This window comes from Pantherophis guttatus, chromosome 2, assembly GCF_059756535.1.
Source record: "Pantherophis guttatus breed Tessera chromosome 2, ASM5975653v1, whole genome shotgun sequence".
Classification (NCBI taxonomy): Eukaryota; Metazoa; Chordata; class Lepidosauria; order Squamata; family Colubridae; genus Pantherophis; species Pantherophis guttatus.
Window position 1 is genome coordinate 253712146 of NC_142064.1, and position 122667 is coordinate 253834812.

A 122667-nucleotide genomic window follows, 5' to 3' on the forward strand; every position below is an offset into this window, starting at 1 on the left:
GAAACCTTGGCCCAGTCATTTTCTCTCAGCCTTAGGAAGTAGGCAATGGCAAACCACCTCTAAAAAAAACTGGCCAAAAAACATGCAGGGATTTGTCTAGGCACTGGACATGATATTACCCATACAATTGTCTTGGCAATTCTTTGGGACAAAGACATCTTCCAAGAACCTAATATAGGTTCAATTTAGAACCTTTATTATTTTTATATGGTACGCAGTTGTAGCAGCACAAGACTCATTTTGCCCCCCCCCAAGAGTAAGAGATAGATTGGTCCAAAGTCTTGCAGTGAGATTTGATGGTAAATTAAACCCCCCACCCAATTTCCCCCATTCCAGGCAGAAGAGGTCCATGGTGAAGGGAGGTACAAGAACATGGGTCTTCCTGTTCCTATCCCTTTATGCCATACTGTTCTTATCCACACTCTCTCAAATGGCTGCCATGGTTGTGGCTGTGAAGGAAAGGTTGCAATCTCTTAAATCTGCTCAGTTTAAGAGAAAGTTTGATAAGCAGAGACCTGGGAGAGGTGCATGAAGTGAAGCATGGTGGGCTATGAAAAGAAAGGATGGGGAATTGTTATTCTCCCTCCCTCATAATACTGGAATTCAGGAGGATGGGCAGCAGAGGTGTCCACAGATTGTGTAAACAAATGAACTTGGCCATTTAGGTGTCTTGCTCATCTTTTCTGTGTCTTCTGTAACCTTTCTTGAGGTTCAATGATACTTGTACTTGTGGTGTTGGATTTCTGTTTGCTAAAAGGTATTCCCAGCATGAATTTTTCTTGGTGAGTTTTTTTTTTCTTCTTTTCTTGCTTTGCTGCAACCCACCCACTGGTTTGTTGTTTTCATTGCCCTATCCTCCACCATCATTCCCATGGTGAAATCAGCTTCCTGTTTGGTCCTCACCCAAATATAGAAATGTAGAGAAATATGGAGAGAGAGGAGGGGAGGGAGGGAGAGAGAGAGAGGGAGGGAGGGAGAGAGTGAGGGGGAAAGGAAATGTTGTGGGTCAAACAGCCCTGAGGTTCTGCCTTGTGGCACTTCTGCAAATTCAGGGAAATTAATCATGGGGCCAAAGAGGCTATTTTATTTCAGCATCTGGGCCTTCTTCAGGAGGAGCCAATCTGTGATGGGTTTCAATTTTTTTTACTACTGGTTCTGTGGGTGTGGCTTGGTGGGTAAGGCATGGCTTGGTGGGTGTGGCTTGGTGTGCATGGCAGGGGAAGATTACTACAACATCCCCATTTCCTCCCGATCAGCTGGGACTTGGAAGGCAGAGAATAGATGGTTCTCTACGGTTCTCTAGAACTGGTCAGAACCTGCTGAATACCACCTCTGGAGCCGATCTCTTTAACTGGTAATAGAAACTATTTCAAATGCTCTAACATGCAGTAAACCCAACCCTGCTCTGCCTGTAATGTCAGAAGGGGAACTTCTGTCAGCACTGAAACAGACAACATGAGAAGGACACCTGAGAAAAGTATCATTAAAAACAGTAAGCAGACGTCAAAAAGACGAACTTAATGAAAGATCAAGCAGTAACACATTACAATGTACACGGTAACAAAGAAATTGAAGATTTAATCTACTTGTCTGCCTGTCTTCCTATCTATCTATGTATCTGTTTATTTGTCTATCTATCTGTGTATTTATATTTGGGGGTTTTATTGGGGTTTTATTTTTATAATCTGTCCCAAATCACTGCGAGTGAATTGGGTGGTCATAAAAATTTTCTTAATAAAATAATATAGCTAGCTAGCTAGTTAGCTATCATATCTATCTATCTATCTATCTATCTATCTATCTATCTATCTATCTATCTATCTATCTATCTATCTATCTAGCCATCCATCCATCCATCATCTATCTATCTATCACCACCATTATCTAATCTCTCTCTCATCTCATTTTCTTAATAAAATTTTATTTTATTTTATTTTTATTTTTATATATTTAGTTTGTCAAACATGTACAAGGTAAAAGGTATAAATATAAACATGGACATGAGCACAGGTAACGAGTACAAATAAATGGGGACAGTAGGATAGGGACAGTAGGCATGCTGGTGCGCTTATGCACGCCCCCTTTATGGACCTCTTAGGAATGGGGTGAGGTCCATAGTAGAAGGTTGAAGCTATGGGGGTTAAGAGGATGTAACAACGGAGTTGGGTAGAGAATTCCAGGCAATGACCTCTCTATTGCTGAAGTCTTCTAAATCAAAGGTCTCCTTCTATCTCACCTTCCTCATGTTTCCCAACTAACCAAAGTCAAATATTTAAGGGATAAAAAAATCCCATATTTTTTTTCAGGCATTCAAGTAACAAAAAACAACAGATCCACAGAGATTAAAACACAGGGGGAAATGGATATTTTTAAAAGACAGGGGATGTTTTAAGAGAGGACTACTCCAATGTACTTCCATGAGTCAGATAGCTATGGAAGCATCTTAGATGCCTTTTAAGTTTTCACACAATGCTCACTTCACTTTCTGAGGGCCATCTACTGCATGTTCTTTCCAACTTCTGAATGTAGGGGCTTGACAAGGCATTTACTGAATTCCTCTTTCAGTGCTTTTGAATTTTACTCATTGGCCAAAAGAGAAGAAATAATTGATCCCAGTGGCCAATTATCTAACATTCAGAACCTCAAAGGAAAAGAGGTAAAATCATGGTTCATTTTTAGCAAGTTGTGGAAAACCAACCATGTGTTTTGAGTAATAAATTATAATTATAAAACTCTGTCTTAGCATGACTGATCAAGTTGTTTCCTGTGAATTGGAAGGAACCTCATGACCATCTGGAGTTCACCCATTAGGCATAATGCCAATTGATGAAATCTATAAGCCCCGAAACTACATTTCAGTGGGCAAAGAGTAGATGAAACTGAGATCTCCTCTAATAGTTTGGAATCTGGGGACAAAAATCACTTTTTCCTGCCTTCTCTGGGAAACCCAAAATCAAGTAAGTCAGGAGTAGACTCATTGGAAGACAAAGAACTCTCTTTTGTTCCCCTAATTAACTTGACGAAGTGTGTTAGACAATTATTGTCATTGTCTATGGAATTTCCTGACACAATTCTATACATTAATCACTCATTGCTTCTGTGAGGTGTATTTACACCACAGTCAGCAAAAGCCCTTGGTTCTTTTTCCTCCTGTTCTTCTCATAGGTGCCCAAACACAGTTAAAGTGTTCCCAGACTCTCATAATCAATCATAGGAACTTTAAAATCCTCACTATCTCTAACTATTTCTTTGCTCCTATCAAGTTCTCACTTTCACCGAGCCTTTTGCCGGGAAAACAGATGTCTGCCCAGACACACTGTGGAATCTGCTTGGCTGGTTCAGATGCACCACTGCAATTGTGTTCACTCTTCATTCATGTTTATTCATGAATTTAAGCAAAAAACCCCAACATTTTCTATATTGTGTAAAATTCCTGTGTAGAATTCATTGGTTATAAGTTGAAGGCCATTGGTCCAGATGGCTTTAAAACAGATTAGGCAAATTCCATGAGCAGGATAGTCAAACAGAATGATTATATTGTCGAGAGCCCGGAAGCGTTGCAGTGAGACTGGCTAGAAAAATAGCGGGAAAAATAGCAGTGGATTTCACCACTGCTCCAAAGCTATGTAGAATGTTTTATTTCAAGGCACCTTCTTCAGCAATCCAGTTGTGAGTCATTTAGGGGCTCATCACCATATCCTGGGATGATTCATTCTGTTGTATAGGAGGTGTGCCATCCACAACTCCTTCCAACTACTTTCCCAATCCAGATACCTGATTTTTTCCTCAAGAGTTGCAGTAAACACCTGCAACTAAACTTACAGAAACAGGTTGAGAAGTAAAGAGCAGAAATGGCTACCTCCATGTCTGAATCCGGCTAAAAATGCTCTCAGCTAACTATCCTATGGGCAACTTCAAGCACAAATTCACTACTGATGATTGCAACTAAGGAATAAGCTGGTCTCCTATCCCACTTGGGCAAAAATTATTTACTAATTTGGAGGCTGGCTTAGAAAAACCAGTTATACAACTGTATCAGACTGGCTGTTTGAGGAAATTTTGAAGACCTGTCACTTCCTCTTACAAAGATTATAAATCTTGCTACTACCAAATAATTAAATAGTTCTAAAAGAAGAGACCATCCGTTGGCAGCCATTAAAGGAAAGAAAGGTAGTATCTAACAGCTACTTATTTTTCTTTTATTTTACTCTGCATATTGGCACTAAGGGGTTCTTTTTGTGTTTTTTTTAAGTTTTTTATTAGTTAAAAAAATACAAACAAATATAAATACAACAATACAACATACAAAACCGACAAACATCAATCAAGTCTTATGACTTACTCTTAAAGTTGTCACATCGGTAGACTATTTTCCTTGTGTTTATCTATATATTTTATCTATCTATCTATCTATCTATCTATTTATCTATCTATCTATCTATCTATCTATCTATCTTTATGTTTTTCTTTCTTTTTCGTAAATTTTAGGTGTATTTCTGTTTAGCCAGGTTCTACCTACGTAAGCGAAGATGTTATGCAGCCCTGGTTCAGTGAAATCTCATTCACTAGTTTTGGGGCTTTTTTTCTTTCTTCTAGCAGCCAGCAAACTCCCTGCTGCCCATTGGGAGACTAAGATAGATCTATTTCTGCCTTATAAGGCGTCATCAGTTAGCCACACTCACATCTCATGTATCCTCCCTGTAAAGGTACAATATGTGTTTTTCTTTCTTTTTCATAGGTTTTATGTGTATTTCTGTTTAGCCAGGTTTAGCTGCTAGAAGAAAGAAAAAAAGCCCCAAAACTACTGAATGAGATTTCACTGAACCAGGACAGCATAACATCTTGGCTTACGTAGGTAGAACCTGGCTAAACGGAAATACATATATATATTTATCTATATATCTGTATATTTACGTATTTACATGTGAAACATTAATATATGTTCCATCCTTAAATTATTTCACTCCTTAATTGGTACTCAAATTTTTTTCTCTAAATTGACCTTATTCTTTAGTGTCCCTATGAATGTGTTTCTAGCTTTTTCTCCAGCCAGTTATACCATTTTTGCCATGCTAAGTAGTATTCTGTGTCATCTTTCTCTTGTAACTCTTTTGTAAGTTTATCTATTTCTGTGCATTCTGTAATTTTAGTGATTATTTTGTTTTCTGTCGGTAAGTGTTCGTGTTTCCAATTTTAGGCAAAGAGTATGCAAGCTGCAGGCACTAAGGTTTTTTTTTAAAGGGAAGTTAAGAAAAAGGTGAAAGTGAATCCAGTCCCTATTGTTCTTGGGAGGGGATTACATTTATTAAATGTTATTTCTGTTTAACAGAGAACACTTTCCTTGATTATCTACATATCCTTTGCTTAGTTTAAGTTCTTTCTGTATATCTAGCAATTATGAGAGGGAGGGAGAAAGAGAGTTTGGTCTAGTGGTTAAGGCACCAGACTAGGAATCAGAAACCATGAATTCTAGTTCTGCCTTAGCCATAAAAACCAGCTGGGGGATTTTGGGCTGGTTATTTTCTCTCAGCCTAACTCACCACACAGAGTTGTTGTTGTGGGGAAAATAGGAGGAGGAAGGAGTATTACATGTGTTCGTCCCCTTGAGTTGTTTATAAAAATAATAATGGTAGGATATTAAATAAATGTATCAATTACATCCAGAAGCTAGAGACTAAAATAGAGAGGTTGGCTGGCTAGCAGGATAAACAACTGAACTTTTAAAAATGGCAATAAATCTCATTTCGTACAATGGAACAAAATTCTGGAAAGATAAAAAATGTTTTTAAAGTTTACAGAGTTAGAGAATATCTGAGTTGGAAGGGACCTTGGAGGTCTTCTAATCCACTTCTTGCTTAAGCAGAACATCCTATATACAATGACAGACAAATGGCTGTTCAATCTCTTCCCACAATTTCTGGAGGCAAGTTGTTCACTAATTAAACTGTTCTCACTGACAGGAAATTTCTCCTTAATTTTAGGTTGGATCTCTCTTTAATAAGCTTCCATCCGTTATTGGTGGTGCTTTGGAGAATAGGCCAATCCCCTCTTCTCTTGACAGCCCCTCAGAGAATAATAGAATAGAATAGAATAGAATAGAATAGAATAGAATAGAATAGAATAGAATAGAATAGAATAGAATAGAATAGAATAGAATAGAATAGATCTGGAAGGGATCTTGGAGGTCTTCTAGTCCAGCCCCCTGATCAAGCAGGAGAACCTATAAGGTGTGCTTATACAATATTGGAATAATCTCATATCAGTTGTAACTTTTTCCAGGTCCACCGACTCGTCCTACAGTTGCAATGCCTTGTCTGCTATGCCCGTCTCTCTTGTGCTGCCTCCTCCTCCTCCTTCCCTTTCCATTAGCCTCCAGTTCTGCATCTAAAGGAGACACAGTGGTCATAACCACCAGTGGCCCCATTAAGGGCAAGCACATCCTGGCTGGCATTGGATCTGTGACAGCCTATCTAGGCATTCCTTATGCTGAGCCTCCCCTGGGGAAGTTGCGTTTCCAGAAACCTCTTCCACATCCGCCATGGAAGCAAACATTGGAGGCCACCAGTTTTGGCAATTCCTGCCCTCAATTTATTTCCCGGGATGTCCCTGAAGCAGATATGTGGTCTTCTAAAACACCACTGTCAGAAGATTGCCTTTCCCTCAACATCTGGGTGCCACACCCACAACCTTCTTCCCCAGTCCCTGTTTTGGTCTGGATACACGGAGGGGGATATTTAATGGGCACATCTTCTGTGGACGTGTTCAATGGGGCACCTTTGGCTGCCACTGAGAACGTCATTGTGGTCACCATCAATTATCGCCTGGGAGCCCTGGGCTTTCTGTACTTGCCACCAGCTGCTCCAGGGAACCTTGGCTTATGGGACCAACAGCTGGCCCTGAAGTGGGTAAAAGAGAATGCAGCTGCCTTTGGGGGAGATCCTTCTCGGGTGACCATTTTTGGCCAGAGTGCTGGAGGATCTTCTGTGAATCTCCAACTTCTTGCACCAAAAAGCCAGGACCTTTTTGCCCAAGCGGTGATCCAGAGCGGAACAGCCAATGCCTTCTGGGCTTGGAGGTCTCCTGAGGAAGCCAAACAAAAATCACTGGAATTTGTTCATCTGCTAGGTTGTTCCGAGGACAACAATATCAGCATCGTGCATTGCCTGCAATCAAAAAATGTTTCTGAACTTATTCAGCATGAAATATCTCTGTTCTTGAAAGGTGGCTTCGTTTTGAATATTCCCTTCAGGCCAACCACAGATGGGGAGTTTTTGCTTGGTGATCCAGAAAAGCTCATGGAGGAGGGGCAATTTCAGGCCAAACCTGTCCTCATAGGTGAAACCTCTGATGAAGCTGCTTCATATGTCCACACTGTTTTCCCTAACACCACCCAAAATCTCATCAATCAGGAGCAGCTTCTACAAGGGATACAGCTGTTGGTGCCAAATTCAACTGAAGATTTTATTCGGACTATTGCACTGAAGTACAGTGAAGGAAATCACGGCCCAGCACAATATCGCTCCGCTCTGTCCCACTTCTATACAGATCGGGTATTTGTATGCCCATTGAGAGAAGCTGCAGGAAATATCAGGAAAAGTGGGAGTCCTGTATATGCCTATTTATTCGCACATCGCCCTTCATGGTCAGTTTGGCCTGAATGGATTGGGCCAACTCACGCTGCTGAGATTCCTTTTGTTTTTGGAACCTTTCAATCAGTGTTCTCCGTCAATCAAACATACACAGAGGCTGAAGCCAGACTGAGCCGTAAGATGATGCACTACTGGGCAGAGTTTGCCAGAACAGGGTCAGTGGTTCACTTTATTTCAAAAAATTGTATTTTAAATCCAAAGGAAGCCCTCCCTCCCAAATTCAACAAATGCACTTTATATCTAAAGCAATGAAGCCATAAAGTAATGCACGCTATTGCTTTGCTTATGTTTACAGGTTGTGTTAATACAAGTAGTTCATGATTTACAACCACAGTTGGGACTAGAATTTCTGTTGCTAAGCAAGACAGTTGTTAAATGAATCATAAGTGCAAGGAATAGTTGTAAGAACTTTTTTCAGTGCCATTGTAACCTTGAATGGGCATTAAGTGAATAGTTGTAAATCAAGGACAACCTGTACTCGAAACAGCCCTGAAATTTTTAAGGATTCTTAATAATGTCACTTATAGATCATTGTTTTTTAATGAGTTTAGTGGTATCACACATATTCCAGGGTACATTATTTCTCCAAGTGGAATAAAGGAGGCAAAAGGGAGATAAGAAACAGAGCATTACTCTACCATTAAGAGAACGAGCAAAGGCTTGCAAGGGAGTAAATAGTAAAGAGTAAAGGGGAAACTCACAAGATGGTGGGTGCCCAGGGTGTGAGAAATGGGGGAATGGATTGGGACTAGCAGTTCGAAGAGTCTATGAGGAGCTGACCTGGGTTTGGATCAGCTAGGAGGAGACACAAGAGATTTCACCAAACCAAACTCCACCCCTCACTCAAAGAGCCTTGGTAGAACAAGGGTTTAAGGCACCCTGTTATTAAGCTCGTTATTAAGACCAGCTGCCTGCAATTACTGCAGGGTTCGAATCTCGCCAAGGCTCAAGGTTGACTCAGCCTTCCATCCTTTCTAAGGTAGGTAAATTGAGGACCCAGTTGTGGGGGCAATAAGCTGACTTTGTATAAATATACAAAAGGATGAAGGCTATTGCTGAGCACATTGTAAGCCGCCCTGAGTCTTTGGAGAAGGGCGGCATATAAATCAAATTAAAAAAAAAAAAGTCCCCTTTGGGAGTTCCCCTTGGTTGTAGTTTCTCAAGTCAAAACCAGTCTCTTTAGAAAAGAGCTACATCAGAATAACAGAGTTGGAAGGGACCTTGGAGGTCTTCTAGTCCAACCTCCTACTGAAGCAGGAGACCCTATTCCACTCTGGACAAGTGGCTGTCCAATCTCTTCTTAAAAACCTCCAGTGATGAAGCACTCATAGCTTTTGAAGGCAAACTCTTCCACTGATCAATTGTTCTCACTGTCAGGAAATTTCTCCTTATTTCTAGGTAGGTTTTCCTCTTGATTAGTTTCCATCAATGTCCTTTTCTTCCTCTTTAGGAATCCCACAGGGTCAGCAGCCAGCAAGGATGAGTGGCCACTCTATAATGCCGCAGAGCAGAATTTCTTCCTTCTTAATACTGAGCCATTCCAGGAAAGGGTGATAGAGCACTGTGATTTTTTAAAGAGCCTTTTTTCAAAGGCTGAAGAGACACGTAAGTTCAGCTATTAGTTCTGCCTTTTGAAGGGAGTAGTGGTTGATGAAAAAGATGTTTTTAAAAATCATGTATATATCAAATATAGAGATCGCCCATTTCATTCATGGAGCAATTTCTAAAAATTGATTTTATCGCCAGTCTTTGCTGAAACATACTCATTTGATTACAATTTTGTAATGCTAGTGATAAATTTTGTAGAGCGAGCATATTTCATGACGTCCCAAGAGCTGAGCCTCTAGTAATGTCCTCTAAGTAAACCTTAGTTGCTCACATAAAGATAACAACAACAATAACAACAACAACAATAACAAATCCCAAAACATCTGGATCACTTCTTGACCACCATCGTCATTGACAAAATCCCTCTCAGTCAATTGCAAAAGGCAGCTTTACTTGGAACAGATTGCATCCTGGAAATATCTGCCCATCCCAGCTTTTTGGGAAGGACAGAGTAGGCGGGCAAAAAATGTCACATCCAATCTAAACATCTGGCTGACCATATGACAAACAATAATATTTTGATATATAGTTAATAAATATATATTATGCCATGAATCATGGAATCCTCAGAATCCTACTTCTAGATTCAGATTCTTTAGTGATAAGATGTACTCCTTATTTTATTTATTTTATTTTATTTTATATTGAATTTATATACCGCCCTTCTCCTGGGGGACTCAGGGCGGTGTACAGCCAAAATAAAAACATCAACTACAAACATTAAAATACAATTAAAAGGATATATATCTGTTTGGCCCCAATTAAAAGAATGACAAACCAATTAAAAAAACATTTAAAAAATTGTTAAGCCAGCCCGGCTTGCTGGAAAAAGAAGGTTTTAAGGGCACAGCGAAAGCCACCGAGGTCTTGGATTCTCCTTATCTCTGGGGGCAGCTGATTCCAGAGGGTAGGTGCCCCCACAGAGAAGGCCCTGCCCCTGGGGGTCACCAGCCTACATTGTTTGGCTGATGGCATCCCGAGGAGGCCCTCTCTGTGGGAGCGCACAGGTCGATGGGAGGCCGTCGGTAGCAGCAGGCAGTCTCGAAGATAACTAGGTCCTATGCCATGGAGTGCTTTAAAGGTGATAACCAACACCTTGAAGTGCACCCGGAAGACCACTGGGAGCCAGTGCAGCTCACGCAGGAGAGGTGTTGTGTGGGAGCGCCATGCAGCTCCTGTAACTACCCACGCGGCTGCATTCTGGACCAGTTGGAGCCTCCGGGTGCGCTTCAAGGGAAACCCCATGTAGAGAGCATTACAGTAGTCCAGGCGAGAGGTGACGAGGGTGTGAGTGACTGTGCACAGGGAATCCCGATCAAGAAAGGACCGCAACTGGCGGATCAGGCGAACCTGACAAAAAGTCCCTCTGGCTACAGCCATCAGATGTTCCTCCAAGGACAGCTGCGTATCCAGGAGGACTCCCAGATTGTGAGCCCTCTCCGTGGGGGCCAGAGACTCACCCCCAATAGTCAGTGATGGAGTCAACAGACTATATCGGGATGCTGGGAACCACAGCCACTCAGTCTTGGAAGGGTTGAGCTTGAGCCTGTTCCTCCCCATCCAGATCCACACAGCCTCCAGGCACTGGGACATCACTTCAAGGGCATTGTTGGAGTGGCCTGGGGTGGAGATGTACAGCTGGGTATCATCAGCGTACTGGTGGTAGTTCACCCCAAAGCCACGGATGATCTCAAATATCAATATTATCTTGATATTTCATTTTTCTTTCTTCTGCAGAGCAGTCCAAAGGTGATTCTGTTTCACCGGACTAGGAAGAAGACAGCAGGTAGGAATTCAGTGCTTGGTTGTAGTAACGGCTGACAATCGGGATCAAGATGGATGATTTCAGAAGGGGATTAGAGTTCTTTCTAAATAGTAATTTCACATCAGCATTTCAAATCATTTTTAAGTAGCACTTTTGTGGAAGAGGAACCTGGAGAAACCTCTAGACCTCAGCATAAACAAATACAGATCTTGGGCATAGGGAAGGAAGGAATGAGCCACCAAGAGTAACTTACAGAGAAGATTATGCAGTGCTGAGAAAGAGAAAGCATGAGAATGAAACTCAGCTTGTGGGGGAAATCAGTTTTCATATGAATGAGACTATTTAATAGGCAAATGGAGACATTGGGAATGTGTCCTTGTAGCCCAGTGATAAATGTTATCAGAACATTCCCATAGGCACCCCTGAATCTCAAGATGCAAATATTTCTTCTAACAAAGACCATTGTCCTCTCTGGGTAACAGAAGGGCAGGAAGTAACTTGAGATCAGTTAGGTTATTAATTACCAATGTGTATGCATGCATATAAATCCCCCTCCATTTTGAAATGTATAAATATGAGTGAATCTGTGAGGTCTGCCATCGTAATGACTTCAGCCTATTTCACTTCACTGGCATCTTGTGATAAAATGCAGTGAGGGGGTGGGAGAATGGGGATGCAGGGAAGGGGGATGACAGGATGACAGAAACCAGAGGTGTCAATCTGGAACAGGTCGGCTGATCCAATAACATGAGCATGAGAATGGAATGGGAAACTCCACCAAAGAAGCACCAAACCTTAAAGCTGTTACCAAAACTAATATTATTGGAGTCTTAAAACTGGTCAAGATGGGAGGACCTGGGAGAAGGGGAAAAGGCAGGCTTTGCACAGGAATACTCAGATCCAACTTTTCTTGCGCTGTAACCACTTGACTTTAGTAAAAGTATCCTTTTTGCTACAAATGGATTCGAGGGTCTTTCTTTCCTAAACATCCAAGCTGGGACAAGCCTGACAGCATCCCTTTCTCTGCAAGAGTTTCTCCCACTATTTTCTCAAAGGAATTTCTCCACTGCACACAAACAAAAACAGTAAATACTGCAGCAAGCCTTGATTACGTGCTTTGGGTCCTGCATTTTGATTCCACAACCCCCCCCCCCTGTTTAGTATAAGGGGAATACAGAGCACCTTAGGTGGACCTTTAAGGTTAAGATTAAGGCACCAGGCTAGACATCAGAAGACTGTGAGTTCTAATCCTACCTTAGCCATGAAAGTCAGAAAGGTAGAATTCGAACTCACAGTCTGGTAACGTTAGCCCTGGTGCCGTAATCTCAAAAACCATATACTAAATACTATTTATACTAAATAGGCTGACTTTAGACTAGACACTCTCCCTCGCCCAACTCAACTCACAGGGTTTTCTTGTTGGGAAAATAGGAGAAGGAAGGAGGGTGGGTTATGTTCTCCATCTTGGGTTATTTGTAAAAAATAATAAAGGCGAAATACATATAATAAACCAAAATAAATAAAATTATCTTACTACAGAGAAGATCATCCTGGAATCTCTGCTTTGCCTGTGTCTTGAACTGGCCTACTATGAAGGGCTGCCACTTAGGTTGAACCTCTTTGAAAATGGCATCCATATCGCAAAGGCACCATTTGAAAACCTAGCTACAGTTTTGGTGGTTTCAGAATAACGGTTGTATGTTTATTTCTCTCAGGAATCAATCAAGACTTCTCTTTAAAGCCTGGGCAAATGATCATTCAGGGACCTACTGGTGGGAACTTGGAAGACAAATAAGGAGACAACTAAAACCCACATCACTTTTGCTGTTAAAATAATAAATTTCTTGGAGTAACTTGTTATATCTTGATTTGAGAGAGGCTTTTAATCAATTCTGCTCCCTCAAAAAAGAACCTAGTAATAAGTACTGTTTGACTTCTTAGGATAAAAATCATTTTATTTTCACAATGAAGGGAAATAGTAATAAGGATATGATAAATAATAGTAGAATATAATATACTGGAATCCTAAAATTAGTAGAAACTTGTTATTCTGTAAACATTTGTTTCCTGTAACACATATATATGCTACATTATGCCCTTGTATTTGTATTTCCTGTAAGAAACTTCCTGCAACAAACATATGCTGTATTAGGCCTCTGTAAAGTATCTGGAGTTTGCCAAACATATGTTCCTGCCATCAATTTGAATCCACATCAATCTTATTCCTGTCTTCTGCCATCCAAAGCTTGGTACTTATATCAGTTTGGAGCTGCATACATCATCCAGGGGATAACTTACACCTCAGCCCTAATTTACACCTTTGATCTGTGTTGTTGGGCGCTCAGTTTCCTTCCCTGCAGCACCAGGGGGCCTAGTGGCCAATTGGGAGAACGAAGGAATACTCAAGGATAAATAAGAGGCATCTATCCTTTGCAGGGCTATTGGATACAAACCTAAATTAGGAGGCAGCAATTGGGGACTTAACTGGTGTTTCTAACAGTATAAAAAGGATGCCATACCTTCTCTGAGGTGTGGCCTTTCCTTACATGTCTCTTTTTGTATATGTTTACCCAGCTTTCTACTTTTCATTAAAATTAAACGCTGATTCTTTCTCACAAGCCTCCACTTCAGTTCTTTTGGCTCATTGTTGGCTTAAGCACATAGCCAGACCTTACAACAACAATGTAAGAACTTGATGCAATATGGAAAAACAAATAAAGGAAACAGGAATTCTGCCAAATTTTGCTATAACCTAATGATGCAAATATCTTTTTCCTAGGGCTGAGCTCCTTAAATCTAATACATGGGCAGGTTTGATATTCTAGGTTCGTGATGGTGAACGTATGACACATGTGTGACAGATGGCACACGTAACTATATCAGTGGGCATGCGAGCTCAGCTCCAGTGCGCACGCGTGCACCGGCCAACTGGTTTTTGGGCCTTCTGGGCCCATCAGAAGTAGGGAAACAGCCTGTTTCCTGCCTCCAGAGGGCCTCGGGCGGTGGTGGGGAAGGCACATTTTTTGCTGTCCCCAGCCTCCAGAGCCTCTCTAGGAGTCTGGGGTGGGCGAAAATGGCCTTCCCCACATCCTCTGGAGGCCCTCTGGAGGCCAGAAATGGCCCGTTTGCCAACTTCTGGTGGGACCGGAAGTTGGCAAACGGTCCGTTTTCAGATTCAAATTCTTGAATACAGCTCATCTGTCTGGAACCCGCACTACGTATTGGACATTAATACAATAGTATGAGTCCAGAGATATTTCACGAGAAGAATCCTCCACTCCACTACCTGCAACAGAATACCTTATGCCACCAGACTTGAAATTTTGAGCTTAGACAACCTAGAAATTTGCCAGCTGATTTTCGGGCCTGATTGGTTCACCATCACGGACATACACTGTACCAGTGGTGGGTTGCCCCCGGTTCAGACTGGTTTGCAAGAACTGGTAGTAAAACTGGTAAGAGGCCCCGCCCACTGCCCCAGATGTCGTCATTGGTGATCTGCCCATGCACAGAAGCAAGGAGCATGCGTGAACAAAGATTGAGTGGGCGCGATCCCATTCCGAACCAGTAGTAAAGGTAAGTAGAACCCACTCCTGTACTGTACCTGTGCATTTTGGTGCATACACTGTACCAGTGGTGGGTTGCCCCCAGTTCAGACCGGTTTGCAAGAACCGGTAGTAAAACCGTGAGAGGCCCCGCCCACTGCCCCGCATGTTGTCATTGGTGATCTGCGCATGCACAGAAGCAAGGAGTGTGCGCGAGCAAAGATCTCATTCCGAACTGGTAGTAAAGATAAGTAGAACCCACCCCTGTACTGTACCTGTGCATTTTGGTTTTCTTGCCTCAATGTGGAACCTTACTTTTTTCACGATTGAATTTCATTTCATTTCATTTTATTTATTTATTTCATTAAGCATGTATTAGATAACAGATATAAGTATAAACATGACCACGTATACATGAAATGGATACAAATAAAAGGGAATATTAGGACAGGGACGGTAGGCACGCTGGTGCGCTTATGCACACCCCTTACAGACCTCTTAGGAATGGGGTGAGGTCGACAGTAGACAGTCTAAGGTTAAAGTTTTGGGGGTTTGGGGAAGAAACCACAGAGTCAGGTAGTGCATTCCAGACATTGACCACTCTGTTGCTGAAGTCGTACCTTAAGTTTGTATCTATTGTGTGCTCGTGTATTGTTGTGGTTGAAGCTGAAATATTCATTGAATACTTCATATTCAAGGTAGGACATTGTGGCAGATAATTGTATTACGCTTAGATCAGACCAGTGGTGAAATCCAAATTTTTTTTAATACTGGTTCTGTGGGTGGGGCTTGGTGGGCATGGTGTGGTGTGGTGTGGCTTGGTGGGCTTGGTGTGGTGGGTGTTGCAGGGGAAGGATACTGCAAAATCCCCATTCCCTCCCCACTCTGGGGCCAGCCAGATGTGGTATTTGCCGGTTCTCCGAACTATTCAAAATTTCCACTACCGGTTCTCCAGAACCTGTCAGAACCTGCTGGATTTCACCCCTCGATTGGATCCTTCATTTGCTGAAAGGCCTGGAGAGCACTTCCATAGACTCTTATCCTCCTATGCTGCGAATTATGAATCACAGAAGGCCAATGTAGCATCCCCCTTTGTTGGGTATTTGGAGAGTTGTCGTGTTTGTATACCTGAAGATTGGGAAAGGCTGGAATGGATAATTTTAGAGTAAACAGATTGTGGTTTGGCCAGATCTAAGGATGTTTTACTATGGCAGATATTTCACAGGCTTCCGTAAAGGAGAAGGCTCATGGTGAAACATGAGTTGTGACAGTGTGATGCAAATACTGTCACTTACACATCCTTAAGTTGGAAGGGAAGAAATGTTTCAGCAGGCAAGAGTGAGTGCCGCTGACTGTGAAGACCATATATGAGAGGGTAAGGTTTATGATGATATGCCATGGTCCGTCATTTTTGTTCCCATCAGTTAATAGCTGATGCCCATGAGTGAGAACCACCTAAATCAACCTGTGTGCCAACTTGTGTGTAACATCTGTGTATTTCTTAATACGTCATCAGAAAGAAAATTCATTGAAAACTCAGCATTTTTCACAATGTGATCCAAGCAATCACATACAAAAGACATTCCTCACACAACAATCATGTTCATATAACACATTAGAGCCACTTCAGTTTTAGTGTGTCAGCCAACCACATTTTATCACTAAATGTTGGGTGAATCCAGACCTATGTGGTTAGGTTATGGCTTAGTGTGTTGCCCAAACTCAGAAACTGTTTAAGGCAGGGGTGAAAAGCCTTGATAGTACAGTGGTCTAAGCACCCTATTATTAACACAGCTGCCTGCAATTACTGCTGGTTCGAATCTCTCCAAGGCTCAAGGTTGACTCAGCCTTCCATCCTTTCTAAGGTAGGTGAAATGAGGACCCAGTTTGTGGGGGCAATAAGCTGACTTTGTATAAATATACCAAAGTATGAAGGCTATTGCTTAACGCATTGTAAGCCGCCCTGAGTCTCCGGAGAAGGGCAGCATATAAATCAAATTTTAAAAAAAAATGCTCCTGGTTTGGACCGGATCACCAGTGAAGGAGGTTCTGGGTTCGAATGGACCGTGGCCCGATACGCACACAAACGCACTAAAGCATGCAAGTTGAGAGAGGAGTCTTAAAAAGGTAAATAATTTAATAGTAGAAAAACACATAAAAACAAACCTACAAGAAGGCATCAGCAGCCTAAAAGATTCTCCTCTCAGCAAAGTCCATTAGCTCTAATCTTCTTCCCAAAGGTGGGAGGTCCTCTGTGTTGTTTGTTAATCTTCTCCTGCAAGTCTTCTCAGGAGCAAGGCAGTGACTCAGCTCTTTGCCGTAACTTCAGCTCTGGAGACTCTCGGCTGTTCTCAGCTGTCTCAGTTCTCAGCTGATTCAGAGTTCCAATCTCTGGCATTGAGGGAAGCTCTGCTCGTTGAGGAATCTCTCTCTGCTCTGCTGTGAGTATCTCTCTGAGGCTCTCTCAGCTCTCTGGAGCCCTCGCTCTGAGTTCTCTGTCAGCTTTCAGAGCCTCTCAGCATCTCGGAGTCTCTGAAGTGGCTGCAGTTCTGCTGCTACTTATATGCTGACCAACTGACCATTGGAAAGCACAGGAAACTCAGAGCCAGGAAGCTGTGCTCTGATTGGTTCATTCAAACTAACCACAATCAATTGGTTGCAGCAAAATGCTCAGAGGTTTTTTCCTCTGACATCACCCAATCCGGTAGCAATGGTGGCGGGTGGTTTGCAGAACCGGTAGCAAAAATCTCTGTGCCCCCCCCATGCCCAGCTGAGCCGTGCGATCATCAGAGTCTTTTTTTTTTTTTTACTTTTAAAAGCATTTTTTCTACAACCTCTTCGGCTGGAAAAATGCTTTTAAAAGTAAAAAAAAAAGACTCTGATGATCGCGTGGCTCAGCTGGGATCGTCAGAGCCTTTTGGTTGTAGAAAAAATACTTTTAAAAGGAAAAAAAAAGTTGGCCACGCCCACCCAGTCACATTACCCCCCCACCAAGTCACGCCCACAGAACTAACAAAAATCTTCTATAATTACAGCAAAAATGATAAATAAATAAATAAATCAAGCAAGCAAGTAAATCATGTACAATCATTGTTCAATTTAACTATGGAAAACATCTGAAAAAATCTCCAGTATGAGCTGATATTTACTGACCAGCAAAGGGATTTTGAGTGGCTGAGATGAAACATCTATAGAATAACTAAGAGCTATAAAAAATAATGTACTTATAACATATGTCCCTATTTGGAGTAGTATGTTTGATTTATTAAACTACCTCAGAGATATTATGGAGAAAGTAGAGAAAATAAAGCTGGAACAATTTTCCCATAATGCAAACAAGGCCAGCTTGTTTGCTAAATATTGCTAAATTTAGGCAACCATTTTTTAAAATGGCCAATTATTCATCCTTATCTTGCTATTTATTGTACATAAATACACTGTACAGTAACAAAGCGGCCAGTTTGGTGTAGTGGTTAAACATCAGGCTAGAAAATGGGAGATCATGAATTGGGCATGAAACCTTGGCCCAGTCATTTTCTCTCAGCCTTAGGAAGCAGGCAATGGCAAACCACCTCTAAAAAAAACTGGCCAAAAAACATGCAGGGATTTGTCCAGGCACTGGACATGATATTACCCATACAATTGTCTTGGCAATTCTTTGGGACAAAGACATCTTCCAAGAACCTAATATAGGTTCAATTTAGACCCACCAAACTTTATTATTTTTATATGTTACGCATTTGTAGCAGCACAAGACTCATTTCCCAACCCAAGAGTTAGAGATGGATTGGTCCAAAGTCTTGCAGTGAGATTTGATGGTAAATTAAACCCCCCACCCAATTTCCCCCATTCCAGGCAGAAGAAGTCCACGGTGAAGGGAGTTACAAGAACATGGGTCTTCCTGTTCCTATCCCTTTATGCCATACTGTTCTTATCCACACTCTCTCAAATGGCTGCCATGGTCATGGCTGTGAAGGAAAGGTTGCAATCTCTTAAATCTGCTCAGTTTAAGAGAAAGTTTGATAAGCAGAGACCTGGGAGAGGTGCATGAAGTGAAGCATGGTGGGCTATGAAAAGAAAGGATGGGGAATTGTTATTCTCCCTCCCTCATAATACTGGAATTCAGGAGGATGGGCAGCAGAGGTGTCCACAGATTGTGTAAACAAATGAACTTGGCCATTTAGGTGTCTTGCTCATCTTTTCTGTGTCTTCTGTAACCTTTCTTGAGGTTCAATGATACTTGTATTTGTGGTGTTGGATTTCTGTTTGCTAAAAGGTATTCCCAGCATGAATTTTTCTTGGTGAGTTTTTTCTTCTTCTTTTCTTGCTTTGCTGCAACCCACCCACTGGTTTGTTGTTTTCATTGTGCTATCCTCCACCATCATTCCCATGGTGAAATCAGTTTCCTGTTTGGTCCTCACCCAAATATAGAAATGTAGAGAAATATGGAGAGAGAGAGAGAGAGACAGCAAATGTTTGGGTCAAACAGCCCTGAGGTTCTGCCTTGTGACACTTCTGCAAATTCAGGGAAATTTTTTACTACCGGTTCTGTGATGTGGCTTGGTGGGTAACGCATGGCTTGGTGGGTGTGGCAGGGGAAGTTTACTGCAAAATCCCCATTTCCTCCTGATCAGCTGGGACTCAGGAGGCAGAGAATAGATGGAGGCGGGGCCAGTCAGAGGTGGTATTTACCAGTTCTCCAAACTACTCAAAATTTCTGCTACCAGTTCTGCAGAACTGGTCAGAACCTGCTGAATACCACCTCTGGAGCCGATCTCTTTAACTGGTAATAGAAACTATTTCAAATGCTCTAACATGCAGTAAACCCAACCCTGCTCTGCCTGTAATGTCAGAAGGGGAACTTCTGTCATCACTGAAACAGACACCTGAGAAAAGTATCATTAAAAACAGCAAGCAGACGTCAAAAAGACAAACTTAATGAAAGATCAACCACTAACACATTACAATGTACACTGTAACAAAGAAATTGAAGATTTAATCTACTTGTCTGCCTCCTATCTATCTATCTATCTATCTGTTTATTTGTCTATCTATCTGTGTATTTATATCTGGGGGTTTTATTGGGGTTTTATTTTTATAATCTGTCCTGAATCACTGCGAGTGAATTGGGCGGTCATAAAAAAATTCTTAATAAAATCATCTAGCTAGCTAGCTAGCTACCTATCATATCTCTCTCTCTCTCTCTCTCTCTCTCTCTCTCTCTCTCTCTCTCTCTCTCTCTCTCTCTCTCTCTCTCTCACCACCATCATCTAATCTCTCTCTCTCTCTCATCTCGTTTTCTTAATAAATTTTTATTTTATTTTTATATATTTAGTTTGTCAAACATGTACAAGATAAAAGGTATAAGTATAAACATGGACATGAACACAGGTAATGAGTTCAAATAAATGGGAACAGTAGGACAGGGACAGTAGGCACGCTGGTGCGCTTATGCACGCCGCCTTTACGGACCTCCTAGGAATGGGGTGAGTCCACGGTAGACAGTTTAAAGTTGAAGCTATGGGGGTTAAGAGGATGTAACAACGGAGTCGGGTAGAGCATTCCAGGCATTGACCTCTCTGTTGCTGAAGTCTTCTAAATCAAAGGTCTCCTTCTATCTCACCTTCCTCATGTCTCCCAATGCCATCCCTGGCCAGCTAACCAGAGTCAAATATTTAAGGGATAAATATTCAAGTAACAAAAAACAACAGATCCACAGAGATTAAAACACAAGGGAAAATGGATATTTTTAAAAGAAAGGGGATGTTTTAAGAGAGGACCACACCAATGTACTTCCATGAGTCAGATCACTATGGAAGCATCTTAGATGCCTTTTAAGTCTTCACACAGTGCTCACTTCACTTTCTGAGGACCATCTACTGCATGTTCTTTCTAACTTCTGAATGTAGGGGCTCGGCAAGGCATTTGCTGAATTCCTCTTTCAGTGCTTATGACTATTACTCCTTGGCCAAAAGAGAAGAAATAATTGAGTCCACTGGCCAATTATCTAACATTATCTAACAAAGAAAAAGGGGTAAAATCATGGCTCATTTTTAGCAAGTTGTGGAAAACCAACCATGTGTTTTGAGCAATAAATTATAATTATAAAACTCTGTCTTAGCATAACTTATCAAGACCATCTGTGTTATGTATATAGTTTTGGCGGGAGATTTAAACAACAATAGGTCACTTGTGATTGGTCAGCTCCCTGGCCCAGCAGGGTATTTAAGGAGAGCTGTTTGCCTGTAACCTTTGCTGAAATCTCACTATACATTAAAGAGCTGTTGTTACTACCTTGCTTCTGCCTCCTCAATTGCCCAACACAACATTGGCGACGAAGGTGGGGTTGAGGCATGAGAAGCAAGCCGAAAAAGAGCTACCATCAATGGATTCAGCCAGGCTGACGAGCCCATACATAGCAGGATGACCACGATGTCTGTGTATGTACTGCCAAAGCCTTTTGACCCAGTCAGAGAGAAGTGGCGGTCGTACATGATCCGGTTTGAGTGCTCCCTGGAAGCCAGCGACATGCAGGGCCTCCCCGGCAACCGAAAGAGAGCCTTCTTCCTGAGCTACTGCGGACCGGAGGTCTTCGACATGGCTAAGTCACTTTTGGAACCGACTCCAGTCCAGACCATATCGTGGGAAGTGCTGCAAGTCATGCTTAAGGCACATTACGCCCCGGTACCATCGAAGTTCCTGCAGCGCTACGAGTTCTGGCAACGAGTACAGCGAGAAGGAGAGCCGATCAGCGCGTACATGGCCGCCCTGCATAAGGCTACGATGCACTGCGAATACCGAGACCTCAATGATGGGCTCCTAGAGCAACTAATCTGTGGCTTGAGAGATATACGCCTACAGAGAAGGTTGCTCACAAGGCCGAACCTGACTCTACCCAGCGCCCTCGATGAAGCTAGGGCACACGAGTCATCCACCAAGGCTGCGGAGACCCTGCAACAACCAGCCACCTTGCAAAGAACCCCGAGGTCGACACCGGTACACCAAGAGGCCACCCAGATCGTCAGCGAGGAAGAGTCAGATGAGGATGTCTTCCAAACCGAGAGACAGACACGAGAGCAGAGAGAGCGCCATGGGAGCTGCTCAAGCTGCGGAGGGGCACACCAGAGACAGACCTGTAAGTTCAGGGACACCATCTGCAGATGTTGCGAAAAGAAGGGGCATTTGGCGAGAGTCTGCCGGGCAAGTTTACCAGTCAACCACAAGCCCCGGGACAATTTCAGCCAATCAGAGCCAGCGCGACACAAGCGGACCAGTAAAGATGGCGACCAAAGGAAAAGGTGTGAATTTCAAAGCCAGGAGACCTGCAGCACCAGGATCGGACAGGCCAGCGCGACCATCGAAAAGAAGATCCACACCACAGTCGAGATCGAAGGACAACCCTGCGAGATGGAGATCGACACCGGGTCATCCCTGTCCATCATGTCCTGGGCCAACCTGAAAACCGTCCTTCCCAACACCAAAGAGAGTCAGCTGCAGACCCAGCAGATTCGGCTTCGAGACTACCAGGGGAACCGCATCCCTGTGGAAGGAGTGGGCATGTTCAAGGTCACCTATGGCAAGTACCGGAAGGAGCTACCCCTCACCGTGGTCAGCGAAACTCTACCGAACCTCCTAGGACTGGACTGGTTCAAGGCCCTAGGAATGGGATTCACTGGCGTCCACAGCACCAGTGGCAGCACCCTGAGAGATGACCTCATGCAGGAGTTCCAGTACGTGTTCAACGACCGACTGGGCAAGTACGTGGGGACCCCTATTTCCTTTAATCTAGACTCTAATGTAGCTCCAATCAGACTAAAGGCTAGATGAATGCCTTTTGCGCTGAAGCCCAAAATTGACTTAGAATTGGACAAACTAATCAAGCAAGGGGTGTTAGTTCCAGTAGACCACGCCAAGTGGGAGACCCCAATAGTGACTCCGGTCAAGTCAGATGGGTCTGTGCACATCTGCGCTGACTACAAATGCACATTAAATAAGGCTCTTCAGCAGAGCGCGTATCCCGTCCCAATCGTGCATCATTTGCTCTATTCGCTGGGCCCTGGCAAGATCTTTGCAAAACTCGATCTTGCACAAGCATACCAGCAACTACTGGTAGATGGTGCTACCATGGAGGCACAGACTATAGTCACTCACAGAGGTGCCTTCAAATGCACCAGGCTACAATTCGGAGTCAGCATAGCCCCCAGACTATTCCAAAGTACTATGGAACATCTGTTACAGGGACTGCCAGGGGTGGTGCCCTACTTTGATGATGTACTCATTAGCGCAACAGATTAGAAGCAGCTAGGGGACAGACTTAGACGAGTGTTGGAGAAATTCAGGGAGGCTGGACTCCATGTAAAAAGGAATAAATGCATGATTGCAGTTCCCTCTGTGGAGTTTCTGGGGTACCAGGTGGACAGATCGGGCATACACCCCACCGAGAGCAAAATAAGGGCCATCCAAAACGCGCCCACACCAAAAAACAAACTGGAGCTACAGGCTTTCTTGGGTCTCCTAAACTTTTACGCCATATTCCTGAGAGACAAGGCAACGGTCACCGAACCTCTACACCGGTTATTGGCCAAGAATGCACCTTGGGGCTGGGGGAAGGCTGAAGCTTACCACATTCAATGCAGTGAAAAAACTCTTATCCGCGGACAGTTTCTTCATTCAATATAATGCGACGCTACTGCTTGTCCTAGTCTGCGACACATCCCCAATATAATCATTCTAATCACACAATATGGGTGGGACATAGGTAACTATGTGGAACCAGGATAAACACTTCCATTCTAAAATCAATCGTTCTGTTTTTCTCTCTTACTTTAAAACTTGGCCTTAAGAGTTGGTGTGCAACTTGGACTTGGAGAGATGGAAACAAAATGAGTGAAACCCAAACATTTAGTTCCCAATGAAATACTGACACTCATTACTAATGGAAGGAGAAGAGTCTGATTGCCTACAAAGGGGCTCCAAAGCTATGTAGAACATTTTATTTCAATGCACCTTCTTCAACAATCTAGGAATTCTGGGAGATGAAGTCCACAAGTCTTAAAGTTGCCAAGTTTGGAGACCCCTGCATTAGGGGCTCATCACCATATCCTGGGATGATTCATTCTGTTGCATAGGAGGTGTGCCACCTACAACTCCTTCCAACTATTTTCCCAATCCAGACACCTGACTTCTTCCTCAAGAGTTACGGTAAACACCTACAACTAATCCTACAGAAACAGGTTGGAGGCTGGCTTTGTAAAACCAGTTACACAATTGTATCGGACTGGCTGTTTGATGAAATTTTGAAGACCTGTCACTTCCTCTTGCGAAGACTATAAATCTTGCTACTACCAAAAAATTAAATAGTTCTAAAAGAACTATTATACATCACAGGATTGTGGTGACAGGAGGAGGGAGCAATAAGTAGGTCACTTTGGGTTTCTGTTACAAAAGGCACAATAACAGTGACCTAAATTATAAAATGGACCTCAGAAGGTTAGTTCGTGAGCCACCCCCTAATGGCCTCTGTGGGAAATTAGCTGTTAAACTATATCACTGCTGGTTGTCTCTCCTTCTCCTTCTCTCTTCCCACACTTCTTCCTTCCAGGTTAAGAAAGTGAGTTGACTAACAATATGGGTGGGACATAGGTAACTATGTGGAACCACAATAAACACCTCCATTCTAAAATCAATCCTTCTGTTTTTCTCTCTTACTTTAAAACTTGGCCTTAAGAGTTGGTGTGCAACTTGGACTTGGAGAGATGGAAACAAAATGAGTGAAACCCAAACATTTAGTTCCCAATGAAATACTGACACTCATTACTAATGGAAGGAGAAGAGTCTGATTGCCTACAAAGGGGCTCCAAAGCTATGTAGAACATTTTATTTCAATGCACCTTCTTCAACAATCTAGGAATTCTGGGAGATGAAGTCCACAAGTCTTAAAGTTGCCAAGTTTGGAGACCCCTGCATTAGGGGCTCATCACCATATCCTGGGATGATTCATTCTGTTGCATAGGAGGTGTGCCACCTACAACTCCTTCCAACTACTTTCCCAATCCAGACACCTGACTTCTTCCTCAAGAGTTACGGTAAACACCTACAACTAATCCTACAGAAACAGGTTGGAGGCTGGCTTTGTAAAACCAGTTACACAATTGTATCGGACTGGCTGTTTGATGAAATTTTGAAGACCTGTCACTTCCTCTTGCGAAGACTATAAATCTTGCTACTACCAAAAAATTAAATAGTTGTAAAAGAAGAGACCATCCCTTGCCAGCCATTGAAGGAAAGAAAGGTAATATACTTATTTTTCTTTTATTTTACTCTGCATATTGGCACTAAGGTTTTTTTTTAAAAGGGAAGTTAAGAAAAAGGTGAAAGTGAATCCAGTCCCTATTGTTCTTGGAAGGGGATTATATTTATTAAATGTCATTTCTGTTTAACAGAGAACACTTTCCTTGATTATCTACATGTCCTTTGCTTAGTTTAAGTTCTTTCTGTATATCTAGCAATTATTAAAGGGAGGGTGGGTGGGTGGGAGGGAGGGAGAGTTTGGTCTAGTGCTTAAGGCACCAGACTAGGAACCAGAAACCATGAATTCTAGTTCTGCCTTAGCCATAAAAACCAGCTGGGGGATTTTGGGCTGGTTATTTTCTCTCAGCCTAACTCACCACACAGAGTTGTTGTTGTGGGGAAAATAGGAGGAGGAAGGAGTATTACATGTGTTCGTCCCCTTGAGTTGTTTATAAAAATAATAATGGTAGGATATTAAATAAATGTATAAATTACATCCAGAAGCCAAAGACTAAAATAGAGAGGTTGGCTGGCTAGCAGGATAAACAATTTAACTTTTAAAAATGGCAATAAATCTCATTTCGTACAATGGGACAAAATTCTGGAAAGATAAAAAATGTTTTTAAAGTTTACAGAGTTACAGAATATCAGAGTTGGAAGGGACCTTGGAGGTCTTCTAATCCACTTCTTGCTTAAGCAGAAGATCCTATATACAATGACAGACAAATGGCTGTTCAATCTCTTCCCACAACTTCTGGAGGCAAGCTGTTCCACTAAGTAAATTGTTCTCACTGACAGGAAATTTCTCCTTAATTCTAGGTTGGATCTCTCTTTAATAAGCTTCCATCCGTTATCTGCCCTCAGGGGCTTTGGAGAATAAGCCAATCCCCTCTTCTCTTGATAGCCCCTCAGAGAATAGAATAGAATAAAATAGAATGGAATGGAATGGAATGGAATAGAACAGAATAGAGCTGGAAGGGACCTGGGAGGTCTTCTAGTCCAGCCCCCTGCTCAAGCAGGAGAACCTATAAGGTGGGTTTATACAGCATTGGAATAATCTCTTATTGGTTGTAACTTTTTCCAGGTCCACCGACTCGTCCTACTGTTGCAATGCCTTGTCTGCTATGTCCGCCTCTCTTGTGCTGCCTCCTCCTCCTCCTTCCCTTTCCATTAGCCTCCAGTTCTGCGTCTAAAGGAGACACAGTGGTCAGAACCAGCAGTGGCCCCATTAAGGGCAAGCAGTTCCTGGCTGGCATTGGGTCTGTGACAGCCTATCTAGGCATTCCTTATGCTAAGCCTCCACTGGGGAAGTTGCGTTTCCAGAAACCTCTTCCACATCAGCCATGGAAGCAAACATTGGAAGCCACCAGTTTTGGCAATTCCTGCCCTCAATTTATTTTCCGGGATGTCCCTGAAGCAGATATATGGTCTCCTAAAACACCACTGTCAGAAGATTGCCTTTCCCTCAACATCTGGGTGCCACACCCACAACCTTCTTCACCAGTCCCTGTTTTGGTCTGGATACATGGAGGGAGTTTTTTAATGGGCACATCTTCTGTGGACGTGTTAAATGGGGCACCTTTGGCTGCCGCTGAGAACGTCATTGTGGTCACCATCAATTATCGCTTGGGAGCCCTGGGCTTTCTGTACTTGCCACCAGCGGCTCCAGGGAACCTCGGCTTATGGGACCAACAGCTGGCCCTGAAGTGGGTAAAAGAGAATGCAGCTGCCTTTGGGGGAGATCCTTCTCGGGTGACCATTTTTGGCCACAGTGCTGGAGGATCTTGTGTGAATTTCCATCTTCTTGCACCAAAAAGCCAGGACCTTTTTGCCCAAGCCGTGATCCAGAGCGGTACAGCCAATGCCTTCTATGCTTGGAGGTCTCCTGAGGAAGCCAAACAAAAATCACTGGAATTTGTTCATCTACTAGGTTGTTCCAAGGACAGTACTATCAGCATCGTGCATTGCCTGCAATCAAAAAATGTTTCTGAACTTATTCGGCATGAAATAGCTCTGTTCTTAAAAGGTGGCATCCTTTTGAATATTCCCTTCAGGCCGACCGTAGATAGGGAGTTTTTGCTTGGTGATCCAGAAAAGCTCATGGAGGAGGGGCAAATTCAGGCCAAACCTGTCCTCATAGGTGAAACCTCTGATGAAGCAGCCTCATTTGTCCACTTTGTTTTCCCTAACATCACCCACAATCTCATCAACCAGGAGCAGCTTCTGAAAGGGATAAGAATGTTGGTGCCAAATGCAACTGAAGATTTTATTCAGACTATTGCACTGAAGTACAGTGGAGGAAATCACGGCCCAGCACAATACCGCTCTGCTCTGTCCCACTTCTATACAGATCGGATATTTGCATGCCCAATAAGGGAAGCTGCAGGAAATATCAGGAAAACTGGGAGTCCTGTATATGCCTATTTATTCGCACATCGCCCTTCATGGTCAGTTTGGCCTGAATGGATTGGAGCAACTCATGGTGCTGAGATTCCTTTTGTTTTTGGAACCCTTGAATCTACGCTGCCTTTCAATCAAACATACACAGAGGCTGAAGCCAGACTGAGCCATAAGATGATGCACTACTGGGCAGAGTTTGCCAGAACTGGGTAAGTAGTTCACTTTATTTCAAAAATTTGTATTTTAAATCTAAAGAAAGCCTTTCCATTCAACAAATGCACTTTATATCTAAAGCAATGAAGCCATAAAGTAATGCATGCTATTCCTTTGCATATGTTTACAGGTTGTGTTAATACAAGTAGTTCATGATTTACATGGGACTAGAATTTCTGTTGCTAAGCAAGATCGTTGTTAAGTAAATCATACTGTCAGTGTTCCAACTTATGATTTTCCCGTGAAATGCAGGAAATGCAGAACTACATAGACAAGAACTTACAAAGGGGTTTCATTGAGCCAACTAAACCACGGGTAGCGGCACCGGTCTTTTTTAAAGAGAAGAAAGACGGCTCTATGCACCTGGTGGTTGATTTTAGAGCTATCAACGCCATTTGCATACACAACTTATATCCCCTGCCCCTCATGAAGGACATACTAGCCCACCTGGCTAAAGGAAAAGTGTTCACCAAACTGGACCTTCGAGAAGCTTACTACCGAATACACATCAGAAAAGGAGATGAGTTGAAAACCGCATTCAACTGCCCCCTGGGGAATTTCCAGTTCAAGGTAATGCCCTTTGGACTGCAAGGAGCCCCGGCAGTGTTCATGCAGCTGATAAATGAAGTCCTACATGAGCACCTTTACAAAGGGGTCCTCGTCTACCTGGACGATATCCTCATCTACACGGAGACCATAGACGAACACATAGCCCTCGTCCGCCAAGTCCTAGAAAAACTGCTAAGGGCGAACCTGTATGTCAAACGGTCAAAATGCGAGTTCCACCAATCACGACTAGACTACCTAGGCTACCGAGTATCAAACGAGGGAATAGAGATGGACCCAGCCAAAGTCCAATCAGTTCTACAGTGGCAGCCCCCTCGCACCTGCAAAGCTTCCTAGGGTTCGCAAACTTCTACAGACAATTCATCCCCTCGTTCGCAAGAATTGCCAAACCTCTGACAGACCTCCTAAAGACAGGAAGTCCGATGACGAAACCCTGCCCGGGACAACCCCTGCAGTGGGACCTGACCTGCCAACAGGCATTCGAGACACTAAAAAAGATGTTTGCAAAAGAACCTGTCTTAAAGCATCCTGACCCTGAGCAGCCCTTCGTCATCCAAGCAGACGCAAGCGATGTGGCAGTGGGGGCTGTGCTGCTCCAAAAGAACAGCCAAGGTAATCTACAACCTTGCACCTACACCTCCCGCAAGCTCACCAACACGGAGAGGCAATGGGCGGCGTGGGAGAAGGAAGTGTTTGCAGTGAGATGGGCATTGTTGACCTGGCGGCACCTACTAGAGGGAGGCCAGAGACCGTTCGAAGTCTGGACTGATCATAAAAACCTGGAGGCCCTCAGAACCCCACGGAAATTGTTGCCCAGGCAAGTCCGGTGGGCTCAATACTTCAATCATTTCAACTTCGAGCTTAAGCACATCCCAGGGGGGAAGAACTTCCTGGCTGACAACCTCTCCCGGATGCCCCAATACAACAGTGAGCGGGAGCAGGTAGTGAATGCCATCATTCCCTCCACCCAAGCAGCGGGTTAGGTGGTCACCAGATGACAACAACGCGACCAGCAGGGCCAACCTGCAAGTGATTTAACTACAAGACTCAAAAATGAAACAGCGACAGACCCCTGGTTCCGAGACAATCAACATCTCTTGACGAAAAGAGATGACCTCGCATGGAAGGGGACAAAGCTCTATGTCCCACAGACTCTACGCACCCTGATCCTCAAGAGGAGCCACAACGTTAAACCAGCGGGACACTTTGGGTTCCTAAAGACTCTGCACCTAGTACAAAAGCAGTTCTGGTGGCCCCACATGAGAAAGGACATAGACAGTTATGTAAAAAGTTGCACCATTTGTGCCACAATGAAGAAAAGACCAGGGTGCCCTCCTGGACTGTTGCAACCAGTAGCTGAACCGACAAGACCATGGGAGGAGATTGCGATGGACTTCATAGTAGACCTACCGAGGAGTAGTGGAAATACAGTGATTTGGACTGTAATAGACTTATTCTCCGAACAGGCACACTTCATTCCTTGCAGCAGACTGCCCTCAGCCTGCCAGTTATCCAAACTGTTCCTGAAACTGACTTCCTGTTGGCTCCATGAGCTTTGCTGATGCTCTTTCACTAGCGCCCGATCCCCGGCACCATAAATGCTGCCAGAACAGCTGAAAAACAGCTGTCTGGTGGCGAAAAACCCTCTCCCCGGGCAAATGGGAGAGAGAAGAGCTGACAGGTGGAGGTAGAGCCCCCTAAGTGCACTAGGAGAAATCCTGGGGCGCGAAGGGTGTGGGCTCCCTATTGAAGCCTGTCAAGCTGCTCCGGACCAGGGACAACTCCGCTAAAGCAGAGCTAGAAGCCGCGACCAAAATCTGCTGAAAACAACTGGGGGGACTTTTAACATCTTTACTTTGATTGCAGACAGAGCAAATCAGGAGAAAAAAGGAAAAAATTGCAAGTAATACTTTAACTCCGTTTTAAAATGCAGAAAATGGCGTCTGAGAGTGGGAGGAGGAAGCTACTAGGGAAAGTGCTTGTTAATGCTTGTTAATGTTTGCAACAGTGATACAGCTACTGGATTACACCTTAAGACAGTGTTTCCCAAACTTGGCTATTTTAAGATGCATGGACTTCAATTCCCAGAATTCCCCAACCAGTATGCCTGGTTGAGGAATTCTGGGAGTTGAAGTCCATACATCTTCAAAGGGTCAAGTTTGGGAAACACTGCCTTAAGAGAAAGTTTTAAAGTGGAAGCGTCCAGGAAAATAATTTGGTATCGAGGAAAAGAATTTAGTACTGACTTTAATTAAAAGTTTGCTTTTATACTGTGTGGAAAATAGTTGGAATTGTCGTCCTGATAGCTGGATGAATACAAAGTGGCTGAAATATGGCTGACATCAGGGCTGGTGAATCAGCAAATTCTCAAGCTGTGACTGTTCATGTTTTTCAAGAACTCTTAGACTCCTTTAATTCTGCTCTCTTGGATACAATTGAAAGAGCTTTTTCAAAAAACAGCTTGGAAAATCATAAGCAGTTGTTGGCGGGATCAGCAAATTCTCAAGCTGTGACTGTTCAGGTTTTTCAAAAATCTCTAGACTTTTTAAATTCTGCTCTTCTGGATACAATTGAAAGAGCTTTTTCAAAAAACAGCTTGGGAAAACATAAGCAGTTGTTGGATGGCCAGCAGGAAATTACTCAGAGGAGTTTGTTTTTGGAAAAGCAAGAGGCTGTCAGGATTGAAAGGCAGGCTGACACAGTCAAAACAATGGTTTTGGCGGACGTTTCCATTCAATTGATAGAAAAGCAACAAACAGACTCTTTATTGCAAGCTGACAACCTTTATGGCAACAAATTTTGGCTATATGGACAAAGGAATGGACTGAATGATTATACAAACAAGAAGAGTCGAAATGGGGATTTCAAATTAGAAAACGTGACCTCAAGAAGAGAGCGAGTATTTCAGAAACATCAACCTCAAATCAACATTTTAAAATTTTCAAAAATAAAATTGGGGGGACTGTTGAAAGAATTTATTAAAAAAAAGGATTGGAAAAATATAGAAAGAAGAGAAGAACAGAAGATTAAGAAAGATATCTTCCTGTAGATTTTGAAATTTGCATTTGGCAAATATGTGTTTTAATGGTATTAAACTGGTTGTTGGGGGCCAAACTCACTATGAAGTGCAGCGAATTCTTGATTCAAGATGGCACAGGGGTCGCCTCCAATACTTAATTAAATGGAAGGGTTACCCGTTGTCAGAGGCTTCCCGGGTGAAGAGCTCAAACATCCAAGCTGACCGCCTTATAGCAAAATTCCATGCAGACCACCCGGGCAAGCCGGGGGGGGGGGATACACCCAAGGGGGGGATAACAATACTTAACTTGTTGTGTTTCTTTTTCTTTTGAGGCAGGCTGCGTTGGAGAAATGAAGGGAGAGGGGCTGGATGTCAGCGTTCCAACTTATGATTTTCCCCCAGCACTGACATGAATGAGAGAAGCCTTGTTATAATGCTGGGATGAACCTTCACCTAGTTTCCTTTAGCCCGGCAGATAAAGTCACCTAAGTGATGGAGGAAGGGGGGAAATTCCTGTGACTGCAAAGAGCTTGGGATGAAGAGATGGATCTGGATGATGGCCAATGAGACACTGGGAAATAATGAGCAGAGAGGGAGGGTTTTGGAAGGGGGTGCCAGTGCTGGCTGCAGATGAGTTCAGGAATGACGTAGTTTATTCTTAAATAAAAGAAAAGATTCATCAAAGACTTTGCGTTTGAGAATGAAATTTATTTGAGATAACACCGAAACCTGACACATACCCAATTTTAAAACCTTTCTTACCACAGTTATTAAGCAAATAACTGCAATTTTTAAGTACAATATATGATTATGTGAATCCAGTTTCCTTCACTGACTTTGCTTGTTGAAAATCAGCTGGGAAGGTTGCAAATGGCGATCATGTGACCCTGGGACATTGCAACCATTGGAAATACATACCAGTTGCCAAGCAGCCAAATTTTTATCACGTGACCATGAGGATGCTGGAATAGTTGTAAGTGCAAGGACCAGTTGTAAGTCACCTTTTTCAGTTCCATTTTAGCCTTGAATGGACGTTAAGTGAATAGTTGAAAGTCAAGGATTACCTGTACTGGAAAAAGCCCTGAAATCTTTAAGGATTCTTAATAATGTCACTTATAGATAATTGTTCTTTTATGAGTTCAGTGGTATCACACATATTCCCGGGTACATTATTTCTCCAAGTGGAATAAAGGAGGCGAAAGGGAGATAAGAAACAGAGCATTACTCTACCATTAAGAGAACAAGCAAAGGCTTTCAAGGCAGTAAGTAGTGAAGGGGAAACTCACAGGATGGAGGGTGCCCAGGGTGTGAGGCTTGGGACTGGCAGGTCCAAGAGTCTATGAGGAGCTGACCTGGGTTTCGATCAGCAAGGAGGAGACACAAGAGATTCCACCAAGCCAAACTCCACCCCTCCCTCAAAGTCCCCTTTGGGAGTTCCTCTTGGCTGTAGTTTCTCAAGTCAAAACCAGTCTCTTTGGAAAAGAGCTACATCAGAATAACAGAGTTGGAAGGGACCTTGGAGGTCCTCTAGTCCAACCTCCTGCTCAAGCAGGAGACCCTATTCCACTCTGGACAAGTGGCTGTCCAATCTCTTCTTAAAAATCTTCAGCTATGAAGCACTCATAACTTCTGAAGGCAAAGCTGTTCCACTGATCAATTGTTCTCACTGTCAGGAAATTTCTCCTTATTTCTAGGTTGTTTCTCCCCTTGATTAGTTTCCATCAATGTCCTTTTCTTCCTCCTTAGGAATCCCACTGGGTCAGCAGCCAGCAAGGATAAGTGGCCACTCTATAATGCCACAGAGCAGAATTTCTTCCTTCTTAATACTGAGCCATTCCAGGAAAGGGTGATAGAGCACTGCGATTTTTTAAAGAGCCTTTTTTCAAAGGCTGAAGAAACACGTAAGTTCAACTATTAGTTCTGCCTTTGGAAGGGAGTAGTGGTTGATGAAAAAGATATTTTTAAAAATCATTTATATATCAAATATAGAGATCGCCCATCTCACTCATAGAGCAATTTCTAAAAATTGCTTTTATTGCCACTCTTTGCTGAAACATACTCATTTGAATTCAAATTTGTAATGCTAGTGATAAATTTTGTAGAGCAAACGTATTTCATGACGTCCCAAGAGTTGGGTTTCTAGTAATGTCCTCTAAGTAAGCCTTAGTTGCTCACATAAATATAACAACAACAAAAACAATAACGAATCCCAAAACATCTGGATCACTTCTTGACCACCATCGTCATTGACAAAATCTCTCTCAGTCAATTGCAAAAGGCAGCTTTATTTGGAATAGCTTAAATCCTGCAATAATAACTTTAATACCATCAAAAAAATCTGCCCATCCCAGTTTTTTTGGAAGGACAGAGTAGGTAGACAAAAATGTCAAATCCAGTCTAAACATCTGGCTGACCATGTGATGAACAATAACGTTTTGATATATATTTAATAAATATATATTATGCCATGCATCATGGAATCCGAAGAATCCTACTTCTAGATTCAGATTCTTTAGTGATAAGATGTACACCTTATCTTGATATTTCATTTTTCTTTGTTCTGCAGAGCAGTCCAAAGGTGATTCTGTTTCATTGGACTAGGAAGAAGACAGCAGGTAGGAATCCAGTGCTTGGTTGTAGTAATGGCTGACAATTGGGATCAAGATGGATGATTTCAGAAGGGGACTAGACTTCTTCCTAAATAGTAATTTCACATCGGCATTTCAAACCATTTTTAAGTAGCACTTTTGTGGCTCAGCTTCACTGTGTGAAATGGAAGCTCTCCAAGCTGTTGCCAATGGCCTTTGTGGAAGAGGAACCTGGAGAAACCTCTAGATCTCAGCATAAACAAATAGAGATCTTGGGCATAGGGAAGGAAGCAATGAGCCACCAAGAGTAATTTACAGAGAAGATTATGCAGTGCTGAAAAAGAGAAAGCATGAGAATGAAATTCAGCCTGTGGGGGAAATCAGTTTTCATATGAATGGGACTATTTAATAGGCAAATGGAGACATTGGGAATGTGTCCTTGTAGCCCAGTGATAAACATTATCAGAACATTCCCATAGGCACCCCTTAATCTCAAGATGCAAACATTTCTTTTAACGAAGACCATTGTCCTCTCTAGGTAACAGAAGGACAGGAAGTAACTTGAGATCAGTTAGGTTATTAATTACCAATGTGTATGCATGCATATAAATCCCCCTCCATTTTGAAATGTATAAATATGAGTGAATCTGTCAGGTCTGCCATCGCAATGACTTCAGCCTACTTCACTTCACTGGCATCTTGTGATAAAATGCAGTGAGGGTGAGGGAGAATGGGGATGCAGGGAAGGGAGATGACAGGATGACAGAAACCAGAGGTGTCAATCTGGAACAGGTCGGCTGATCCAATAACATGAGCATGAGAATGGAATGTGAAACTCCACCAAAGAAGCACCAAACCTTAACGCTGTTACCAAAACTAATATTATTGGAGTCTTAAGACTGGTCAAGATGGGAGGACCTGGGAGAAGGGGAAAAGGCAGGCTTTGCACAGGAATACTCAGATCCAGCTTTTCTTGCGCTGTAACCACTTGACTTTAGTAAAAGTATCCCTTTTGCTACAAATATATTTGAGGGTTTTTCTTTCCTGAACATCCAAGCTGGGACAAGCCTGACAGCATCCCTTTCTCTGCAAGAGTTCCTCCCACTATTTTCTCGAGGGAATTTCTCCAGTGCACACAAACAAAAACAGTAAATACTGCAGCAAGCCTTGATTACGTGCTTTGGGTCCTGCATTTTGATTCCACAAACCCCTCCATGTTTAGTATAAGGGGAATACAGAGCACCTTAGGTGGACCTTTAAGGTTAAGATTACGGCACCAGGCTAGACATCAGGAGACTGTGAGTTCTAATCCTACCTAAGCCATGAAAGCCAGAAAGTTACGAATAGAGCTTACAGTCTGGTAACTTTTAGCCTGATGCCTTAATGTCAAAAACCCATATAAGGTGCTCTGTGTTCCCCTTTTAATAAATAGGCTGACTTTAGACTAGTCACTCTCTCTCAGCTCAACTCACCTCATAAGGTTGTTGTTGTTGGGAAAATAGGAGGAGGAAGGAGTGTGGGGTATGTTTTCCACCTTGGGTTATTTGTAAAAATAATAAAGGTGAGATACATGTAATAAACAAAAATAAATAAAATTATCTTACTACAGAGAAGAGCATCCTGGAATCTCTGCTTTGCCTGTGTCTTGAACTGGCCTACTACGAAGGCTGCCACTTAGGTTAAACCTCTTTGAAAATGGCAGCCATATCTCAAAGGCACCATTTGAAAACCTAGCAACTGTTTTGGTGGCTTCAGAATAACGGTTGTGTGTTTATTTCTCTCAGGAATCAATCAAGACTTCTCTTTAAAGCCTGGGCAAATGATGACAAGCTGCACCAGAGAACCTTCCAGAAGCATCCATTGTCCTTTCAGAGACTGACTGGTGGGAACTTGGAAGACAAATAAGGAGACAACTAAAACCCACATCACTTTTGCTGTTAAAATAATAAATTGCTAGGAGTAATTTGTTATATCTTGATTTGAGACAGGCTTTTAATTAATCCAGCTCCCTCAAAAAAGAACCTCTTAATAAATACTGTTTGAATTCTTAGGATAAACATCCTTTTATTTTCACAATGAAGGGAAATAGTAATAAGGATATGATAAATAATAGTAGAATATAATATACTGGAATACTATAATTAGTAGAAATTTGTTATTCTGTAAACATTTGTTTCCTGTAACACATATATGCTACATTATGCCCTTGTATTTGTATTTCCTGAAAGTAACTTCCTGCAACAAACATATGCTGTATTAGGCCTCTGTAAAGTATCTGGAATTTGTCAAACATATGTTCCTGCCATCAATTTGAATCCACATCAGTCTTATTCCTGTTTTTCTCCTGCCATCCAAAGCCTGGTACCAGTGGTGGGTTTCAAAAAAACCCAGTTCTGTGGGCATGGCTTGGTGGGCGTGGCATGGGAAGGATACTGTAAAATCTCCATTCCCTCCCCACTCCAGGGGAAAGATACTGTAAAATCTCCTTTCCCCCCCAATCCAGGGGAAGGTTATGCAAAATCCCCATTCCCTCCCCACTCCAGGGGAAGGATACTGTAAAATCTCCATTCCCTCCCCAATCCAGGGGAAAGTTACTGCAAAATCCTCATTTTCTCCCGATCAGCTGGGATTTGGGAGGCAGAGAATAGATGGGGGCGGGGCCAGTCAGAATTTTTACTTCCGGTTCTCCGAACTACTCAAAATTTCCACTACCAGTTCTCCAGAACTGGTCAGAACCTGCTAAAACCCACCTCTGCCTGGTACTTATCTCAGTTTGGTGCTGTATACATCATCTGGGGGATAATTTACACCTCAGCCCTAATTTACACCTTTGATCTGTGTTGTTGGGCGCTCAGTTTCCTTCCCTGCAGCACCAGGGGGCCTAGTGGCCAATTGGGAGAACAAAGGAATACTCAAGGATAAATAAGAGGCATCTATCCTTTGCAGGGCTATTGGATACAAACCTAAATTAGGAGGCAGCAATTGGGGACTTAACTGGTGTTTCTAACAGTATAAAAAGGATGCCATACCTTCTCTGAGGTGTGGCTTTTCCTTACAGGTCTCTTTTTGTATATGTTTACCCAGCTTTTCACTTTTGATTAAAATTAAACGCTGATTCTTTCTCACAAGCCTCCACTTCAGTTCTTTTGGCTCATTGTTGGCTTAAGCACATAGCCAGACCTTACAACAACAATGTAAGAACTTGATGCAATATGGAAAAACGAAGGAAACAGAAATTCTGCCAAATTTGGCTATAACCTAATGACACACATAGGGCTGAGCTCCTTAAATCTAATAAATGGGCAGGTTTGATATTCTAGGTCCATGATGGTGAACCTATGACACGCGTGCGACAGGTGGCATGTGTAGCCATATCAGTTGGCATGTGAGCTGAGCTCCAGTGCACATGCGCGAACCAGCCAACTGGCTTTCGGGCCTTCTGGGCCCATCAGAAGTAGGGAAACAGGCTGTTTCCTGCCTCCAGAGGGCCTCGGGGTGGTGGTGGGGAAGGCTGTCCCCAGCCACCAGAGCCTCTCTAGGAGTCTGGGGAGGGCGAAAACGGCCTTCCCCACATCCTCTGGAGGCCCTCCAGAGGCCAGAAACAGCCCCTTTGCCAACTTCCGGTGGGACCAGAAGTTGTCAAATGGGCCATTTTCAGATTCAAATTCTTGAATACAGCTCATCTGTCTGGAACCCACATTGCATATTGGACATTAATACAATCGTATGAGTCCAGAGATATTTCACGAGAAGAGTCCTCCACTCCTCTACCTGCAGCAGAGTACCTTATGCCACCAGACTTGAAATTTTGAGCTTAGACAACCTAGAACTTTGCCAGCTGATTTTCGGGCCTGATAGGTTCACCATCACGGACATATACTGTACCAGTGGTGGGTTGCCCCCGGTTCAGACCAGTTTGCAAGAATTGGTAGTAAAACCGTGAGAGGCCCCGCCCACTGCCCCACATGTCGTCATCGGTGATCTGTGCATGCACAGAAGCAAGGAGCGCGCGCAAGCAAAGATCTCGTTCCGAAACGGTAGTAAAGATAAGTAGAACCCACCCCTGTACTGTACCTGTGCATTTTGGTTTTCTTGCCTCAGTGTAGAATCTTACTTTTTTCACCATTGAATTTCATTTCATTTCATTTCATTTTATTTATTTATTTCATCAAGCATGTATTAGATAACAGATATAAGTATAAACATAATTACATATACATGAAATGGATACAAATAAAAGGGAATATTAGGACAGGGACGGTAGGCACGCTGGTGCGCTTATGCACGCCCTTTACAGACCTCTTAGGAATGGGGTGAGGTCGACAGTAGACAGTCTAAGATTAAAGTTTTTGGGGTTTGGGGAAGAAACCACAGAATCAGGTAGTGCATTCCACGCATTAACAACTCTGTTACTGAAGTCGTATTTTCTGCAATCGAGTTTGGCGCCGTTTACCATAAGTTTGTATCTATTATGTGCTCGTGTATTGTTGTAGTTGAAGCTGAAGTATTCATTGACATGTCGGACATTGTAGCAGATAATTAATTGTATTACGCTTAGGTCAGACCAGTGGTGAAATCCACATTTTTTTACTACCGGTTCTGTGGGCGTGGCTTGGTGGGCGTGGTGTGGTGTGGCTTGGTGGGCTTGGTGTGGTGGGCATGGCAGGGGAAGGATACTGCAAAATCCCCATTCCCTCCCCACTCCTGGGAGAAGGATATTGCAAAATCTCTATTCTCACCCCACTCTGGGGCCAGCCAGATGTCGTATTTGCCAGTTCTTTGAACTACTCAAAATTTCCGCTACCAGTTCTCCAGAACCTGTCAGAACCTGCTGGATTTCACCCCTGGATTGGATCCTTCATTTGCTGAAAGGCCTGGAGAGCACTTCCATAGACTCTTTTGTCCTCCTGTGCTGCGAATTGTGAATCACAGAAGGTCAATGTAGCATCCCCCTTTGTTGAGTATTTGGAGAGTTGTCGTGTTTGTATACCTGAAGATTGGGAAAGGCTGGAATGGACAATTTTAGAGTAAACAGATGTGGTTTGACCAGATGTTTCCCAAGACTTGTTTTGCTATGGCAGTTATTTCACAGGCTTCGGTAAAGGAGAAGGCTCATGGTGAAACATGAGTTGTGACAGTGTGATGCAAATACTGTCACTTACACATCCTTAAGTTGGAAGGGAAGAAATGTTTCAGCAGGCAAGAGTGAGTGCCGCTCACTGTGAAGACTATATATGAGAGGGTAAGGTTTATGATGCTATGCCATGGTCCATCATTTTTGTTCCCATCAGTTAATAGCTGATGCCCATGAGTGAGAACCACCTAAATCAACCTGTGTGCCAACCTGTGTGTAACATCCGTGTATTTCTTAACATGTCATCAGAAAGAAAATTCATTGAAATGTCAGCATTTTTCACAATGTGATCCAAGCAACCACATACAAAAGACATTCCTCACACAACAATCATGTTCATATAACACATTAGAGCCAATTCAGGTTTAGTGTGTCAGCCAACCACATTTTATCACTAAATGTTGGGTGAATCCAAACCTATGTGGTTAGGTTATGGCTTAGTGTGTCGACCAAACTCAGAAATTGTTTAAGACAGGGGTGAAATGCTCCCGGTTCAGACCGGATCGCCTGATCTCGTACTGATGGCGGTGGGCGGTTTGTAGAACTGGTTGCAAAAATCCCCTGCGGCCTCCCCCCCATGCCCAGCTGAGCCGCGTGATCATCAGAGTCTTTTTTTTTTACTTTTTGTAGTAATCTGTAGTCTGCATATATGCAGGGATTTTCCTATCTTGGATGGCAAACCTCAGATACGGAAGGTTACTTGCAGATAAGCGCCAGGAAATTACATTGGAAGATAAGACCCTAACTCTGTAAACAAGAGGAACAGGAGGAGAGGAAGTGGGATGTGTGTTAGATTTTAATTATAGCTAAATATTATAAGTGCTTAAGCAAAGCAGTAATGATTAACCTATGATTTAAGTTACCTGGAAGATTCTGTGAGCCAATGATTTTCTGCCAAGTACACTGTAATTTGAAAGTAACAAACTATATAATGTCACTATGTAAGACAATAAAGTTACCACATATATCTTCAACCTTTGTGTGTGTGGTCACTCAACAACTTTTAAAAGCATTTTTTCTACAACCTCTTCGTCCAAAAAATGCTTTTAAAAGTTAAAAAAAAAAGCCTCTGATGATCGCACGGCTCAGCTGGGATCGTCAGAGCCTTTTAAAAGCATTTCTTTACAACCTCTAAGAGGTTGCAGAAAAAATACTTTTAAAAGGAAAAAAAAAAGTTGGCCACGTCCACCCAGTCACATTACCAAGCCATGCCCACAGAACCAGTAGTAACAAATTTTACATTTCACCACTGGTTTAAGGTATTTGTAGGATTTTGTTTGTTTGATTGATTATTGAGTTTTAGCTAGTATGATGAGCCAACAAAAATCTTCTATAATTACAGCAAAAATGATAAATAAATCAAGCAAGCAAGTAAATCATGTAAAATCATTGTTCAATTAAACTATGGAAAACATCTGAAAAAATCTCCAGTATGAGCTGATATTTACTGACCAGCAAAGGGATTTTGAGTGGCTGAGATGAAACATCTATAGAATAACTAAGCTATAGAAAATAATGTACTTATTTACCAGAGATATTGAATAAAGAATTAGAATACTTAATTGTGAACATTTTAACAGCGGCCAGAATTGTATTTGCCAAAAACTGGAAAGGAGAGAAGATAATTACTGATGAAGAAATTATTATGAAAATGTTGGACTGTGCTGAAATGAGTAGATTGACATTTGAAATAAGAGAACAGGAAGATAAACAATATTATTTGATATGGGAGATATTTTATCAATGGTTTGACAAAAAAGTATGGAGATGAGATAGCATATATGAAATGTTTAAATATTTATCTTCAGTTTAAGTAAAGAATAATTGTTATATGATGAGATCTGGAAAATTGTAAGCACGAAATGATTTTAACTGATTGAGATGCTGTCTATAATTGTAAGGATGATATTTTGATGTTGTTGTTTTTTTTTATTTTTTTTATTATAATCTAAAATAAATCTTTTTTCAAAAAAAAAAAAAGAAAGAAAATAATGTACTTATAACATATGTCCCTATTTGGAATAGTATGTTTGATTTATTAAACTACCTCAGAGATATTATGGAGAAAGTACAGAAAATAAAGCTGGAACAATTTTCCCATAATGGAAACAAGGCCAGCTTGTTTGCTAAATATTGCTAAATTTAGGCAACCATTTTTAAAAATGGCAAAATATTCATCCTTATCTTGCTATTTATTGTACATAAATACACTGTACAGTAACGAAGCAGCCAGCTTGGTGTAGTGGTTAACCCTCAGGCTAGAAAATGGGAGACCATGAATTGGGCATGAAACCTTGGCCCAGTCATTTTCTCTCAGCCTTAGGAAGCAGGCAATGGCAAACCACCTCTAAAAAAAACCTGGTCAAAAAACACGCAGGGATTTGTCCAGGCACTGGACATGATATTACCCATTCAATTTGTCCGAGTCTTGGCAATTCTTTGGGACAGGTCTCTACACATCTTCCAAGAACCTAATATAGATTCAATTTAGACCCATCAAAATTTAGTATTTTTATATGTTACGCATTTGTAGCAGCACAAGACTCATTTCCCAACCCAAGAGTTAGAGATGGATTGGTCCAAAGTCTTGCAGTGAGATTTGATGATAAATTAAACCCCCCACCCAATTTCCCCCATTCCAGGCAGAAGAAGTCCACGGTGAAGGGAGGTACAAGAACACGGGTCTTCCTGTTCCTATCCCTTTATGCCATACTGTTCTTATCCACACTCTCTCAAATGGCTGCCATGGTCATGGCTGTGAAGGAAAGGTTGCAATCTCTTAAATCTGCTCAGTTTAAGAGAAAGTTTGATAAGCAGAGACCTGGGAGAGGTAGATGAAGTGAAGCATGGTGGGCTATGAAAAGAAGGGATGGGGAATTGTTTTTTGCCCTCCCACAAAATACTGGAATTCAGGAGGATGGGCAACAGAGGTGTCCACAGATTGAGGGAACAAATGAAATATGGAGAGAGAGAGGGGGGGGGGGAAATGTTATGGGTCTGAGGTTCTGCCTTGTGGCACTTCTTCAAATTCAGGGAAATTGCTCATGGGGCCAAAGTGGTTATTTTATTTCAGCATCTGGGCCTTCTTCAGGAGGAGCCAATCAGTGATGGGTTTCAATTATTTTTACTACCGGTTCTGTGGGTGTGGCTTGGTGGGTAAGGCATGGCTTGGTGGGTGTGGCTTGGTGTGCACGGCAGGGGAAGGTTACTGCAAAATCCCCATTTCCTCCCGATCAGCTGGGACTCCGGAGGCAGAGAATAAATGGGGGCGGGGGCAGTCAGAGGTGGTATTTACCAGTTCTCCAAACTACTCAAAATTTCTGCTACCAGTTCTGCAGAACTGGTCAGAACCTGCTGAATACCACCTCTGGAGCCGATCTCTTTAACTGGTAATAGAAACTATTTCAAATGCTCTAACATGCAGTAAACCCAACCCTGCTCTGCCTGTAATGTCAGAAGGGGAACTTCTGTCAGCACTGAAACAGACAACATGAGAAGGACACCTGAGAAAAGTATCATTAAAAACAGCAAGCAGACATCAAAAAGACAAACTTAATGAAAGATCAAGCAGTAACACATTACAATGTACACGGTAACAAAGAAATTGAAGATTTAATCTACTTATCTGCCTGTCTTCCTATCTATCTATGCATCTGTTTATTAGTCTATCTATCTGTGTATTTATATCTGGGGGTTTTATTGGGATTTTATTTTTATAATCTATCGCAAATCACTGTGAGTGAATTGGGCAGTCATAAAAATTTTCGTAATAAAATCTTCTATCTATCTATCTATCTATCTATCTATCTATCTATCTATCTATCTATCTATCATCTCTCTCTCTCTCACACATACACACACACACACCACCATCATCTAATCTCTCTCGCTCTCATTTTCTTAATAAAATTTTATTTTATTTATTTTTATTTTTATTTATTTAGTTTGTCAAACATGTACAAGATAAAAGGTATAAGTATAAACATGGAGATGAGCACAGTTAATGAGTACAAATAAATGGGGACAGTAGGACAGGGACGGTAGGCACACTGGTGCGCTTATGCACGCCGCCTTTACGGACCTCCTAGGAATGGGGTGAGTCCACGGTAGACAGTTTTAAGTTGAAGCTATGGGGGTTAAGAGGATGTAACAACGGAGTCGGGTAGAGCATTCCAGGCATTGACCTCTCTGTTGCTGAAGTCTTCTAAATCAAAGGTCTCCTTCTATCTCACCTTCCTCATGTCTCCCAATGCCACCCCTGGCCAGCTAATCAGAGTCAAATACTTAAGGGATAAAAAAAATCCCAGATTTTTTTCAGACATTCAAGTAACAAAAAACAACAGATCCACAGAGATTAAAACACAGGGGAAAATGGATATTTTTAAAAGAAAGGGGATGTTTTAAGAAAGGACCACACCAATGTACTTCCATGAGTCAGATCACTATGGAAGCATCTTAGATAGCTTTTAAGTCTTCACACAATGCTCACTTCACTTTTTGAGGAACATCTACGGCATGTTCTTTCTAACTTCTGAATGTAGGGGCTCGGCAAGGCATTTGCTGAATTCCTCTTTCAGTGCTTATGAATATTACTCATTGGCCAAAAGAGAAGAAATATTTGAGCCCACTGGCCAATTATCTAACATTCAGAACCTCAAAGGAAAAGGGGTAAAATCATGGCTCATTTTTAGCAAGTTGTGGAAAACCAACCATGTGTTTTGAGCAATAAATTATAATTATAAAACTCTGTCTTAGCATGACTCATCAAGACCATCTGGAATTCACCCATTAGGAATAATGCCAATTGATGAGATCTATAAGCCTTGAAACTACATTTTGGTGGGCAAAGAGTAGATGAAACTGAGATCTCCTCTATAATTTGGAATCTGGGGACAAAAATCACTTTTTCCTGCCTTCTCTGGGAAACCCAAAATCAAGTAAGTCAGGAGTAGACTCATTGGAAGACAAAGAACTCTCTTTTGTTCCCCTAATTAACTTGACAAAGTGTGTTAGACAATTATTGTCATTGTCTATGGAATTTCCTGACATAATTCTATACATTAATCACTCATTGCTTCTCTGAGGTGTATTTACACCACAGTCAGCAAAAGCCCTTGGTTCTTTTTCCTCCTGTTCTTCTCATAGGTGCCCAAATACAGTTAAAGTGTTCCCAGACTCTCATAATCAATCATAGGAACTTTAAAATCCTCACCATCTCTAACTATTTCTTTGCTCCTATCAAGTTCCAAGGAGCCTCTTGCTGGGAAAACAGACGTCTGCCCAGACACACCGTGGAATCTGCTTGGCTGGTACAGATGCACTACTGCAATTGTGTTCACTCTTCATTCATGTTTATTCATGAATTTAAGGAAAAAAACCCCAACATTTCCAATGTTGTATAGAATTCATTGGTTATAAGTTGAAGGCCATCGGCACAGATGGCTTTAAAACAAATTAGAGCAGGATAGTCAAACAGAATGATAATATTGTCAAGAGACCGGAAGCGTCACAGTGAGACTGGCTGGAAAAATAGTGGGCTCTGATGAGCTTGGTGAAAATCCAGCCAGACAAACTGCTGTCAGGGGGGTCTTCGGACTGGAAGCGTCCTGTAGGGATGGTGAAGAAGGAGAGGCATTTCAGACAACCAAGAGGTACGGAAAAGTTCCTCGATAGGTCGGAGACAGCTTTTTGGACCAGCGGCGGGGGGTGGCGGACATTGCAAAATAACCGCTCTGAAGCTGGGGCAACTGGACTAAGCTTTTGTGCAGGAGCAGAGTGCTGGAACCGGGTGAGTGATTGGCCAACTCACAGGTAAAAGAAAATTTTGAATTTGGACATTAAAAGGTGTCCTGGAGCTGAAATATGTGGCTAATTGGCTAATTGGGAAATTCCATGGAGGGAGAAGGACAAAGCGGAGGCTAAAACATCAAAGCCCAAGAAAGTTTTTGCATTTACAATTGTATTTGGAGAAACAAAAAATTAATAAAAGAAAAGAACCCAAGGAACAGTATTTTTTATGTGGATTTAAAGTATTTTTGACAGTTTTGACAATTAATTGGCTTAAGAGTACTGTGGATTTAAGAGAGGCATCTGCTGGTGGAGAGTACTTGGTGGAAGATAGAAGACAATGTACAGCTGTGACCTTGACTACCAGAAAAGATAATTTGGAAACTGAGAACTTTTTGGGAGTGTTTGTCTTTCTACATTGCTTGGTTTCGATTTTCTATGGCTGTGGAAAATAATAAATTTTCAACTTGGAGTGGACTGGACAAATATTTGAATTGGACATCAGAATTTGAAAATAAAAAGAGACTATATGGATTTTAAGTTCTAATTAAATGTGATATAATTTAAAAGTTTTAAGGATTGGTTAAATTGGCAATATGGAATTTTGGAGTATGAGGAATTAATTGAGATGTTTAAAAATATTTGTGCATCTCTAAAAGGTAATAAAAAGTCAGAAATTTTGCTGTAATACACAGAGCAGAAAATAGGAGAGAAGGTGGTAAAATAGAGCATAAATAAGGAGCAAGAAAATAATACTGAAGGAAAAGGAATTTTAGACAAAAAGCAGTGAGATGATATCACTGGGATTTACAGTGGCACAAAAAGAGTGGACGGGGGAAATGTCCCCCCAAAAAGAATCAATCAAAGGGTAAAGAGGGAAATAGTGGGAAGAGATTAGGAGAAAACTTGGGGAGAACTATTCGAAAAATATACTTAAAAGCGAGAAAAAGGATTCAGAAGAAAAGATACAATACATATAAAAAGAAAAAAAAGAAGAAGTAGTTAAGAGAATGGGATAAAAGGAGAAAATTACCAAGAATTGGAATTTTGGAGAGACCAAGGAAAATGGTTAAAGAAGGGAAGATTAGTGGAAAAGAGGAAGGAAAATAAGGTATATGTTATAGATTTAAGGGAATTGTATTAATATTATTAATTGTAGATGGTCAACCAAGTTAAATGGTTTTTATGTAAGATGTGAATATGATGATATATATTGCTCATAGTAAAACAGAATAGCAGATGAAATGTGAAATGGCAGTTTGGTTTAATTTTGAAGACAATTTAAATTAAGAGACGAAGTTGAAATGTTAAAATGGAGAAATAAGATGATTAATTGATGTTATTGTAAGAGATTAGGAATTAAGGGTGGATAGTGATATTGCTTATGTACCAAGAAGAAAATAAGATAAGATAAAGAAATATGGAAAGAGAATATTATGGCTGAAATTGGAAACAGAGATGTGATGTAAAATAGATTTGAAAAGAGACCAACATGGCAGAATATTATTTCAATATATCTTGAAATAATAAGATATGGTGAAAAATGATTAATTTGTGATCAAGGATTATATAAAAGAGATAAATATAGAAAAAATGGGAAGATTAGAATAGATTATAAAGATGATTATGTATAAAATGTATGACGTGACCTGGTCAACACTCTGTTCATAAAATATTTAAGATGAAAGAAAAATTCTAATAAAACTTATTTACAAAAAACAACAACAACAACAAAAAACACGATTATATAGTCCAGGGAAGATGTTGGACGGGGAACAAGAAAACCAGGTTCTAGTCCCCTCTCAATCATGGAAGTTCCTTGGAGAACTTTGAGCCATTCATTATCTCTCAGGCCAAACTACCTCACAGGATTATTGTCACAGGAGGAGGGAGCAGTATGTAGGTCACTTTGGGTTTCTGTTACAAAAGGCACAATAACAGTGACCTAAATTATAAAATGGACCTCAGAAGGTTAGTTCGTGAGCCACCCCCTAATGGCCTCTGTGGGAAATCAGCTGTTAAACTATATCACTGCTGGTTGTCTCTCCTTCTCCTTCTCTCATCCCACACTTCTTCCTTCCAGGTCAAGAAAGTGAGTTGACTAACAATATGGGTGGGACATAGGTAACTATGTGGAACCACAATAAACACCTCCATTCTAAAATCGATCGGTCTGTTTTTCCCTCTTACTTTAAAACTTGGCCTTTCAGAGTTGGTGTGCAACTTGGACTTGGAGAGATGGAAACAAAATGAGTGAAACCCAAACATTTAGTTCCCAATGAAATATTGACACTCATTACTAATGGAAGGAGAAGAGCCTGGTTGCCTACAAAGGGGCTCCAAAGCAGGGGTGAAATCCAGCAGGTTCTGACAGGTTCTGGAGAACTGGTAGTGAAAATTTTGAGCGGTACGGAGAACCGGCAAATACCACCTCTGGCTGGCCCCAGAGTGGGATGGAAATGGAGATTTTGCAATATCCTTCCCCTGCCACGCCCACCAAGCCATGCCCACAGAACTGGTAGTAAAAAAAATTGGATTTCACTACTGCTCCAAAGCTATACAGAACGTTTTATTTCAATGCATCTTCTTGAACAATTTAGTTCTGAGTCATTTAGGGGCTCATCACCATATCCTGGGATGATTCATTCTGTTGTATAAGAGGTGGGCCACCCACAACTCTTTCCAACTACTTTCCCAATCCAGACACCTGATTTCTTCCTCAGGCGTTGCGGTAAACACCGGCAACTAAGCTTACAGAAACAGGTTGAGAAGTAAAGAACAGAAATGTCTACCTCCATGTCTGGATCCGGCTAAAAACACCTCTCAGCTAACTATCCTATGGGCAACTTCAAGCACCAATTCACTACTGATGATTGTAACTAAGGAATAAACTGATCTCCTATCTCACTTGAGCAAAAATTATTTACTAACTTGGAGGCTGGTTTAGTAAAACTAGTTACACAATTGTATCAGACTGGCTGTTTGATGAAATTTTGAAGACCTGTCACTTCCTCTTGCGAAGACTATAAATCTTGCTACTACCAAAAAATTAAATAGTTCTAAAAGAAGAGACCATCCCTTGCCAGCCATTGAAGGAAAGAAAGGTAATATACTTATTTTTCTTTTATTTTACTCTGCATATTGGCACTAAGGTTTTTTTTAAGGGAAGTTAAGAAAAAGGTGAAAGGGAATCCAGTCCCTATTGTTCTTGGGGGGTGGGTTATTATATTTATTAAATGTCATTTCTGTTTAACAGAGAACACTTTCCTTGATTATCTACATGTCCTTTGCTTAGTTTAAGTTCTTTCTGTATATCTAGCAATTATTAAAGGGTGGGAGGGAGAGAGAGAGAGAGTTTGGTCTAGTGGTTAAGGCACCAGACTAGGAATCAGAAACCATGAATTCTAGTTCTGCCTTAGCCATAAAAACCAGCTGGGGGATTTTCGGCTGGTCATTTTCTCTCAGCCTAACTCACCACACAGAGTTGTTGTTGTGGGGAAAATAGGAGGAGGAAGGAGTATTACATATGTTCGTCCCCTTGAGTTGTTTATAAAAATAATAATGGTAGGATATTAAATAAATGTATAAATTACATCCAGAAGCCAGAGACTAAAATAGAGAGGTTGGCTGGCTAGCAGGATAAACAACTGAACTTTCAAAAACGGCAATAAATCTCATTTCGTACAATGGGACAAAATTCTGGAAAGATAAAAAACATTTTTAAGTTTACAGAGTTACAGAATATCAGAGTTGGAATGGACCTTGGAGGACTTCTAATCCACTTCTTGCTTAAGCAGAACATCCTATATACAATGACAGACAAATGGCTGTTCAATCTCTTCCCACAACTTCTGGAGGCAAGTTGTTCACTAATTAAACTGTTCTCACTGACAGGAAATTTCTCCTTAATTCTAGGTTGGATCTCTCTTTAATAAGCTTCATCCATTATTTGCCCTCAGGGGCTTTGGAGAATAGGCCAATCCCCTCTTCTCTTGACAGCCCCTCAGAGAATAGAGTAGAGTAGAGTAGAGTAGAGTAGAGTAGAATAGAATAGAATAGAATAGAATAGAATAGAATAGAATAGAATAGAATAGAATAGAATAGAATAGAAGCTGGAAGGGACCTTGGAGGTCTTCTAGTCCAGCCTCCTGCTCAAGCAGGAGAACCTATAAGGTGGGTTTATACAGTATTGGAATAATCTCTTATTGGTTGTAACTTTTTCCAGGTACACTGACTCGTCCTACTGTTGCAATGCCTTGTCTGCTATGCTCGTCTCTCTTGTGCTGCCTCCTCCTCCTCCTTCCCTTTCCATTAGGCTCCATTTCTGCTTCTAAAGGAGACACAGTGGTCAGAACCAGCAGTGGCCCCATTAAGGGCAAGCAGTTCCTGGCTGGCCTTGGATCTGTGACAGCCTATCTAGGCATTCCTTATGCTGAGCCTCCCCTGGGGAAGTTGCGTTTCCAGAAACCTCTTCCACATCCGCCATGGAAGCAAACATTGGAAGCCACCAGTTTTGGCAATTCCTGTTCTCAATTTATTTTCCGGGATGTCCCTGAAGCAGATATGTGGTCTTCTAAAACACTACTGTCAGAAGATTGCCTTTCCCTCAACATCTGGGTGCCACACCCACAACCTTCTTCACCAGTCCCTGTTTTGGTCTGGATACACGGAGGGGGATATTTATTCGGCACGTCTTCTCTGGAGTTGTTCAACGGGGCATCCTTGTCTGCTGCTGAGAACATCATTGTGGTCACCATCAATTATCGCTTGGGAGCCCTGGGCTTTCTGTACTTGCCACCAGCTGCTCCAGGGAACCTTGGCTTATGGGACCAACAGCTGGCCCTGAAGTGGGTAAAAGAGAATGCAGCTGCCTTTGGGGGAGATCCTTCTCGGGTGACCATTTTTGGCCAGAGTGCTGGAGGATCTTCTGTGAATTTCCATCTACTTGCACCAAAAAGCCAGGACCTTTTTGCCCAAGCGGTGATCCAGAGCGGAACAGCCAATGCCTATTGGGCTTGGAGGTCTCCTGAGGAAGCCAAACAAAAATCACTGGAATTTGTTCATCTGCTAGGTTGTTCAGAGGACAACAATATCAGCATAGTGCATTGCCTGCAATCAAAAAATGTTTCTGAACTTATTCGGCATGAAATATCTCTGTTCTTGAAAGGTGGCTTCCTTTTGAATTTTCCCTTCAGGCCAACCACAGATGGAGAGTTTTTGCTTGGTGATCCAGAAAAGCTCATGGAGGAGGAGCAAATTCAGGTCAAACCTGTCCTCATAGGTGAAACCTCTGATGAAGCGGCTTCTTATGTCCACTCTGTTTTCCCTAACACCACCCACAATCTCATCAATCAAGAGCAGCTTCTGAAAGGGATACAGCTGTTGGCGCCAAATGCAACTGAAGATTTTATTCGGACTATTGCACTGAAGTACAGTGAAGGAAATCACGGCCCAGCAAAATACCGCTCTGCTCTGTCCCACTTCTATACAGATCGGATATTTGCATGTCCATTGATTGAAACTACAAGCAATATCAGGAAAAGTGGGAGTCCTGTATATGCCTATTTATTCGCACATCGCCCTTCATGGTCAGTTTGGCCTGAATGGATTGGAGCAACTCACAGTGCTGAGATTCCTTTTGTTTTTGGAACCCTTGAATCTACGCTGCCTTTCAATCAAACATACACAGAGGCTGAAGCCAGGCTGAGCCGTAAGATGATGCATTACTGGGCAGAGTTTGCCAGAACTGGGTAAGTGCAGTGGTGGGATTCAGCCAGTTCGCACCACTTCGGGAGAACCAGTTGTTAACTTTCTGAGCAGCTTGGGGAACTAGTTGTTGGAAGAAATCATTAGGGCAGAGAACCGGTTGTTAAATTATTTGAATCCCACCACTGGGTAAGTGGTTCACTTTATTTCAAAAATTTGTATTTTAAATCCAAAGAAAGCCTTTCCATTCAACAAATGCACCCTATATCTAAAGCAATGAAGCCATAAAGTAATGCATGCTATTCCTTTGTGTATGTTTACAGGTTGTGTTAATACAAGTAGTTCATACAACCACAGTTGGGACTAGAATTTATGTTGCTAAGCAAGACAGTTGTTAAGTAAATCATACCCAGTTTTAAAACCTTTCTTACCACAGTTATTAAGCAAATCACTACGACTTTTAAGTACAATATGTGATTATGTGAATCCAGTTTCCTCCACTGACTTTGCTTGTTGAAAATCAGCTGGGAAGGTTGCAAATGGCGATCATGTGACCCTGGGACATTGCAGCCATTAGAAATACATGCCAGTTGCCAAGCAGCCAAATTTTGGTCACATGACCGTAAGGATGCTGGAATAGTTGTAAGTGCAAGGACCAGTTGTAAGTCACTTTTTTCAGTTCCATTGTAGCCTTGAATGGACGTTAAGTGAATAGTTGTAAATCAAGGACTACCTGTACTGGAAACAGCCTTGAAATCTTTAAGGATTCTTAATAATGTCACTTATAGATAATTGTTCTTTTATGAGTTCAGTGGTATCACACATATTCCCGGGTACATTATTTCTCCAAGTGGAATAAAGGAGGCGAAAGGGAGATAAGAAACAGAGCATTACTCTACCATTAAGAGAACAAGCAAAGGCTTTCAAGGGAGTAAGTAGTGAAGGGGAAACTCACAGGATGGAGGGTGCCCAGGGTGTGAGGCTTGGGACTGGCAGGTCCAAGAGTCTATGAGGAGCTGACCTGGGTTTCGATCAGCAAGGAGGAGACACAAGAGATTCCACCAAGCCAAACTCCACCCCTCCCTCAAAGTCCCCTTTGGGAGTTCCCCTTGGTTGTAGTTTCTCAAGTCAAAACCAGTCGCTTTGGAAAAGAGCTACATCAGAATAACAGAGTTGGAAGGGACCTTGGAGGTCTGCTAGTCCAACCTCCTGCTCAAGCAGGAATGTGGCCAAAAACGCATGCGTGAAGATGGCGGCGACCGGGTAGCTCCCGAGAGAGACGGGGTGGTTTTGGGCCATGCCGAGGGGTCTAGGGGTCGTTAGAGACATCCACGACCCTAGTCCCGGTGAGAAGAGTTCCTGCCCAGCCTGGGGAGGGCTTTTACGCCCTCCGGAGCATTGCGGCTGGAGCGGGAGCCGGCGTTTGGAGAGGCGCGTTTGGAGAGGCATGTGGAAGCACTGTGTGAAGGAGAGGGCGGCAGTCAACCACGCCAAGGGGTTTAAGGGCCGGTAAAACATCTACGGCCCCAGCCCCCAGCGAGAAGAGCTCCTGCCCAGCCTGGGGAGGGCTTTTACGCCCCTCGGACCATCGCGGTTGGTGCAGGCGGGCAGCGTTTGAGAGGCACGTGGAAGCGCCGTGCGAGGGAGAATGGTGGCGAGGATGGCAGCAGTTGGGGAGTTTAGTTTGTTTGAAACTGCTCCCCCTGATATTCGGGCTGCTCCCCCTGACATTCGGGTTGTGGAGGCCTCTCCCTCTCCCATGTGAAGGAGAAGGAGTGACGGAGACGATGGAGCCAGGAGGTGGGTGGCTGGGACATTGGATGATGGCCCCCCTCCCCCCGCCACTGGAGGCGGCGGATCCGAGGCAGTAGCAGCGGATGACCGTAGCCGAGATATGACAGCATGATGGTGGCCAAGATTAACTACATGGCGGAGGAGGTGATGTTGTTATCCTCCTCTGGGGATATTGCTCTCCCCCCCCCCGCAGGACTGTTTCCAGAATAATCACGCGGGACCTCCCCCTTATTCTTCATTTCACCTATGCCTTAGCCAGATAGAGAGACTATGGGGGAGCTGAGGGATCCATTTCTACTCCAGCAAAGGAGCTGTAGTAACACCCCTGGTATGACTATCTTCAGTGAGACCAGCCAGCGTGAGATGGTGGCTTGATCATTGCCCCGTTAGAGTGGAAAGGACATTGGACCTTCTCCCTGTCGTGAGAGGACAGTGGAGTCCAGCTCTCTGAAATTCTCTGAAATTCTATGAAATCCATCTGTACCCTGAAGGGTCTCTCTGGACTATGAACCCTGGACTGGCCCTCTTTTCCACCTTGGACTCGGACGTACAATGACGTACAAGAAAGCCGACCTGCTAGCATTGCAAGAGTCCCCCCTCTCGCAAGTTTGGCCCTCCACTTTATCGAGGGCCCACCTCGATGACGGGCTTTGGAACCCCAAGAGGTGGCATGCAAAAACTAGAGGGTTGAGGGGTTTTATATCAAAAATTTTTGTAAATTTTTAAGGGGTTCTAGGGAAGGGGAGGGTTTGATTGGAATGCGGGTCGTGGGTATGGGGGATAGCCCACAAAGGGGAGGGGCGGGCCTGGCAAGGAAGCACGGCATGGGAGTTGGGAATCTCGGGGTCGAGGGGGGGGGTCATAGTTTGTCCAGATAGTGTTCTGAATATCATTACTGTGAGTGGGAGGGGTAGGTATGGCGGGAGCAGGGGGCCATATCGAGTCAAGGGAGCACGTACCCGCTGTTTACAAGCGGTGACATGCTCCGGCCCCCAAGGCTCCACCCGTTCCCCAGGTTGCACAGACCCTCAGGACCCAACCCTTTGGCTGATGCTGTGCAATGCCAGGTCCGTAGTAAATAAATTCCCCCTCATTTGTGATCTTATTTGTGAGGGGGGAGCGGACCTGGCGGGTATTACGGAGACCTGGTTGGGCCAGGAGGGGGGGTCCCCCTCATCGAGATGTGCCCACCAGGTTTTCTCGCATTCCATCGGCCGAGGTTACAGGGCAGGGGCGGGGGAGTAGCGGTTATTATTAAAGAAGGTCTGAGACCGAGGGAGGCCACTGTTCCTCAGACAGCTGGCTGTGAGTCCCTCCTCGTGAAGTGGGGTCGTGGGGTTCAGATGGGTTTGCTGATCATGTACCTGGCTCCCTGCCATGTGGCAACAGCCCTGCCCGAGCTACTCAACGTCATCTCCGCGGTGGCGGTTGATACCCCCAGGCTTATGGTCATGGGGGATTTCAACCTGCCGTCTGTGGTTGAGGCATCTGAGGTGGCTCGGGAGTTCATGGCTTCCATGACAGCCATGGACCTGACCCAGTTAATCATGGCCCTACCCACATGGGGGGAAACACGCTGGATCTGGTTTTTATCTCTGGACAGTGGCTGAGTGATCTTGAGATAGGGGATATAGTTACCGAGCCCTTGTCATGGTCAGATTACTCTCTCCTTTGTCTCGACCTTCAAACCGCTGCACCCCACCGCAGGGAGGCGGAGCCAGTAAGATGGTTCCGCCCCAGGTGCCTGATGGAACCTGATAGGTTCCAGATGGAGCTTGGGCCATTTCCCGAGGCTCTGGCACACGCCTCGACTGGAGACCTAGTGGCCGCCTGGGATAGGGTGGCCGCTGGAGCTCTGGATCGGGTCGTGCCTTTGCGGCCTCTGACCCGGAACCGATCTCATTTGGCTCCTTGGTTCACTGAGGAGCTGAGGGAGTTGAAGCACCGGAAAAGACGCCTAGAGAGTAATTGGAGGGCCAGTCTTTCTGAATCGGACCGGACACTGGTAAGATCCCATATTAGGAATTACCTAGTGGCGATAAAAGCAGCGAAATGTAGTTATTTTGCTGCTCTTATTGCGTCATCAGATAACCGCCCGGCCACCCTGTTTAGGGTGACCCACTCTCTGCTCCACCAGGAAGTGCAGGAGGACCCCTTGGAGGGTCGAGCCGAGGATTTTGTTCAGTATCTGTATGACAAAATCACTCAGATTCGGGAAGATCTGGACTCCGACTGGGTAGTCTCAGGGGGAGGGACTGGGGCAGGTCTTGAGAATGTTATCTGGGATGAGTTTGATCCTGTGACCCCTGAGGACGTGGACAGGATTCTGGGCAGACTGAACGCGACCACTTGTTTATTGGACCCATGTCCTTCCTGGTTAGTGCTGGCTTCCCGGGAGGTGACACGAGGCTGGCTCCAGGGGATTATAAATGCTTCATTGGGTGAGGGTGACTTCCCCGCCGCCTTGAAAGAGGCGGTGGTGAGGCCTCTCCTCAAGAAGCCTTCCCTGGACCCGGCAATGTTGGTTAATTATCGTCCGGTCTCCAACCTTCATTTTGTGGTGAAGGTTGTCGAGAGTGTGGTTGTGCAACAGCTTCCCCAGCACCTGGATGAGACGACGTATCTGGATCCATTCCAGTCAGGTTTCAGACCCGGGTACAGCACGGAAACGGCATTGGTCGCGTTGGTTGATGATCTCTGGAGGGCTCGGGACAGGGGGTGCTCCTCTGTCCTGGTTCTTTTAGATCTCTCAGCGGCTTTTGATACCATCGATCATGGTATCATGCTGCACCGGTTGGAAGAGTTAGGGGTGGGAGGCACTGTACTATGGTGGTTCTCCTCCTTTCTCTCTGGCCGGTTGCAGTCTGTGTTGGCAGGGGGGCAGAGGTCGACCCCAAGGCCCCTCATATCTGGGGTGCCACAAGGGTCGGTCCTCTCGCCCCTTTTGTTCAACATTTATGTAAAGCCGCTGGGTGAGATCATCCGTGGTTTCGGGGTGAAGTACCAGCAGTATGCTGATGACACCCAGCTGTACATCTCCACCCCGGACCACCCCAACAATGCCCTTGAAGTGATGTCTCGGTGTCTGGAGGCCATGTGGATCTGGATGGGGAGGAACAGGCTCAGGCTCAACCCATCCAAGACCGAGTGGCTGTGGTTTCCGACGTCCCGATATAGTCAGTTGATGCCATCGCTGACTATTGGGGGCGAATCGCTGGTCCCCATGGAGAGGGCTCGCAACTTGGGCGTCCTCCTGGACTCACGGCTGTCTTTAGAAGAGCACTTGATGGCCGTGACCGGGAGGATTTTTCATCAGGTTCGCCTGATTCGCCAATTGCGTCCCTTTCTGGATCGGGACTCCCTACACACAGTCACTCATGCCCTCGTTACCTCCTGCCTGGACTATTGTAACGCTCTCTACATGGGGCTCCCCTTGAGGAGCACCCGGAGGCTCCAACTGGCGCAGAGTGCGGCCGCGCGGGTGGTTATGGGAGCAACATGGCGCTCCCGTGTGAAACCTCTCCTGCGTGAGCTGCACTGGCTCCCGGTGGTCTTCTGGGTGCGCTTCAAGGTTTTGGTCACCACCTTTAGAGCGCTCCATGGCTTAGGACCTGGCTACTTACGGGACCGCCTACTACCACAAACAGCCTCCCACCGGCCAGTACGCTCTCATAGAGAGGGGCTCCTCCAGGTGCTGTCAGCCAAACAATGTTGACTGGCGGCCCCTAGGGGGAGGGCCTTCTCTCTGGGGGCACCTACTATCTGGAACGAGCTCCCCCCGGAGATACGGAGGATCCCGGATCTGCGCACTTTCCACCGTGCTTTGAAGACACTCCTATTCCAGCAGGCCGGCCTGGCCTAATTTTTTCCCCTTCTTTTAAATTTTTAAACTCAAATTTTAATTCGTTTTAAAATTATTGGGAGTTTTAAATTGTCTCGGGCAAAAATTATTTAATTGGGTTTTAATCATGTCTTAACTTTTGCATTTATGTGTTTTATTTCGTGCCTGTTCACCGCCCTGAGTCCTTCAGGAGTAGGGCGGTATACAAATTTAATAAAATGAAATGAAAATGAAAAGCAGGAGACCCTATTCCATTCTGGACAAGTGGCTGTCCAATCTCTTCTTAAAAACCTCCAGCTATGAAGCACTCATAGCTTCTGAAGACAAGCTGTTCTTAGTTTAGTTCTCCCTGTGATTAGTTTCCATCAATGTCCTTTTCTTCCTCCTTAGGAATCCCACTGGGTCAGCAGCCAGGAAGGATAAGTGGCCACTCTATAATGCCACAGAGCAGAATTTCTTCCTTCTTAATACTGAGCCATTCCAGGAAACGGTGATAGAGCACTGTGATTTTTTAAAGAGCCTTTTTTCAAAGGCTGAAGAGACACGTAAGTTCAGCTATTAGTTCTGCCTTTGGAAGGGAGTAGTGGTTGATGAAAAAGATGTTTTTAAAAATCATTTATATATCAAATATAGACATTGCCCATCTCACTCAATCTCTAAAAATTGATTTTATTGCCACTCTTTGCTGAAACATATTCATTTGATTACAATTTGATAATGCTAGTGATAAATTTTGTAGAGCAAACATATTTCATGATGTCCCAAGAGTTGGGTCTCTAGTAATGTCCTCTAAGTAAGCCTTAGTTGCTCACATAAAGATAACAACAACAACAACAATAATGAATCCCAAAACATCTGGATCACTTCTTGACCACCATCGTCATTGACAAAATCCCTCTCAGTCAATTGCAAAAGGCAGCTTTATTTGGAACAGATTACATCCTGCAATGATAACTTTAATACCATCAAAAAATATCTGCCCATCCCAGCTTTTTTGGAAGGACAGAGGAGGTAGACAAAAAATGTCACATCCAATCTAAACATCCGGCTGACCATGTGACGAACAATAATGTTTTGATAGATATTTAATAAATATCTATTATGCCATAATCATGGAATCCTCAGAATCCTACTTCTAGATTCAGATTCTTTAGTGATAACATGTAAACCTTATCTTGATATTTCATTTTTCTTTGTTCTGCAGAGCAGTCAGAAAGTGATTCTGTTTCATCGGACTAGGAAGAAGACAGCAGGTAGGAATCCAGTGCTTGGTTGTAGTAACGGCCGGCAATTGGGATCAAGATGGATGATTTCAGAAGGGGACTAGACTTCTTCCTAAATTGTAGTTTCACACTGGCATTCCAAACAATTTTTAAGAAGCACTTTTGTGGTTCAGCCTCGTTGTGTGAAATGGAAGCTCTCCAAGCTGTTGCCAATGGCCTTTGTGGAAGAGGAACCTGGAGAAACCTCTAGATCTTAGCATAAACAAATACAGATCTTGGGCATAGGGAAGGAAGCAATGAGCCACCAAGAGTAACTTACAGAGAAGATTATGCAGTGCTGAGAAAGAGAAAGCATGAGAATGAAATTCAGCCTGTGGGGAAATCAGTTTTCATATGAATGAGACTATTTAATAGATAAATGGAGACACTGGGAATGTGTCCTTGTAGCCCAGTGATAAATGTTATCAGAACATTCCCATAGGCACCCCTGAATCTCAAGATGCAAATATTTTTTCTAACGAAGACCATTGTCCTCTCTAGGTAACAGAAGGGCAGGAAGTAACTTGGAATACTCAGATCCACTTTTCTTGAGTGCAACCACTTGACTTTAGTAAAAGTATCCCTTTTGCTACAAATGGATTCGAGGGTCTTTCTTTCCTGAACATCCAAGCTGGGACAAGCCTGACAGCACCCTTTTCTCTGCAAGAGTTCCTCCCACTATTTTCTCAAGGGAATTTGTCCAGTGCACACTGTTAACAGTAAATACTGCAGCAAGCCTTGATTACGTGCTTTGGGTCCAGCATTTTGATTCCACAAACCCCTCCATGTTTAGTATAAGGGGAATACAGAGCACCTTAGGTGGACCTTTAAGGTTAAGATTAAGGCACCAGGCTAGACATCAGGAGATTGTGAGTTCTAATCCTACCTAAACCATGAAAGCCAGAAAGGTACGAATAGAACTCTCAGTCTGGTAACTTTTAGCCTGGTGCCTTAATCTCAAAAACTCATCTAAGGTGCTCTGTGTTCCCCTTATAATAAATAGGCAGATTTTAGACTAGTCACTCTCTCTTAGCCCAACTCACCTCACAGGGTTGTTGTTGTTGGGAAAATAGGAGGAGGAAGGAGTGTGGGGTATGTTCTCCACCTTGGGTTATTTGTAAAAATAATAAAGGTGAGATACATGTAATAAACAAAAATAAATAAAATTATCTTACTACAGAGAAGATCATCCTGGAATCTCTGCTTTGCCTATGTCTTGAACTGGCCTACTATGAAGGGCTGCCACATAGGTTGAACCTCTTTGAAAATGGCAGCCATATCTCAAAGGCACCATTTGAAAACCTAGCTACAGTTTTGTTGGCTTCAGAATAATGGTTGTGTGTTTATTTCTCTCAGGAATCAATCAAGATTTATCTTTAAAGCCTGGGCAAATGATGACAAGCTGCACCAGAGAACCTTCCAGAAGCATCCATTGTCCTTTCAGGGACTGACTGGTGGGAACTTGGAAGACAAATAAGGAGACAACTAAAACCCACATCACTTTTGCTGTTAAAATAATAAATTGCTAGGAGTAATTTGTTATATCTTGATTTGAGAGAGGAGTTTAATCAATCCTGCTCCCTCAAAAAAGAACCTAGTAATAAATACTGTTTGACTTCTTAGGATAAAAATCATTTTATTTTCACAATGAAGGGAAATAGTAACAAGGCTATGATAAATAATAGTAGAATATAATATACTGGAATACTAAAATTAGTAGAAACTTGTTATTCTGTAAACATTTGTTTCCTGTAGCACATATATATGCTACATTATGCCTTTGCATTTGTATTTCCTATAAATAACTTCCTGCAAGAAAGATATGTTCTATTAGGCCTCTGTAAAGTATCTGGAATTTGTCAAACGTATGTTCCTGCCATCAATCTGAATCCACATCAGTCTTATTCCTGTTTTTCTCCTGCCATCCAAAGCCTGGTACTTATCTCGGTTTGGAGCTGCATACATCATCCGGGGGATAACTTACACTTCAGCCCTAATTTACACCTTTGATCTGGGTTGTTGGGCGCTCAGTTTCCTTCCCTGCAGCACCAGGGGGCCTAGTGGCCAATTGGGAGAACAAAGGAATACTGAAGGATAAATAAGAGGCATCTATCCTTTGCAGGGATATTGGATACAAACCTAAATTAGGAGGCAGCAATTGGGGACTTCACTGGTGTTTCTAACAGTATAAAAAGGATGCCATACCTTCTCTGAGGTGTGGCCTTTCCTTACATGTCTCTTTTTGTATATGTTTACCCAGCTTTTTACTTTTGATTAAAATTAAACACTGATTCTTTCTCGCAAGCCTCCGCTTCAGTTCTTTTGGCTCATTGTTGGCTTAAGCACATAGCCAGACCTTACAACAACAACTTAAGAACTTGATGCAATATGGAAAAACGAAGGAAACAGAAATTCTGCCAAATTTTGCTATAACCTAATGACATACACAGCTTTTTCATAGGGCTGAGCTCCTTAAATCTAATAAATGGGCAGGTTTGATATTCTAGGTCCATGATGGTGAACCTATGACACGCGTGCGGCAGGTGGCACGTGTAGCCATATCAGTGGGCATGCGAGCTCAGCTCCAGTGCGCAAGCGTGCACCGGCCAACTGGCTTTCGGGCCTTCTGGGCCCACCAGAAGTAGGGAAACAGGCTGTTTCCTGCCTCCAGAGGGCCTCGGGGTGGTGGTGGGGAAGGCTGTCCCCAGCCTCCAGAGCCTCTCTAGGAGTCTGGGGAGGGCGAAAACGGCCTTCCCCACCTCCCCGGAGGCCCTCCAGAGCCCAGAAACAGCCCCTTTGCCAACTTCCGGTGGGACCGGAAGTTGTCAAATGGGCCATTTTCAGATTCAAATTCTTGAATACAGCTCATCTGTCTGGAACCCACATTGCATATTGGACATTAATACAATCGTATGAATCCAGAGATATTTCACGAGAAGAGTCCTCCACTCCTCTAGAACTTTGCCAGCTGATTTTCGGGCCTGATAGGTTCACCATCACAGACATATACTGTACCAGTGGTGGGTTGCCCCCGGTTCAGACCAGTTTGCAAGAACTGGTAGTAAAACCGGTGAGAGGCCCCGCCCACTGCCCCGCATGTCGTCATCAGTGATCTGTGCATGCACAGAAGCAAGGAGCATGTGCTAGCAAAGATCTCGTTCCGAACCGGTAGTAAAGATAAGTAGAACCCACCCCTGTACTGTACCTGTGCATTTTGGTTTTCTTGCCTCAGTGTAGAATCTTACTTTTTTCACCATTGAATTTCATTTCATTATTTCATTTCATTTCATTTCATTTTATTTATTTATTTCATCAAGCATGTATTAGATAAGAGATATAAGTATAAACATAATTACGTATACATGAAATGGATACAAATAAAAGGGAATATTAGGACAGGGATGGTAGGCACGCTGGTGCACTTATGCACGCAGTAGACAGTCTAAGGTTAAAGTTTGGGGAGTTTGGGGAAGAAACCACAGAGTCAGGTAGTGCATTCCAGGCATTAACAACTCTGTTACTAAAGTCGTATTTTCTGCAATCAAGTTTGGCACCGTTTACCATAAGTTTGTATCTATTATGTGCTCGTGTATTGTTGTGGTTGAAGCTGAAGTATTAATTGACAGGTAGGACATTGTAGCAGATAATTGTATTACGCTTAGGTCAGACCAGTGGTGAAATCCACATTTTTTTTTACTACCGGTTCTGTGGGCGTGGCTTGGTGGGCTTGGTGTGATGGGCATGGCAGGGGAAGGATACTGCAAAATCTCCATTCTCACCCCACTCTGGGGCCAGCCAGATGTTGTATTTGCCGGTTCTCTGAACTACTCAAAATTTCTGCTACCAGTTCTCCAGAACCTGTCAGAACCTGCTGGATTTCACCCCTGGATTGGATCCTTCATTTGCTGAAAGGCCTGGAGAGCACTTCCATAGACTCTATTGTCCTCCTGTGCTGCGAACTGTGAATCACAGAAGGTCAATGTAGCATTTCCCTTTGTTGGGTATTTGGAGAGTTGTCGTGTTTGTATACCTGAAGATTGGGAAAGGCTGGAATGGACAATTTTAGAGTAAACAGATGTGGTTTGACCAGATGTTTCCCAAGACTTGTTTTGCTATGGCAGTTATTTCACAGGCTTCCATAAAGGAGAAGGCTCATGGTGAAACATGAGTTGTGACAGTGTGATGCAAATACTGTCACTTACACATCCTTAAGTTGTAAGGGAAGAAATGTTTCAGCAGGCAAGAGTGAGTGCTGCTGACTGTGAAGACCATATATGAGAGGGTAAGGTTTATGATGCTATGCCATGGTCCATCATTTTTGTTCCCATCAGTTAATAGCTGATGCCCATGAGTGAAAACCACCTAAATCAACCTGTGTGCCAACCTATGTGTAACATCCGTGTATTTCTTAACATGTCATCAGAAAGAAAATTCATTGAAAACTCAGCATTTTTCACAATGTGATCCAAGCGATCACATACAAAATACATTCCTCACACAACAATCATGTTCATATAACACATTAGAGCCACTTCAGTTTTAGTGTGTCAGCCAACCACATTTTATCACTAAATGTTGGTTGAATCCAAACCTATGTGGTTAGGTTATGGCTTAGTGTGTCACCCAAACTCAGAAACTATTTAAGGCAGGGGAGAAATGCTCCCTGTTCAACCTGGATCGCCCGATCTCGTAGCGATGGTGGCGGGCGGTTTGTAGAACCGGTAGGAAAAATCCCTGCGCCCCAAGGGCAGAAGAGGTTGTAGAAAAAATACTTTTAAAAGGGAAATAAAAGTTGGCCACGCCCACACAGTCACTAAGTTACTAAGTCACGCCCACAGAACCAGTAGTAACAAATTTTACATTTCATTACTGGTTTAAAGTATTTGTAGGATTTTGTTTGTTTGATTAATTATTGAGTTTTAGCTAGTATGATGAGCCAACAAAAATCTTCTATAATTGCAATAGCAAAAATGATAAATAAATCAAGCAAGCAAGCAAGCAAGTAAATCATGTAAAATCATTGTTCAGTTAAACTATGGAAAACATCTGAAAAAATCTCCAGTATGAGCTGATATTTACTGACCAGCAAAGGGATTTTGAGTGGCTGAGATGATACATCTATAGAATAACTAAGAGCTATAGAAAATAATGTACTTATAACATATATCCCTATTTGGAATTGTATGTTTGATTTATTAAACTACCTCAGAGATATTATGGAGAAAGTAAAGAAAATAAAGCTGGAACAATTTCCCCATAAAGCAAAGAAGGCCAGCTGTATTGCTAAATTTAGGCAACCATTTTTAAAAATGACAAATTATTCATCCTTATCTTGCTATTTATTCTACATAAATACACTGTATAGTAACGAAGCGGCCAGTTTGGTGTAGTGGTTAAAGATCATGCTAGAAAATGGGAGACCATGAACTGGGCATGAAACCTTGGCCCAGTCATTTTCTCTCAGCCTTAGGAAGCAGGCAATGGCAAACCACCTCTAAAAAAAACCTGGTCAAAAAACATGCAGGGATTTGTCCAGGCACTGGACATGATATTACCCATTCAATTGTGTCCGAGTCTTGGAAATTCTTTGGGACAGGTCTCTACACATCTTCCAAGAACCTAATATAGATTCAATTTAGACCCACCAAAATTTAGTATTTTTATATGTTACGCATTTGTAGCAACACAAGACTCATTCCCTCCCCAAGAGCAAGAGATGGATTGATCCAAAGTCTTGCAGTGAGATTTGATGATAAATTAAACCCCCCACCCAATTTCCCCCATTCCAGGCAGAAGAGGTCCATGGTGAAGGGAGGTACAAGAACACGGGTCTTCCTGTTCCTATCCCTTTATGCCATTCTGTTCTTATCCACACTCTCTCAAATGGCTGCCATGGTCGTGGCTGTGAAGGAAAGGTTGCAATCTCTTAAATCTGCTCAGTTTAAGAGAAAGTTTGATAAGCAGAGACCTGGGAGAGGTACATTCATTCATTCATTCATTCATTCATTCATTCATTCATTCATTCATTTATTTATTTATTTAAAATTTATATACCGCCCTTCTCCCTGAGGACTCAGGGAGGTGTACAGCCAGAATTAAAAAACATAAAATACAAATATTAAAAAACAATTAAAATATATATAAATTTGCCCCAAAATTAAAAATACAAACCAATTAAAACATTTAAAATTTCTTCTTAAACCAGCCCGGCTTGCTGGAAAAAGTGGGTTTTAAGGGCACGGTGGAAGGCACTGAGGTCTTGGATTCTCCTTATCTCTGGGGGCAACTGATTCCAGAGGGTAGGTGCCCCCACAGAGAAGGCCCTCCCCCTGGGGGTCACCAGCCTACATTGATTGGCTGATGGCACCCTGAGGAGGCCCTCTCTGTGGGAGCGCACGGGACGATGGGAGGTCGTCGGTAGCAGCAGGCGGTCTCGAAGATAGCTAGGCCCGATGCCATGGAGCACTTTAAAGGTGATAACCAGCACCTTGAAGCGCACCCGGAAAACCACTGGGAGCCAGTGCAGCTCGCGCAGGAGCAGTGTTACATGGGAGCGCCATGCTGCTCCCGTCACTACCCGCGCTGCTGCATTCTGGACCAGTTGGAGCCTCCGGGTGCTCTTCAAGGGGAGCCCCATGTAGAGAGCGTTGCAGTAGTCAAGGCGAGAGGTGATGAGGGCATGAGTGACTGTGCACAGGGAATCCTGATCAAGAAAGGGCCGCAACTGGCGGATCAGGCGAACCTGACAAAAGGTCCCCCTGGTTACAGCTGTCAGATGTTCCTCCAAGGACAGCTGCATATCCAGGAGGACTCCCAGATTGCGAGCCCTTTCTGTGGGGGCCAAAGACTCGCCCCTAATAGTCAGTGATGGAGTCATCTGACTATATTGGGATGCCGGGAGCCACAGCCACTCAGTCTTGGAAGGGTTGAGCTTGAGCCTGTTCCTCCCCATCCAGATCCGTACAGCCTCCAGGCACTGGGACATCACTTCAAGGGCATCATTGGGGTGGCCTGGGGTGGAGATGTACAGCTGGGTGTCATCAGTGTACTTGGTGGTATCTCAGCCCAAAGCCACGGATGATCTCACCCAGCGGCTTTACATAAATGTTGAACAGAAGGGGCGAGAGGACCGATCCCTGCGGCACTCCACAAATGAGAGGCCTCGAGGTCGACCTCTGCCCCCCTGCCAACACAAACTGCGACCGGTCGGAGAGAAAGGAGAACCACCGCAAAACGGTGCCTCCCACCCCCAACTCTTCCAGCCAGTGCAGCATGATACCATGGTCGATGGTATCAAAAGCCGCTGAGAGATCTAACAGGACCAGAACAGAGGAGCAACCCCTGTCCCGAGCCCTCCAGAGATCATCAACCAACGCGACCAATGCCGTTTCCGTGCTGTGCCCAGACCTGAAACCTGACTGGAACGGATCTAGATAAGATGTTTCCTCCAGGAATTGTGGGAACTGTCGCGCGACCACACTCTCCACACACCTCAACTGTGTGTTGTAAGGAAGTGATTATTTTTTATGGCTTTGGATGTTTTTAGCAAAGGGTCTATTAAGTGATAATATCTTGAACAATAGTTCCCACTGTTGTGTCCAAGAAATCCCCCTTGCCCCTGTAGAAGGATTTAAAGATGTCAAGAATTCCAGGGGACCTAGCAGCATCAGAACACTGAATGGGGACACTTTAGGTCAAGTATGCTCCCGCCCAAAATGCATTGTCTATGCACGGGGTCATTACTTTAGACCTAAGTCAACTCCACAACCTGAGGTTCCCCTATTAACATTCCCAGCAAAGAGGGGAATAGATAAGGAAAACGGGCCTCTGCAACAATTGCATAGAGGAGACTATATATATCATGGATTTTGGAATTAAGTCAAGATCTTGTTAATCAGTATAACCCTACCCTAGGTCAGAAATGCTGGTTATCTCTATCAGCTGACCCTGCTTCGTATCATGCTGTTCCTGTCAAGTCACAATTCTGGGTTAGAACAAAGGCTATCTTTTTGAAGGACCAATCCTCAGAGATGAACAAAAGGACCCTTCACTGGAAGTCCCATTGCAACCACTGGCAGGAATGTTTGTGGCAGGGACTTTGGGGGTCTGGACTAATGCAAGGAACTACCGAGCACATGCCCTTTCCATAAATCTTCTTAAGTGGAAGGGATGCATATTTGTGTTTACCAACAAACTGGACAGGAACATGTAACAAATCAGGTGTGGTCAGAGAAATTGCCAAGGAATTGCAGGATAGGGCTTCCAAGATACGTCAGTGGTTACAAACAACTGACATGTGGTTTTCTTGGGTGCCTGGATCCGGCTAGATTACAGACCTAGCTTTTATTCCTTGTGCAACCCCGGTGCTGAAACAGCCATCTATCAGAGCAGTGAAAGAGATACAGACTGAGAAGGAGTTAGTTTTGACAGAAGCACTTTCTTAAAAATAAAGACTCTGAAACATACACATATGTGGAAATGGGACCGGTGGAAAGATGGAGAGAATCTCCCTAAGAATCATGAGAGTAAAAACAATCATGTATAACCTGTTCTTTTTCTTTATTACTTATATTTTGTTAGGACTTTTATATTGTAGTTTGTTTATTGGAACCTTATATACTCAGTAGTTACACTTATAAGAAAGTAGTGAAAGTTTCTGCATTGAAAAACTTTCAGAGGGGGGAATAAAGTAGGTAAAGCGGGTCCAGCTAGATGATCACTGAAGGGCCCTCTTTGTTCATAGTATTGCAAGAAGGAAAATGTGCTTGAGAAGCAAATTGTATCCAGTACAAAGGCAAACCAACTCCTTTGATGTAGAACCAGCGAGAAGGGGCCCCTCAGTTGTCACAGATAAAGACATTTGGTGATATACTGTTTGAAGGTTAAAAGACCAAGGATGACCACATGGAATATCAACAAGAGATAATTTGAATCTATGCTTCGGTGATTTACAAAAAGAATTATGACTGTGTTGCAAAGATAATGTAACAAACTTAGTAATTAGAAAATGTCATTTGATGTAATGAATGTTGCAATGATAGAAACTGCTGAATTAACAGAATCCTTTATTTGAAAATGTATAAAGACTGTGGTCTCATATTCATACTTCGTTCAGATCTTGTGATATCAATACCAATCTGATCCTTATTGCAATAATAAAACTGATTCTGTCTGCCCTGGAGGGATGGCTCTCAATTCCTTCTTCCATAACAAACTAGGGAATTGTAATAATTGAGATACTATTAATTGTATATTGTATTGAAAGCAGAAATGTTGTGGTTTGGAGGAATATATGGGGGAAACTATTTGGTTTATTATTATTGGTAAATATAATTAATTGATTTGTAAGAAATTGGATTGCATGGAAATAATTGGAATATTCATGTTCATATTAATTAATATACAAAAAAGATAGTTATATAACTAATTGATTTATATTAAAATGTTGAATTTGTATTAAACAACTGTAATATTACATAATTAACCAATGTGAGGTTGGATATAAAAATAGATGACAATGGGAAGGGGTATAATATAGAATAGAAGGGAAAAATTGAATTTGATTAAGATTAGAGATGAGGATGAAGGGTAATATTGGTTTCTTTAAAAAAATAGATGAGGAATAAATATGGCAAAAAGGAAATATAGAAATTGTAAATTTAATTGAAATGACTAAACACTGTTTAAATTTGTGAACCGGCCAAATACTCTGTTCAAAGAAAATAAATCGTATGTTTGTATGTGTGTTTCTAATTATTGCTATTTATTCATATTTGTTTTCTTTTATTCTTTAAAGTTTAACAATTCATTCTTTATCTTAATATCTTTATATTTGTTTGGAGTTGCCTTTCTTCCCTTTCATCTTTTTTATTGTACAGCAATCTTTCTCCTCAAAACTACCACCTCTCTCTTTTCTTTCCTTTGTACTTTCTCTTCCCCCCACTCTTCTTCTCCTCACTACTTCCTCTTCCTTTCTCCTTCTCCTCCTCTCTTCCTCCCTCTCTTACCCTCACTCCTACTCTAATTTCCCTTCCCTTCCTTCATCCCTCTCTATTGCTGTATCCTTTTATGCACATGGATACTCAGAGGGCTGAAAAAGTTATTTTTGACTGGTCCTCGCACTTTTGACCAGTCCTTGAACTTACGACTGTCCTCACATTTTACGTTTTTGCCCTATCTTGTCACCATGGTGAAGAGAAGCAGTTGTGAAATGAGTGACACGGTTGTTAAGAATGCTACAATGGGCATAAATGATGACCAGTCATAAGTGCGAAGACCAGTCAAAAGTGCGAGGATCTGTCAGAAATCACTTTTTTCAGCCCTCTGGTAGTCCTTTTGTGCATATGGACTACTCAGAGGGCTGAAAAAGTTATTTTTGATTGGTCCTCGCACTTTTGACCAGTCCTCGAACTTACGACTGTCCTTACATTTTACGTTTTTGCCCTATCTTGTCACCATGGTGAAGAGAAGCAGTTGTGAAATGAATGACACGGTTGTTAAGAATGCCACAACGGGCATAAATGTGAGGATGGTCATAAGTGCGAGGACCAGTCAGAAATGACTTTTTTCAGCCCTCTGAGTAGTCCCTATGCAGATAGCCACGCCCACCCGGTCACATGACCAGCTAGCCACCCCCACCCGGTCACATGACCACCAAGCCACACCCCCAACTAAGCCATGCCCACAGAACCGGTTGTCAAAAAAATTGAATCCCACCACTGCAAAGAACTCTCTTTTGTTTCCCTAATTAACTTGACAAAATGTGTTAGACAATTATTGCCATTGTATATGGAATTTCCTGACACAATTCTATACATTAATCACTCATGGCTTCCTTGAGGTGTATTTACACCACAGTCAGCAAAAGCCCTTGGTTCTTTTTCCTCCTGTTCTTCTCATAGGTGCCCAAACACAGTTAAAGTGTTCCCAGACTCTCATAATCAATCATAGGAACTTTAAAATCCTCACCATCTCTAACTATTTCTTTGCTCCTATCAAGTTCCAACTTTCATGGAGCCTTTTGCTGGGAAAACAGACGTCTGCCCAGACACACTGTGGAATCTGCTTGGCTGGTTCAGATGCACCACTGCAATTGTGTTCACTCTTCATTCATGTTTATTCATGAATTTAAGGAAAAAACCCCAACATTTTCTATATTGTGTAAAACTCCTGTATAGAATTCATTGGTTATAAGTTGAAGGCCATCAGCCCAGATGGCTTTAAAACAGATTAGGCAAATTCCATGAGCAGGATAGTCAAACAGAATGATTATATTGTATAGAGGCGGAAGCATCGCATTGAGACTGGCTAGAAGCATAGAGTGCTCCGATGAGCTCTGTGAAAAGCCAGCCAATCAAACTGCTGTCGGGGGGGTCTTCGGACTGGAAGCGTCCTGTAGGGATGGTGAAGAAGGAGAGGCATCTCAGACAACCAAGAGGTACAGGCAAGTTTCTCGATAGGTCAGAGACAGCTCTTCGGACCAGCGGCGGGGGGTGGCAGACATTGCAAAATAACCGCTCTGAAGCTGGGGCAACTGGACTAAGCTTTTGTGCAGGAGCAGTGTTTGAACAGAGTGCTGGAAGTGGGTGAGTGATTGGCCAACTCACAGGTAAAAGAAAATTTTGAATTTGGACATTAAAAGGTGTCCTGGAGCTGAAATGAGTAGCTAATTGGCATCTGGGAAATTCCATGGAGGGAGAAGGACAAAGCGGAGGTTATAACATCAAAGCCCAAGAAAGTTTTTGCATTTACAATTGTATTTGGAGAAACAAAAATATAATAAAAGAAAAGAACCCAAGGAACAGTATTTTTTATGTGGATTTAAAGTATTTTTGACAGTTTTGATAATTAATTGTCTTAAGAGTACTGTGGATTTAAGAGAGGCATCTGCTGGTGAAGAGTACTGAAATACTTGGTGGAAGATAGAAGAGAAAGTACAGCTGTGACTTTGACTACCAGAAAAAATAATCTGGAAACTGTGAGAACTTTTTGGGAGTGTTTGTCTTTCTATGTTGCTTGGTTTCGATTTTCTATGGCTGTGGAAAATAACAAATTTTCAACTTGGAGTGGACTGGACAAATATTTGAATTGGACATCAGAATTTGAAAATAAAAAGAGACTATATGGATTTTAAGTTCTAATTAAATGTGATATAATTTAAAAGTTTTAAGGATTGGTTAAATTGGCAATATGGAATTTTGGAGTATGAGGAATTAATTGAGATGTTTAAAAATATTTGTGCATCTCTAAAAGATAATAAAAAGTCAGAAATTTTGCTGGAATACACAGAGCAGAAAATAGGAGAGAAGGTGGTAAAATAGAGCATAAATGAGGAGCAAGAAAATAATACTGAAGGAAAAGGAATTTTAGACAAAAAGCAGTGAGATGATATCACTGGGATTTACAGTGGCACAAAAAGAGTGGACGGGGGAAATGTCCCCCAAAAAAGAATCAATCAAAGGGTAAAGAGGGAAATAGTGGGAAGAGATTAGGAGAAAACTTGGGGAGAACTATTCGAAAAATATACTTAAAAGTGAGAAAAAGGATTCAGAAGAAAAGATACAATACATATAAAAAGAAAAAAAAAGAAGAACTATTAAGAGAATGGGATAAAAGGAGAAAATTACCAAGAATTGGAATTTTGGAGAGACCAAGGAAAATGGTTAAAGAAGGGAAGATTAGTGGAAAAGAGGAAGGAAAATAAGGTATATGTTATAGATTTAAGGGAATTGTATTAATATTATTAATTGTGGATGGTCAACCAAGTTAAACGGTTTTTATGTAAGATGTGAATATGATGATATATATTGCTCATAGTAAAACAGAATAGCAGATGAAATGTGAAATGGTAGTTTGGTTTAATTTTGAAGACAATTTAAATTAAGAGACGAAGTTGAAATGTTAAAATGGAGAAATAAGATGATTAATTGATGTTATTGTAAGAGATTAGGAATTAAGGGTGGATAGTGATATTGTTTATGTACCAAGAAGAAAATAAGATAAGATAAAGAAATATAGAAAGAGAATATTATGGCTGAAATTGGAAACAGAGATGTGATGTAAAATAGATTTGAAAAGAGACCAACATGGCAGAAGTTGAAATAATAAGATATGGTGAAAAATGATCAATTTGTGATAAAGGATTATATAAAAGAGATAAATATGGAAAAAATGGGAAGATTACAATAGATTATAAAGATGATTATGTATAAGATGTATGACGTGACCTGGTCAACACTCTGTTCATAAAATATTTAAGATGAAAGAAAAATTCTAATAAAACTTATTTACAAAAAACAACAACAACAACAAAAAACACGATTATATAGTCCAGGGAAGATGTTGGACGGGGAACAAGGAAACCAGGTTCTAGTCCCCTCTCAATCATGGAAGTTCCTTGGAGAACTTTGAGCCATTCATTATCTCTCAGGCCAAACTACCTCACAGGATTATTGTGACAGGAGGAGGGAGCAATAAGTAGGTCACTTTGGGTTTCTGTTACAAAAGGCACAATAACAGTGACCTAAATTATAAAATGGACCTCAGAAGGTTAGTTCGTGAGCCACCCCCTAATGACCTCTGTGGGAAATCAGCTGTTAAACTATATCACTGCTGGTTGTCTCTCCTTCTCCTTCTCTCATCCCACACTTCTTCCTTCCAGGTTAAGAAAGTGAGTTGACTAACAATATGGGTGGGACATAGGTAACTATGTGGAACCACAATAAACACCTCCATTCTAAAATCGATCGGTCTGTTTTCCCCTCTTACATTAAAACTTGGCCTTCAGAGTTGGTGTGCAACTTGAACTTGGAGAGATGGAAACTAAATGAGTGAAACCCAAACATTTAGTTCCCAATGAAATATTGACACTCATTACTAATGGAAGGAGAAGAGCCTGATTGCCTACAAAGGGGCTCCAAAGCAGGGGTGAAATCCAGCAGGTTCTGACAGGTTCTGGAGAACCGGTAGTGAAAATTTTGAGCGGTTCGGAGAACCGGCAAATACCACCTCTGGCTGGCCCCAGAGTGGGACGGAAATGGAGATTTTGCAATATCCTTCCCCTGCCACGCCCACCAAGCCATGCCCACAGAACTGGTAGTAAAAAAAATTGGATTTCACCACTGCTCCAAAGCTATACAGAACGTTTTATTTCAATGCATCTTCTTGAACAATTTAGTTCTGAGTCATTTAGGGGCTCATCACCATATCCTGGGATGATTCATTCTGCTGTGTAGGAGGTGTGCCACCCACAACTCCTTCCAACTACTTTCCCAATCCAGACACCTGATTTCTTCCTCAGGAGTTGCGATAAACACCTGCAACTAAGCTTACAGAAACAGGTTGAGAAGTAAAGAACAGAAATGTCTACCTCCATGTCTGGATCCGGCTAAAAACACCCCTCAGCTAACTATCCTATGGGCAACTTCAAGCACCAATTCACTACTGATGATTGTAACTAAGGAATAAGCTGGTCTCCTATCCCACTTGGGCAAAAATTATTTACTAACTTGGAGGCTGGTTTAGTAAAACTAGTTACACAATTGTATCAGACTGGCTGTTTGATGAAATTTTGAAGACCTGTCACTTCCTCTTGCGAAGACTATAAATCTTGCTACTACCAAAAAATTAAATAGTTCTAAAAGAAGAGACCATCCCTTGCCAGCCATTGAAGGAGAGAAAGGTAATATACTTATTTTTCTTTATTTCACTCTGCATATTGGCACTAAGGTTTTTTTTAAGGGAAGTTAAGAAAAAGGTGAAAGGGAATCCAGTCCCTATTGTTCTTGGGGGGTGGGTTATTATATTTATTAAATGTCATTTCTGTTTAACAGAGAACACTTTCCTTGATTATCTACATGTCCTTTGCTTAGTTTAAGTTCTTTCTGTATATCTAGCAATTATTAAAGGGTGGGAGGGAGAGAGAGAGAGAGAGTTTGGTCTAGTGGTTAAGGCACCAGACTAGGAATCAGAAACAATGAATTCTAGTTCTGCCTTAGCCATAAAAACCAACTGGGGGATTTTGGGCTGGTCATTTTCTCTCAGCCTAACTCACCACACAGAGTTGTTGTTGTGGGGAAAATAGGAGGAGGAAGGAGTATTACATATGTTCGTCCCCTTGAGTTGTTTATAAAAATAATAAAGGCAGGATATTAAATAAATGTATCAATTACATCCAGAAGCCAGAGACTAAAATAGAGAGGTTGGCTGGCTAGCAGGATAAACAACTGAACTTTCAAAAACGGCAATAAATCTCATTTCGTACAATGGGACAAAATTCTGGAATGATAAAAAACTTTTTTAAGTTGAACAAATGGCTGTTCAATCTCTTCCCACAACTTTTGGAGGCAAGTTGTTCACTAATTAAATTGTTCTCACTGACAGGAAATTTCTACTTAATTCTAGGTTGGATCTCTCTTTAATAAGCTTCCATCCGTTATCTGCCCTCAGGTGCTTTGGAGAATAGGCCAATCCCCTCTTCTCTTGGCAGCCCCTCAGAGAATAGAATAGAATAGAATAAAATAGAATGGAATGGAATGGAATGGAATGAATGGAATGGAATGGAATAGAACAGAACAGAACAGAACAGAACAGAACAGAACAGAACAGAACAGAACAGAACAGAACAGAATAGAATAGAATAGAATAGAATAGAATAGAAGCTGGAAGGGACCTTGGAGGTCTTCTAGTCCAGCCTCCTGCTGAAGCAGGAGAACCTATAAGGTGGGTTTATACAGCATTGGAATAATCTCTTATTGGTTGTAACTTTTTCCAGGTCCACCGACTCGTCCTACTGTTGCAATGCCTTGTCTGCTATGCCCGTCTCTCTTGTGCTGCCTCCTCCTCCTCCTTCCCTTTCCATTAGCCTCCAGTTCTGCGTCTAAAGGAGACACAGTGGTCAGAACCAGCAGTGGCCCCATTAAGGGCAAGCAGTTCCTGGCCGGCACTGGATCTGTGACAGCCTATCTAGGCATTCCTTATGCTAAGCCTCCATTGGGGAAGTTGCGTTTCCAGAAACCTCTTCCACATCAGCCATGGAAGCAAATATTGGAAGCCACCAGTTTTGGCAATTCCTGTTCTCAGTTTATTTTCCGGGATGTCCCTGAAACAGATATATGGTCTCCTAAAACACCACTGTCAGAAGATTGCCTTTCCCTCAACATCTGGGTGCCACAGCCACAACCTTCTTCACCAGTGCCTGTTTTGGTCTGGATACACGGAGGGGGATATTTATTCGGCGCGTCTTCTCTGGAGTTGTTGAACGGGGCATCCTTGTCTGCTGCTGAGAACGTCATTGTGGTCACCATCAATTATCGCTTGGGAGCCCTGGGCTTTCTGTACTTGCCACCAGCGGCTCCAGGGAACCTAGGCTTATGGGACCAACAGCTGGCCCTGAAGTGGATAAAAGAGAATGCAGCTGCCTTTGGGGGAGATCCTTCTCGGGTGACCATTTTTGGCCACAGTGCTGGAGGATCTTCTGTGAATTTCCATCTTCTTGCACCAAAAAGCCAGGACCTTTTTGCCCAAGCGGTGATCCAGAGCGGAACAGCCAATGCCTATTGGGCTTGGAGGTCTCCTGAGGAAGCCAAACAAAAATCACTGGAATTTGTTCATCTGCTAGGTTGTTCAGAGGACAACAATATCAGCATAGTGCATTGCCTGCAAACAAAAAATGTTTCTGAACTTATTCGGCATGAAATATCTCTGTTCTTGAAAGGTGGCTTCCTTGTCAATTTTCCCTTCAGGCCAACCACAGATGGAGAGTTTTTGCTTGGTGATCCAGAAAAGCTCATGGAGGAGGGGCAAATTCAGGTCAAACCAGTCCTCATGGGTAAAACCTCTGATGAAGCGGCTTCTTATGTCCACTCTGTTTTCCCTAACACCACCCACAATCTCATCAATCAAGAGCAGCTTCTGAAAGGGATACAACTGTTGGCGCCAAATGCAACTGAAGATTTTATTAGGACTATTGCACTGAAGTACAGTGAAGGAAATCACGGCCCAGCAAAATACCGCTCTGCTCTGTCCCACTTCTATACAGATCGGATATTTGCATGTCCATTGAGGGAAGCTGCAGGAAATATCAGGAAAACTGGGAGTCCTGTATATGCCTATTTATTCGCACATCGCCCTTCATGGTCAGTTTGGCCTGAATGGATTGGAGCAATTCACAGTGATGAGATTCCTTTTGTTTTTGGAACCCTTCAATCAATGCTGCCTGTCAATCAAACATACACAGAGGCTGAAGCCAGACTGAGCCGTAAGATGATGCATTACTGGGCAGAGTTTGCCAGAACTGGGTAAGTGCAGTGGTGGGATTCAGCCAGTTCGCACCACTTCGGGAGAACCAGTTGTTAATTTTCTGAGCAGCTTGGGGAACTAGTTGTTGGAAGAAATCGTTAGGGCAGAGAACCGGCTGTTAAATTATTTGACACTGAGTAAGTGGTTCATTTTATTTCAAAAATTTGTATTTTAAATCCAAAGAAAGCCTTTCCATTCAACAAATGCACCTTATATCTAAAGCAATGAAGCCATAAAGTAATGCTTGCTATTCCTTTGCGTATGTTTACAGGTTGTGTTAATACAAGTAGTTCATGATTTACGACCATAGTTAGAACTAGAATTTCTGTTGCTAATCAAGACAGTTGTTAAGTGAATCATACCCAGTTTTAAAACCTTTCTTACCACAGTTATTAAGCAAATCACTGCGACTTTTAAGTACAATATATGATCATGTGAATCCAGTTTCCTCCACTGACTTTGCTTGTTGAAAATCAGCTGGGAAGGTTGCAAATAGCGATCAAGTGACCCTGGGACATTGCAGCCATTGGAAATACATGCCAGTTGCCAAGCAGCCAAATTTTGATCACGTGACCGTGAGGATGCTGGAATAGTTGTAAGTGCAAGGACTAGTTGTAAGTCACTTTTTTCAGTTCCATTGTAGCCTTGAATGGACGTTAAGTGAATAGTTGTAAATCAAGGACTACCTGTACTGGAAATAGCCTTGAAATTTTTAAGAATTCTTAATATTGTCACTTATAGATAATTGTTCTTTTATGAGTTCAGTGGTATCACACATATTCCAGGGTACATTATTTCTCCAAGTGAAATAAAGAAGGCAAAAGGGAGATAAGAAACAGAGCATTACTCTACCATTAAGAGAACAAGCAAAGGCTTGCAAGGGAGTAAGTAGTGAAGGGGAAACTCACAAGATGGAGGGTGCCCAGGGTGTGAGGATTGGAACTGGCAGATCCAAGAGTCTATGAGGAGCTGACCTGGGTTTGGATCAGCAAGGAGGAGACACAAGAGATTTCACCAAGCCAAACTCCACCCCTCCCTCAAAGTCCCCTTTGGGAGTTCCCCTTGGTTGTAGTTTGTCAAGTCAAAACCAGTCTCTTTGGAAAAGAGCTACATCAGAATAACAGAGTTGGCAGGGACCTTGGAGGTCTGCTAGACCAACCTCCTGCTCAAGCAGGAGACCCTATTCCACTCTGGACAAGTGGCTGTCCAATCTCTTCTTAAAAACCTCCAGCAATGAAGCACTCATAGCTTCTGAAGGCAAAGCTGTTCCTCTGATCAATTGTTCTCACTGTCAGGAAATTTCTCCTTATTTCTAGGTTGGTTCTCCCTGTGATTAGTTTCCATCAATGTCCTTTTCTTCCTCCTTAGGAATCCCACTGGGTCAGCAGCCAGCAAGGATAAGTGGCCACTCTATAATGCCACAGAGCAGAATTTCTTCCTTCTTAATACTGAGCCATTCCAGGAAAGGGTGAAAGAGCACTGTGATTTTTTAAAGAGCCTTTTTTCAAAGGCTGAAGAGACACGTAAGTTCAACTATTAGTTCTGCCTTTGGAAGGGAGTAGAGGTTGATGAAAAAGATATTTTTAAAAATCATTTATATATCAAATATAGAGATCGCCCATCTCACTCATAGAGCAATCTCTAAAAATTGATTTTATTGCCACTCTTTGCTGAAACATACTCACTTGATTTTACACTGGGCAATTTTGTAATGCTAGTGATAAATTTTGTAGAGCAAGCATATTTCATGACGTCCCAAGAGTTGGGTCTCTAGTAATGTCCTCTAAGTCTTAGTTGCTCACATAAAGGTAACAACAACAACAACAATAACCAATCCCTAAACATCTGGATCACCTCTTGACCACGATCAGCATTGACAAAATTCCTCTCAGTCAATTGCAAAAGGCAGCTTTATTTGGAATAGCTTACATCCTGCAATGATAACTTTAATACCATCAAAAAATATCTGCCCATCCCAGCTTTTTTGGAAGGACAGAGGAGGTAGACAAAAAATGTCACATCCAATCTAAACATCTGGCTGACCATGTGACGAACAATAATGTTTTGATAGATATTTAATAGATATATATTATGCCGTGAATCATGGAATCCTCAGAATCCTACTTCTAGATTCAGATTCTTTAGTGATAAGATGTACACCTTATCTTGATATTTCATTTTTTTTGTTCTGCAGAGCAGTCCAAAGGTGATTCTGTTTCATCGGACTAGGAAGAAGACATCAGGTAGGAATTCAGTGCTTGGTTGTAGTAATGGCTGGCAATTGGGATCAAGATGGATGATTTCAGAAGGGGACTAGACTTCTTTCTAAATAGTAATTTCACATCGGCATTTCAAACCATTTTTAATTAGCACTTTTGTGGCTCAGCTTCACTGTGTGAAATGGAAGCTCTCCAAGCTGTTGCCAAAGGCCTTTGTGGAAGAGGAACCTGGAGAAACCTCTAGATCTTAGCATAAACAAATACAGATCTTGGGCATAGGGAAGGAAGGAATGAGCCACCAAGAGTAACTTACAGAGATTCTGCAGTGCTGAAAAAGAGAAAGAGAAAGCATGAGAAGAGAAATAACGGTTGTGTGTTTATTTCTCTCAGGAATCAATCAAGACTTATCTTTAAAGCCTGGGCAAATGATGACAAGCTGCACCAGAGAACCTTCCAGAAGCTTCCATTGTCCTTTCAGGGACTGACTGGTGGGAACTTGGAAGACAAATAAGGAGACAACTAAAACCCACATCACTTTTGCTGTTAAAATAATAAATTTCTTGGAGTAATTTGTTATATCTTGATTTGAGAGAGGAGTTTAATTAATCCAGCTCCCTCAAAAAAGAACTTCTTAATAAATACTGTTTGAATTCTTAGGATAAAAATCCTTTTATTTTCATAATGAAGGGAAATAGTAATAAGGATATGATAAATAATAGTAGAATATAATATACTGGAATACTATAATTAGTAGAAACTTGTTATTCTGTAAACATTTGTTTCCTGTAGCACATATATGCTACATTATGCTTTTGTATTTGTATTCCCTGAAAGTAACTTCCTGCAACAAACATATGCTGTATTAGGCCTCTGTAAAGTATCTGGAATTTGTCAAACATATGTTCCTGCCATCAATTTGAATCCACATCAATCTTATTCCTGTTTTTCTCCTGCCATCCAAAGCCTGGTACCAATTTCAAAAATCTTTACTACTGGTTTTATGGGCGTGGCTTGGTGGGCGTGGCATGGTAAGAATACTGTAAAATCTCCATTCCCACCCCACTCTAGGCAAAGGATACTGTAAAATCTCCTTTCCCTCCTCAATCCAGGGGAAAGTTACTGCAAAATCCCAATTCCCTCCCCTGGAAGACAAATAAGGAGACAACTAAAACCCACATCACTTTTGCTGTTAAAACAATAAATTTCTTAGAGTAATTTGTTATATCTTGATTTGAGAGAGGCTTTTAATGAATCCAGCTCCCTCAAAAAAAACCCTCTTAATAAATACTGTTTGAATTCTTTTATTTTCACAATGAAGGGAAATAGTAATAAGGATATAATAAACAATAGTAGAATATAATATACTGGAATACTATAATTAATAGAAACTTGTTATTCTGTAAACATTTGTTTCCTGTAGCTCATATATGCTAGATTATGCCTTTGTATTTGTATTTTCTGTAAGTAACTTCGTGTAACAAACATGCTGTATTACGCCTCTGTAAAATATCTGGTATTTGTCAAACATATGTTCCTGCCATCAATTTGAATCCACATCAATCTTATTGATTGATATAGCATATGTTTGTTGCAGGAAGTTACTTATAGGAAAGTTACTTTACTACCGGTTCTGTGGGTGTGGCTTGGTGGGTGTGGCGTGGGAAGGATACTGTAAAATCTCCATTCCCACCCCACTCCAGGGGAAGGTTATGCAAAATCCCCATTCCCTCCCCACTCCAGGGGAAGGATATTGTAAAATCTCCATTCCCTCCCCAATCCAGGGGAAGGTTATGCAAAATCCCCATTCCCTCCCCACTCCAGGGGAAGGATACTGTAAAATCTCCATTCCCTCCCCAATCCAGGGGAAGGTTACTGCAAAATCCCCATTCCCTCCAGATCAGCCGGGATTCAAGAGGCAGAGAATAGATGGGGGCAGGGCCAGTCAGAATTTTTACTACCAGTTTTCTGAACTACTCAAAATTTCCGCTACCGGTTCTCCAGAACTGATCAGAACCTGCTGAAACCCACTTCTGCCTGGTACTTATCTCAGTTTGGTGCTGCATACATCATCCGGGGGATAATTTACATCTCAGCCCTAATTTACACCTTTGATCTGGGTTGTTGGGCGCTCAGTTTCCTTCCCTGCAGCACTAGGGGGCCTAGTGGCCAATTGGGAGAACAAAGGAATACTCAAGGATAAATAAGAGGCATTTATCCTTTGCAGGGCTATTGGATACAAACCTAAATTAGGAGGCAGCAATTGGGGACTTAACTGGTGTTTCTAACAGTATAAAAAGGATGCCATACCTTCTCTGAGGTGTGGCTTTTCCTTACAGGTCTCTTTTTGTATATGTTTACCCAGCTTTTCACTTTTGATTAACATTAAACGCTGATTCTTTCTCATAAGCCTCCACTTCAGTTCTTTTGGCTCATTGTTGGCTTAAGCACATAGCCAGACCTTACAACAACAACTTAAGAACTTGATGCAATGTGGAAAAACAAATAAAGGAAACAGGAATTCTGCCAAATTTTTCTATAACCTAATGACTGACATGTCTTTTTCATAGGGCTGGTAAATTTATTAGATCTTAAATCTAATAAATGGTCAGGTTCGATATTCTAGGTCCGTGATGGTGAACCTATGACACATGTGTGACAGGTGGCAAGCATAGCCATATCAGTGGGCACGCAAGCTCAGCTCCGTCGTGCATGCGCACGCTGGCCAAATGGTTGTTGGGCCTCCTGGGCCCACCAGATATAGGGAAACAGGCTGTTTCCTGCCTCAAAAGGGCCTTGGGGGGGGGGCGGAGGCTGTTCCCAGCCTCTAGAGTCTCTCTAGGAGTCTGGGGAGGACGAAAACAGCCTCCCCTCCCCCGGAGGCCCTTCGGAGGCCAGAAACAGCCCCTTTGCCAAGGAGTAGAGGAGTCCTCCACTCCTCTACCCGCAACAGAATACCTTATGCCACCAGACTTGAAATTTTGAGCTTAGAACTTCGCCAGCTGATTTTCGGGCCTGATAGGTTCACCATCATAGACATAGACTATACCAGTGGTGGGTTGCCCCCGGTTCGGACCGCTTTGCAAGAAATGGTAGTAAAACCGGTGAGAGGCCCTGCCCACTGCCCCGGATGTCGTCATTGATGATCTGCGCATGCACAGAAACAAGGAGTACGGGTGAGCAAAGATTGTGCATGCGTGATCCCATTCCAAACCAGTAGTAAAGGTAAGTAGAACCCACTCCTGTACTGTACCTGTGCATTTTGTTTTTCTTGCCTCAATGTAGAACCTTACTTTTTTCACCATTGAATTTCATTTCATTTCATTTTATTTATTTATTTCTTCAAGCATGTATTAGATAACAGATATAAGTATAAATATAATTATGAGTACATGAAATGGGAATATTAGGACAGGGACAGTAGGCACACTGGTGCGCTTATGCACTCCCTTTACAGACCTCTTAGGAATGGGGTGAGGTCAACAGTAGGCAGTCTTAGGTTAAAATTTTTGGGGTTTGGGATGAAACCACAGAGTCAGGTAGTGCATTCCACGAATTAACAACTCTGTTACTGAAGTCGTATTTTCTGCAATCAAGTTTGGTGCATTTACCATAGGTTTGTATCTATTATGTGCTTGTTTATTGTTGTGGTTGAAGCTGAAGTATTCATTGACAGGTAGGACATTGTAGCAGATAATATTATGTACTACGCTTAGGTCAGACCAGTGGTGAAATCCACATTTTTTTAATACCGGTTCTGTGAGCGTGGCTTGGTGGGCATGGTGTGGTGTGGTGTGGTGTGGTGTCGTTTGGTGGGCTTGGTGTGGTGGGCGTGGCAGGGGAAGAATACTGCAAAATCCCCATTCCCTACCCACTCCTGGGAGAAGGATATTGCAAAATCTCCATTCTCACCCCACTCTGGGGCCAGCCAGATGTGGTACTTGCCAGTTCTCCGAACTACTCAAAATTTCCACTACCGGTTCTCCAGAACCTGTCAGAACCTGCTGGATTTCACCCCTGGATTGGATCCTTCATTTGCTGAAAGGCCTGGAGAGCACTTCCATAGACTCTATTGTCCTTTTATGCTGCGAATTGTAAATCACAGAAGGTCAATGTAGCATTTCCCTTTGTTGGGTATTTGGAGAGTTGTCGTGTTTGTATACCTGAAGATTGGGAAAGGCTGGAATGGACAATTTTAGAGTAAACAGATTGTGGTTTGGCCAGATCTAAGGATGTTTCCCAATATTTGTTTTGCTATGGCAGATATTTCACAGGCTTCCGTAAAGGAGAAGGCTCATGGGGAAACATGAGTTGTGACAGTGTGATGCAAATACTGTCACTTACACATCCTTAAATTGTAAGGGAAGAAATGTTTCAGCAGGCAAGAGTGAGTGCCACTGACTGTGAAGACCATATATGAGAGGGTAAGGTTTATGATGCTATGCCTTGGTCCATCATTTTTGTTCCCATCAGTTAGTAGCTGATGCCCATGAGTGAAAACCACCTAAATCAACCTGTGCGCCAACCTATGTGTAACATCCGTGTATTTCTTAACATGTCATCAGAAAGAAAATTCATTGAAAACTCAGCATTTTTCACAATGTGATCCAAGCAATCACATACAAAATACATTCCTCACACAACAATCATGTTCATATAACACATTAGAGCCACTTCAGTTTTAATGTGTCAGCCAACCACATTTTATCACTAACTGTTGGGTGAATCCAAACCTATATGGTTAGGTTATGGCTTAGTGTGTCGCCCAAACTCAGAAACTGTTTAAGGCAGGGGAGAAATGCTCCTGGTTCGGACCCGGATCGCCTGATCCGGTAGCAATGGTGGCGGGTAGTTCCGAGAACCGGTAGCAAAAATCCCTGCCCCCCACTATACCCATCTGAGCCGCACGATCATCAGAGGCTTTTTTTTTTACTTTCAAAAGCATTTTTTCTACAACCTCTTCGGCTGAAAAAATGCTTTTAAAAGTAAAAAAAATAAACCTCTTGATGATCGCGCTGCTCAGCTGGGATCGTCAGAGCCTTTTAAAAGCATTTTTTTACAACCTCTTCAGCTGAAGAGGTTCTAAAAAAAAACTTTTAAAAGGAAAAAAAAGTTGGCCACGCCCATCCAGTCACATTACCACCACCACCAAGCCACGCCCACAGAACCGGTAGTAACAAATTTTGCATTTCACCACTGGTTTAAGGTATTTGTAGGATTTTGTTTGATTAATTATTGAGCTTTATCTAGTATGATGAGCCAACAAAAATCTTTTATAATTACAGCAAAAATGATAGATAAATGAATCAAGCAAGCAAGCAAGTAAATCATGTAAAATAAGTGTTCAATTAAACTATGGAAAACATCTGAAAAAATATCCAGTATGAGCTGATATTTACTGACCAGCAAAGGGATTTTTTTTTTTTAATTTTGATTTATATGCCGCCCTTCTCCGGAGACTCAGGGCGGCTTACAATGTGCTCAGCAATAGCCTTCATCCTTTTGTATATTTATACAAAGTCAGCTTATTGCCCCCACAATTGGCTCCTCAATTTACCTACCTTAGAAAAGATGGAAGGCTGAGTCAACCTTGAGCCTTGGCGAGATTCGAACCTGCAGTAATTGCAGGCAGCTGGTCTTAATAACCAGCTTAATAACACGATGCCTTAGACCACTGTACTACCAACAGGGTGCCTTAGACCACTGTACTACCAAGGCTCTCAGCCACTTTTGAGTGGCTGAGATGAAATATCTACAGAATAACTAAGTGCTATAGAAAATAATGTACTTATAAAATACGTCCCTATTTGGAATAGTATGTTTGATTTATTAAACTTCCTCAGAGATATTATGGAGAAAGTACAGAAAATAAAGCTGGAACAATTTTCCCATAATGCAAATAGGGCCACTGTACAGTAACAAAGCAGCCAGTTTGGTGTAGTGGATAAACATCAGGCTAGAAAATGGGAAACCATGAATTCTAGCCCTGACTGGGCATGAAACCTTGGCCCAGTCATTTTCTCTCAGCCTTAGGGAGGAAGCAATGGCAAACCACTTCTAAAAAAAACCTGGCCAAAAAAACCTGCAGGCACTCTCTAAGAATCAGACACGACTGAACGGAATAAAGGAGCTTATGAGCTTTCCTACCTCATACAGTATGCTAATATAAAAAAGGAGCCTAATATGATGATGATGTTACCCATTCAATCGTGTCTGAATCTTGGGAATTCTATGGGACAAGTCTCTATATATCTTCCAAGAACCTAATATAGGTTCATTTTAGACCCACCAAAATTTAGTATTTTTATATGGTATGCATTTGTAGCAGCACAAGACTCATTTTGCCCCCCCCCCCAGAATTACAGATGGATTGGACCAAAGTCTTGCAGTGAGATTTGATGGTAAATTAAACCTCCCACCCAATTCCATTCCCCCACTCACAGTCTATTATCTCATTTGTACCCTATCCTTGGACCAAGTGCCTGTCTCCTCCAGGGAGCTTCCATGTTAAAGAGAGACTAGAACAGGGGTGTCAAACTCAAGGCCCGCGAGCTGAATCTGGCCCGTGGGGTGTTTTGATCTGGGGGGGGTGCCCAGGAAACAGTGAAGGACTGGCCCACAGTGCCTCTGCCAATGAACATGGAGCTTGGGAGGGCGGCATGTGGCGCTGGCAGAGGGTTGAAGGAGGCCATCACAGCAAAAATGGGGCTCGTGAGCCCATTTTTGCTGGTAGAGCACTTGGGCCACCACCGGTGCCCCCAACACGAGTGATGTCGAACTGGCCATGCTCACCCTGGCCCTGCCTATTCCAGCCTTCCAAGATCAAACACAACCCTGTTGTGGCCCTCAATGAAATTGAGTTTGACACGCCTGGACTAGAACCTGGGTTTCCTCATTCCAGTCTAGTACCTTCACCATTACACCACTCTGGCTATAGGACTGAGAAGAAGGGAATGGACAGAGTCCCCAAACAGATTTTGTGGTGAAGGGGCACTAGAACCTGGGTCTCCCCATTCCTAATCCAGCCCCTTCACCCCTAGGCCTCACTGGGTCCTGGACAAAGGCAGAAGAACTAGCCCAGGGAAGGTCCATGGTGAAGGTGTTACAAGAATATGGGTATTCCTGTTCCTATCCCTTCATGCCATTCTGTTCTTATCCACGCTCTCTCAAATGGGTGCCATGGTCATGGCTGTGAAGGAAAGGTTGCAATCTCTTAAATCTACTCACTTTAAGAGAAAGTTTGATAAGCAGAGACATGGGAGAGGTGCATGAAGTGAAGCATGGTGGGCTGTGAAAAGAAAGGATGGGGAATTGTTTTTCGTCCTCCCTCAAAATACTGGAATTCAGGAGGATGGTCCACAGATTGTGCAAACAAATGAACTTGGCCGTTTAGGTGTCTTGCTCATCTTTTCTGTGTCTTCCATAACCTTTCTTGAGGTTTTTTGCTGAATTTTTTTTCTTCTTTTCTTTGCTTTGCTACAACTGGTTTGTTGTTTTCATTGAGCTATCCTCCACCATCATTGCCATGGTGAAATCTGCTTCCTGTTTGGTGCTCACCCAAATATAGAAATGTAGAGAAATATGGAGAGAGAGAGAGAGAGAGAGAGAGAGAGAGGAAATGTTATGGATCAAACAGCCTTGAGGTTCTGCCTTGTGACACTTCTGCAAATTCAGAGAAATTGCTCACTGGGCCAAAGCGGTTATTTTATTTCAGCATCTGGGCCTTCTTAAGGAGGAGCTGGTCTATTTAACTGTTACTATATGCTACTTCAAGTGCTCTAACATGCAGTAAACCCAGCCCTGCTCTGCCTGTAATGTCAGAAGGGGAACTTCTGTCAGCACTGAAACAGACAACATGAGAAGGACACCTGAGAAAACTATTATTAAAAACAGCAAGCAGGTCTTCAAAAAGACAAACTTAATGAAAGAGCAACCAGTAACACATTACAATGTACACTGTAACAAGAAATTGAAGATTTAAACTACTTGTCTGCCTCTCTTCCTATCTATCTATGTATCTGTTTATTTGTCTTTCTATCTGTGTATTTATATCTGGGGGTTTTATTGGGGTTTTATTTTTATAATCTGTCCCGAATCACTGCATGTGAATTGGGCGGACATAAAATTTTTCTTAATAAAATCATCTATCTATCTATCTATCTATCTATCTATCTATCTATCTATCTATCTATCTATCTATCTATCTATTTCTCATCACCATCATCTAATCTCTCTCTCTCTCTCTCTCCCCCCCCCCCATCCATCCATCATCATCTCTCATTTTCTCAGATCTATTTATATACAGATAGTCTTCAACTTAGGGACATGGTGGCTCAGTGCCTAAGATGCTGAGTTCGTTGATCAAAAGATGGGCAGTTCAGTGGTTCGAATCCCTAGTATCGTGTAACAGGGTGAGCTCCCATTACTTGTCCCAGCTTGTGCCATCCTAGCAGTTCGAAAGCACATAAAAAATGCAAGAAGAAAAATAGGGACCACTTTTGGTGGGAAGGTAACAGTGTTCTGTGGACCTTTGGTGTTTAGTCATGCCGGCCACATGACCATGGAGACGTCTTTGGCTTTCTGATATATTGAAAGACAAAAAGGACAAGTATAAAAAGTGGAAAGAGGAGCACATAACTAGGGCAGAATATCAGCAAATAGCCTGAGCCTGCAAAGATGAAGTGAGAAAAGCTAAGGCTCAAAATAAACTAAGGCTTGCGACAAAAATAAAAAACACAACAAGAAAGCTTCTTTCAACATGCTAAAAACAAGAAAAAAATGAAGGAAATGATTGGTCCATTGGTGGGAGAAAGTGGCAAGAAGGTGAAAAACAACAGGGAGAAAGCAGAACTATATAACTCATTTTTCACATCTGTCTTTACACAAAGGGAAAAAACAGTCCAACCTATCAAAAACAGCACCACAAAAAACAGATTAGGAACACCAGAAAATAGGGAAGAAAATGGGTAATTTTCTACGGGTACCATGATAACAGTGTTTCAATATCTCAGCAGTTGACACAAAGAAGAGGGAATCAAGCTATACTTCAAAGCACCTGAGGCCAGGACAAGAAGCAATGGATGGAAACCAATCAAGGAGAGAAACAACCTAGAACTAAGAAGAAATTTCCTGACAGTTAGAACAATTAACCAGTGGAACAGCTTGCCTCCAGAAGTTGTGAATGCTCCAACACTGCAAGTTTTAAAGATGAGATAGGATAACCATTTGTCTGAAATGCTATAGGGCCATGATGGCGAACCTATGGCACAGGTGGCACGCGGAGCCATATTAGTGGGCATGCCAGCTCAGGTCTGGGGTGCATGTGCGCGCCGGCCAGCTGATTTTCGGGCCTTCTGGGCCCACTAGAAGTAGGGAAACAGGCTGTTTCCTGCCTCTGGAGGGCCTGGGTAGGACAGGAAGTGATGTTTTTTCCTGTCCCCAGCCTCCAGAGACTCCTAGAGACTCCTAGAGAGGCTCCTAGAGACTCCTAGAGAGGTTCTGGAGGCTGGGGACAGCAAAAAATGTCACTTCCTGTCCCACCAGGAGTTGGAAAATGGGCCCTTTCAGCCTCCGTAGAGCCTCCAAGGGAGTGGGAAAGGCTGTTTTCGCCGTTCCCAGATACACAGAGAGGATTTGGAACCAGGTAAGAAAGAAAAACGGGCCTACCAGGCCATCATGTGCCAGGAGTGGGGGGGGAGGGAGGAGGGGGTTGCACACACATGCGCGTGGGCACGTGCGTGCGTGACCCTCCCCCGCCCCCCCTCTCCTGGCACACGATGGCAAAAAGGTTAGCCATCACTGCTATAGGGTTTCCTGCCTAAGCGGTGGGTTGGATTAGAGGACCTCCAAGATCCCTTCCAAATCTGTTATTATTCGACTCTATTTACTCATTCACTAGGAACCTCTTTTGTTCCCTTTTTTTCCCTTTTAGCAACAAATCAAAGTTGAAGAGAGCACTGCATTCGCCCCCCATTTTAACAGCCAGAAATCTGGGGAGCAGAGGTTATTTTATTTTTTATTTTATTAAATTTCTATACCGCCCTTCTCCCAAAGGACTCAGGGCGGTGAACAGCCAGAAGATAAAACACAGAGATACAAAATTTAAAATAGATTAAAACGAATTAAATAATTTTGGCTGAATTTTAAAATACCCCACAATTAAGCAGATTAAAATTTGTGTTTAAAATTTAAATTTAAAAAAGGAGAAGATTTAGGCCAGGCCAGCTTGATGAAATAAAAACGTTTTAAGCGCGCGATTATAAATATCTTAAGTCTTCCTTCTTCCCCTCACAATATTTTCCATTGGCTGCAGAGGAGTAGTGTCAGGGCTGCCATTCAGCTACATCTTGCATTGCTTGCTGTCAGCCTCAGAGGTGGGTTCCAATTTTTTTTACTACCAGTTCTGTGGGCATGGCTTGCTTGGTGGGCATGGCTTGGTGGTCACGTGACTGTGGGGCATGGCTTGGTGGTCATGTGACTGGATGGGCATGGCCAACTCAATGTCACTCATGTCAAGGAGTGCTTCGCCTGGCCCCTCCCCTCCCAGCCATTCCTTGTCACACCCAGCCTCAATGTATCTATAGTTCTGTAAAAATGTTGTTCACCTTTTTTCAACTTTACTATAGATGCACTTTCATGGACCACTGAAAGGAGGAAATGGCTCACATGCTTTGCCCAAGAGTGTGATAGGCAACAGGCTTTTAAGGAGCTGCCAGAAAGAAGTGGGGGCAATGTATTTTCCAAAGCACCAGAAGGCAAAACAAGTTTCTCTGGGTTTTAAGGAATGTCTCCATGCACTCTCAGCAGGCCTCTCTCCTATGCCAAAGAACAAGATAATACCCACATGTTCTTCTCCAAGCATATGCACCATAGGCATGGAAAGAAATTTCCACAAAGCATATAATCTAACTACATTGTAAAAAGCAGTAATATATCCTAATCTAGATCTACACCCCCCTGCAACAGACAGATCCCTTCCTTTTGTCTTCCTAATTGGCCACTAATTGGCCCCCTATTAACCACACAGAAGGTGTGTGGATTGTTCTTGTAGTTTGAGTTACCTACCAATTCCTGAGGGAATGGGGTGGCATTTAAGAAAGAAAAAAAATTATGAAGGATTTAGATCTTAATGCAGGAAGGATACAATTGATTTCATACATATGTTTTACATAGGTACATGTATTATAAATGTTTAACAAATAAATGCTTAAAAGGAAAATACTTTTATAGCAGCATAACATATATTATACAATAGAATAACAAGTTTATTACTATTTCCTTCATTACTATTTTATTTTTGAATTCCCTTATTCCCTACAGGGACAGTGTAAAATATTAACACATGATAAATAATGGAACAATTAAAAATAATAGCACAGTTTTCTCCCTCTCTCCCTTCCCTCCCTCCTTCCTTTTTCTTTTTCTTTTTCTTTCTCTCTCTTTCTCGTCTCTCTATCTCCCTTCCTCCCTCTTTCTTTCTTTCTTTCTTTCTTTCTTTCTTTCGTTCTTTCTTTCTTTCTCTCTCTCTCTTTCTTGTCTCTCTCTCTCTCTCTTTCTTTCTTTATCTCTCTCTCTTTCTTTCTCTCTCTCTCTCTCTTTCTTTCTCTCTCTCTCTCTCTTTCTTTCTTGTCTCTTTCTCCCTTCCTTCCTTTCTTTTTTCTTTCTTGTCTCTCTCTCTTTTCTCTCTCACACACTCTCTCTCTCTCTCTCTCACACACACACACACATACTTCCTCTTTCTTTCTTTCTCTTTCTTTGTCTCTTTCTCTATTCTCTCTCCCTCTCATACACACACATAGACACACACAAGCACTCTCTCTCACACACACACACCTAGTCTGCGATGAAGTGATCTGGTGAGCTCCAGAGCAGCAGCAGCAGGAGAAGGAAGAAAGCGGCATGTCCCCAAGGCCAAGCGCACCAGGCCCAAAAGGTGAGTGAGCCTTGCCATGTCCCCTCGGCTTTTGGACTGAGCACAGCGGGTCTCCCTCCCCCCACTACCAGCGTCAACAAAGTAGATCTTCCACACGCCTATGAAGGAAAGACTGTTGGCAGCCAGCCCTTCGGGGAAATGCTGCAGCCACTGAGCTAGGGCTGAAAGGGGTGGCGGCGGTGGTGGCAGCAGGAGATGGTAGCGGCGGCCTCGGCAGGAGAGGGCAGTGGTGGCAGGGAGGGTGAAGCTGCCCCCCCCACTGCTGCTGCAAAAGGGGCAGTTTCGAGAGTCACTGGCCAGTGAAAAGGGGGCTGCCCGGCCCGGCAAGCTTTGTAGCATGTAGCTGCTGCAAAGCTTGCCTGGCTTTCCCCGTCCTGTCCCCATCACAGCTGCAAAGGTGTCAGCTTTGGGAGCCGCTGGTCAGCACGAAAGAGGCTGCCCAGCCCAGCAAGCTTTGTAGCCACATGGCGTCCCCTGAGGCCAAGCACTCCAGGCCCAAAAGGTGAGTGATCCTTGCTATGTCCCCCCGAGGCGGCTCTTCAGCCAAGCGCAACAGGTCTCCCTCCCCCCGCCATCAGCATCAGTTTTACCTTCTAGATCTTCTACCTGCCTCCAGAGGAAAAGCAGTGGTGCTAGGAGATGGTAGCAGCAGCCTCGGCAGGAGAGGGCAGTGGCGGGGGGGTGGGCAAAGCTGACAGCCCGGCAAGCCCCCCATCCCCACTGCAGCTGGAATGGCAGTGGATTTGGGAGCTATTGGCAGGCAAGGAGGGGGCCGCCTGGCCTGGCAAGCTTCGCAGCCATGGAAAAAGCTACTGCTGTCACTGCCATGTTCTTCATGCATGCACATCCCATTAGACTTGCAAGGCAATGGGATGCGTGAGCATAAAGAACATGGCAGCGATGAACATGGTTACCAGGGTGAGTGAGCAGTGACCGGGGGACCAGTTTAGGGGCGTGGCCAACCAGCCATTACTACCAGTTCTGCGATCGACAACAAATTTTTACTACTGGTTCTCCCAAACCGGTGGGAACCAGGAGCAACCCACCACTGGTAAGCCTGCCATAGCAGTGGGGGTAGGGACCAATGGGTGGAATAAGAGGGAGGATTAGCAGGAGGAATTGAAACTAAGCATTGCACCCTCATGTGAGAATCACTGGCAGTTCTAAGGTCAAATAAAGGAATGCAGAAACACCCAGCCTGCAAAGACGGGAACTGTTTCCCAAACAATTTGTTAGCATCTAATTGGACACAGTTTGATAACTGTGGTGTGGGTGGATGGAAACAAGGGAAAGTTAAGCATATGCTTTGGGTGTGAAAACCTCAGATTTGGCTTTGCTTCTTCTGTAACCACTTTGCTTTAGTAAAGTATATCTTTTTGGCTAACCATGGGCCTGAGAGTCTTTCTTTTCTAACTGACCAAGTTGGGACAGTTGACAAGTAGAGAATGGGGTACAGATTACAGAGATCACCCTGAAGCTTCACACTGAAACCAAAAATTCAAGAGGGTCGCTGCAAAACCCCATTTCTTTCTTTTTTAAAAAAAAAAATGTGGTCCATGTGTGCAATCCACATAAAGAGTGGCAGAGCTTCAATGTCATAGTCCTGGCCATCTTGCCTGTCACCATAATCCTGATGGCTCAGACGTTAGAATGCAGTATTGCAGGCAAATTCTGCCACAGCCTGGAGTTTGATCCTGACCAGCTCAAGATTGACTCAGCCTTCCATCTTTTCAAGATTGGTAAAATGAAGGAGCTGTGATGGCACGGTGGTTAGCATGTAGTATTGGAGGCAAATTCTGCTGACAGGCTTTAAGGGTTCGATCCTGACTGGCTCAAGGTTGATTCAGCCTTCCATCCTTCTGAGGTCGGTAAAATGAGGACCCAGATTGTTGGGGGCAACATGCTGACATGGTAAACCATCCAGAGAGTGCTGTAAAGCACTACGGAACAGTATATGAGTATTATTACTATTATTATATAATAGTACTTTTTAATTGTATTCATTCAATCAATCAATCATTCAATCCCTCAGTCAATATGGCCACCGATCTCAAAATCATGATTCTGCTTACAACCATTAAAAATGATATAAAAAGAATGGAATTCAAGGGGCACCACAACAATTGGACTGAATTTTGGCAGGCAAAAAAGAAAAAATTATAACAAAAGCATATAACTATTTGTTAGAGGCAGAAATGGGAGAAGAAATAGTGAAAAGTCCCATGATTCCGTTCAGAATCAATAGTGCAAATTTTGCCAAGCCCTTGGTAGGACTGGGTGGCCTACTCCATCTATCACTTCTCTAAAAAGCCAAATCAAATTATTAATTGTTCAGATTCATACACTGCTTCTCCCCTCCAAGAATGAAATCCCCCAAAGTAGTTTGCAAATCACAGAAGAAATAAATCCACATCTATCCTTGCAGAGCCTCCAAAGAGCCAAACATGGTAAGTAACTAGTCCTTAGCTTTTTTTTTTAGCCAAAGCTGCCCTTGTAGCAATAGAACTCTGACAGACCTTCTACAAAAGATGGCATATATTAATAAACTCCTTGCAATATCTTTGTAAGAAAAAAGAAAAGAAAATGATAACAACTGTGTTCTAATATCAAGCTATTCTCTTAAGGTTCGCAGGTTCCTAGTGAGGGAATCAAGGCAAGGAGAGGGATCCAAAGTTGTCTACAGAAATGTATTCCTTGTGGATCTGTTGAAGGCCACATAACGGTAATCCTGGTTCTTTCCATCAATAAACATCAGCTATGTCTATATATCTGTTAGATCAGGCGCAGGAAATGAAGACGTGACCAGCTCGATACATTGAGTAACTTTATTAGCTACAAAGTATAAGACAAGACTGCAGGCGCGCTGCCGGAGCTCTCCTTATATTCGCTCCTGGCAGACGCACCGCCCCTTGACAGGGATTCAAATCTCCCGCCCGATGGCTAGCAGCCAATCAGGGCGGATGTCCTTATAAGGACATAACACTCCTCCCCCCTTAGTCCGAACTGTCAAATCTCGTCCACAAAAGTCACGTAGTCGCGCAGGTACGTAGGACGCCTCGGCACCCTAGCTGACCTGCGCAGTCTCACTTCTCCTCCGTCTCCGGCCTGGATGGACGGGGCTCTTTCGTCTCCTGGCTCCCTCTCTGGAACCGGGCTAGGTTCGGCTGTTGAGTGAGCGGGGTCACCCCCAGCGCCTCCGGCCGGACCGCAGACCTTGGATGGCTGGTTCTGGTGGTCTTCCTCCTGGCCTGTGGATCTATCGCCTCGTCTCGGTTGCTCGGTTCCGACCCGGGAAGAGCGTCTGAGTCTCGGTAAGTCTGTCGCTTGCTCCTCCCTGGTCTCCCGGGCGCTGCGGTTCGGTTGCGGTCCGGCCTGCTGCCGGTTGGGTGGTGGTTCCGCTCGGTGCCCTCGGGTCCGGTCCGCCGGCTGCGGGTGGTGCTGGCTTGCGTTGTGCTTTCCGACCTCGCAGGGGTGGCGTTGGTCCCCTCGGTTGGGCTGGCGTTGGTCTACCCCGTCTGGTTGGTGGTGGTCGACCTGGTCGGGATGTTGTTGCGGGACTACCTCTGCGGGGCGGCAGAGGTCTCCCCTGCCAGGGTGGTGTAGGTCTCCCTGGCCGGGTTGTTGTCGGCTTTCCCTTCCCCCTAGTCCCTGGTCTACCGTCGGGTGGTGCCTGGGGTCATCCGGGTCGGGTTGTTGTTCCCTGGCTGTCTTCTGAGATGGGCGGGGGTCCCTCTCGCCGGGGAGTCGTGTGCCACCCTCGCCCATGGGTAGTGGGGTGCCCGTCTTGGCTGGGTCCCGGTCTACTCGCCTGGAACTGCGGTCTCCCTGGCTGGGCTGGCGTAGGCTGCCGTCACTGGTGGGGTGCGCTGCTCCTCCTCTGGGCAGGTCCCGGTCTACTTGCGGGCTGGGTTGGTGGTCCCTGGCCCTGTTGTGCCGGGTGCCCACCTGGCTGGGTTGGTGTTGCCATCCCCTGTGCGGTTGGCCCAGGTCTACCTCGCTGGACTGCCGACGTGACAGTACCTGGTAGTGTGCCGGGCCGACCTCGTCGGGATGGCGTTGCTCTGCCTCGCAGGGGTGTGGTAGGCCTACCTCGTCGGGGTGTCATAGGCCTACCTCGCCGGGGTGTTGTAGGCCCACCTCGTCTGGGTGTGGTAGGTCTACCTCGCTGGGGTGTTGGAGGCCTACCTCGTCTGGGTGTTGTAGGCCTCCCTCGTCAGGCTGGTTTTCGTGTACTCCCCCCCACCTTTTCCGGAGTTGGTCGATGTGACGTCTACAGACCTGTCCATCTTCCAACTCGACGGTGTAGGATTTGGGGCCGGTTGTGCTGGCAATCTTCCCCTTCAGCCACTTAGGAGAGCCATTGAAATTCAGCGCGAAAACTGAATCTCCCTTGCTGAAGGCGCGAAGCGGGCGGCTGGCGGTTGCGGTCACTTCCGGGCTGTATTGGGGGTGCAGCCGGTCCAAGGGTGACCTCAACCTTCTGCCCATCAGCAGTTCGGGCGGGCTCTTGTGGGTGGTGGCATGCGGCGTGATGTGCTGGGTGAGGAGGAAGTTATCTATGCGTTCTTGCCAGTCTCCCGGGCCCATCTTGGTGAGGGCTTCTTTGGTGAGTCTGACCATGCGTTCAGCTTGCCCGTTTCCGGCCGGCCTGTACGGGGCGGACAGGGCGTGGCGGATGCCCAGTCCTGCCAGGAAGGACTCCATGGCCAGGGATGTGAGCTGGGGGCCGTTGTCCGAGACCAGCACGTCCGGTAGTCCATGTGTGGCGAACAGACGGCGCAGGGCTCGGATCGTCGCTTCCGTTGTGGTAGATGCCATGGGTACCACCTCGAGCCACTTGGAGAAGGCATCTACCACGATGAGGAGGTGTCGCCCCTGCATCGGACCCGCGAAGTCGATGTGGATCCTCGACCAGGGGTTGCTGGGGGTCTCCCACTTCGCGACTTCGGATTGCGGTGGCGCTGGGCGAACTTCTTGGCACGGGTCACATCTGGAGACCCCTTGTTCAATGTCTCTGTCCAGGGAGGGCCACCAGACGTAACTCCGTGCCAGGGCCTTCATGCGGACGATGCCCGGATGCCCTTTGTGCAAGGTCTCTAACGTCCGCCGTTGCAGAGTGCTTGGAATCAGCACCCTGTCTCCCCATAGGAGACAGCCCTTTATGGTGGACAGCTCCTTCTGCTTCCTGGCGAACGGACTGAACCTCTCTTCCGTCTTTTCCGATGGCCACCCTCTGAGGATCCAGGACTTCACTTGGCGGAGTGTGGGGTCCTTTTGGGTGTGGACGGCCACATCTGCGGATGAGACTGGACAGCTGGCGTCGTCTATGTGGAATAGGTGGAGCGTGGGGGCTGGGTCTTCGACTGGATTCTTCGATGGGCATCTGCTGAGTGCGTTGGCATTTCCTATGGCTGTGCCTGGCTGGTGCACGAGCCTATAGGAGTAGCCGGCTAGGAAGATGGCCCATCTCGTCATTCGCGGGGACATGAAGGTCGGGGTGGGTTGGTCGCCTGCGAGGAGTCCCAGGAGTGGCTTGTGGTCGGTGACTACGGTGAAGCGTCTTCCGTAGAGGTATTCATGGAAGCGCTTCACTCCTGCCACGATGGCCAGGGCTTCTTTGTCCAGCTGGCTGTAGTTCCGTTCTGCGCCGGACATGGTCTTCGAGAAGTAAGCGATCAGGGCTTCCGAGCCGTTGGGCAGTTCGTGGCTGAGAACTGCCCCCACCCCGTAAGGCGACGCATCACAGGTCAGCTTGATGGGGAGCGTCTCACTGTATTGGATGAGGATGCTCTTGGACGTCAATAGTCCTTTGATGGCCCGGAATGCTGCTTCCTCTTCCTGGCCCCACTTCCAGGAAGCTGCTTTCCCCAGCAGGCGGTGGAGTGGCTCAGCAACTGTGGCTTTCTGTTTTAAGAAAATGGCGTAGAAGTTGAGCAACCCAAGGAAAGCCTGAAGCTCCGTTTTGTTTTTTGGGCTTGGAGCTTCATGGATTGCTTCCACTTTTGATTTGGTGGGGTGGATGCCAGTGCTATCAATGAGATAGCCCAGGAACTCGACTTCCTGTACTCCTATGGTGCACTTGTCCCGCCTGACCCTCAAGCCCTTGGCCTTGAACCGCTGCAAGACAAGCCTGAGCCGTTCAAGGAGTTGAGCTCTTGAGTCACCTGAGACAAGCACATCGTCGAAGTAAGGCACCACCCCTGGAACGCCTTGGAGAAGGCGTTCCATCATGGATTGGAAAATGCCTGGGGCAGCGCTGACTCCAAATTGGAGGCAGTTACATTTGAATGCCCCCCTGTGCGTGACAATTGTTTGTGCCTCTGCCGTTTTTTCATCCACTGGCAGTTGCTGGTAAGCCTGGGCCAGGTCCAGTTTTGCGAAAATTGAGCCCGTTCCCAGGGAATGCAACAGATGTTGCACGACTGGGACTGGGTATGCGCTCTGTGCCAACGCCTTGTTGATGGTACAACGATAGTCGGCGCAGATGCACACAGACCCATCATGCTTCAGTGGGGTCACAATGGGGGTCTCCCATGAGGCATGATCGATCGGTTCCAGAACGCCCTGGGCGATCAGCTTATCCAGCTGTTCGTCTATTTTTGGCCACAGGGCAAACGGAACTCGGCGGGGCTTAAGCCTGATTGGGGTGATTCCCTTGTCCAGATTAAAGGAAATTGGCCTCCCCACAAATTTCCCCAGCTTACCATCGAAGACTTCTTTGAACTCTTCGAGGATGGTGTCGAGTTCGTCCCTATGGATTTCGTGGATGCCCTCAATGGAAAGCCCCAGCGGCTTAAACCACTCCACTCCTAACAGGTTCGGTCGGCTGTTCTCCACGATGGTGATGGGCAGCTCTCCGTTAAAGTCCTTGTATTTGATGTGGATGGTGGTTCTGCCCAGGATCCCAATTGGGTTTCTGTTGAAGTCCACAAGCCTCGACTTTGGGGTTTTCAGCTGGGTCTTCTTGCAGGATGGCTTCAGCTGCTGTAGGTGCTGCCAGTCCATGATGGAGTAGGCGGATCCGGAGTCTACCTCCATCTTGCACGGTGACCCCTCTGCCAGCAGCGTCACGTGGAACTTGGTGGTTCCCTCGTCGCTTGTGTGAGCGATGGTGGTCTGGTGCACCGTTCTGTTGCGGGGATATTCCTCCTCCCCGCGCCGGGACTGGATCGAGGACCGTTTGGATGTCCTCTGGTTATCTTTGCGATTCTCGCGGAATCGTGGTCTGGGTGGTTCCGGGGCTGGATCTTCTGCTCTGCAGGCATCGGCGATGTGCCCCCTCTTCAGGCATCGGCGGCAGGTCGCGTCCCTCCATCTGCAGGTTGCCCTGGGGTGGTCACCTTTGCAACTGCCGCATCGTTCTCCCCGGTCGCCATGCTGTGGGTTTTCCTGCCTGGGGGGGCGGGAAACCTTGTAGACGGCCATTTCCTCCTCAGACTCCGTTTGTGTGGTTGAGTCATTTGAGGAGCTCAGGCCCGACTTGTGGATCTTGTGGATCCCTCTTGCTTTAACCATCGCGGCGGCTGCTTTCTCAGATGTTTCAGCCGCTGTTGCTTCGTTGAGGACGTCTTTGAGTGGTATCCTCTTTCGGCTGAGGAACTTCTTCTGCAGCCCCACATCTCGCATTCCAAAAACAACGCGGTCACGGATGGCATTGTCCACGTTGTCGAACTCGCAGTTGGCAGCGATTTGGCAAAGTGCTGCCACGAATTCCTTGATGGATTCACCTTCCCGCTGGTTTCTCTGCTGGAAGGTGAACCTGTTTGCGATTGGGGTGCCTGTGGGTGCGTAGTGCTCCTGCAGGGCTTCTTGCAAGTCGTTCCAGGACATCTCCTCAATGTCCCTGGGTGCCATGAGGTCAATCGCCATCTCCAGGACGTCCGATCCGCAGTGAGCCAGGAAAAGGGCTCTTTTCCGCTCATCGTCGAGGTTCTGGTAGCCATTGCCTCGCAGGAACTGCCGGAATCGGACCATGTACGACCTCCACTTCTCTCGGGATGGATCGAATGGGTTCAGTGCGGCCATCGGAGCTTGCGGGGTTGCCATTCTGGAAATCGCTGTGGTTTAGTGACTTCAGCTCGGTGGGCGATCGTGCCACGAGTCTTGCTCAGGTTCTCTTCTCTAGTCCTTCGTCGCCAGTGTTAGATCAGGCGCAGGAAATGAAGACGTGACCAGCTCGATACATTGAGTAACTTTATTAGCTACAAATATAAGACAAGACTGCAGGCGCGCTGCCGGAGCTCTCCTTATATTCGCTCCTGGCAGATGCACCGCCCCTTGACAGGGATTCAAATCTCCCGCCCGATGGCTAGCAGCCAATCAGGGCGGATGTCCTTATAAGGACATAACAATATCGATATCAGCTGTGGTTTTTTAAATGTTCAGAACTCATTAAGGAGAACTAAATGGCAGGTGTAAGAATCTATCTGAGATGTCTCTGTAGAGGTCATTAAGTTATAGAGTCAAGAACAATACTTTTTACAGGATTCTGATAGGTTAAGAGTCCTAACTGAGAGGAAGCAAGATCAATGGAATTCTAGAAGAGAAGGAAAAGTGGGAGGGAGCAGAAGCATAGAAGTTGTCCAATGGGAGAGCTTAAATCTAGGCAGAAGATTCTACAGCTGTTGCCCAAAAGACCCAAATAGGAACAGCATGAAGTAGAGATGTGCCCTCTATGGCTTCCCACTCTTAAGGGCAAGAAGAGTAATTTACAAGGAAGGGAAAACAGGGAGTAATTTTACAAACAGTCACGATAACCAGGCTCAATCTCAGATGTGTTTTATTATTAATATAGGAAGGGTTAGGAAATGGAAAGGCTGATCCATAGGAAGGGTTCCTAATCTCCATAAAATTGCAAGCTGGACAAAAAAATGCCAACTGGGTTTTAAAATACAGCGCTCTGTGTTTCATGTAACGGCATCCATTCTCATCCGAGTGCAGTTATCAGAGGATTTCCGTTCTGCAGTTATTCAACCCTGAAGGAAATAGTTGTGTGCATGCATACATGCTATTTCCTTTTCTATTTGCTTTAGTGGCATCACAAATCAGCCTTTTAGATGGCATACATTGGTTTTTGTGGCTCAAGCTAGGTAAACCATTTCAAGAAGCAGGGTAACCACATTCCATTGAACTGTGTTTTAACTTGTGATCTTCGTGTGCATTAAAGCTCTGTGATTCTGAAGCAGATAGACAGATAGACCACAGGAATTATGATCTATTGTGTTACGATCTGCATTGACATTTTAAAAATATTTTTCCCTTACATTTGACGTTGTTTCAAAATCTTGATCTATTGTGTTATGATCTGCATTGACATTTTAAAAATATTTTTCCCTTACATTTGACGTCGTTTCAAAATAAATTTAGTCCAGATTTTGCAATGAATGGGGTTTTCTTGCACAATCAAGTTACCGATGCTTCTGCTTTGAACCGTTACCATTTGTATGTTGTTGGTTTTTTTTAAAAAAAAAAACAACCACAGTTGAATTTTCTTTGAACTTCTTCTTGGGTCTTGCCTAGAAGACAAGGTATTTTTGTGTAAACCATTTTAACTTCGGTTCCATCTTTTTCATAGATCCCTGGGATATGAGCTTTATAGTACTGAACACTTTCAAAATCACCTATGGTTTTCAAGTTTATTACTTACTAGCTGATAACCTGGTGTTGCCCGGGTATTTATTTATCCCAATCTTGTATTAGACAGGAAGAGTAAGTTCACCCTGAGCCCTGATTTTGGCAAGAGTTAAATTAGTTTAAAATGGAATCTAATATTGGATTTTACCCCTTGCCAGAGAGAGCCCCCTTGTGGAGTACTGTGAAGCCGTTACCATGGCAACTCCACTGTGCTGCACAATAGAAGCCATTTTAAGGCAGTAAAGTAGAAACCATTTTTATGCACAACCGGCTGTATCTTAACAGAACACCCACCCTGAGAGGTGTTAGGGATGTCTTACCCTCACAGTATTTTATTCCAGAGAGTAAGTCATCTGTGTACCAAGTTTGAAATTTCTTGAGGCGTTCCAGAGTTATGCTGGAACATACACACATTCACACAGAACCATTTTTATATAGGTAAACGTAAAGGTTCCCCTCGTACATATGTGCTAGTCGTTCCCAACTCTAGGGGGTGGTGCTCATCTCCGTTTCAAAGCTGAAGAGCCAGCGCTGTCCAAAGACGTCTCTGTGGTCATGTGGCTGGCATGACTAAATGCCAAAGGTGCACGGAATACGGAATACCTTCCCACCAAAGGTGGTCCCTATTTTTCTACTTGCATTTTTTACGTGCTTTCAAACTGTTAGGTTGGCAAAAGCTGGGACAAGTAATGGGAGCTCACCCCGTTATGCGGCATTAGGGATTCGAACCACTGAACTGCCAACCTTTTGATCAACAAGCTCAGCGTCTTAGCTACTGAGCCACTGAGCTACCACATCCCTTATATTTTTACATAGAGAGATTTAAAATGATCATCACTGTAATCTCCTCATTCAAAAAAAATCCCCTGAATTGAGGCGAGATCCCACCTCTAGATCCCTACTCTTGCAAAACAAATGGATAACTATAAAAATTATTTGAAGAGCTATAAATTCCATAGCTGATGGTGAATGTTTTTCCTTTCTTTCTTCCACACAGCAAATCTGACTCTGAATCCAAGCACAGCTCATCCCCAACTCTACGTATCCTCTGATTTGAAAAGCGTAAGATGGAAAGGCTTGAGTCAGCAAGTGAACAGCACTCCTCTGAGATATGACGTTTTGGCCAGCATCCTAAGCCTCGAGAGCTTTAACTCTGGGAAGCTTTGCTGGGAGGTAGAGGTGGTGGAGGAAGGGGAATGGTGGGGAGTGGGAATTGTTAGGGAATCTGCAAACAGAAACGGGGCGATTCTGCTCGAACCTCGAGGGGGTTACTGGGGAGTGCAGCGAATTAATGGGAAGCATCAATCAATCACTGAGCCCAGGACAGATTTGACATTGTGCCATTCTCCAAGAAGGATCCGAGTTTCTTTGGACTATGTAAAAGGTCTTGTGGCTTTTTTTGATGGTGATACGAATGCTGAAAACATCACTTTTCCAAAAGCAAATTTTGCTGGAGAGAAGATGCATGCATGGTTCTTGATCTTTAAGTGGAAAGGACAACTTCTCCTCCACCCGTGACACAGTGGGACAAAGACCATCATCCTGTTGGAAGAACTTTAGACCACCTGCCTTAATCTCTCTTCTGTTTCTCTCTGCCTTCCTGTACGATGTGCCCTTTGATTGTCATGAATGAAGGCAAATATACATATCCTAGGATAACATTGCAGGATCCAATCTGGGATCCTTTGACTTCTTTTTAATCCTTCTGTACTCCTCCTTCTCTGCTGCCAGCTGTTTAAATTCTAAATCAAAAATCCCTTAAATTGCAGTAATAAACTGCATTTCAAATAATACTTCTAAACTCAAAGATTAGAAGGAATAAATCATGTTTCAACCTGTCTCCTATGTTTGAGAACGAGTGTACTAGACAGGACTAGGACACAAATAATTACCTTGACTTTGAGAGTTCATTTGCCAAAACCATGTACCTTGCAGCCATTGGGTCTCTTTATGCTTCTGGCCACTCCCAGTTTTAAACTTTCTGAATCCATCATCCAATGGTTAAACAGCAATGCTGGGGCGGGGGGGGGGAGATGGCTGCCCAGATACACTTTGAGTCTGGGACCTGCTTTGGCTGGTTCAGGTATTGAAACCTGGGCATTCAGAGTTCAGTATTTTCCGTACTGAATTTGAAAAAGTAAATCTCTTTCAGAATCTTCCTATGGGATTCATCTCAAGTAACAGCTGATGCCTATCAGTCTTGTTGGTTTTAAAACAGAATCAATCAATTCATAGGGTGAGCACAACAGAACTAGCGGTTCCTGGGAACGATATGGAAGTTCCATCACCTTAAATCTCTGCTTGTGAGAAGAATGTGTGGAAACTAAGTATTGAACTATATACAAGTACCTTTAACTGCAAGATATCTAAGATAGTGGGGTTGGATCAAAAGCATGACTAGGTTTCTAAGATGGGTGGGCCCTAGGTATATGCCAGGAACCAAGATAAAACAGCTCCATTTTAAAGTATCCTGACGTTTTTCACAATTACATTATCGATGAATGTTCAGCAGTGGTATGCAGTCTACAGATGGCCTTGGGCCTTGGAGGGACATATAGGTGTAATGACATGTGAGAATGACCTTGGGAGAGGAGGACAAGAGATGCTGCTCAAGGAACAATCAGATAAGAGATGGCACAGCCCACCACTGCATAATGAGCTGAGAAAGAAAGTTAGGAAGGACCTGCCCTAATTGATCAGGCTATTAAAAGTGACTGTGGGAGATTTATACTTTCAGATTTGCAATACTCTATTTGTATAGCCTTATAATACTGTAGAATTAGCTCATCCGGTCATGTTTCCTGTCTGCATGGTTGTGGGGTGGGGGTGGGGGGGGTGGGGGGGTGGGACTGACAACAATTGTGTAAGTTTGATAGGACAAATCGCTTGCCTTCTCTTTTACAGCCTGAGGAGACAAGGAGATTCCTTTCTTTGTTTGTCCATTATACAGCTGTGGGTTATGCCCTCTATTATTTCATTGTTCCCTAGGAGAGATACTGCCCACATAGCAATACAGTAGGAGATGCATAAATTGGGGGGGGGGGAATAAATCCTTGGTTTTGGAGGAATAGAAAAATAGTGGATGGAACTAGAATGAACACTACATCTAATTCCCAATGACATGTTGACACTAATATACTTTATGTCTCATGAGGGAGATAAAGCAAATTTTGCTGGAGAGAAGATTCACACTTGGTTCTTGATCCATAAGTGGAATGGACAGCTTCTGCTCCATCCATGAGATGGTGGAGCAAAGGGGTCATCACACTGAAGACCTTCAGACTATCTGCCTTCAGCTCTCCTCCACTTCTTGTGTTTTTCCATGCACACCATTGTCATGGGTGTCTTTGACTTCCTTTGACCTTCCTTTCCCCTTTTGATTTAGAAGACAACTGCATTATGTTCTAAATCAAAGGTCTCCTTCTATCTCACTTTCCTCATGTCTCCCAATGCCACCCCTAGCCAGAGTCAAATATTTAAAAGTCCCAGATTTTTTCAAACATTCAAGTAACAAAAAACCACAGATCCACAGAGATTAAAACACATGGGGAAATGGATATTTCTGGGAAAGACCAGCAAAGGATAATTCTAGGACCAATAGGATATTTTTAAAAGAAAGGGGATGTTTTAAGAGGGGACCACACCAATGTACTTCCATGAGTCAGATCCATGAGCGTTATGGATCTGACTCATGCGTTATGGAAGCATCTTAGATGACTTTTAAGTCTTCACACTTAAGTCTTCACACAATGCTCATTTCACTTTCTGAGGGCCACCTACTGCATGTTCTTTCTTCCACTAATCTCTGAATTTAGGGGCTCAGCAAGGCATTTGCTGAATTCCTCTTTCAGTGCTTTTTGATATTACTCCTCAGCCAAAAGAGAAGAAATAATTGAGACCGCTGACCAATTATCTAACATTCAGAGCCTCAAAGGAAAAGGGGTAAAATCATGCCTCATTTTTAGCAAGTTTTGGAAAACCAACCATGTGTTTTGAGCAATAAATTATGATTATAAAACTCTGTCTTAGCATGACTCATCAAGTCAGTGGTGAAATTCAAATTTTTTTACTACCATTTCTGTGGGTGTAGCTTGGTGGGCGTGGTGTGACTTGGTGGGCGTGGTTGGGTCGGCGTGGCAGGGGAAGGATATTGCAAAATCTTCATTCCCACCCCAGGGGTGGTATTTGCCAGTTCTCCGAACTACTCAAAATTTCCGCTACTGATTCTCCAGAACCTGTCAGAACCTGCTGGATTTCACCCCTGCATCGTTGTTTACTGTGAATTGGAAGGAACCTCATGACCATCTGGAATTCGCCCATTAGGAATAATGCCAATTGACGAGATCTATAAGCCCCCAAATGACATTTCGGTGAGCAAAGAGCAGATGAAAGTGAGATTGCCTCTAATAATTTGGAATCTGGAGACAAAAATCACTTTTTCCTGCCTTCTCTGGGAAACCCAATGTAAAGTAAGTCAGGAAATTGTTGTAGACTCATTGGAAGACAAAGAACTCTCTTTTGTTTCCCTAATTAACTTGACAAAGTGTGTTAGACAATTATTGTCATTGTATATAGAATTTCCTGACACAATTCTATACATTAATCACTCATTTGTCAACTTGCAAAGCTCTCAAATTGCCATAAACAGGAGGGGGGGGGGACTGACTGAGCTGCTTGATTGCCCTAACTGAAACTACATTCCACAAATGCCTTTCTATAGATTGTGTCCTAGGTTACCGGAATCAGCAGGAGAGCTGTGGGTTTCACAGCACCCCAAAGTGGTCAATTGAAGAATGTGATTTATGACATGCCCAGGGAGGATGGGGGGAGACAGGGTCATGGGGGCCCGTAAATTTATGTGAGGTCAGTTCTGACTGCATCGGAGTGATGCCGGAATGGTACTCCTAATAAATGACTGTATTTCTTTTGGAGTTTGGCTCGTGGCACATGAATTAATTAGGGCATCTTTCGGAAACTTCACATCATTGCTTCTGTGAGGTGTGTTTACACCATAGTCAGCAAAAGCCCTTGGTTCTTTTTCCAGTTCTTCTCATAGGTGCCCAAACACAGTTGAAGTGTTCCCAGACTCTCATAATCAGAGCTTAATCATAGGAACTTTAAAATCCTCACCATCTCTAACTATTTCTTTGCTCCTATCAAGTTCCAACTTTCACCGAGCCTTTTGCCGGGAAAACAGACGTCTGCCCAGAAACACTGTGGAATCTGCTTGGCTGGTTCAGACACACCACTGCAATTGTGTTCACTCTTCATTCATGTTTATTCATGGATTTGAGAAAAAAACCCAACATTTTCCATATTGCGTAAAACTCCTATATAGAATTCATTGGTTATAAGCAGGATAGTCAAACAGAACTATTGTATTGTCTAGGGCAGAGGTCTTCAAACTTGGGAGCTTTAAGACTTGTGGACTTCAACTCCCAGAATTCTGGGAGTTAAAGCCCACAAGTCTTAAAACTCCCAAGTTTGAAGACCTTTGATCCAGGGGTTAAGATGTTGGATGAGGAACAGGGAAACCCAGGTTCTAGTCCTCTCTTAATCATGGAAATTCCTTGGAGAACTTTGAAACCATTAATTCTCCCTCAGGCCAAACTACCTCACAGGATTGTTGTGACAGGAGGAGGGAGCAATAAGTAGGTCACTTTGGGTTTCTGTTACAAAAGGCACAATAACAGTGACTTAAATTATAAAATGGACCTTAGAATGTTAGTTTGTGAGCCACTCCCTAATGGCCTCTTTGGGAAATCAGCTGTTAAACTATATCACTGCTGGTTGTCTCCTCTTCTCCTTCTCCTTCTCCTTCTCCTTCTCCTTCTCCTTCTCCTTCTCCTTCTCCTTCTCCTTCTCTCTTCCCCTGCTTCTTCCTTCCAGATCAAGAGGGTGAATAGACTAACAATATGGGTGGGACATAGGTAACTATGTGGAACCAGGCTAAACACTTCCATTCTAAAATCAATCATTCTGTTTTTCTCTTACTTTAAAACTTGGCCTTCAGAGTTGGTGTGCAACTTGGACTTGGAGAGATGGAAACAAAATGAGTGAAACCCAAACATTTAGTTCCCAATGAAATACTGACACTCATTACTAATGGAAGGAGATGAGTCTGATTGCCTACAAAGGGGCTCCAAAGCTATGTAGAACATTTTATTTCAATGCACCTTATTCAACAATCTAGGAATTCTGGGAGATGAAGTCCACAAGTCTTAAAGTTGCCAAGTTTGGAGACCCCTGCATTAGGGGCTCATCACCATATCCTGGGATGATTCATTCTGTTGCATAGGAGGTGTGCCACCTACAACTCCTTCCAACTACTTTCCCAATCCAGACACCTGACTTCTTCCTCAAGAGTTACGGTAAACACCTACAACTAAGCTTACAGAAACAGGTTGGAGGCTGGCTTTGTAAAACCAGTTACACAATTGTATCAGACTGGCTGTTTGAAGAAATTTTGAAGACCTGTCACTTCCTCTTGCGAAGACTATAAATCTTGCTACTACTAAAAAATTAAATAGTTGTAAAAGAAGAGACTATCCCTTGCCAGCCATTAAAGGAAAGAAAGGTAATATCTAACAGCTCCTTATTTTTATTTTATTTTACTCTGCATATTGGCACTAAGGTTTTTTTTAAGGGAAGTTAAGAAAAAGGTGAAAGTGAATCCAGTCCCTATTGTTCTTGGAGGGTGGGTTATTACATTTGTTAAATGTCATTTCTGTTTAACAGAGAACACTTTCCTTGATTATCTACATGTCCTTTGCTTAGTTTAAGTTCTTTCTGTATATCTAGCAATTATTAAAGGGTGGGAGGGAGAGAGAGAGAGAGAGTTTGGTCTAGTGGTTAAGGCACCAGACTAGGAATCAGAAACCATGAATTCTAGTTCTGCCTTAGCCATAAAAACCAGCTGGGGGATTTTGGGCTGGTTATTTTCTCTCAGCCTAACTCACCACACAGAGTTATTTTTGTGAGGAAAATAGAAGAAGGAAGGAGTATTACATATGTTCGTCCCCTTGAGTTGTTTATAAAAATAATAATGGTAGGATATTAAATAAATGTATAAATTACATTCAGAAGCTAGAGACTAAAATAGAGAGGTTGGCTGGCTGGCAGGATAAACAACTGAGCTTTTAAAAATGGCAATAAATCTCATTTCGTACAATGGGACAAAATTCTGGAAAGATAAAAACCATTTTTAAAGTTTGCAAAGTTACAGAATATCAGAGTTGGAATGGACCTTGGACATCTTCTAATCCACTTCTAATCCACTCCAGAATTCCTGGAGTTGAAGTCCACAAGTCTTAAAGATGCCAAGTTTGAAGACCTCTGCTATACAATGACAGACAAATGGCTGTTCAATCCTTGCCCACAACTTCTGGAGGCAAGCTGTTCCACTAATTAAATTGTTCTCACTGACAGGAAATTCTTCCTTAATTATAGGTTGGATCTCTCTTTGATAAGCTTCATCCATTATTTGCCCTCAGGTGCTTTGGAGAATAGGCCAATCCCCTCTTCTCTTGACAGCTCCTCAGGAATAGAATAGAATAGAATAGAAGAGAAGAGAAGAGAAGAGAAGAGAAGAGAAGAGAAGAGAAGAGAAGAGAAGAGAAGAGAAGAGAAGAGAAGAGAAGAGAAGAGAAGAGAAGAGAAGAATTGGTGGGGACCTTGGAGGATTAGGGTTAGGGTTAACCCTAACCCTAACCCTAACCCTAACCCAACCCCCTGTTCAGGCAGGAAACCCTACACCACTTCAGACAAATGGTTATCCAATATCTTACAAACTTCCAGTGTTGGAGCATTCACAACTTCTGGAGGCAAATTGTTCCACTGATTAATTCTAACTGTCAGGAAATTCTTAGTTCTAAGTTGCTTCTCTCCTTGATTGGTTTCCACCAATTGCTTCTTTGTCCTACCCTCAGGTGCTTTGGAGAATAGCTTGACTCCCTCTTCTTTGTGGTAGCCCCTTAGATATTGGAACACTGTTATTATGTCTCCGCTAGCCCTTCTTTTCATTAAACTAGACATACCCAGTTTCTGCAACTGTTCTTCATATGTTTTAGCCTGCAGTCCCCTAATCATCTTTGTTGCTCTATGGAGTGGAGTGGAGTGGAGTGGAGTGGAGTGGAGTGGAGTGGAGTGGAGTGGAGTAGAGTAGAGTAGAGTAGAGTAGAGTGGAGTGGAGTGGAGTGGAGTGGAGTGGAGTGGAGTGGAGTAGAGTGGAGTAGGAGATCTTCTAGTCCAGCCCCCTGCTCAAGCAGGAGAACCTATACCATCTAAGACAAGTGACTGACCAGTCTCTTCTTTAAAAACTCCAGTGTTGGAGCGCCCATAATTTCTGGAGGCAAGCTGTTCACTGATTAATCTGTTTCCAAAGTGACAAGGGGAAAAGCATAGCTTGGGTCCAAATTAAGAAGAAGGTATGTGATTAGGCAGACACCTCCCTAATTCACATGCGTATAGATCATACCACATATTTGAGAGGGTTTAAATGAGATCATGTGAGAGGAGATTGGGCTTGTCACTGTGAGCTTCCAGAGATTCCCTCAAGATCTGGTTATTCCAGCAGCCCTGGGGACCCAGGGGACAGGTGAACTAGTGAGGTGCCTCCTTTATTTTTAATATCTTCTTGTCTATTATTCTATGTCTTAGTTTGGTTTTTCTACTGTTTAATGTATTTATTCACTGTGGGGTCCCTGTTGCTTTCTAACCTTGATTGTTTTCTTTCAGATGTTTCATTACCCAACTAGGTAACATCATCAGTGCTAGAAAGAAGTGGGTTTTGCATTCTGTTTGTCAGTGTTGGTGGGAGTGTTATTAACTGTTATTGATAATTATTAATGTATGATTATAATTAATTATTCATATAATAATTAATTTTTAACAGTTAACTGCTTTTAGTTCTTTTTTACACACCCAGAATCACTTGTTTGTGAGATAGGCAGCTATATAAATTGGTTTAACAAATAAATAAATCGTATTTGAGACAATTTAACCCTAGAGAAGAGGCAAGGTGACTCAGGGGCGTAATGATGCTGGAGATGGTCTTAGTTCTGGTGGTTTGAACCCTAGCATTGCGTGGCAGAGTGAACTTGCTTCAGTTTCTGTCCACCTAATAGTTTGAAAGCATATTCTATGTAGGTAAATAAATAGGTACCACTTCAGTGGGAGACGAGTTGGTGCTCTGTGCAGTCAGTCAGTTTCCTGACAGCTCTGAACCTTCCTGATTCGGGTGCCCATCCAAGGGGACCTTGGGTGACATTGCAGGAAGTCTTTTTCTCTGGTGCAAAGCCAGCTTGCCCTTCTGTGGCACATCTTGGGAAGCACACCAGCATATCCTTGCCAGGGCTGGTGCCTTGGCAAGCCAAACTACTACTGTTTAATAGGATTGTGGGTCTCCTGGGTACTGTAAATAATAATAATAATAATAATAATAATAATAATAATAATAATAATAATAATAATAATAATAGAATCGCTGCTCAACACTGTTCGTATATATAGCCAAGATATTGCAATGGAGTTTGGATTGGACAAATGTGCCACACTCACTATCAAACAGGGAAAAATAGTGAAAACTGAAGGAATCAAGATGCCCCATGAAAATAATATTAAGACTCTGGATGAAGATGATTACTACAAATACCTGGGTATCTTTCAAGCTGATACCCTGAAAGCATATGCACCAAAGACAAATTCCTTGTGTGTCCAATCACACTTGACCAATAAAGAATTCTATTCTATTCTATTCTATTCTATTCTATTCTATTCTATTCTATTCTATTCTATTCTATTCTATTCTATTCTATTCTATTCTATTCTATTGAGACAACAATTTCTTCAGCCATAATGGGAAATGCCAGCTAGAGTTTGACACAGAGAACAAGAGTGGGAAAGAAAAGCAGTGAAGAGAAAACCCATACTGGGCTGCCATTTCTTCTAGGTTCAGATATATGCTTGCAAATTTCCATCATCTTTATCTAGCAATAAGACCCGTTAAAAATCAGTGGGATGTTCCTCTAGGTAGTTGCTGATAGAATTGAATTTCCTAAAGCACTTGTGCAATTGTACTGGATACATCATGGGAGGTATTATTTCTACTTTGCTTTGCTCTAATATTGCTGGCTGTACAGCTGACAATTTGTTCAGTTTTGGAATTTTGCTCCTCAAGGACAAATAATGTTAGGCCTTCTTCAGGAAACCTACAGAAATGTTTGTTAGGCAGCCTAGAGCGCCTGCTGAGGAAAGCATGTGTGGATGGGAAAATGTTAAGGTTAGGGCAGAGTTCCCCAACCTTTTCAGTTGTGGATCTCCGTGTGTGTGTGTAGAGGGGAACAATCCGTGTGTGCGGCAGGCACACACGCACTCTGCTCTTGTGAGTGGGAATGGGTGCATGCTCACACACTCACCTGCCACCTCCACGGCCCGGTTCCAAAAGGCTCAAGGCCTGGTAGTGGGTTAGGGGAATGTAGCTGTTCTAAACTATATTTCTGAGGCTAGCCTTTGTGTGAAAGAAAATGGGAAATCCCTTGGTGATTAGAAAACCTGAATTACTGGGTTAAGAGGAGAAGCTGAAAGTGTGCACTTTATCTTTTCAGTTGTACCTGACTTTTTATAACATTATTTCTCAACTTTGGCGACTTTAAGATGTGTGGACTTTAACTCCCAAAATTCCTGCATTTGAAGTCCATACAACTTAAAGTTGCTAAGATTGAGAAACACTGATTTATAGCCTTTTATAGATTAGGTGTCACCATTTTTTTCTGATGCTTTACAATTTTGCTTTTTGCCATTCTTAGCATAACTGGTTTTTCTCAGGAATTTTATTGCACAACATACCCAAAAGAGGGCACCCTTACCTTCATAATCCTAGGTTTCAGTGACTCTTCTGGCTTGACATGGTCGGTGGATTTAAAACAAGATTGGAGCAGTAAAAATGTTGATTTGGGGTAATTTTACATTGTTATTTATTTCAGTTATATCTTAACCATAATTTACAAGATAGGGCTTAGTACACACAGTTCCAGAATAGGATTCTGGAATAAGTTAGAAAGTTAGAACACAGATAATATCTAACAACACTGTATTGGGAACTCTGGAGAAGATCTACTAGCAATTCAGTGTAAAACTGTCCATTCGCTGAGCAAGGGGATCAGTAATCAAGAGTTCTAAGTGGTTCTTCTAGAATGTTGGAGATACATCATGGAGAAGGGCAAAGTTGACTAAGTCATTCCCTGCTCACCATTGGTGTCCTCAGCAAAAAAGGAGCCCCACCATCCCAATAAAATAATCATGAATTGGCATAAAGTGGGTTTATATAGTATTGGAATAATCTCATATTGGTTGTAACTTTTTCCAGGTCCACTGACTCGTCCTGCTGTTGCAATGCCTTGTCTGCTATGCCCATCTCTCTTGTGCTGCCTCCTCCTCCTCCTCCCCTTTCCATTAGCCTCCAGTTCTGCGTCTAAAGGAGACACAGTGGTCAGAACCAGCAGTGGTCCTATTAAGGGCAAGCAGGTCCTGGTTGGCCTTAGATCTGTGACAGCCTATCTAGGCATTCCTTATGCTAAGCCTCCCCTGGGGAAGTTGCGTTTCCAGAAACCTCTTCCGCATCAGCCATGGAAGCAAACATTGGAGGCCACCAGTTTTGGCAATTCCTGCCCTCAATTTATTTCCCGGGATGTCCCTGAAGCAGATATATGGTCTCCTAAAACACCACTGTCAGAAGATTGCCTTTCTCTCAACATCTGGGTGCCACACCCACAACCTTCTTCCCCAGTCCCTGTTTTGGTCTGGATACACGGAGGGAGTTATGCATTCGGCACGTCTTCTGTGGACGTGTTCAATGGGGCACCTTTGGCTGCCGCTGAGAACGTCATTGTGGTCACCATCAATTATCGCTTGGGAGCCCTGGGCTTTCTGTACTTGCCACCAGCTGCTCCAGGGAACCTCGGCTTATGGGACCAACAGCTGGCCCTGAAGTGGGTAAAAGAGAATGCAGCTGCCTTTGGGGGAGATCCTTCTCAGGTGACCATTTTGGGCCACAGTGCTGGAGGATCTTGTGCGAATCTCCAACTTCTCGCACCAAAAAGCCAGGACCTTTTTGCCCAAGTAGTGATCCAGAGTGGAACAGCCAATGCCTATTGGGCTTTGAGGTCTCCTGAGGAAGCCAAACAAAAATCACTGGAATTTGTTCATCTGCTAGGTTGCTCTGAGGACAATGTCATCAGCATAGAGCATTGTCTGCAAACAAAAAATGTTTCTGAACTTATTCGGCATGAAATAGCTATGTCCTTCAAAGGCCTCCTTGCGGATTTTCCCTTCAGGCCAATCATAGATGGGGAGTTTTTGCTTGGTGATCCAGAAAAGCTCATGGAGGAGGGGCAATTTCAGGCCAAACCTGTCCTCATAGGTGAAACCTCTGATGAAGCGGCCACATACGTCCACTATCTTTTCCCTAACACCACCCACAATCTCATCAATTGGGAGCAGCTTCTGAAAGGGATACAGCTGTTGGCGCCAAATGCAACTGAAGATTTTATTCGGACTATTGCACTGAAGTACAGTGAAGGAAATCATGGTCCAGCAAAATATCGCTCCGCTATGTCCCAATTCTATACAGATCGGATCTATGCATGCCCAATGAGGGAAGCTGCAGGAAATATCAGGAAAACTGGGAGTCCTGTATATGCCTATGTATTTGCACATCGCCCTTCATGGTCAGTTTGGCCTGAATGGATTACGGCATCTCACGGTGCTGATGTTCCTTTTGTTTTTGGAACCCTTGAATCAACCCTGCCTTTCAATCAAACATACACAGAGGCTGAAGCCAGGCTGAGCCATAAGATGATGCATTACTGGGCAGAGTTTGCCAGAACTGGGTAAGTGGTTCACTTTATTTCTATAAATTTGTATTTTAAATCCAAAGAAAGCCTTTCCATTCAACAAATGCACTTTATACCTAAAGCAATGAAGCCATAAAGTAATGCACGCTATTCCTTTGCGTATGTTTACAGGTTGTGTAAATAGAAGTAGTTCATGATTTACTATCTGTACTGAAAATAGCCATGAATTTTTAAGGATTCTTAATAATGTCACTTATAGATAATTGTTCTTTTATGAGTTCAGTGGTATCACACATATTCCAGGGTACATTATTTCTCCAAGTGGAATAAAGGGGGCAAAAGGGAGATAAGAAACAGAGCATTACTCTACCATTAAGAGAACGAGCAAAGGCTTTCAAGGGAGTAAGTAGTAAAGGGGAAACTCACAGGATGGTGGCTGGAAGCTGACCTGGGTTTGGATCAGCAAGGAGGAGACACAAGAGATTTCACCAAACCAAACTCCACCCCTCCCTCAAAGTCCCCTTTGGGAGTTCCCCTTGGCTGTAGTTTCTCAAGTCAAAACCAGTCTCTTTGGAAAAGAGCTACATCAGAATAACAGAGTTGAAAGGGACTTTGGAGGTCTGCTAGTCCAACCTCCTGCTCAAGCAGGAGACCCTATTCCATTCTGGACAAGTGGCTGTCCAATCTCTTCTTAAAAACCTCCAGTGATGAAGCACTCATAGTTTCTGAAGGCAAAGCTGTTCCATTGATCAATTGTTCTCACTGTCAGAAAATTTCTCCTTATTTCTAGGTTGGTTCTCTCCTTGATTAGTTTCCATCAATGTCCTTTTCTTCCTCCTTAGGAATCCCACTGGGTCAGCAGCTAGCAAGGATAAGTGGCCACTCTATAATGCCGCAGAGCAGAATTTCTTCCTTCTTAATACTGAGCCATTCCAGGAAAGGGTTAAAGAGCACTGTGATTTTTTAAAGAGCCTTTTTTCAAAGGCTGAAGAGACACGTAAGTTCAGCTGTTAATTCTGCCTTTGGAAGGGAGTAGTGGTTGATGAAAAAGATATTTTTAAAAATCATTTATATATCAAATATAGACATTGCCCATTTCACTCATAGAGCAATCTCTAAAAATTGATTTTATTTCCAGTCTTTGCTGAAACATATTCATTTGATTTTACACTGGGCAATTTTGTAATGCTAGTGATAAATTTTGTAGAGCAAGCATATTTCATGACGTCCCAAGAGTTGGGTCTCTAGTAATGTCCTCTAAGTAAGCCTTAGTTGCTCACATAAAGATAACAACAACAACAACAAATCTCAAAACATCTGGATCACCTCTTGACCACCATCATCATTGACAAAATCCCTCTCAGTCAATTGCAAAAGGCAGCTTTATTTGGAATAGCTTACATCAAGCAATTATAACTTTAATACCATCAAAAAATATCTGCCCATCCCAGCTTTTTTGGAAGGACAGAGTAGGTGGACAAAAAAATGTCAAATCCAGTCTAAACATCTGGCTGACCATGTGACGAACAATAATGTTTTGATATATATTTAATAAATATATATTATGCCATGAATCATGGAATCCTCAGAATCCTACTTCTAGATTCAGATTCTTAAATGATAAGATGTACACCTTATCTTGATATTTCATTTTTCTTTGTTCTGCAGAGAAATCTAAAGGTGATTCTGTTTCATCGGAATAGGAAGAAGACAGGAGGTAGGAATTCAGTGCTTGGTTGTAGTAACAGCCTTCAAATGGGATCAAGTTGGATGATTTCAGAAGGGGACTAGACTTCTTTCTAAATCGTAGTTTCACATTGGCATTCCAAACAATTTTTAAGAAGCACTTTTGTGGTTCAGCCTCGCTGTGTGAAATGGAAGCTCTCCAAGCTGTTGCCAATGGCCTTTGTGGAAGAGGAACCTGGAGAAACCTCTAGATCTCAGCATAAACAAATAAACAAATACAGATCTTGGGCATGAGGAAGGAAGGAATGAGCCACGAAGAGTAACTTACAGAGAAGAATATGCTGTGCTGAGAAAGAGAAAGCATGAGAATGAAACTCAGCTTGTGGGGGAAATCAGTTTTCATATGAATGGGACTATTTAATAGACAAATGGAGACACTGGGAATGTGTCCTTGTAGCCCAGGGATAAACGTTATCAGAACATTCCCATAGGCACCCCTGAATCTCAACATGCAAATATTTCTTCTAACGAAGACCATTGTCCTCTCTAGATAACAGAAGGGCAGAAAGTAACTTGAGATCAGTTAGGTTATTAATTACCAATGGATATGCATGGATATGGGACGCAGTGGCTCAGTGGTTAAGACGCTGAGCTTGTCGATTGAAAGGTCAGCAGTTCAGCGGTTTGAATCTTTAGTGCCGCGTAGTGGGGTGAGCTCCCGTTACTTGTCCCAGCTTCTGCCAATCTAGCAGTTCGAAAGCATGTAAAAAATGCAAGTAGAAAAATTGGTGGGAAGATAACAACATTCCGTGCGCCTTTGGTATTGAGTCATGCCAGCCACATGACCACGGAGACGTCTTCAGACAGCATTGGCTCTTCAGCTATGAAACAGAGATGAGCATTGCCTCCTAGAGTTGGGAATGACTAGCACATATGTGTGAGGGGAACCTTTACCTTTACCTTATGCATGCATATAAATCCCCCTCCATTTTGAAATGTATAAATATGAGTGAATCTGTCAGGTCTGCCATCGTAATGTCCTCAGCCTACTTCACTGGCATCCTGCCATAAAATGCAGTAAGGGGGAGAATGGGGACGTAGGGAAGGGGGATGGCAGGATGACAGAAACCAGAGGTGTCAATCTGGAACAACAAAATGAGCATGAAAATGGAATACGAAACTCCACCAAAGAAGCACCAAACCTTAAAGCTGTTACCAAAACTCCTAATATTATTGGAGTCTTAAGACTGGTCAAGATGGGAGGACCTGGGAGAAGGGGAAAAGGCAGGCTTTGCAGAGGAATACTCAGATCCAGCTTTTCTTGAGCTGTAACCACTTGACTTTAGTAAAAGTATCCCTTTTGCTACAAATGGATTCGAGGGTCTTTCTTTCCTAAACATCCAAGCTGGGACAAGCCTGACAGCATCCTTTTCTCTGCAAGAGTTCCTCCCACTATTTTCTCAAGAGAATTTCTCCAGTGCACACAAACAAAAACAATAAATATTGCAGCAAGCCTTGATTACTTGTTTTGTGCCTTTCATTTTGATTCTACAAACCCCTCCATGTTTAGTATAAGGGGAATACAGAGCACCTTAGGTGGACCTTTAAGGTTAAGATTAAGGCACCAGGCTAGACATCAGGAGACTGTGAGTTCTAATCCTACCTTAGCCATGAAAGCCAGAAAGATAGAATTAGAACTCACAATCTGATAACATTTAGTCTGGTGCCCTAATCTCAAAAACCCATCTAAGGTGCTCTGTTTTCCCCTTATAATAAATAGGCAGATTTTAGGCTAGTCACTCTCTCTCAGCCCAACTCACCTCACAGGGTTGTTGTTGTTGGGAAAATAGGAGGAGGAAGGAGGGTGGGTTATGTTCTTCAACTTGGATTATTTGTAAAAATAATAAAGGTGAGATACATATAATAAACAAAAATAAATAAAATTATCTTACTACAGAGAAGAGCATCCTGGAATCTCTGCTTTGCCTGTGTCTTGAACTGGCCTACTATGAAGGGCTGCCACATAGGTTGAACCTCTTTGAAAATAGCATCCATATCTCAAAGGCACCATTTGAAAACCTAGCTACCGTTTTATTGGCTTCAGAATAACGGTTGTGTGTTTATTTCTCTCAGGAATCAATCAAGACTTCTCTTTAAAGCCTGGGCCAATGATGACAAGCTGCACCAGAGAATCTTCCAGAAGCATCCATTGTCCTTTCAGAGACTGACTGGTGGGAACTTGGGAGACAAATAAGGAAACAACTAAAACCCACATCACTTTTGCTGTTAAAATTATAAATTGCTAGGTGTAATTTGTTATATCTTGATTTGAGAGAGGCTTTTAATTAATCCTGCTCCCTCAAAAAAGAACCTCTTAATAAATACTGTTTGAATTCTTAGGATAAAAATTCTTTTATTTTCACAATGAAGAGAAATTGTAATAAGGATATAATAAATAATAGTAGAATATATTATACTGGAATACTATAATTAATAGAAACTTGTGATTCTGTAAACATTTGTTTCCTGCAGCTCATATATGTTTTATGTTTATGTTTGTTTATGTTTTATTAATTTGTATACCGTCGTTCTCCCGAAGGACTCAGGGCGGTGAACAGCCAAAATTAAAATACATACAGTAGAAAAATTAAAATTAATTTCAGAGTTTTCCCCTTAACAAGGATCTACTGAAACCACCTCCATTACCTTCCCATATCCCAAACTCCCAATGTTTCTCTTGAAAGTTTTTGGGAAGACCCATCTCTACTCTTTGCTTTCAATCTGGATTCCACTGATGATACTGTCAAATACAATAAAAGACACACTTGTTAGAATGGCCCAAGGAGCAGGCTGAGCATACTGTTACAAGAGGACAGAAAAGCCACACATAGCAATGTTTAAAAAGATAGAAATGACTACATGAATGATTTTCAGGAGGATTGGATAAGAAGGATAGGCCTAAAAAATAAAAATCTGCCTTTTAACAAAAGGAAAGAATGGCATACAAAGTTAAGGAAGAGAATAGACAATTGAATAAAGTAACAGCCAGAGGAAGAAATATGAATATATCAATTGAGAGAGAGAAGGAAGAAATGGATGATGAAACACTAAATCAGGTTATCATAATTTATTCACAAGTGATAGTGCCATCCCCATTCAGAAACAAAGTTTGATTAGAATATCTATTAGAAGGTTGATACATCTCCCAATCATTTTACAGCAGTGGCAGAAGACTCTACTATCTACATAGGGAAATCCCTAAACTAAATTGCATGTGACTTTTTAAATTAAAAAATAGACTATATCACTCACAATAAATGCTTTCTTCTGAAGAAGCATTACATTACTTAGACTGTACCCTCAGGAAGGTTTATGCCTTAGACTAAAATGTGTTAATCTCCAAAGATTCTTTCTGATTTTTGCCTACCATAGATTAACATAAAATGAAAAGCACAAGCAAAAGAGAGGCAAATAGGATCAAGGAGATAATCAATAAAGCACACAGAGATTTCCACAGAAAAGGTCAAAAGCCCAAGATGGTGGCCATAATAGTGTAACACACATAACAAACTGATCTTTAATCATACTTAGGTGACTACCATCTTGATTTTTTAAAAAAAAAATGTTGTAATATTTTCAGGATCAGACTCAATAAAGATAATAGGAGTTAGAGCTTTAAATATATTTCTTTTTAATTATGATAGGCATTCTATATTCACCGAATATTCAAGGTAGAAGCAGCAAGAATGGTGAGGGTGGCTCCTTATATATACAAGGGGTGGAGCTAGGAATGGGAGTGGTAAGTTATGAATACATTAAAGTCCAAAGAATAAGTTAACCTCTGATGTTCCATATATACATTATTTACACATTGGAGAATAAGGCATTTACATCTGACAAATCCCCCTCTAAATGCCGGTTCGTTACACAACACCAATTACATTCTGATTCAGGACAATACAATACATATAATTTAGAAGTTAAATATTTGTGTTGCTTAGAAGGTAAGGGTTTTGTTAATATGTCAGCTAATTGTTCAGAAGTATCGCAATGTATTGCTTTAATGAATCCGTCTTGAGACAGTTGTCTCACATGCTTAAACTTTATATCAATATGCCTGGACCTTTGTCCAATTGCATCGGATCTGGATATTTCAATGGCCGCTTTATTGTCTTCATGCATAATAAATGGTAAAGTGGGTTTCTTCCAAACATCAGTGATCAGATCATTGAACCATACAAGGTTATTTGCAGCCTTGGACAAACAAACATATTCCGCTTCTGTAGTAGAAGTGGCTACTAGTTCTTGTTTACCAGTATACCAGTAAACTGGACAATCATTCAATAGAAAAACATAACCAGAAGTACTCTTTCTGCATGATGTATCACCAGCCCAATCTGCATCAGCATAACAAGTAATTTTTGGTTCTCTGTCATTATTGGGTTCCAACATTAAACAAAAATCTAATGTACCCTTCAGATATCTTAGAATTCTTTTGACAGCTTCCCAATGATACAAGGTTGGTTTACTAACATATCTTGACAGTAGATTGAGAGGTAATGCAATATCTGGCCTAGTCCAATTAGATATATAAAGGAGTGAACCTATAACTGATCTGTAAAATGTGTTGTCTTTAAACTCAGGGGAAGATTCATCAGTGTTTCTAAGAAAATCAGTTTGCATAGGGGTGTCACAGGTTTTGGCATTATTTAAGTTACATTTGTTTAGGAGTTCGATGATTTTATCTTTCTGTGTAAGTTTGAATCCCCTTTTAGTTTTGTTAATTTGCACACCAAGGTATTTATTCACTTTACCCAGAGATTTCAGTGAGAAGTGTTCATTTAACTTATTTACAAAGGTTTCCCTGCTCTCTTTATGCTTTCCAATGTATAAAATATCGTCCACGTAAATTAATACAAATTCAATATGATCATTACTCTTTTTTACAAAGAAACAGTTATCAGCAGTGGTGGCGTTGAAATCCATGGTCTTAAGTACTTTTACCAAGCAATCGTACCATCTTTTGCCGGATTGCTTTAATCCGTACAGACTCTTATTTAATAACCAAATTTCGTTCTTATTAGTGTATTGACTGTGTGGTGCTCTTACATATATTTCCTTATCTAATTTTGCATGTAAGTATGCGGTCTGTATGTCATATTGGAATACGTCCAGATTGAGTGCAGATGCTACTACAAGGGCTGTTTTGACACTCTCTGTTCTCACTGTGGGTGAATATGTATCAGTATAGTCTTCTGGGTATTTTTGTGCATAGCCTTGTGCAACTAGTCTAGCCTTGTATAAGGTATTGCCTCCTTCTAAGTTCTTAATTTTATAAATCCACCTGGTACCTATAATTGTTTTATCCTTAGGTGCGATCGCAGGTGTGAATACATTTAATCCTTGTAAACTTTCCATCTCTTTTTCCATAGCTAGTTCCCATTTTTCTCTTTCTACATGTGGAAGTTTCAATACTTCTTCATATGTATTAGGTGTTATTTGTTCTCCATTCATATGCATTATGTAATCTTTGTATTTATTTGGTATTTGGTTTCTATTGTTTCTAATAGTTCTTTCAGGCTTGCTATGGTTATCATGCAAATATCTAGCTTCCTTTTTTGTTAATGTATCTGTCTTTATTTTATGCTGACTATTAGTCCAAGTTTTGGTTTTGTTCTTACTTTTGTTAATATTTTGATTTTCTGTTGTTCCTTCCTCGCAAGATATCGTATCTTTACATTTATTGGGAAATATTTCATTAAGGTGCAATTTTGACCAATTGGCCTGTTCATGGAACACAGCTGTTCTGGATACTATAAATTTGTTATTACTATCAATAAATCTGTACCCTTTGGTTCCAGTTTCGTATCCCATGAATCTTAATCTCCTGGATACGTTTTCTCCCTTTCTCCTCAATTGTTTAGGTATGTGTACGTCTGCAGTGACTCCAAATATGTGCATGTGTGATAATTTGGGTTTTCTATTGTACATCACCTCATATGGTGTCTTATTCACAATACTGGACCAGGTTCTATTTTGAGTGTAATTTGAATAATGTAATGCCTCTGACCAAAATTGTTTGCCTAAACCAGCATCCTCTAATGTGCACCTAATCATGGTTTGTAGTGTGGAATTTTTCCTCTCTGCAACTCCATTTTGAAATGCAGAAAAAGGATTGGACGTGAAATGTAACATTCCTCTATCCTTTAACCATTGGGAGAATTCTTTAGACATGAACTCACATCCCCTATCTGTCATAATTTGCTTTATTCTGATATTATGTTGTGTTTCTATACGTTTGTAGAATTCCTTAAATTTCTGAAATGTTTCATCCTTGTGCTTTAATGTGTAAACAAAACCATATCGGCTGTAGTCATCCACTATTGTTAGGAAGTAACGTTTTCTATAGGTAATTGAGGGACTTAATGGACCAACTAAGTCCATATGTACCAAATCAAAAATATTGTTAGTTGATCTGTTAGATTTTTTTGGTCTGGGACTGGTTTTTAGTTTGGTGGATTTACATACTGAGCATTCCAAATAATTTTCACAATTTTTTATTTTGACACCTTCTGCGTGTTCAGTCATTTTTTGTACTACAGGAAAGCTTGCATGTCCTAACTTCCTGTGTAAGATGTGAGCACACTCATCATGAATTGGTTTACCTATTTTTGGTTTCTTTTCCTTGTATGTATTTTTGTGATCATGAGTTATTCTACACTCATCATTGTCACTGTTACTGACATTTTCATCATCTGCTTCAATACAATCTTCCATATTTGAATCAATGTTATGTAAACATCTTTCTTTAGTTATCAGATAGGGTAGACCTCCTTTTATCATTACAGTACCTACATTTGTTTTGTTCTTTTCTATAGTTGCTTTCCCCTTTGAGAAAACTATATTGATATCAGATTCTCTGCTTAATTTTATGGCACTTAGTATGTTGTGAGGTATTTCTGGGATTAATAATACCCCCTCTATTTTCCCTAGACCAGGCAAGGTCACATTCCCTTTGCCTAGTACTTGAACCTTTTCTTGATTAGCTACCTTTATCACAAACTTATCTTCTATAAATGAAGATAATATACTTTTGTTGTTGGTGGTGTGATTTGTTGCACCAGAATCAATAAGCCAATTGTTATTCTCATCCTGCTGTGTTCTGGTGCTGTCTTGTTTATTTAGCCCATTCAGTGACCCAGATTTCCTCTCTATTGAATTTTCTCTACCCCCTCTACCTTCTTTATAATTTGGTGGACTTCTATATTTGTGTCTATCTGTGGAAGATTGTCTGTAATTATATTTGCTCCTATATTCTGGCCTATGTCTCTCTCTTGAGACTTTGGGGCAGTCTCTTCTACTATGTTCCCTGGATCCACAATTGTAGCATCTAAAGGCCTCATTATGTTTATCTTGAAAGACTACTTTCCTAAAAGGTTTGTGGTCTGTTTGGTTACTGGATCGATTTTTTCTTGAATTGTCTTCTGCTATCAATTTGTTAGATAGACTTTCTATGGATAAATATCCCAAATTAATGGTATCTAAGTGTGACATAAAGCTATCCCATGATGGATCAAGTGAATTGATAATAACACTTTTCATTGTTTGATCTGAAATCACTTCCCCCCTCAATTGTAGCTCAGCTCTTATTTTGTTTAGATTTATCAAATGCTCACTTATAGAAACCCCTGGTTTTACTCTAGAGGAAAAGAAATCCTTAGACATTCTTGTGGTTGTAGCTACGCTATCGCTGTGAAATAGATTAAACATGCATTGAATTATTTCTGATACAGTTAGGTTTGGTTTGATGCTATGATACATTGCAGGAGACACGCTAGATATTATTATGAAAAATGCTCTATGATGTAAACAATCTATTTTTAAAGTCCAAGGTCTTCTTGGAGGGCTAGTTATAAAGAATAGTAAATTTTCTTTCATGAAAATAACCTGAAGCTGTTGATACCACTCTTGTAAATTAATGCCATCAATTCTAAGTTTTGGGAAGTCACTTGGTAAGTTACCTACGTTATTCTGTCCATTACTTACAACCTGGGGCAGTCCGTGATCTCTCAAGTGCAGGAAATTACAGAACGGCATTGGGATGCTTGCAATGAGTCTGCGCGGTTCTTTGGCCAGTTCAAGTCCTTCTGGGTTGTCTACGTAGTTTCGCACATGCGCGTTGCTCATTTCTTCTTTGGTGGCGTCGTGGAAGGTTCTCTCCCTTTCAGCTCTCTCGATCCGCTCCTCCTCAGATGAGTCGGTCCCTGGCTCGGTTTTTGGGGTTCTGGTGGTGGCGACGGTTCTTTTCTTCTTTTTGTGTGCGTTGGTATTCGATCTTGTCTGTGGTGTAGGGCGAAATCGGCATGGCTCTCTGGGCTCGGGCGTTGTCGCTTTCGAAATCAGGATGGGAGCGTGCAGGTCTTGAGTCGCCGGTTTGATTTCTTGCTTCTTCGTAGATGTCTTGGTAATTTTCAGTCTTGGCCCAAAAGCAGCAAAAAGCGTTTTCATTGCTGATTTTACTTGAGATTTTGTTAAATCGTCTTCACTTTCTGATTTTGGATCATCTGAAGAGTTTGAGACTTCTTTCTCACTTTCTTCGTCTGATAGTGTTTTTCGCGCCAGAAATTTTGAACTGAGCGTTTTGATTGGCTCTGCTCCATTCTCTTTTGAAGTTCGTTGAAACCAAGATGGCTGCCATTCAAAATTTCGCGCGGGATCACTTCTTTTCTTTTTAACAACTATTTTCTCAGTAGTCATCTCACTTACGGTTTTTTGATCTTTGGGTTTTTCTTTAATGACGTTTTTCTCTCTCGCTGCTCCGCTGTTCTTCAGCATCTCCTGGAGGTCCGCGATGAGACTTTCATCATTCTTTTGGCTTTTTAGTATCTTTAATATCTCTGACCTGAGTTCGTTATTTTCTATTTCGATTTCTTTCTGGTCATTATTTTCACTCATTAGTTCTTCTTCTTCAGTGGTGTATTCTTCGGATTCTCTCGAAATCGCATTGGTGGATTCGTTAATCATCTCTTGATCAGTTTCTATTTCTTTGCTGTAGGCCCTGGTGTTGGGCCTATCTTTCTTGGACATTTTTAATTACTTATTGAGTCAATTAACCATCCTCTGCTACCAGCTTGTTGTAATATTTTCAGGATCAGACTCAATAAAGATAATAGGAGTTAGAGCTTTAAATATATTTCTTTTTAATTATGATAGGCATTCTATATTCACCGAATATTCAAGGTAGAAGCAGCAAGAATGGTGAGGGTGGCTCCTTATATATACAAGGGGTGGAGCTAGGAATGGGAGTGGTAAGTTATGAATACATTAAAGTCCAAAGAATAAGTTAACCTCTGATGTTCCATATATACATTATTTACACATTGGAGAATAAGGCATTTACATCTGACAAAAAATAATAATTCCCTGCAGACACCCTTGTTTAAAATGAAGAAAGACAAAGTGGGCATGCTGGAAGATGTAAGAGGGGAATGAAGCATGAAGACCTTTTGAAGTGTGAGGGAAAAGACGGAATGAAATCAAGGTTCACGTTAAGAGAATGTTTTATGATGGCTGCAAATGTTTCTGAAGTAATACAAGGAATAATCTAAGGAATAGTCTCTCCCCATAGTCTCACTTTTATCTACACAGCGATTGTCATCCCTTATTCACAGAGATGTCTTTGGTCAGCTACCATTGACAGAGTTTCAGGAGGATATAAAAGAAGAGTTATATGCCCATATAAAGGGGTGTGTGTGTGACAGAGATCTTTAAACAGGTTAGACCAAAATTTTAATTTTGGCAACTTTAGAGGTTTGGACTTCAACTCCCAGAATTCCCTGCATATTGGTTGGGGAATTCTGGGAGTTGACATCCAGACATCTTA

The 122667-nt window shown here is 42.8% G+C and overlaps 6 protein-coding genes across 15 annotated transcripts; all 6 read left to right on the forward strand.

Annotated features, from left to right (window-relative positions):
- The first annotated feature begins 3826 nt into the window (after positions 1-3826).
- On the forward strand, positions 3827-13634 carry LOC132711656 (cholinesterase-like). Of its 3 annotated transcripts, XM_087888093.1 has the most exons (6): positions 3827-4170; positions 4762-4851; positions 6280-7804; positions 9100-9254; positions 10995-11043; positions 12738-13634. In XM_087888093.1, exons 3-5 carry the CDS (start codon positions 6306-6308, stop codon positions 11027-11029), a joined length of 1689 nt encoding a protein of 562 aa, XP_087744219.1. In that variant the 5' UTR covers positions 3827-4170; positions 4762-4851; positions 6280-6305; the 3' UTR covers positions 11030-11043; positions 12738-13634. The 3 variants fall into 3 exon arrangements, with proteins under 3 accessions (XP_087744219.1, XP_060547074.2, XP_087744220.1); XM_060691091.2 differs by lacking the exon at positions 4762-4851; XM_087888094.1 differs by lacking the exons at positions 4762-4851; positions 12738-13634 and adding an exon at positions 12562-12718.
- Positions 13635-24702: 11068 nt separating this feature from the next.
- Positions 24703-36772, forward strand: LOC117656570 (cholinesterase). The gene is made up of 5 exons (XM_060691090.2): positions 24703-24858; positions 25942-27466; positions 32803-32957; positions 33623-33671; positions 35429-36772. Exons 2-4 carry the CDS (start codon positions 25968-25970, stop codon positions 33655-33657), a joined length of 1689 nt encoding a protein of 562 aa, XP_060547073.2. The 5' UTR covers positions 24703-24858; positions 25942-25967; the 3' UTR covers positions 33658-33671; positions 35429-36772.
- Positions 36773-47574: 10802 nt separating this feature from the next.
- On the forward strand, positions 47575-77261 carry LOC132711652 (cholinesterase-like). 3 transcript variants are annotated; one of them, XM_087888096.1, is made up of 5 exons: positions 47575-47669; positions 48791-50315; positions 56297-56451; positions 57111-57159; positions 77076-77261. In XM_087888096.1, exons 2-4 carry the CDS (start codon positions 48817-48819, stop codon positions 57143-57145), a joined length of 1689 nt encoding a protein of 562 aa, XP_087744222.1. In that variant the 5' UTR covers positions 47575-47669; positions 48791-48816; the 3' UTR covers positions 57146-57159; positions 77076-77261. The 3 variants fall into 3 exon arrangements, with proteins under 3 accessions (XP_087744222.1, XP_087744221.1, XP_060547061.2); XM_087888095.1 differs by lacking the exon at positions 77076-77261 and adding an exon at positions 57670-59467; XM_060691078.2 differs by lacking the exon at positions 77076-77261 and adding an exon at positions 58525-59467.
- LOC117659898 (cholinesterase-like) lies at positions 47624-79091 on the forward strand. 4 transcript variants are annotated; one of them, XM_087888092.1, is made up of 5 exons: positions 47624-47669; positions 72941-74465; positions 75835-75989; positions 76661-76709; positions 77076-79091. In XM_087888092.1, exons 2-4 carry the CDS (start codon positions 72967-72969, stop codon positions 76693-76695), a joined length of 1689 nt encoding a protein of 562 aa, XP_087744218.1. In that variant the 5' UTR covers positions 47624-47669; positions 72941-72966; the 3' UTR covers positions 76696-76709; positions 77076-79091. The 4 variants fall into 4 exon arrangements, with proteins under 4 accessions (XP_087744218.1, XP_087744217.1, XP_060547058.2 ...); XM_060691075.2 differs by lacking the exon at positions 47624-47669 and adding an exon at positions 71767-71848; XM_087888091.1 differs by lacking the exon at positions 76661-76709.
- On the forward strand, positions 71802-115443 carry LOC117667967 (cholinesterase-like). 3 transcript variants are annotated; one of them, XM_087888098.1, is made up of 5 exons: positions 71802-71848; positions 109613-111134; positions 111941-112095; positions 112767-112815; positions 114918-115443. In XM_087888098.1, the coding sequence occupies exons 2-4, from the start codon at positions 109639-109641 to the stop codon at positions 112799-112801; spliced, it is 1686 nt and encodes a 561-aa protein (XP_087744224.1). In that variant the 5' UTR covers positions 71802-71848; positions 109613-109638; the 3' UTR covers positions 112802-112815; positions 114918-115443. The 3 variants fall into 3 exon arrangements, with proteins under 3 accessions (XP_087744224.1, XP_087744223.1, XP_087744225.1); XM_087888097.1 differs by lacking the exon at positions 71802-71848 and adding an exon at positions 104652-104824; XM_087888099.1 differs by lacking the exon at positions 71802-71848 and adding an exon at positions 106785-106856.
- LOC148115599 (butyrophilin subfamily 2 member A2-like) lies at positions 98822-100070 on the forward strand. Its single transcript, XM_087888100.1, has one exon. The coding sequence runs from the start codon at positions 99217-99219 to the stop codon at positions 99763-99765; it is 549 nt and encodes a 182-aa protein (XP_087744226.1). The 5' UTR covers positions 98822-99216; the 3' UTR covers positions 99766-100070.
- Positions 115444-122667: the final 7224 nt, after the last annotated feature.

Bases quoted from the DNA above. Each gene is read 5' to 3' on its own strand.
- LOC117656570 (XM_060691090.2), top strand. From the start codon at position 25,968: ATGCCTTGTCTGCTATGTCCGCCTCTCTTGTGCTGCCTCCTCCTCCTC. The intron at 27,467-32,802 runs GTAAGTAGTTCA...CTTCCTCCTTAG, and splicing joins GCAGAGTTTGCCAGAACTGG to GAATCCCACTGGGTCAGCAG. The intron at 32,958-33,622 runs GTAAGTTCAACT...TTTGTTCTGCAG, and splicing joins TTCAAAGGCTGAAGAAACAC to AGCAGTCCAAAGGTGATTCT.
- LOC132711656 (XM_087888093.1), top strand. From the start codon at position 6,306: ATGCCTTGTCTGCTATGCCCGTCTCTCTTGTGCTGCCTCCTCCTCCTC. The intron at 7,805-9,099 runs GTCAGTGGTTCA...CTTCCTCTTTAG, and splicing joins GCAGAGTTTGCCAGAACAGG to GAATCCCACAGGGTCAGCAG. The intron at 9,255-10,994 runs GTAAGTTCAGCT...TTTCTTCTGCAG, and splicing joins TTCAAAGGCTGAAGAGACAC to AGCAGTCCAAAGGTGATTCT.
- LOC132711652 (XM_087888096.1), top strand. From the start codon at position 48,817: ATGCCTTGTCTGCTATGCTCGTCTCTCTTGTGCTGCCTCCTCCTCCTC. The intron at 50,316-56,296 runs GTAAGTGCAGTG...CTTCCTCCTTAG, and splicing joins GCAGAGTTTGCCAGAACTGG to GAATCCCACTGGGTCAGCAG. The intron at 56,452-57,110 runs GTAAGTTCAGCT...TTTGTTCTGCAG, and splicing joins TTCAAAGGCTGAAGAGACAC to AGCAGTCAGAAAGTGATTCT.
- LOC117659898 (XM_087888091.1), top strand. From the start codon at position 72,967: ATGCCTTGTCTGCTATGCCCGTCTCTCTTGTGCTGCCTCCTCCTCCTC. The intron at 74,466-75,834 runs GTAAGTGCAGTG...CTTCCTCCTTAG, and splicing joins GCAGAGTTTGCCAGAACTGG to GAATCCCACTGGGTCAGCAG. The intron at 75,990-77,075 runs GTAAGTTCAACT...TATTTCTCTCAG, and splicing joins TTCAAAGGCTGAAGAGACAC to GAATCAATCAAGACTTATCT.
- LOC117667967 (XM_087888098.1), top strand. From the start codon at position 109,639: ATGCCTTGTCTGCTATGCCCATCTCTCTTGTGCTGCCTCCTCCTCCTC. The intron at 111,135-111,940 runs GTAAGTGGTTCA...CTTCCTCCTTAG, and splicing joins GCAGAGTTTGCCAGAACTGG to GAATCCCACTGGGTCAGCAG. The intron at 112,096-112,766 runs GTAAGTTCAGCT...TTTGTTCTGCAG, and splicing joins TTCAAAGGCTGAAGAGACAC to AGAAATCTAAAGGTGATTCT.
- LOC148115599 (XM_087888100.1), top strand. From the start codon at position 99,217: ATGTTTTTCCTTTCTTTCTTCCACACAGCAAATCTGACTCTGAATCCA.